The sequence below is a fragment of the Eubalaena glacialis genome, chromosome 15 (assembly GCF_028564815.1).
Source record: "Eubalaena glacialis isolate mEubGla1 chromosome 15, mEubGla1.1.hap2.+ XY, whole genome shotgun sequence".
Lineage (NCBI taxonomy): Eukaryota > Metazoa > Chordata > Mammalia > Artiodactyla > Balaenidae > Eubalaena > Eubalaena glacialis.
Window position 1 is genome coordinate 91,756,429 of NC_083730.1, and position 143,392 is coordinate 91,899,820.

At 47.9% G+C, this 143,392-nt stretch overlaps 2 protein-coding genes across 8 annotated transcripts; one reads left to right on the forward strand and one right to left on the reverse strand.

Moving 5' to 3' along the window:
- Positions 1–4,731: 4,731 nt before the first annotated feature.
- On the forward strand, positions 4,732–38,661 carry PIWIL1 (piwi like RNA-mediated gene silencing 1). The gene is made up of 21 exons (XM_061170405.1): positions 4,732–4,833; positions 5,151–5,262; positions 11,690–11,815; positions 12,310–12,524; positions 12,921–13,042; positions 14,107–14,187; positions 14,829–15,026; positions 15,466–15,577; positions 19,292–19,418; positions 19,640–19,757; positions 20,272–20,386; positions 21,524–21,711; positions 22,077–22,149; positions 23,637–23,837; positions 23,951–24,054; positions 24,889–24,959; positions 25,119–25,272; positions 29,512–29,637; positions 31,593–31,740; positions 31,896–32,038; positions 38,580–38,661. Exons 1-20 carry the CDS (start codon positions 4,732–4,734, stop codon positions 32,010–32,012), a joined length of 2,610 nt encoding a protein of 869 aa, XP_061026388.1. The 3' UTR covers positions 32,013–32,038; positions 38,580–38,661.
- A 4,162-nt stretch (positions 38,662–42,823) lies between these two features.
- RIMBP2 (RIMS binding protein 2) lies at positions 42,824–119,347 on the reverse strand. 7 transcript variants are annotated; one of them, XM_061170398.1, is made up of 19 exons: positions 119,246–119,347; positions 110,867–110,917; positions 97,894–98,089; positions 93,210–93,355; positions 91,551–91,627; positions 85,967–86,076; positions 82,785–83,594; positions 79,224–79,375; positions 77,790–78,251; positions 75,761–75,904; positions 73,023–73,181; positions 69,631–70,338; positions 67,982–68,099; positions 61,530–61,714; positions 60,651–60,819; positions 54,839–54,942; positions 53,649–53,720; positions 45,253–45,387; positions 42,908–43,096 (listed from the first exon to the last, which is right to left on the reverse strand). In XM_061170398.1, the coding sequence occupies exons 1-19, from the start codon at positions 119,345–119,347 to the stop codon at positions 42,908–42,910; spliced, it is 4,089 nt and encodes a 1,362-aa protein (XP_061026381.1). The 7 variants fall into 7 exon arrangements, with proteins under 7 accessions (XP_061026385.1, XP_061026381.1, XP_061026383.1 ...); XM_061170399.1 differs by lacking the exon at positions 42,908–43,096 and adding an exon at positions 44,729–44,755; XM_061170402.1 differs by lacking the exons at positions 42,908–43,096; positions 69,631–70,338 and adding an exon at positions 42,824–42,850.
- Positions 119,348–143,392: the final 24,045 nt, after the last annotated feature.

Sequence of the window (143,392 nt, forward strand, 5' to 3'; positions counted from 1 at the left end):
AACATCGGAAGAATGATGGGCTTTGCCTCCATCTGCTGTCTCACAACTTCTTTAGAAACCAGTTTCATACATTGCACACACCAAGACGCTCAGTGGTATTTCAGACAAGCGCTGTATCTTCAGCAGTTCCAAGAAGTCTCAGGCATATAGAGAAAATAAACAGAGGGAAAAGTGTCACTTCTACCCTCTAACGTCCATTTGCGATATTTTTCTCCCCGACTGTGAGTTGAGGCTGTAAAGATATATTTCTTGTTCTACAGCTCCATCTGCTGGCAAAACTTCACAGAACATCTTTCTACTAAGGTTTTATGTCCTTTCTGGGAAAGTTGACGTTCATATTGTATTCCAAATTGAGCCCTTCAAAAAAAAAAGGTGAAAACCTTTGTGAGGCCATTTCTCCCTCCAAACTACTCCTCGCTTCAAGTGTCTTGCCTTTTCTCATGAATTCTTTAAGTGACGGAGGTGTCAGGATCACAGAGCTTGCCTCACATTTCTCAAACTTCTCTGAGCATGAGAATCACTTGGTGTTATTGTTGAAAGAAAATTCCCTGCTGCCAGCCCAAACCTATGGAATCAGCATTACCTGGGAATGTGTGTGTTTTCAGAAGTTCCCCCAGTGGATTTTTTTATAATCAAGCTACTGTGGGAAACACTGAAATCTAGCCTGTTCCTTTCAGCTCACGGATGAGACTGCAGCCCTCTCCAACCCCCGCCTCCACCGAAGTATACCCTCTTAATGAATAAGAAACAATATTTTTGCTGTATAAACGCCCCATTAAAGCCAGTCCCTAGACGCACTACCCCTACCCCCCATTATAAAGAAGTTATTGAATTATTACTGGACTTAACTGGTCACCTGGTCACCAACCATCCCACTTCCCAGCCTGACAAATAATTCCGTTCTATTTTACAATATTTACAGTAGCTTTAACTGTGCTGGTTTTTGCCCAGTGAGGAAATGAACTCCTGTTGAGGGCATCTAGCTAGCTCAGTGCCTCTGCTATCGGCAGACGCTGGACCACCTGCATTAGCATCTTCTGCAGTTTGTCAGAGATGAAAATTAGTGGGTCCCACCTATGGAACCTGCTGACTCAGAGTCTCTAGCGGAGGCAGCGGCGCGATCTGTGGTTGAACCAGCCCTCCAGGTGACCCTGATGCAGGGCACGTTTGAGAACCACTGTCATCCACAGGAACACACTGCATTCACTCTGCACCCAATTTGTTGATGTGGAAAGTTAAATGCGTAGGTACACACCCGCTGGCATTCTGGCTCTAGAATGCAGTTTTCTTTCTTTGGGGGCAAAATTCAAATGTCATTTTCTTATTTGATAAATGAAATACCTTATCATTTTAAGGGGCCAGCCCAAAATTGAGTCCTTTTCATTTCTTTTTTTTTTTTAAACAGCAGGCACTCAAAACACACACTTGGTCACAATTTCACAGTTTACCGAGGGCGTGCTGAGCGCACAGACCTGCTCCACGAGCAGGAACGAACCGAGCACACCGCAATCCTCGTCCACACCTAGTCACGGATGCTCCAGGTACAACGGGAGGCTCGGGCAAGGCGTGGGCGGGGCCTGGCGAGGCAGGGGCGGAGCCTGGGCGGGGCTCATCTGGCCCTGCCTCTGCCGGTGCCCCACTGAAACCGCCATCCGCGCAGCAGCCAATCAGCGCGCAGCGCGGGCCGCCGCCCGCCTCGCCGTTAGCTGGGTTTCACGTGCAGGGCAGTTTACCCCTTGAAGTCAGTGTCCATCCGCCCAGAAAAAGAGGACCCCGCCCCCTCCCGCCGGCTCCCGCGCCCCGCAATCGCCCACAGCGGACGGCGAGGTGAGAGCGGGCGGCGCGGCTCCGTGGTGCCGAGAGGCGCCGGTGTCCGTTTGGTCCGGCGTCGGGGCGCCAAGTCTCAAGTCCCGGCGCGGAGGGATCCGGCGTGAGATAACCGTTGGCAGCGCGGCGGCAACTGTTAGTGCGGCGAGGGCGTCGGCGAGGCTGAGCGTCCTGTGAGGGCGGCGCTGCGGACCGGCACCGGCACTGCGGTTCCTCTCGCGCTCCAGCCTGCGGGCCTGGTGAGGCCGCGGCCCTGCGGAGGGGCGTCCTCCACCGTGCGGTCGCTCAGCCCATCGGCGGCCCGGACTGCGGTGGCCTCTGCCCCCCTCGGGCGTGGGTGGGGGCGGGGTGGCCGGGCGGGCTGGGGGGCAGCGGCGAGCGGCTGCGCTTTTGGGGTGGACGCTAGTGTCCTCGCCCCCGGGGTGGACGTCCACTTGACCCGGACGTCCTTTGTAGCTGGTGCGGTACCTCTGAGCACCGGCTGGGTTTCTCACTTCCGGGTGAGGGGGTAGCTTGTGGTCCAGCCTGGGGGATGCTGAGGTGGGGAGGGCGCAGCTGAGCCCCGCACCTGTGCAGCGGGCTGCGGCATGGGGTGGCCCTGCCCGTCCCGGCTTTGATGCCGCGGGGAGCGTCCTCCGGGGTCCTCGGGCTCAGTGATCATCAGAAGCCCCTGCAGCCTGCTGACCACGAGCTTCTGGCTCAGGGCGGGGCTGGGACCTCCGTCGCGTTCGCGTTTGCATCACGTTCCAGGTGTTGCCCGTCAGGGATCACGCTTTGAGAACTGCTGCACTGGTTTAAAAATCCTCGCTCCTGGGGCGGCAGTTGAGCTCATTCCTCGGTTCTTCACACACACCCACAGTCACTGCTGGGTTGCCAGGCTCTGGGCTTAGGTGCGAGGGACTGCACTGATGAGCCGCCAGGTGTGGAGGAGCTCTTGAAGTGTGTGTATGCGGGGGGGTGACACTGATCACCCGTGCCGCGTGGCTGGTGTAATCCGCGTGCGCACAGCTTGGCGGGAGAGGGCGGAAGAGCTGGTCCTTGAAGGACAAGCTGGATTCTTCCATGTTAGAGAGGAGGGTAAGGCGCTTCAGCAAAGGATGTGCCGGGGGGGCAAAGGGAACCGTGCAATTTATCATGGCTGCTGAGTGGAGGAAAGCCACGTTTGCTAGAGTCGAAGGCAGAGGCCTCCGACTTTGATTCTGTCCCCCAGTAAGAGACCGGCATGTATGCCAGTGGGCCCAGCGTGTAAGTTATGTATGTATAGCCGTGGTCATGGTCTACATGGTACAAATACGGAATACTTGATGATGGTATGAAAAATTCGTTCGGATATGCTGGCGCCTCCGCAGGTCGTATCGTGTAACCTTCTTGGGGAGTTGCTGACTTGGGTTGGTTTTTACAGTGCGGTGAGCTACTGTATTTTCAGTCCTTTCGAACATGCTGCGAAGTCAAAGAGGTCTTTGGAGAGACAAAGTGGAGAGTGTCGTTAGAGTTGTCTTTCTAGGAAGCTTGCCGTGGGACAAAAACTTTTAGAAGCTGAGAAAACTGAGACGAAAAAGACATCCTGACTTAAAGCAGAGTGATCTCCACTGTAAATAATGTCATCATCTGCCCCTGTTTAGAACCTGCAGTAGTCTCGCCTCGAATTGAGCGTCAAATCCAAGCTCACTGCACTTCAGTCACACCGGGCATCTTTCCGTTCTGCAGACAAGCCGAGCTCTCAACACTTAGTCCCGGGTTGTTCCCTCTTGTCCCAAGAGTGGAACCACCTACCTTCCAGTTCCTAGTCCTCCTACCTCTCAGTTTAAATGTGAGCTTCATCGCAGACAGACCTCTTCAGTATGTAAATTAGCTTCTGTTTTCCTCTTTGTAAGAACATGCTTCTTAGTTCCTTTGTTAGACTTAAGAATTTGTAGTTCGTCTGCCTTTTCCACCAGGGCTCACGTGGGTTGAATTCTCATGGTGTGCCAGGTATTTTGTAAGCCTTTATGTGTGTTCTCATTGAGCCGCACAATTGACCTGTGTGGTATAGGTTATTACAGCTGTTTTGCAAATAAAGACATGAGTCTTGGGTTATGTGATTTGCTCAAGGTCACTTACATGAAGGAGTAGAGTTCAGACAGTCTGGCTCTGAGGTCTCTCCCGATGATGACCTGATGGTACTGCTTTCTACCCTGTGGTTGGGGGTGACTGGGTGGGGAACCTCTATGCATAGTACTGTGAATATACTTGATGCCTGACCCAGATCCTGGCTCACATGAGGTTCTCACTCATTGCACATGGTGTTGCTGAAGAAATGGAGAGACTCGTTCATCAGACGTGGTAGGAGCAGCAAAGCAGTAGCTTAGAGACGAGTGACTCGGTCAGTTTTCTTTAGAGACGAAGTGGATGCCCCTCACCAAGAATGAAATTATGGGACATAAATGATGTGGTAGAAAAGATTAAGCTACACGTGGAATTGTGGGAAGATCCTGGAAGATATAGTGACGTATGTATAAGAATTGCGTAAAGAGCCTGGCATAAAACTTGCCATTGGTGCCCTCTTTCATAGTAGGTTCCACGTCCAGATGTGAAAGAAAGAACTAGTCACCAGCACCTTCAGTCTCTTAACAGTTTTATCCTCCTAAGTCTCTTTATAATAAATAATCCAGTTGAAAAATGAAATAGTGTATTAAGTCTTCCACTTCAGGGCCACCACCTAGCACAGGAGCACTTAAGTTTATCGAAGGTGGGGATATTGCCTTAGACTGTATGTCAAGAGGTTAGAAAAGCATGTGATTACCCAGGAGGTTATTTTAGAATCTCAACCAAATCAGTTTAAAGGTAACGTTGTAGAAACACTCAAATATAACTGTGAACACTGAGTATTGTCTTCATGATTATTTCCTCTCAAGAAAAAGAAGAATGACTGGGAGAGCCAGAGCGAGAGCAAGAGGAAGGGCTCGTGGTCAGGAGGCGGCGCAGCACGTGAGTGCTTTCCCCTTTCCTGACAGCGGAGAGCCCGCTGTGTCTTAAAGCACAGCGTTGTTAAGCCTTCGTCAGCTTGCACTGTCAAAAAGAAGTTTAAGGACCGTGTCCTGTGAAGGGATAGGGGCTGAACAAGGAAGCTGACGTTCTGTGTCCTGTGGATTTTGGAAGCTGGTGCTTGCCTTCAGTTGGCGACCCTTCTTGAAGAAATTTCTTTCTGAGGATACAATATTTGATGAGTAATTTAGATCCGTTTTGCTTAAATGCCCTAGACTTGTTTGAGTAGTTATTGCCTCTGATATCTGTGACCTCTTGACATAAAAAGAATGCTGTTCTTTATTTGCATGTAACTGCAGAGTCAGCAGCCTGGTTATATTCAGCCTAGACCTCAGCAGCGACCGGCCGAGGGGGAATTAGTTGGCCGTGGACCACAGAGAGGAACAGTAGGAACGACGGCCCAGTCACAAGGTGAAGGGAGCGTGAAGAGGCTTGTGTGTGTGTGTGTGTGTGTGTGTGTGCGCGCGCTTGCAGCGTTAGGTGTGGATGGTGACCAAAGCTCTGCATGAAGAAAAGGGACTCCCAGCGGCCCCTGAGAGTGTAGCAGCATCTCCCTCAAACTGCAGCCTGCCCGGGAGGGCAGGGCCACAGGATTTCTTTTCTCCTTGGAAATGAACCCCGGCCTACCAGAGCCCCACACTTGCTATTACAAAGCAACTTCTAAACTGATTATAAATTTGCTTATTATGCATGAATCATTTTAGAACATTCTCTCGGCATCTTTAGTGACTTCATCAAAGCTGTACCAACTTTTGCATTTGTAACTTTGACTTAGAAAACATATTTTCACATGTGTTGTTTTGGTTCATCCTGTTTCTCAGATGCAAAAACTGAGGTCAAAGTTGTGACAGCCAGTAGAGTCAGAACACCGGTTCTGATTCCAAAACTCGTGCTTTTTCACTGCATTGTTGCGAAAACTAATTAATTGGATGCTTGGTGTAAGATTCTTCTCCAGTTATTAAGTTTGGTTTTGGTATAGGAAAAGCAGACCCATGTATACATAGGGAGAATTCATATAGTCACGTTGGCTTTTAAACCCTGGGATGGGCATGGGAAATGGGCAATAAAATAGTGTTGACGCAAAGGGAAAACTAGAAAACAAACCCGGTTCCTTGCTTTGTGCCTTGCACTACATTTCCATGTACTCCGAATATTTAGTCATAACCAATGAAATCCATACGATTAGAAGAAAACATGAATGAATCTAAAATGAACTTGAAGTGGTGTGAATCAAGCTATGACAAATAACGTCAGTGTCAGAAGACAACCTGGAAACTTAACTGAAATGATGGAAGAGCTCATTTCTCTGATACACAGAGCAGTCTTATGAATCTGTGATATTAACAAGCTGCTGGCAAAGTGGACAAAGGAAAGGGCAAAGCATCGAAAAATACAAAGGCCAATAAAATGTTAAGCCTTATCATTAAGTTTAAATTAAACTGATTTTTTTTAAACAGAATAAACATCTGTTTATTCTCCATTTTACTTTTTGCCAATGTTGGCAATTGTAAAACTGGAATTTGTGCTCCCTGTGGGATTGTACTAACTTTTGGATGGCATTTTGTAATGTGTAGCAGCAGTACACTTTTATCAGCAGTTACACTCATGGTAGTGTACCCAGACACCGGAAAGCCCTACCCAATAAGAGGTAAAACCCACTGTACTTTAACAACAGAGTACCATTTAGCCATTTTCAAGAATGTGAAAACTTGACTGAAATGAAAGCAACTTGTAAAACAGCTTTGTATTTTTAGTAAATACGTGTTATGTGTATGTATATATTTTCTGTATAGAAAATTTTGAGGAAAAATACATCAGTGGTTAATAGTGCTTCATTTGAAGAATCTATTAGAAGACAAGGGGCCTTTTATTTGTTGCTTTATGTATCTAATTACATCTGTTGCTTTTGTGGTACTACAGGATGTTTCAAACTTCAAAGTGCCTGATGACAATTCTTTTATGGGAATTAATCTCCTTAAATTTATAGGATTTTATCCAGTCACTTTGTCTAGCTGCCTCAGTTCTTTCTTTTTTAAATGACCCATTTAATCCAAAAGGTGAGCAGGGGGGGTACAATCTGTTCTATTAGAATAAATATATCACAGTAAATTACAAATGTTTCTAACAATAGAAACTTGCATGAGGTTTAAATATACAAGCCAAGTGAGAATTCTGTATCCAGCATTATAGCAGGCTAGATATCCTCCAACTAAATACCTTTAATGTGCTAAATTTTAAAATATCTTTTTAAAATTCATCTGATCTGGCTAGAGAGTTGGAAAATCTTCAGAGGCCAGAAATGACAAGAATAAATCCCGAGTGGGAATCAAGTGCTGAAACCAGTGACTCCAAAAATCACCTCCAGGTCACTTGCTTTTATTGTTTTTCCCCAGTTTTATTGAGGAAATAATTGACATATATCACTGTCTAAGTTTAAGGCATACAGCATGATGGTTTGATTTACATGTATTGTGAAATGATTACCACATTAGGTTCACCTAACACCCATCTTCTGATAAAGATACCATCAAAAGAAAAGAGGAAAAAAATTTTCTCCTTGTGTGAGAACTCTTTGGATTCACTACCATAATAAGTTTCCTGTATATCATTACAGCAGTGTTAGCTATAGTCATCGTGTTGTGTATTATATCTCTAGTACTTATTTATCTTATGACTGCAAGTTTGTACTTTCAGACACTTTCCTCCAATTCTCCCTTCCCTACCCTCTGCCTCTGGTAACAAGTCTGATCTCTGTTTCTATGAGTTTGGTTTTGGGGTTGGTTTTCTCTGTATGTTTTTAGATTCCACATGTAAGCGAGATCATACAGTAATTTGTCTTTCTCTGTCTGACTGATTTCACTTAGGATAATGCCCTCAGGGCCCATCCATGTTGTCACAAGTGGTCGGGTTTCCTGTTTTTATTATTTCCTGAATAATAATCCATTATATACATGCACCACAAACTCTTTTATCCATTCATCCATCAATGGACAACTGAAGTTGTTTCCATGTCCTGGCTGTTGTCAGTAATGCTGCTACCAACATGGGGGTGCAGATATCTTTTTGAGTGAGTATTTTCATTTCCTTTGGATATATTTCCAGAAGTGGAATTGCTGGATCATGTGGTGGTCCTATTTTTAATTTTTTAAGGAGCCTCCATACTGTTTTCCGTAGTGGCTGCACCAATTTAAAATTCCGCCAGCAGTGCACGGGGATTCCCTTTTCTCCTCATCCATGCCAGCATATGGTATCGTTGTCCTTTGGATGATGGCCGTTCTAAACAGGTGTGAGGGGATAGCTCATTGGGGATTTAATTTGTATTTCCCTCATGACTAGTGATGTTGAGCATCTGTTCATGTACCTATTAGTCTTTCATATATCTTCTTTGGAGAAATGTCTGTTCAGGTCTTTTGCCTGTTTTTTAAATTGGCTTATTTGGTTTTTTGCTATTGAGTTGTATGAGTTCTTCATATATTTTGGATATTAACCCCTTATCACATGTAAAGTTTGCAAATATTTTTCCCATTCTGTAGGTTGTATTTTCACCTTGTTGGTGGTTTCTTTTGCTGTCCAGAAGTTTTTTATAGTCCCACCTGTTTATTTTCTATTTTGTTGCTTGTGCTTTAGGTGTCATATCTTAAAAAAAAAAAAAAAAATCATTACCAAGATCCCGTCTCAAGGAGCTTTTTGTTTTGTTTGTTTCGTTCTAGGAGTTTAATGGTTTCAGGTCTTACATTTAAGTCTTTAATCTATTTCAAGTTAATTTTTGTAAGTGGTGTAAGATAGGAGTCCAGTTTCATTCTTTTACATATGAATATCCAATTATCCCAGCACCATTTATTGAGCTGTCTTTTTTTTTTTTTTAACATCTTTATTGGAGTATAATTGCTTTACAGTGTTGTGTTAGTTTCTGCTGTGCAACAAAGTGAATCAGCTATACATATACATATATCCCCATATCTCCTCCCTCTTGCGTCTCCCTCCCTCACACCAGTCAGAATGATCATCATCAAAAAATCTACAAACAGTAAATGCTGGAGAGGGTGTGGAGAAAAGGGAGCCCTCTTGCACTGTTGGTGGGAATGTAAATTGATACAGCCACTATGGAGAACAGTAGGGAGGTTCCTGAAAAAACTAAAAATAGAACTACCATACGACCCAGCAATCCCACTACTGGGCATATACCCTGAGAAAGCGATAATTCAAAGAGACTGTCTTTTTTTCCATTGAATAGTATTGGTTCCTTTGTCAGATATGAGTTGACCATGTATTCCTGGGTTTATTTCTGGGCTCTTGATTCTGTTCCATTGGTCTATGTGTCTGTTTTTGTGCCGGTATCATACTGTTTTGATTACTGCAGCTTTATAGTATAGCTTGAAATCAGGAAGTGTGATGCCTCTTGCTTGGTTCTTCACAGTTCTTTTGAAACTCAGAATATTTGACATGTTCAGCTGTGTTCAACAGAGCAAAATTTCATTGAATTAAAACTCTGGTCAAAAAGATGCGCTGAAGCTGCTTCTTAAAAAACATGTCCTTATTATTGCAGCATTGAAGTGCAAATAAAATTTCTGGAAATACTTAAATCTAAACATTCTTTGTATTGATCTTCACTAATACTTTTTTAACAGTTCTTATGAATTTAATTCTGTGAAACTCAGTTCCCTACCTATGAAAAGGTATATGTTGTACCTTTATAGATGAGGGCCACTGTGAGCATCAAATGATACTCAGGATCACAGATGCAAGGCCTGGTTTTACCACCTTTCACGGGTCTTGTACGTGTTATATCCGAGAAGTGCTTCTCACAGTAAAGGTTCAAGGATCTACTGTGTTTTAGAAATTAAAATGACGACCTTAACAGATGTATCGTTAATGAGCCCTTGTTTAAGACCTCGATTTTTCACTCTGTGAAGGGGGATAGGGTTCCATTGCAGGACTCTTAAATAGAACAGCAGCATGATCGATCGGATTCGTGTTTTTAATAAAGCACTCTGGCAGCTGCGTGGAAGGGGAATTAGCAAGGTTTCCAGCTGTATCCGTTTTGAAATGTGTCATCTTTCTAGACTGACAGTTAATCAAGTTTTGGCTAAAATATTAATAATAGCGGTGCTATATGTAGAGAGGGGAGCAAACTTCATCATCGTTTATATTCAGAAACTTGCAATCAGGTTTTCACATCCAGAACTGATATTTTTTTAAGAGAAACTCAAAAATTTTTCAGGGAAAAATTCCGATCAAACCTTTATGACCTGTTGTTGCTATGAGGTTAGATTCAGTATACCTGACCTTTGTTAATGTAATTAATCCATGGATACCTTAGGCTGAAAGACTTTGGGATAAAAAGTTCACCAAGGGAGACAAATATAAACAGTTACATATTAAAAGACTTTTAAAATAGAGCCCCTGGAAATCATGAGGCACAAGAACCAACATATTTAGCAGTACCTTTAAAGCGCCTTATAAATGAAGTTCTCATTTAAAACTTACTCCATCCTGTAAAATTTATTATAATCAATTTTTCAGGTGAAGAAATTGAAGCTCACATTAAAATAACTGATATGTTTTGTTTAAGCTGTGTTACTTCTCCTCCAGAAGCTGGCCGTTCTGGGCTAGTTCTGGCATTTGTGGTCAGAGGAGAACTGGGCTCTCATCCTTTTGTTCTCTCCTCCCAAGTCCATGACCTCTGTCATTAAGACTTACGTTTTGTTCAGAATGTCTGCTTGAGCTCCCTCCTGCCATCACATCCAGATTCCAGGCAGGATTGGCAGCTAGGGGCATGGACAACAGAAAAGCCAGCTATTGACTCCCCTGTGGCGCTTTCCCAGACATTTCATCCAGTAATTTCTGCATAAGTCTCTTAGGCCCTCCTTACCTGCAAGGAAGGTGGAAATTCTAGTCTTCTAGGATTTCTAAAAGAAGAATGAAAGATTGGTTATTGGGAGCATCTGTTCATGTACCTATTAGTCTTTCATATATCTTCTTTGGAGAAATGTCTGTTCAGGTCTTTTGCCTGTTTTTTAAATTGGCTTATTTGGTTTTTTGCTATTGAGTTGTATGAGTTCTCTGCTACACAAGATAACATGCCTATTAACTGAAAGCTAGAACTTAACACTTGACTACAAAGCCCATGTTCATTCTTTGGCCCACGTCATACTATTGATATGAGATACTTCATAATATATTTCATGCAAATTAAAGGACTTAACAATTTAGCATATTTTAGCCACAGCTTTTGCAAGTAAGCATGAACTGATAGCTAACCTATCCCAGTAGATGTGTATCATGGCCACGGGATACACACAGGCCCATCCCATCCGTTCTGCTGGCTCGTAAGGGAAATTAGTGAGGAAATTACATTTTAGACTTAACGTTTTCTAATTCAGGTTGCACATTTAAATCATATGAACTACCAATTCCTACAGCTATAATTACATCATAAAAATTGTGCAGAATACTGATATTAAGGCCCACAGGTGGTTATCAGACCTAGAGACAGAAAAATAATTACCCAGTCAATAAACATGTGCTCCTAAGTTCTTGAATCGCTCCAGTTGTCTTGATCTTGTAAAGGTATATATGTCTTGTGAGGGAGCTGAGTTTGCCTAGGGCAGTGACAAGAAGGGCTTCACAGAAGAGGTTATGGCTGAGAAGTTGTTCTCTCCTTTGGCTGGCAGGTACCTGAAGCATTCTGATGGGATTGTTATAGACTGTCTTTAGCGCCTCAGGAGCCTTTGGGTTTCATGTAGTAGAGTACTTTGGGAGTCGTCATTCTTTATTTCATGCTGCGTATTACTCAGATGTGTAATTTTTTTCTTTTTTTCCTTTTTTTTTTTTTAAGAACTCCAGATATCTGCTGGATTTCAGGAGTTATCATTAGCAGACAGAGGAGGTCGTCGCAGAGACTTTCATGATCTTGGTGTGAATACAAGACAGAACCTAGATCATGTGAAAGAATCAAAAACAGGTGGGTTAATTCTTAAAGAGTACAGTTTTCAAGTACACAGGACAGTGAATTGAAGTACTTTAATTTCGGTATTTAGTTGTACGGTGCATTACTAGGGTGAAGGAGCACATTTGGTCAAGGATTTTGCATGGATAGCTTTTCCATTTTCCTCTCTCCCTTTTGGGTTTGAACTAGGTCATAGATGTCGTTAGCTGCACTGAAATGTTGTTTTATTACATAGATCGCTGTTTTCTTTTAAAGCTTTTTGCTGTGAAGAGATTCCATTGGTTCGGTTATAAATTACTCAGTCTAGGGAGGATTTATTTCTAAATGGCTGCTTGCGGTAGTTTCCCTAAGTAGAAGAGTCTCCAGAGTCAGATGTCTGAGAACTTTTGTGTTGCCTGCTGCTTTCAGCCCCGTGTTTGTGGAGCTGCGTCTGCCTTGTCGCGGCAGTGACGATTTCACGGAAGAGTAGACTTGACGGCTCACTGACTGAACGTGACTTACTTGCACAGGTTCCTCAGGCACTGCGGTGGAGCTGAGCACTAACCACTTCCGGCTGGCGTCCCGCCCCCAGTGGGCCTTATGCCAGTACCACGTGGGCTATAGCCCGCCGATGGAAGCCAGGAGACTGCGCTCAGCCCTGCTGTTGCAGCACGAAGGCCTAATCGGGAGGTGTCATGCTTTTGATGGAGCAATATTATTTTTACCCAGAAGACTACAGCACAAGGTTATTCCAGGTGTCGGGCTGGGGAGAGGGAGACGGGGAGTTCTACCTCAAAGCTAAACGGCCGCAGTCTGGGGGTAGCTTTAGAGAAACCCCAGTGGTCTCATGTCTGCTAGGACTGGTGATACACCCATGGGTGCGTTTGGCATTATCATACCGTTCTCAGATCCACCTGAGTGACTTAATGATTACAGTCAAATAATAATAAGGCACTTAATCCCTCTTTTCTCATGCCCATTCTGCTACTCTTTTCTCATAGTCAGTCAGTCTTTTTTTTTTTTTTTTTTTTTAATTTAAAACTTTTCCATACTTTTCATTGTTGCCTTATTCAACAGGCTTATGTGATTGGCCCTGTTTTAACAAAATTAAAAGTTTGGTTTTCCACCACTCTGGCTTCAGGTTACTGAAGTTTTTAGTCAGACCCGAAATGGAGAGCATGTGAAGATAACAATCACCTTGACAAATGAACTCCCACCTACATCACCAACTTGTTTGCAGTTCTACAATATTATTTTCAGGAGGTATGTTGGTATTTTTTAACATTTTGTTAAGAAATTTTAAACATAATCAGAAGTTGAAAGACATGTACAATAAGTACCTGTATACTTAGTACCTAGATTTTACAATGGTTGGTTAGGATCATTGGGTTACCCTGAGTTTTCGTCGTTTCTAGGTGTGGTGTACTGGTATAAATCTCATTTATTTGCTTTAAGCAAGCGTCACATCTTTCACTTCCCTATTTGTGTTGAGATTAGATCTTTCAAATCCCATTTGAGCTTATGTTAAGAGCACACATCCTCTCAGCACTTTAACTTTATATTCCTTCTCTCCCACAGGGGGTGCCAATTCAGAAAGCAGGACAGGGTTTAGGTCTGTTCCGATTTACTTCTTCCACCATAGGACACATACAGTGCGTGCTCCATGATTGGCTTTCAGTGTGGGTGCTGTGTTTTCCAAACCCAAAGTTGTTGGACACAAGTTCTGTGAAGGCCCCCCGCCCCTGCCATCCCCCTGCTGAGTGGGAAGCAGTCTGGATGAGCCTGAGCTTGGCATGAGCATAGTGAGACGTAATTCTTGGATTTGTAATTTACCTAAGTTGCTCGTGAGATAACCTGTCACTGACTCATTTTGGTGGATACTTGTCTGAATTAATGTAATGGAAGATTTATTTTTCTGTAAATGATGGGTTGGCAAACTTTTTTTTGCAAAGGACCAGATAGTAAACATGTTAGGTTTTGCAGGCCATGTGGTCTGTGTCTCAACTATTCAACTCTGTTGTTGAAGCACAGAAACAGTCATAGGACATATATGGTCATGGCTGTGTTCCAATAAAGCTTTACTGATGGACACTGAAATTTGAATTTCACATAATTCATGTATCATTAATCTTTTGATTTTTTTCCAGACCTTTAAAAAAATGTAAAAAGAAAAAATAGCTCCTAGGCCATACAGCAGGTAGGCTGGATGTGGCCCCCCTATGAGCCATAGTTTGCCAACTCCTGCTGTAAACAACATGCCATTGTGATTGTAGTATTAGAGATACTTAGCAATATTCATTTCTCTATTCTGACCTTTCAAATTCTAGGCTTTTAAAGATCATGAATTTGCAGCAGATTGGACGGAATTATTACAACCCAAGTGACCCAATTGATATTCCAAATCATAGGTTTGTATGAAGTGGAAAGTCTCTGTTCCATAGGTTTAATCACAAACTTTGATAGTGATGCTCTGTTTTGAAATGATCAGATTTACTATGGCTGCTAGTGGTACCCATCGCATTAAGTGAGCATTTAACCTGGCTTAAATAATAAAGGAGACATCCCAGAATATTTGGATTTTAAAAAATCATGTGATATTTATTTGTCATGGGGGAAAAGCATGAGGAGTTGTCCAACACAAGGTTTGTATTTGCTCTTAGGTAACAAAATTCATCAGCTAGTGACGATTGCTTCAAAAGTTACTGCAGTGTATCAGGATTGCAGCTCAAGTGGTTTAGGTTTATTATAAGAAACGTAGATGCTTTCAATTAGATTTTTCAAGTCGTAGATCAATATAAATAATAAAGTTAGTGTACTAAATTTAAAATGGAACTTATAAAGTTATTATATTATTGTAAACATTCATTGTTGAAGATCTTAAAAAGATCAGTCTTTATCTGGAGCCCTGTAAAACCTGAAGCTAAGTAAATGTACTCAAAGACTTGTACTGTTGACCCAGTTAATAAATGTAAAAACTGTAACTTGATACATACAAAACGTGTTTGGATATTCATAGAGGTTACTTCATGGCATTCATTGTCTTTGACAGGTTGGTGATTTGGCCTGGCTTCACTACTTCTATTCTTCAGTATGAAAATAACATCATGCTTTGCACTGATGTCAGTCATAAAGTCCTTCGAAGTGAAACTGTTTTAGATTTCATGTTCAGCTTGTTTCATCAAACTGAAGAACATAAATTTCAAGAACAAGTTTCTAAAGAGCTGATAGGTTTAATTGTTCTCACCAAGTAAGGCTTTTAATAACGCAAAATAATTTTACGAGTCTGAAGATACTGTGGCTTTCTAGTCCTGTAATGTTAGATGGAGAGAAAGTAGGGTGTAAAGTTGAGAGGTGGGAATAGCGCAAAAACAGGGGAGGGATAGTTACAACCTTTCTCAGGAACAAAAGTTTTGGGGGAATATACTCATCTTGAAAGGAGGAATAGCCAATGATTTCTGTTCTTTTTAGTTTTAATTTTATTTTCTAATAGTTTAGTTAACTTCCCCATCCGTCTAGTGTATAGCATGGTCTTTAAGAAATTGTTTTCCCTTTATCTTTCCATAGTATTGTCTGTTACCAAATGATTTGAAATTTTATGTTTTAGAGAGTACATAGTGTCTAGCCTCTCTTTTTGATAACATTTCTACATATTTTAATCAAATACCAATAAAATCTCCACTCCATAGGTATAACAATAAAACATACAGAGTAGATGATATTGACTGGGACCAGAATCCAAAGAGTACCTTTAAGAAAGCGGATGGCTCTGAAGTCAGCTTCTTAGAGTACTACAGGAAGGTAAGGTGCTAATGTGGATTTTTATCTTTGTAATGTGAAGTACTTGGACCTTAGGAGAAATCTGAAATATCTTCAGTAGAATTTTCTGACAGGTGTACATACGGAACAAGTTGCTTTTGAAGCTGTCTATAAATGTGTTTATTAAGGCGGTCACAGCATAGTTAGCTCATTAGCAAAGGAGCTGTGCCCTGTCCTGGTTCCTTTTCTGCAGTAGAATACAAGGTTACAGTTGAACTTCAGCATGTGGAGGACAAGTAGGAAAACAGTGCAAGTTAACAGTTTAGCATACTGTCTCTTATTCTGTAGCCAGCACTTTTTTTAAACTTCATCTGGCAGCGTGGGCTAAAGATCTTTGAACCCTTAGCATCCGTTGTGATAAATCTGCAAATGGGTTAACTCTTACTTTTGTCTTACATGCTGGCGGAGTGAGACAGACTTGTCTCATGTGGGCTAGATCAGGTTATTGGGTGGCCCCCAGCCCCAGTTTTATAAAGATGATTCTAGCTGTCGGCACAGTGGTCACTAAACTTGACAAAGACACGAGAGACAAATAGCAAGAAAGAGCAGCCACTGACTAGAAGAGAATAAAATGTTTCTCCAGGAAGGTATCGGAACGTTGCTGTAGTGTTCAGAGATAAGCAGATCTGCCCCTATATCCTTAGAAGGTCACATCCCATTTGATGTGCTCTGTTAAAAGTGCAGGGAAAGTACTTAAAGAAAACACATTAATTAAAATCTTAAAACCTGTCTTTGAAGTGCTAAAATTTATTTCATTTTTTTCCTACTTTCTCTAGATTATTTCCTTTTTCTAAAAAGTGGAGTAAATGAACTATTATGTGTTTATATTTTGTGTCAAAAGTATACATCCGACTAGTGACCTTTGAAATGTCTTTTTCCTGAATATCTACTGTTGCCTGATCTTCAGCTGCTCTGCTCTGAGTGAGAAGATCAGATACCACTCTGGAGGGAAACGATTCTCTGAGAAGTCCCATTAAGAACTGGTCTTATTCTGGGCAAAATGAAAACAGGCCAAGGGTCATTTCAGCTTGATTTCCCTACTGCTGTTTTCCACCTCTGAAAACTCCTTGAGGACCCCAGCCATGTTTAACCTAGATTCTTCTGGGTGTCAGAGGTTACCATGAGAAATGAGTTTTGGCGTTTTTCTGTAGTTCATGTTAATAATCACGACCAGAGGTGGGCATAATTGGTATATACCAACAGCAGATATAAAGAGGACACAGTTGAAAGTTTGATTTAAACCTGAAGCGAAGTCAGGGAAGATTCTCCCCTCCTCTGACCAGTATTGAATCTTATTACATGCCTGCTTATTCTTCCTTAAGGGACCTTCTAAATGCTGGTGTACTTAAAGGTTCTGCCTCCGGTCCCCAGTTACTGTATATTTATACTCTCCAGGTGATCTCCCGTCTATGCTAAGACTTCACATATGATGTGTTAACGATTCTCAGGTTTCTAGCTCTAGCCCTAGGCATGTCTAAACCTACTTGTTCTGAATATTTGGATGTCTCAGAGATGCCTTAGCTGTGACCAACACTGAACATGTGATATCCCCCTAACCTGGCCCCTGTGTGGTGCTCTTCATCAGAGCAGGGAACACCGCGTCCACCAAGTCAGGGATCTTATAGTTTATATACGCCCCAGTGCCTAAGTAGGCAACAGGTATTTGCGCGAACAGGTGAATGATGGATAGTTCAAACCTCAGATCACCATGCTTTGTATAACTTACCTTGTGTAACTGATTGTCAGATCCTATCACCCTACCTTGCTTATCTGAAACACCTTCATCTTTCTCCTTTTCTAAGTGACCGCCACCCCTGTCTAGGCCCCGTTTCTCTCTCTCACTCAGCTGGTCTCTGCGTTTCCATTTCTTAGGCTTCTGATGCCTTTCCAAACTCATACACATCTGATGTGACTCTTTCTACCCAAAGTAATTCAGTGGCTTCCCGTTGCTCCTGTGGCTTGTTAATAAGCATGTTTTTCCTTAGCCAGTGAAACCCTGCGTGATGTAGCCGCTATGTGTCCTCATCTTGTCACTTGCCCGGCCGTCTTATCCAACCGCGGGGCTCCCTCTGCCTGACAGCACGCGCTCTGCATGCTTGACTCGTGCTCTTAGGCTGACATCTCAGCTTAGGTTGCTTCTTCAGGGAAGATTTCTGTCACAACCGGGATAAAGGTTTCTAGTAGATCGAATTAATCAAAAGGGGTGGGCTTGAAATATTTGAAAGAATCAAGGCATTCTTAGAACTTCCTAGCAGAAATGGAGTTTTAGTAATAAGTGATGGCTTAGTTCTTGTATACTGAAGATAATATCTGGGAAGCACTCAGTGGGAGAGAAGGGCCTGTGGAAGGGAAGATCATGGTCAATCACTTTTAAAAAGAAAAGGTTTAACAGTAGTATGGAACAGAAATGAGAGTGCTAGTTTTTCATATGCAGGGGAAAATGTTAAAAGAACTAGTGGGAAATCAATCCCACAGCTCTGTAATTAAGAACTGTGCATTGAAGGCCCTTTGGTGAAACAGAGAATAGGAACACTTCTGAAGTTACTACCACGTTTCTACCTGTGTGTGTACCCAAGTAAATGATGTGTAAGCAGGGTGACTGTTAATAGACCCGTAATAAAGTAGTGTGATAAATAAGTAGTATAGATAAATAGAGCAGAGGTCAGATATGCACGTTCTACTTGGAATTTTCTTGTCTGAAATGAAAGCTTTTCCGTGGGTGGTTGGTAAAGAGTTGAATGTAGGACAAAGTCAGTGACAAGCTAGAATTCATGGTCTCTTAATTCATGATGATAGATGGCCAGGACCTTGACTGTACGATAGGAATAAGGAACGGGCAGGTACCGTAGTCTCTTGAGAGGCCAAGACTCAGGAAATGGCCACGACGGTATTACTATCTTGTCTGCTTAGTGGAGATGTGATTGTTTTAAAGATAAAAAGTTAGAACTGAATTAACCAGGTTAGTAAAAGATGGTGGGAGAGGATACAAGAGGTGATGGAAAGAGGGTCTCTAGGACACAGGGCCAGAAGCTCTAAGGAAGATAACTTGAGAGAAGTCTGCGCGGTCTCGAATTGCGGAGCTGAGCTGGAGGCCAGAGAGCCGTCTCGCACGTTCGTCAGATACTAAGCATCAACATTTTTGGTCTCTTTACGGGTTGTAAAAACTTACCCTAGATAGTGATTACATGTGGGGAATCTTAATACCACTAAATGGAAGTTCAGCTTCAAAGCAGAAACGTTCCCTGATTAAAAATGTCCCCTAGTGTGCAAGCCTCCTCCCTGGCACCGTTTATTCTTACAGTGAGACGACTTTCACAAGCTAGTCCTCACTATAATAAGAGTAGTTTTAGAGGAATTGCACTGTGGTGAAGACTTGGAGCTACACAGACTACTGTTTCTAAACCAAGAGGTCAAAAAATGAAGTAAATAGAACTGTGACTGAAAGTCACAACTTAGAGCCTTACTGTCCTTGACCGTCTGAGTTTTTAGGAGAAAAGATGAGGTGCTCAGCAGAGCATATAAATCACAACCTGGTTAGTAGGATTAAAAGGACAGTTTTTGTACTTGGAAACTGATACTAGCCTTGCTGTTGGCATCAATTCTTAATTTTAAAGAAAAACTTTTATTGTCCATTACAAAATGACATGTGACTAAAGGCATTTACTGTGAACAGTGATACTTTCTTCCCTTGAATAGCAATATAACCAAGAAATCACCGACTTGAAACAACCAGTTTTGGTCAGTCAGCCGAAGAGAAGGAGAGGCCCTGGAGGCACATTACCAGGCCCTGCGATGCTTATCCCTGAGCTCTGCTACCTCACAGGTACTGCTGACTTTTCTTTACTGGAATGAAAGCACGAAGCTTATTTTCCCCGTCTGTTCTAGAAGTCACTAAACATTCCTTCACACCCTCCGTCCCCTCAAAAGCCCTTAAAGCTGCTTTGTCTCCTCGGAATTCTTTCACTCACCACCACCCGACACTCCAGATACTTAGACACGATTCTTGTTTCTTTAACTGTATCCCTTTAAACGTTTTGTTTAAAGGTCTAACTGATAAAATGCGTAATGATTTTACGGTGATGAAAGACTTGGCTGTTCATACAAGACTAACTCCAGAACAAAGGCAGCGTGAAGTAGGAAGACTGATTGATTACATTCATAAGTAAGTCATCTATGCTTCACTGGGGTATGGTTTCAATTCTTTATTTTACGTGGGTTTGGAGGAGTGACAGAAGGGAATGTTGTTTCGCTTTGTATTTGCAGTATTCAGGGTGGGTTCTTCATGTTTCTAAGTGACGCTGCTGTTTGTCAGGGAATAATTAAGTTAAACCTTGTAGCCTGTGGTATGTCTAATTCTTCTGTTAGAAAAAGAACAGAATAGAAAGCAAAAGTGTTTGGGACAAGTCTATTTTTTTCTCTTTGTTATACCATTGTTTACTTTGAGGAGGAGATAGTTTGGGCATCAGGAATTTTAAATGAAAGGATATCATGAAGGGAAACATAGCTGTGATGAGAGAAAAAGAGATTGTACGTCTGGGTTCCCTAGCATTCTCGGTAGGCTTTTAGTCCTGAGAGAAATCTGTTGTAGGTTGCAGTGGGTCTCTATTTGCATGTGTGTACTAGTTTTTGTTCTGTTTCTTTACATTTAGCGGTATGTAAATATGTTAAATTTACAGAGATGATAACGTGCAGAGGGAGCTTCGAGACTGGGGTTTGAGCTTTGACTCCAACTTACTGTCCTTCTCAGGAAGAATTTTGCAAGCAGAAAAGATTCATCAAGGTGGAAGAACAGTAAGGCAGTTCTTAAAGTTGTCCGTCCAGTCAGATTTGGGTTTGACTCACAGTAGAGCGAGCAGGGATACGTGCCCTAGTTCCACGCCAGGGCGGTCCTCTCCTCCCGGAGCACCTCCACTGTCGGCTGATGCGAGCACAGAGGAGGCGAAGCCTGTAGCTTGGTCCTCAGACCGTCCGTGAGACTTAGCTAAAAGGTGGCTTAATTTTTTAAAATAAGCTAAATTGCTTAAATTAAGGTATAGTAGAAGTCTAAGTATCTGAATGGGTTGATATTTCGTCTGCCACTAAAGTGATCTTTTACAGGGAAAGCTCCCAATTTATTTGGCTTGATTTTTGCGTGGACCACTTGTTTGTTAGGGATCTATATTAAATATTGTGATGTCTTTTATATTTTATCTTCAGAAAAGGAAAGCAAGTATTCAAAAAATATGCTTTTGTGTAACTGAAGCACTACAAGTACCAAAATTTTAAAAATCCTTTTGTAAAAAGCTGTGCTCTTCTGTCTTCTAAATGTTCTACGAATAACAACCTAATCATGTAGCTTAATAGTTTAATTGCAATTGTTTTTATTACCCTTTGTAGTTAATATATATTCCTGTATAAGGGTTGTTGCGGAGGTGGGTAGGACATGTAAAAAGCACTGGGTTTTTTTCCTCTATGGTAAATATTTCTAGGGTCACTGTGCTTTGAGTCTGTTAGCTTTCTGCCTTGCTGTCAGATGTTTTCACAGCTTGCTTTCAGTATCTGACACCTCAGTCATAAAGTTGCTTAACTTATAAGGCCTTATTTTTTTATATCTTTATCATGAGGGAAATAACACTTATCCTTGTTAAGAGTTTAGAAAGATTAAGAAGACTGCAGCTTGAGATACTTAGAGTAGCTGGTGCAGGCAGGTAGGCACTTGAATGGCAGCTGTTCATATGAATGTACTTTAAATAAAATTGACATAACCCTTTGGATACATTTTTGTATCTTTTTTTCCCTCACTAAGGGCATTTCGTCTGTCACTGCAGTTCAAATTTAAGAGTGGTACTCTGAGGTTTAGAATATGCCATGGTAGAATCGTTGAAGACTTTCTGGCTTTATCACCGAGAACTTACATGGAATTTACAGTGTCTCTGAACTTTCTTCTAGTTTGATTACAGTCCACAGTTTGCAGATTGGTCAAAGGAAACAAGAGGTGCACCATTAATTAGTGTTAAGCCACTAGATAACTGGCTATTGATCTATACTCGAAGAAATTATGAAGCAGCCAATTCGTTGGTACAAAATCTATTTAAAGTTACACCAGCCATGGGCATACAAATGAAAAAAGCAATAATGTAAGTTTATCAAGTCATTTCTGCTCTGAAAATTGATTAGCGGTCATTTGGAGGGTGTGGGAACTCAAGGTGTTAATAAAACCATCAAAAACATGAGATGATCTGAAAGATGTGATACAGTTCCCTGTAAGGCGGATGCGGAAGTGGAACTGAGTCACTAAGGATGGGTGGGAGGACAGGCAGGCCTGCTGCTCGGACCAGTGCTGCTGTGGTTAGAAACAGCCTTGTGACCACGCGGCTGCTCCTGGTGTTGTATTTCATGTGTTATACGGAAGTGTTTTGTGTGTTATAATCTGTAGGAACCTTTCACCACACAGTACAGTTGTTCCTTTTTCTGAATGTTGGATTACGTGTTTCCGTTCTAGGATTGAAGTGGATGATAGAACTGAAGCCTATTTAAGAGTCTTACAGCAGAAGGTCACATCAGATACCCAGATAGTAAGTAGCTACTTGATGTGGAGGCAGTTGACCTGGAATCAGTTGTTGTAAGTCTTAGAACTTGAGTCCATTGTTGTAAATGTGGTAATTAGGTTCCCAAACCGGTCACGAAATACGTACTTGACCTACCTAAGATAGCTGAGTCAGTGCGGCTTTACTTGTGCGCCTAGGAGCTTGTTGTTGTGCCCTGTGAACAAGGGGTGGAGAACAGCAAAGCCATCTTAAATTTACCCGGACTCAGGCGCTTTAATTATTCTAGAAAATTGGGGGGGAGAAAAGGCACAAGAGTAAAAAACAGTAACCAGCTGTTCAGCACACACAGTATAGTTAGGGTATCTGTAGTTACACTTAAGTATAATGAATGAGGTGGCAAAGACAAATTTAATGATAAACAGCATATCTGTGTTGCTTTAAACCCAAGAAATGAATTGGCTTCTTCTAATGGATTCCTTTTAGTCCTTTATCTCATACTTAAACGCCACAGGCAAACTACTGTTAGGTTGTCGGGAATAATAGAGACACCTAGGGTAGGAAAATGATTTTATTGGGGGCCATGGAAAGAAAGATAAGAATCTGAGAATATAAACTGGAGAATACAGCAATGAGTTAAAGAGCTGAATTCAACTCCAAAACTTAAACTTGAATCCTCAAAATTTGGGCAGGTGTGGGTGGCTTGGTTGGTTGGTTGATTTTCCAGCTGTTTTGCGATGTACTTGACACGTAACATTGTGTGAGTTTTAAGTGTACAGTGTGATGACTTGATACGTGTATGTGTTGTGAAGTGACGACCACACAGGGTTAGTTAACACCTCCATCACCTCCCCTAATTACAGTTCTTTCTGTGTATGTGGTGATAACACTCAAGATCCACTTCCTTAGCACCTTTCAGGTATATAATACAGTGCTGTCAGCTGCGATCACCATGCTGTACAGTAGGTCGTCAGAACTTAGCTTTTAGCTGCAAGTCTGTGCCCTTTGGCTAACATCTTCCCATTGGGGGCAGGGGTCTGCTTAGATCAGGTACTTCAGCTTCCCCAGCATTGCCCATGGACTTCCTAGGAAATTTCATAGTTTGATCATATTCTCAAGCCAGAGCTTTAAAAGTTTAAAAGCCATGATTCTAGGTGGGTCATGAGTAAGAAAATTGTGAGCATTTTAGAAAATCTTTTATTTGTCCACCTGTAGGTTATCACTAACTTGTTTTGCCCTATTCCCTACCTCTAAAGTATTCCAAGCTGGCAATAGAGCATATTTAACTAAGTTCTCAAGTTTTGAATTATTTGCTGAACATGCCTTCTTTATTAGTATCTATTACCTAGTTGAATGTAATGAGCATTAGCTAAAAGTTAATGTCATACTTACTAGCTACATGGCAGACATGAATAGTAAAGTAAATGATTTTGTGGGTTTGGTTTCCTGTCTTCTTCCTTGAACTTAATTATCAGTTTCCTAATTCTTTGTAATGAGGGCGTTTTGTTCGTTTTTAGGTTGTTTGTCTATTGTCAAGCAGTCGGAAGGACAAATATGATGCTATTAAAAAATACTTATGTACAGATTGCCCTACTCCAAGTCAGTGTGTGGTGGCCCGAACCTTAGGCAAACAACAGACTGTCATGGCCATTGCTACAAAGATCGCCCTGCAGATGAACTGCAAGATGGGAGGAGAGCTTTGGAGGGTTGATATGCCTGTAAGTTTGATTTAATTGGTGGATAAAAGTTTTCATTGTTATTTAAGAACAATGGAATTTTTAAATACTGCTGGTATTCTGTTGTATCTAACATAACGATGTTTTTGTTAAAGCTAAAGCTAGCCATGATAGTTGGCATTGATTGCTACCATGACACCACAGCTGGACGGAGGTCAATTGCAGGCTTTGTCGCAAGCATCAATGAAGGGATGACCCGGTGAGTGGGCTTTGGTAGCTGCAGATTAACTGCTAGACATAGGCAACACAGGCCACGAGTCCAGGGGCCAGTGTCTGGGGAGGACAGGGGTCGTGTTAATTCTTTACCTTGATTTCTCTTACGTTAGATCCAGTAAAAGAGAGAAGTTAGAAAAGGAAACCAGTTATTAGCTACCCTCCCATTTTTAATGTCCTTCACTGGCCCTTAACCTGATGTAGTGGTCAGACTGCGTTTCAGGTTATTTTATTATTTGTATTTGCGGGGAGGATGCATCTCTTTAAATGTGACTGTCTCTAAAAACTTCTTTAATAATTTTATTGACCACTGAATGTAATTTCAAGTTGTCATGTTAACTTTATTTTGGAAAACCCACTTGAGTTTACCCAGTCACTTGTATTTCGACATAGTGAAATTATTTTTCAGTGCTTTTCTTAGAACTAATAGAATTGCCAAGAATAGGAAGAATGAAAATTGAAGCATTGATGTGTTAGCGTTCCTAATGGGCATATTTCAAGGTGTTTTGTCTTTTAGAAAAGTATCTTTTATCAAGAGTATAGTAGTAAGAGTGTGCTTCTGTGTGTTTTGAGGTGTAAACCTAGGAGGCATCTCTGGCTTAAATTTTATTTTCTTCTCAGTGATGGAATTATGGGACTGATTTATAATGAAAGAAAACTTTATGAAGATTTCCTGTATCTTGTCCCTTCTGCTTAAGATTTCAAAAAGGAAGTTAAAGAACATGATTTGCTAAGGGTAACATAGATATAGAATGATTCAAAAGTGAAAAACTTCTAGACAGTTGCATTCTCACCGCTGCCATGTTTTTTCTCTGAATAGCTGGTTCTCTCGCTGTGTATTTCAAGATAGAGGGCAAGAGCTAGTAGATGGGCTCAAAGTCTGCTTGCAAGGTGAGTCTCCTCTTGTGGTTTCCGTCTGGCCTCTGAACTAGAGTCTTCAAGAAATTGTCTTAAAGCTATGTTTCTGAAAAAAACCTGTGCCCAGAATTTGGTAGAAGCATATTTTTGTTCTGTGTTAATGTAGTTAAAACTTGTCTGGCTTTCTTTCAGCTGCTCTGAGGGCTTGGAATAGCTGCAATGAATACATGCCTAGTCGAATTATCGTGTATCGGGATGGCGTAGGAGACGGTCAGCTTAAAACATTGGTGAACTATGAAGTACCACAGTTTCTGGATTGCCTAAAATCTGTTGGTAGAGGTTACAAGTAAGCATGCGAAACGTAATCATTGTCTCTTTATAAAATTACACTTTTTGGGGCTTCCCTGGTGGCGCAGTGGTTGAGAGTCTGCCTGCCAATGCAGGGGACACGGGTTCGAGCCCTGGTCTGGGAAGATCCCACATGCCGCGGAGCAGCTGGGCCCGTGGGCCACAATTGCTGAGCCTGCGCGTCTGGAGCCTGTGCTCCGCAACAAGAGAGGCCGCGACAGTGAGAGGCCCGCGCACCGCGATGAGGAGTGGCCCCCGCTTGCCACAATTAGAAGAAAGCCCTCGCACGGAAACGAAGACCCAACACAGCCATAAATAAATAAATAAAAAATAAAAAAAAATTACACTTTTGTATCTTTGAAAATAATGTCACAGGGTGAACCGGTGAGAATCTAACCTTACAGGTGCGGTCGGGCTTGAGGTAATGGAAGAGGTTTGGGTTGGGGGGGGGTGTCTCGTGGAGAATTTTTCGTGGAGGCGGGGCAGGCTGGAAATGTAGAGCGGGAGCTCCTTCAAGGAACGACGCATGGAGATGCCTTTACCAATCGTCTGCTGCCGCCTTTCTCTCCTAGAGCCTTGAAGTACGAGGGTCTGATTACCCAGTACATCCGTAGGCATCCACAGAATTGGTTATTGGAATATGTATTCCAAATAGCCTTAACTTTTTTTTTCTACCTCATTGTACCGTAAGTACTTGTTTGATTTCTGTGTGAACTCAGCTGGCCTGGCGCTTGGTGGGTAAGATGATTGGCGTGTGTCTGGTCTCACAGGGGAGATGGTCCTACTTCGCCCTTTTAGGCGGTCTGCACGGCCCAGGGTAGTTAGTGCTCCTCGTAACTGAATGCTGCCCGCGTTCTCCTTTGAAAGCTGTACTGGGTTTCGCCTTCCTCTGCTCTCCTACAGAGGTCATTGTGCGTGCTATTTGGCGGTAAATTGCATGCCATCGCAAGATAGCTGTTTTAATAAGTTACATTGTTTAACTTTTGCTCTTTTCTTGATCGGACTGTAAGGAAGTCCAGATCAGGGACTGTTTAGTAAGAGCTTAGCGCATAATGTATTAAAGATTTGTGGACTTGATTTTTAAGGGTACTTAGGAAATCCAGGAGACCTGTTTCTGTGTGCTTGCACTGATTATTTTTGCCAGGCTTTTTCAGCCGGTATTTGTTATCATTATAAAAAATGAGGGATTTTGAAAGTCATCTGACTGCACCTGGGCTCGCTGTGATCTGTAGGCCCACGGGATGAGCATTGAGAGCGTATTCCTAGCTCACTTGGAGGCGCTTCCAGGTCTTCTTTGGCCAGATTCTGAAAGGCCTCTTCTAAGCGTTGATTCTGCACATTTCTTAAAATGAGACCATTATGCCAGTAAGTTCTCAGAGCTTGTCGGGGGTGTTTCTATCTCTTTTGAAGTAATCGCGTTTCAGATTAAAGTGCTAATAGGCATTTTTTAATATTTTGTAAATGAAGGTTAATGTTCTTTCCTGTCCTCTTAAAATTCCTAGTGCTTGTATTTTCTCATTAAAATAATGGTATTTATTTTATTTTGGTTTCTGAAGTTTTGTAAGCCTTAACTTGTGTTTTTTCCCTTAGATTCTCTGTCCTTATGGGGAGGGGTGATGTGGTGGAAGGGAGTAGAGGAAGGACTCAGATGGACCGCTACTTTCTTAGGTTTTGTTTTTTTAGTTGTTTACTACTTTAGCACTCAGAATTTTCTAGTCTTAGCTGCTTTTTTTCTCTTATCTAGAGAAAAAGAAAATTTCAAGAAGTGAAGAGTAGAGGTGATAGTGCAAGTTCATCTTATTTCCTTAGGCTGAATATTGGGATACTGGAAACGTAACACTGTTGTCCCTGCTGGGGCCTGCATCTCTGGTTCTTTGAGTCTTTTGAGCCCTTTGGGTTGGGTCCCAGAAGGACTGGCAGAAATAGTTCTCAAAGAGGAGACTCTAGCCCTGTAAGTGCGTATCTGTGGACACGGCCTCCTCTCCAAGGGGGTGGAACTGGGCCTGAGGAGGCTGGTGGGACTTCCTGCTTAGCTTCCCTTTAGCGAATAGGAACACATGTTGCAGGGAGGGAGGATTTAAACTGATTGCTTGGACTAGTGTATAACAGACCATTGCCTGAAGTAGATTTCACGTCGTGAACCGTGCTGTTGTTTGGTGGCTGCAGAGATTAGTGATCAGGAGCCATATGTCTTAAAATCAGAGTCGGGTTAATCCCAGCTTTGCCTTCATCTGTGAAACAGGGGAGGCAACTTAACCGAGGCTGACGAAAGGAATAAGTCAGAGTGTTTAATGTACTTCACACAGTACCCAGTAAGCACTCAATAAATAGTAGGTAATTCATCTAGAAACAAGTTTGGAGTTGTATATAAAGTAAAACAATATCCAAGAATTATTCCTCACTTTGAAGAAATGCAGAGTTTGGACTGTAATATTTGTAGTTATCCTTAGAACCACAATGTTTATTTTTTAATTGAAATGTTGATGTTAACTTTTTATGAAGATGTGTCATGGATTAGTTGATTTAGAATGTTTGGTATAAGGACAAATCAAAAAGTCACTTTAGCATACTTGTGACTTGTCTTTATGTCACCACATTTGCTAAATCATTTCTTGTGACGTCACAGGACTAAAATCCACTTTGTCTTTTTTTTTTTTAATTAATTAATTAATTAATTAATTTTTGGCTGTGTTGGGTCTTCGTTGCTGCGCGCGGTCTTTCTCTAGTTGCAGCGACCGGGGGCTACTCTTCGTCGCGGTGCATGGTCCTCTCACTGCGGTGGCCTCTCCCGCTGCAGAGCACGGGCTCCAGGCTCACGGGCTTCAGTAGTTGTGGCTCGTAGGCTCCAGAGCGCAGGCCCGGCAGTCGTGGTGCACGGGCTTAGTTGCTCCGCGGCATGTGGGATCCTCCCGGACCAGGGCTCGAACCCGTGTCCCCTGCATTGGCAGGCGGATTCTTAAGCACTGCGCCACCAGGGAAGCCCCACTTTGTCTTTTGATTCCTGAGACTGTGGCTCTGTTATATCCAGATCTGCTGTAGCTGGGCAGTGAGAGGTCTATTGTACATGGGTAGATAGTGATATTCCTAAAAAGTTCCTCCATTTACTTAAGTAGAATCACTTTCCTGCCCCTTGTATATTGGGTTACTTCTACCATGAAGGAGCACATTAAGTTTATGATTGAACAGAAGTTCCCATCTGGGGATCTTTCAGACCATCAGTCTAGACAGTGTGCTGTGAACTACCTACCCAAGTCAAACATTAGCAGCCAGGTCCATACTGCATGTGAAGCCCTCTGCTTCCCAGTGTTTAGAATAAAGTATATTTATGTTCTTAAGGAACTAATGTTCTAGCTGGAAAAAGAGCACAGGAAACTTGAGGTATTGAAAATCATAATATTTATCAAAGTTTATTACATGCCAGCACCGATCTAAGTGCTTAACGTGTTCTAATTCATTTATTCCCAAACGGATATGTGTATACAGTGTGACTGTGTCAGACAGTGAATCTGAAATGAACCTTTAAGAGATGGATAGAAAGGGTATTCAAGCTGAATGCATTCTGGCAGTTACAGGGCTGCCCTCAGGAGAGCCAAAAGGCATGTAGAGGCAGTGGATCCAACGTGACACAGAGCTGAAAGCTCCCTAGGCGAGAGGAGTTTAGTCTTGACATGGGAAACCACCTGCAGAGTGGGGCAGGGGAGGGAGAGGGGAAACGGCAGTATTCCGGTGCTGCTGTGTGGTGGGCTGAGGAGTGACTGAGTCGGGAGAGACAGAGATCCCTGATACGTTGTCAGCCAGTCATTTTGAAAGGCAGGAAGTTAGACTTTGAGACTGCTCAAATTAGCTTACCTGTCAAAGATTTTAGAGTTAATATCTTACTTTCCACATAGAAGAAAATGCCCACTGAAAAGGCTTTCAAACTGTGAACTTTAAAAACATGCTGGGTTTAGCATTTTCGTGAGACAGGTATGTCATATGCTTGGTTTAATGATTAAACATCTACATGACCTTGAGTCACAGGGCCCAAATATGCCATTTTATTTTCTACTCACAGTATTTTCCTGGCCCTAACTCCACGCCCTTACAAGTTGTGGAATCTTCCTTCACAACTGGGATAGCTAGTATGCCCCAAGAGGGATGTGCGTTTCCTTTTAAATGGAGTGTATGAATGTATGAATGCTTCAGTGCCCTGAAAATATGACTGACTAAATGCAGTTACATTCATCACCGTCTTAAGCCCAAGACTAACGGTCATTGTGGTGAAGAAACGAGTGAACGCCAGATTTTTTGCCCATTCTGGAGGAAGACTTCAAAATCCACTTCCTGGAACAGTTATTGATGTAGAGGTTACCAGACCAGAATGGTAAGTTCTGTATTAGATGAAGATTGGTTTCTGTTTTGTTTTTTAGCATAGCCTCTGTACTTTATCACCTTTAACACATTTACTTGATAGTTCTTATACTTTATTTCTTATAAATACTGAAGTCTTTCATTAGTTTGATCTAATAATGCCCATGATTTATTAACTTAGTCTCTGAGATGGTGAACAGAGGTTTCGGTGCCATTTCTCTCTGGGGGAAGCGGGTCATTGTTTGTGCTATTAGTTATACATACTGAGTTTAAGAACAGCTGCTCTAGATTGCTTTTGCATTTTTTTTTTTTTAACATATGTAACCTCATCCATAGATTGTTATTTTCCAATCAAAATTTTTAGATCTGTGATGCACTTAGTTACCCACAGGTCAGAATGTGTCATCTGAAACACAGTTGCAGGTAGAAAAGTGGCTTCTGAGCAAACACTTTTTACGTAACCGGCAGCTGCACTCTGCCATAAGAAAGCCAACTAGAACATTCAGGGGCACACGGTAATGATCTTATTAGCACACGAGGGTTCAACTGTAAAGTCATGAAATTTGGTTCCTCAAAAACCCCTCTGTGGGGGATGGAGTACGAGGCAGCAAGTCATGTTCACGACGGCAAGTCATTGGTCAGTCCACATTGATGCCCTCTTCATGAGAGTGAACAGCTGTGATGGTTCTGTCTTCATACATAAATTTTTGGAGCCCTTTTTAAAAAGGGCAACTTTAATCAGGGTAAAGTGTCAGCCTAGGTGCAAAGTTTAAATGTGGAACACTTCTCCTGTGTGAACCTTAGGTAAATGAGGCATTACTGTACTAAATTTATGTAGACAAATGATAATACAGATTTTAGTTCTATTTAGTCCTGTTATCTGACAATGTATAGAAATTTTTATGTCAAGATGCATTAGCTTGGATTGTGTCTTTCTCTCAGGCAGATGTTAGTTATCAGAAGGATTCTAACCTGTTGATGAAAATCATTGAAGGAGGAAGACAAAATGGCCAAGATAGTAACTAAGATATTACAGTTTCATTTCCTGTAGGATTCTCTTTAATGATTCAGAGTGACCTCATGATACTTCTAACATTACTACTACTCTGATAACCAAAGCTCAGGTGTAACATTGACCTAAAGACATAATTTTTTTTTAACAATTTGGGTAAAATCCAAGTTGAACTATAAAGTATGAAAAAATTTGATTACCTTTTAGTAGATGTTCTTTAAAACTTAACAGCTGCTGTTACTACTCAAATACTTGGAGAAGTCCACGTTGAACGATAATAACGTGCTTAAACTGGGAACAGAGGTTTTGATTCTAGCTCTTTTGTGATTTCTCTGTTCTTTTGGGCACGTCATTTAACATTTCTGAAACCCTCATTTTGCTAAATAACTGTAATCTGTTGTAGATCAATTCTGATTTTAAAATTTGTCTAGTTTCAATGGACATAATAAATTAGAGTTAATTTTTTAATATCTGTATCAGGTCAGATTACAATATCTCTGGATTGATGTTTAATTGGTGCCAAAAAAATGAAAAAACAAAGCAAACAAACAAAAACCCGATGTTCCTTTACGTTTGCACTACTTGGTTCTTGGTTCTAGAGCCTGTTGCTGCCCAGTCATCTCCCTCAGATGTGGAGTGGAAACGGCGACCCGGTACAGCGGCACCGTCATGATTAGCAGCCGTGTCAAATGTTTGTTAATGCCCCGAGGCATCAATGATAGATGTTTAAAAATATAAATAATAGTAGTATCTTAAACCTCTTTCACACATAAGCATTCCAAAATGGTTCATGAATAACAAGTTCTGAATTCAAGGAAGCACATTATGTTTTGAGAAGATTACGTTACATTTTAGTATACCGGATCTTTTCACTGTAAGAAACTTGAACCATCTTAATTTTAGCTTTCGAAAAGATGAGCCTTACACCCATGTGTTTCTTTCTTTTGTAATTCCAGGTATGATTTTTTTATCGTGAGCCAGGCAGTGAGAAGTGGTAGTGTTTCTCCCACACATTATAACGTCATCTATGACAGCAGTGGCCTGAAGCCAGACCACATACAGAGGTTAACTTACAAGCTATGTCATGTCTATTATAACTGGCCAGTAAGTATTTTTTTAATTGATGTTTATTCGCATCAATGAGACTCACTTTTCAAAATGGAATTGCTGTGTTGTCTAAGGCTTTTACAGTTAATACAGAGATTTCAATTTAGAGAGCTAGATTCAGAGTAACAGAACCTTTTCTTTTCCCACTGAAGGGTGTCATTCGTGTTCCTGCTCCTTGCCAGTATGCCCACAAACTGGCTTTCCTCGTTGGCCAGAGCATTCACAGAGAGCCCAACCTGTCACTGTCAAATCGTCTTTACTACCTCTAACCTACAGAAGAAGACAAGATGTAGCGGTTTGTTTTCTCTGTGAAATTATAACTTTGGGATTTTTTTAAGCTTTTATTTTTTAACTGTTATCCTTCCAGGTGAAACTTGGGAAGGAAATTAGGAGATCTAGAGTCTTATTTCTAACAGTGCTATTAATTGACTTATTTTATAGGTAAAAATTAGGATTTTATATTTTATCTTGTTTGATTCTCGTAAATAGGTTGTGAGGATTTTTTGTTTTGAAAAAAATGCGTGGATAAGGTGCTTTGTATTATAAACAGACTCTTAAAGTATTGGAAAAGTTGGGATTTACTTGAAAGTGCTTTCAGGAGTGAGCAAGTCCTACTTGTAAGGCTATATTAACCTTATTTTTGAAATATTTATTTTGAATTTAAAGGAGAGAAAAGGCATAAAGTGGAGGCTCAGTACAGTCATAAGGTAGGATTTTATTTGAGCATCTGATGATCTCATTTTAAAGAAGAAGCTGCCATTAAATAACCTATACAAGGTATAGGGAAGGTGTGAGACTGTGGAGAAATAGGCTTATTTTTATTTCATTTTGGGGGCTAGGTGTTATGGGGGTTAAAAAAGAAGATAGTTGAAAGTTTTAAATTTCTGTCCAAAGATACATTTTAAGACTCCTTAATAAAAGAGGCCAGTAGTCTATATTAACATTACTGTTTTTTTGCAACTGGGACATCATTCCATTTGTTATAAAATAAAATTGCAGTGATTGTCATCTTATTTGAATAACAGTGTAGTTTTTGTCTTTACTGAAAGCATGTGCATTTTCTTTCCATTTATTATATTTTTTAAAACTGCTGGAGAGTGCACTCAAAGGACACAATTCCATTTATAAAAGCTAAATTTGTGTTACTTATGAACTTCAGAGTAAAACTGTCAGGAAACGCTGCCACCTCAAAATTAACAGTATAAGACTGGAAATCCTTAACTTGTAAGAAAATGCGGACTAAGAAGTCTGTGTTTTTGTGAAGTTGACAATTGTAATTATTCACACCTACACACTTGTAGGAATTTTCAGGGAACCTTGCAAAGAGCAGGCCCGAAGTCCATGAGTGACTGTGTGCGTGAGGCGCCTTTACACACGGCCTGCGAGTGTGACGGGTGTGGACCGTCACGATCACACACAAGCTACAGGGACTCTGATTTCAACGAGTGCCCTTCAGTAACGTTCCCTGCCTTACCATTCCTGTGCGTGTTCTTATCGAATAACTGCCTTCTGGATTTAGCCTTATTAACATATTGTGAATGAAAACCATTTTATTTTCCCTTTAGTTCTTTGAGCTAATAGCTGTTGTTAACATTGTTTTTGGCTATTAGCCGAGGTTCCTTAACCTGTTTGATTTCTAGACGTTAGAAGGAATGAAACACAGGAGATTGTGACGTTTCAGAAGAATGCCAAATAAAGACAATAAAATCGATGAAAGTTGCTAAATGTTGTCACAGTATTAAGGAGCATAAGGAAGTCTAATTATACAACTGTAAAAGATTGATTTGGGGCAGCTTTTATTTATGGATTTTTAGGGCTAGTCAGTAACTTAAGTCATTAAAGTCTCATACTTGGCAGGTTTTAAACTGTCCTTTAAAGTTGAAAGGCTTTAATATCTTTAAAACTATGAAAAATTGATAAATGTGGTAATTCCGAGAAAGTTGCAGTATTCAAAAGACCCTCACTATATCATAAAGCCTTTTTTTTGCAAGGGACCAAAAAAGCCTCAAATTAATGTAAGCCAAAAAGGGTTATTGACTGGCTTTCTCAAGTCATCCTAGGCAGTGGTTCCCAAATGGAATGTTAAACGTGACCTTGTTTGCTTTGAAATAACATAGACTACTGGGCTCCAGATCAGATCCAGGAATCAGAACTTGTAGGGGAGAGGCCAGGTGAACTATTAAACGCACCCCGGGTGGTTTGTCCGGGAATCTGGGCAAATGCCGGTTGAGAAGGTGTATAGAACCTAGCTGATGGAATGCTATCGGAGATCTGTCTCTTGCTCTGCTTCCTTCTGGGTTGGTTCTAATCAGATAGGATTACAAAGATGGTCACAAAACCTAGATGTATGTCTCAGCCTCACTGCAATGAAAGGAACACCTCGTCCACAATGGTTGCAGCAAAACTCAGGCTGTCTGCACATCCTTGAACCTGAGGGACATGCGGCCCTGATAGGGACTCAGTAGCTGCCGGTCAGATGAGGCCCGTCTGGGAGCGGGTAGGGGAATGGCTCCCCAAAGGAAAACTTAGGTGCTGCAACCAGACGATGGGACAGACAAGTGAGCACAGTGGACGCCTACTGGGCGTCTCCTCTGCTTGTTTAACAGCAGGTCAGCTCGTGATGGAAGCAGGAGTTGCCCTGGTCCCTAGAGGGACAAGTACAGCCGAGCACCTGTAAGGGAATTGATTGCAGTGCTTCCAAAGAACAAAGCCAAAACTCTGAAATCCAGGCTTCTTCCTTAAAAGAGAAATATGCACACCCGAGTTCTACTTCCGAAGGCCTTAGCATTAAAGACACTTCAGGTTCTCCCTTCTCGGTGCCTGGTCTGACCCATCAAACCTGGCGGTTCCTAAGGTGATGAAGCAGTTTGTTGGGGGTGGTTCCTCAAGTGCATCACAACGGGTAATCTGCCTAGTGTTTTCTGGGTACACGGGGTTTGTTTCCCCTCAAAACTCCAAAAATGTGCCCCTCATTGAAGCTTTCTGTTAGTTTTACATGCTGTTCCCTAGAGCTCATAGAAATCTTGTTTGAGGATTCTGGAATTTCTGTCAGGAAATAGCGTCTTTGTTCTCTCTGGGTTGAATAGAAAGTCTGTCTCAACATCAGTTTCAGCCTGATGCTATGATATGAATCTTCAGAAGTTTGTGGATTTTTAAGGTTTAATTCTTCCATGTAGCTATAATATTGTCATTCAGATACAATATTTCAAGGGCTGGGTCTAGGTCTGTTTGCATTCATCATTCCAACCCAATTAAATCGTTTAAAAAGCCAGGGTGAAAAACAGAGAAATGCTAACATTGTGAAGTGATCAAGTCCGTGGAGAGTCCACGTGCGGCTGCTTTGTAGCAAGCTGGTGGCCCCCTGGGCTGCAGTGCCCCCACTGCAGGCCACACCGCCCCTCCCAGCACTGTGCTGCCTGCAGCCGAAGTCCAGTGGGAGCTCCAGGCCGCAGCCTCTGTCTGAGACCCCCCATCCTGCCTCCCGGCATTCTCCGTCTCTTGCTGGTTCTTCCTGGTCTCCCTAACTTCAGAATGTGGGAGTGCCTCCAGGCTCAGAAGTAGGATCTCTGAGAAGCAGTAAGAAAGGAGTTTCTTTCTACTCTTCCTCCCCCGGTAATTCCATTCAGTCTCCTGACTCATTTCTGTGAAAATGCTGCCAATTTACGTCTCCAGGCCTGGCCTCCTACAGTCAGATGTCTCCGAGTGTCTGATTCAGTGGTTCTCAAACTCTTCGGTTGAGGAACTTCCTGACCCTCTTAAATTGCTGAGGACCCAGAGAGATTTTGTTTATGTGGGTTATATTTATTAATTGTATATTAGAAATTATATTTTAAAAACGATACGGAAACCCACATTCCATTAACTGTCAGACTGATGCTGTCGTCATGTCATGAATCCTCTAGAAAATACTGTATACGTGTGCGAGAATAAGAATGAAAAAGGCAGATGACCTCAGTGTTAACAAATTAAGTCCTGTGGTCCCCTACTCTGGTCCTAGCCCAGCCCAGACCCTCTGCCTTGGCAGGGAAGGTTCTTTTCCATTAGCGTTCACACAGCCAAAAACAAAACTGAAGCTGAGATCAGTGCAATGCAAGCTTTATTCAATGGCCAAAGAATGGAGAAGTGGGAATTTAGTTCACAGGTCAACCTCTCGCTCACGCTCATGTGGCGAGAGGGATTTGATTTTAAAGAATGAGGACAATGCGGGGAGGAGCGAGGCTGATGATGGGGAGGCATTTGCATTGTTCTTCTGGGGGAAGGGGCGGGGTTTCCCTGAAATGGGATGCCACCCTTTTTCTGTCCTTTTTTGGTCGGCAACTTCCGGTCATGGCCGCTGGTAGGTGTGTCACTTAGTAGCTGATGTAGTAAAAACAGCATAGATGAGACTCCGGGTCTGTTGAAGGTCAGATTCGTTGCCATCTTGGTTCTAGCTGGTTCGATCTGGTTTTTGTTTTTCTCTTCATGTCGCTTCGTTCCTTTGTCTTGGGACCCTGTGACTTAAAGAGATACGTTAGCTCCTGTTCAAGGGAGGGGTTGGCCGGTTTTGAGCCAGAATCTGGTGTCAGCTCTGGCAACAGTAGGAAAATAGTTTTGACCATAGAACCCTGGAAGAGTCTCAGGGTACCCCAGGGGTCCCCAGGCCACACTACGAGAACCTCTGGTGGAATAATTTAATATGCCTGGAACTGAAATGTGATTTCTCTCAGACCTGCTCCAGTTCAGTTAATTGGAACTCCATTTTTCCAGATGTTCAGACCAAAACCCTTGGCATCTTTCCTTGAGTCCTGTCTTTCTCGTGTCACACTTTGGGTTCCTCAGTAAATCTTATAAGCTCTGCCTTCAAAATATCATGAATATCCAGCCACTGTTCCTGTCCCCTCTTCCAAGCCACCACTGTCTCTGAATTACTACCACAGCCTCCTAAAGTGGTCGTTTTGCAACAAAGTGATCAAGTCACACACCTGCTCGTCTTGCAGTGGGTTCCCATCTCAGGAAGACGGTCGTTGCGAGGGTGTGGCATTGTGCCGTCCTGCTCTTCACAGACCGCCCAGGTGCCCTCATCCTGCCGAAGGACCTTTGCTGGTGCTCCAGGCCCAGATTTCCACATGCTCCTTCAGGTCAGCTAAGATGTCACCAGCAGAGGGACCACTTTCTAAATTTTTAGCATCCCACAGGCATAGAGACATAGCCTTTCTGCTCTCTCCAGCTTTGCTGGTATCAGTAGTATATTACTTGTTGTGCTTTTTATATTCTCCTCCCCCACTAGAATGCAAATGATTCTAGGAATCCAGGAGGGCAGTAATCTTTGTGTCTTGTTCACTGTTGTCTCCGAGTGTCTTCATCAATGTCTGGCACGTAACAGGTTCTCAAATATTTATTGAAAGGACAAATAACTAATGTAACCCTTAACTCAGTCAACCAGCCCCTGTACTTCTTATGCATGTTAATGTCAAGGGACCCCTGTATACTCCGCAGTGGTTCTCATCCTGCGCTGTATGTTCTGGTCACCAGAGGGCTTTAAAAACTCCTAATGGCAAGCCCCCACCCAGTTCTCGTAAGTGAGACTCTTGGCTTGGGACTTGGACACAGGAACACTCAGAAATCTTAGCAACAGCTGGAATAATATTATACAAGGCAAAGAAGTGAAATCATCCATGTGGGCAACAAGGAACACTCAGAAATCTTAGCAACAGCTGGAATAATATTATACAAGGCAAAGAAGTGAAATATCCATGTGGGTAACAACCAATCAGGCTTCCGAGAAACCTGGATCCTAAGTCCCAGCTTCTGGCCACACCTCAGCACCAGACGTTCTGCCATTGGATTCTTTTCTTCGTGGGTACCTGGAGAAGGAGGTCCTGCCCAGTCCATCGTTGCCCATGCTCCCCACCCACCTGACCCAAGTCCAGTGCAAGGGTCGATCAGGTGTGGCAGGAAGGAGCCCTTTGGAGGGGGTATGGCCTCAGCTGTGGTGTGGCAGGGCTGCCCTAGCACAGGCAGGCACTTGGCTCCTGGCCCTGCGGTGAGCGGAGATTGCACCTGCCCAGGAAGCAGCCAGCCCATAGAGGGTCGTTCCTGGGCTACGAGGCACCTGATTTAGGAGTTTGCGTGCTTTCACCCTTTTATGTGAGGGGTCAGCCTCTTCCCATCTGGCCTCAGGGGCCTGTGAGGTTGGGGGATAGGAGTAGTATGTATACCTCCTTTCTGGACAACACAAGAATCTTTGAGCACTCTAATCCTGTTCCCTCTTATCCAACTTACATGCCATTGTTCTAAATCAACTTTATTGTAATTTACATGTACGTGAATGCAACTTGATGAGCTTCTGACAAATGTATACACTCCAGTATCTTTGCCACCATTAAGATTTAGAAAAATGTCTATTCCCTCCCACAGAAGGTTCCTTCTTGCTTCTTTGCAAACAGTCCTTCCCACCTTGACCCCAAGCAACAATGATCTGCCTTTGACCTACTCTAGTTTCATGTAAACGGAATCATACGGTATGTACTCCTTTGCATCTGGCTTCTTTTGCTCAGAGTGCTTCAAAAATTAACCTGTTTTATTGTCTAATTGGTTTGTTTGCTTAAGCAGTATTCCATTGTAAGGTTGTATTTCACATTGTTTACTCACCATAGACAGATGGATATTTTGGATGTTTCCTATTTGGGGCTATTATAAACTCTAGAAAAATTCTGTTCAAGCCTTTGTGTGGACATAGTTTTTTTTCTCTTTTGGGTAAATACATAGAAGTAGAATTGCTGGATCTATATGCTAAGTGTCTCTGATTTTATAATAAGCTGACAAGTGATTGGACCCTTTTCTATTCTCCCCTCCAGTGCACGAGAGTTCCAGTTGCTCCACATCCTCGCCAATCTTTGATGATGTCAGTCTTTTCATTTTAGTGGGTGTGTAATGTTATCTCATTTGGATTATTAATTGCATTTCCCTGCTGACTAATGATACTGAGCATTTTTTATGTGCATATTAGCCATTCTTATAGTGTCTATGAAGTAGCTGTTCAGATCTTTTGCATGTTATCTTTTAAATTGGTTGGTCTTATTGAATTGTAAAATTTCTTTGTGTATTCTGGGTAAAAGTCTTTTGTCAGGTATATGCACTATGAATGTTTCCTCTCTGTTTCCGGCTTCCTGTTTTGCTTTCTTAAGTATCAAAGAGAAGATATTTTTAAATTTGATGGAGTCCAGTTATCAGGGGTTTTTTCTCTTATAATTTGTGCTTTTTGTGTCCTGAATAAGACATCTTTCTAGCCAAATTTCTCCTGTGTTTTCTTCTAGAAGTTTTATAGTTTTAACATTTTCATTTAGGACTATGTTCTGAGTTAAATTTTGTGTATCATATGGGGTAAGAGTCAGTTTTCCCTCCTATGAATCCCCCTTCTTTCTGCAGAATTTCTAGAAAATACCATATTTCCCCCATTGAATTGCTTTGGCACCTTTGTTGAAAATGAACTTACTATATATGTAAGCATCTATTTGTTCCATTGATTTATATATATCTTAATTTATATATAGCTATATTTTACATACAAACAACACTGCCTTGATTACTGTAGCTTTATAATAAGTCTCAAAATTAGGCAGTGTTAGTCTTTCCACCTTGTTCATCTTTTTCAAAATGGTTTTGACTATTCTAGGTCGTTTGCATTTCTTTATAATTTTTTAATCAGTTTATCAATTTCTGGAATAAGCCTGCTGGAATCTTGACTGGCATTTCACTGAATCAGTAGATTTACCTGAAGGGAAATTGGCATTTAACAATACTGAATCTTCCAAGCCATTAACATTTTTTATATCTCTATTTAGGAGCTTTTTCATAGTCTTTAGGCAATGTTTTACATTTTTCAGTATATAAGTCTTGTATGTATTTTGTTAAATTTGTCCCTAAGAGTTTCATGTTTTTGATGCTACTATAACTGATTACATTTATTTCTTTCTTTATTTTGTATCAGTTATATATCTATATTTTAATTTCTGTCTAATTGTTCCCTGCTGGGAAGATTGATACAAAATATGCAATTTATACAAAAATACAATTGATTTTTGTATGTCGACCTTGTACCCTCTCACCTTGCCAAATTCACTTATTAGTACTAACCGCGTTTTGTGGCTATCCCTTCACATTTTCTGCATAAACAATGTCATCTGCAAATAAAGACTGTTTTACTTCTTCCTTTCAAAAGTGTATGGCTTTTCTTTCCTTTTCTTTCCTTATTGCAAGGCTAGAAACTCCAGTATAGTGTTGAATACAAGTAGTCAAATGGTCATCCTTGTGTTGTTTTTCTGTTTGACAGAAAGGGCAAGTGGTCAGTCTTTCATCATTATGTATGTTGACTGTTAACTTTACCAAGTTGAGGTAAATTCCTTTATTTTCCTGGTTTCTTGAACAGCTGTTGATTTTGTCCAGTGCTTTCCTTGCATTTATTGAAATGACTGGGTAGCTTTTCTCTTTTGTTCTGTTAATACAGTAAAACACCTTGATTTTCTTCAGCATGTTCAACCAACCTTCATTCCTGGGTTGAACCACAGTTAAATATAGTGTATCGTCCTTATATATTGTTGGATTCAATCTGCTAATGTTTGGTTAAGGATTTTTTTTCTAATCTACATTCATGATGCTATTGGTCTGTAGTTTTCTTACAATGTCTTTGCCTAGTTTTGGTATCAGGATAATGCTGGCCTCATGAGTTTGGGCATTTTTCTTTCTCCTCTCTTCTCTGGAAGAATTTGTGTACAGTGGGCCGTATGTATTCCTTAAATGTTTCGTAGTATTCACCAAAGCTAAGTCCAGCTCATTATCACTTTGGGCTTGCCTACATTTTCATATTTTAGGAAATTTGTAAATGTGTTCAAAAGATTTAATCCTGGTTACTTTTACTGATTTTATTATTTTTTTTGGAGAGATTGTCATTAATTTCTTTTTACTGTGGTAAAGTATATGTAACATAAAGTTTACCATTTCAGCCATTTTTAAGTGTGTAGTTGCATTAAGTACATTCACATTGTTGTGTCGACTTTAATTTCTTATACTGGTATTTCTTAAACTGGAATATTTTTTAATTAAAGACATTCTATTTAAGCTAGCATTTCAGCTTTTTTTTTTTTTTTTTTAACTTAAGATCTCCAGAATTGATTGATCTTGTGTAACTGAAACTTTGTCCCATTTGATCCACATCTCTCCATTTCCCCCACCCTCAGCCCCTGGCAACCACCATCCTACCCTCTGCTTCTAAGTGTTTGACTGTTTTAGGTTCCACATATGAGTGAGATCATGCAGTATTTCTCTGTCATCAATTATTCAAACATAACCTTTTTTGTAAATGCGTTAGGTGAAAACATAGTTCGATGTGAATGACATTATGATAGCAGTTATTTTATATACTTGTATATAGTTTCATAAAGTTATGCATTTGAATTATATTTTCACCTTGCACGTTGGTTTTACCTCTTAATGATAATAAACCCTATTATTTGGAGAATTTTAAAATAATTAAGGATTTCAGGAAAATGCTTTGTATTTGAAAAATTAAGTTGTGTTTTATTATATTTAGCTGGTGTAGCTCTTTATTCAGATCATTTGAATTCTGGAGTTGCCAAAGGGAGAGGTTATGAATATGGTTTGAACTCACTCTCGACGTCTTTGTTGCACGTGATTATTTCACAAGAAACACTCGGTGCGAATTACCTTTCTTTTGCCGCTGAGTGGATTGTCACCGACAATGCGAGGGTGACAGCACTTTGTAATGACTCCCAAAACACAGGTCAGAATTATTTTAGAAAAAAAGTAGTGCCAGAAAAGGTAACGTTACAGAGTTTTTCTTGTACATATAGGAGAAAGGAACTCAGTTATGCTGCTGTGATTTTTTTAAAAAGTGTTCAAAACAAACATACAGAATAAATGGCATTGTATAAAATAACAAATTTTATTTCTATAAAATATTTTACACTAGCTGTACACATGCACACACCCACACAGAACTTAACCACACATTGAGTAATTTCCTTTTAATAAATCTACCACATTATTATTATATTACAATTTACAATATAGTTTTTGAAGACACAATGGGGAAAGCTTCATCATTCATTTATAAACCTTCCATAAATTACAAAAGAAAGGCAGTCTGAAAAGTATGTATAAAGAGTAAAAACAATTTACAAGTGGACACGAATTACAAAATAGTAACCATCAAATACATCTGCCGGCAACTTTGTAAATCTTTTTTGTTGTTGTTCAGGTGCCAATGGTGAAGATTGGTATGGAATCATTTTGAACAGACTTAAATTTAGTATGTTTTTGGTGTGGCTTATGCATTATGTGGATTGCTTTACGTGTATGCTGTTCATTGTTGATTATTTGTGTATGGCATTTTGACAAATAATGAAAGTAACGTAAATCCATATGCCACAAAATGTAACACTGAAAGCAATGAATATTACCAGCTTTTTGGCAGGTTGGAGTAGTGGTACTTTACCAAAGTTACTTCCTCTCCTCTTTTTTAAATGATTTGAATAAGTAAACATTTCCTGTGTGTTGCCTGGCTTGCTTCGAAAGACGAAAAACCAGGATCTTATAATTGCACAGCCTGTGCAACTTGGTTTCAAACCACTGTGTCTGTGAGGGTGAAGGGCACTGAATGCACAACACATACAAAGTGTACACTGTAGTTTTTATTGGACAGTACAAATCATTGTGCATTTATAAGGCAGAACATCAAGGCGATTAAACTAGGAATTTCAAGACCAGAGTTAAAGTGAGAGTTATGCATCATGAGGCAAGCTTTTTTGAAAAGGGAGAGAGGTTGAAATCATTCCTTTAAGGGCAGATGACAAATGCACAAAGACTGGGACCCCAGGGTAGGGAGTGAGCTACAAAGAGCTACTGGCTGCCCTGCGTGCTCACGAGACAGCCCAGCTCCCGCCAGGGCCCGGGCAATAACAAGAGCGATGGGCGCGGAGGCCCGGCGGGAGCGCCAGCAGCCCTGTGTCCTGGCGCTGGGTTTAAAGGGGACGGTGGTGCAAAGAGCATTTCTCTACTGGTGTCAGGGGAGAAGATTGGTTTTTTAGGAAGTACTTGAGTCATGAAAGCCCTAGTTTGGAATTAAAGAAAATTACATAGATTTGGAAGTTGTCCGGAAGCACGTGAATCATTTCACTGCACCCAGCTTTTTCAGCAGTTTCTTGCCTTTGGAAAGCAGCCCCTTTTTCTTTCTCGAGGACATTTCCCTGCCTCTCCCAGGACTACCAGTACCCATAGATGACGTAGGTGACCCAGAATGGAGATGGGCTGTGGGAGATGGCACTCTCCTTGCTGTACCTGAACCCTCAGGAGGAACCTAGTAGGCACATTGGGACAGGTCATTGAGTGCGTGAGCGCCGGCGGCATCCCTCCGCTTGCCGCGCGACATCAGTAGCGTCGCGCTGCCCCGTTTCCCACCAGGCAAGGTAAGGGTGGTTCGTTTCTTCTCTGAAGGGTTGAAGTATCCCGTGAGAGGCACGCGGCCCTCCCACGGCATAGCTCAGAGAGGGGGTCTGAGGGCCCTCAGAGAGAGGGCCAGCAGTGTGGGGTTTTCGGTTTCTTTGTCTTCGGGGGAGGGGGTGGCCATTGCTTTGGCAAAACAAAGCCTGGGTAATCATTTACTTTGTAACTTAAGACCAGAAGCAGGAAGGAGGAGTCATTTTGAATTAGGGTGAGAGTAAGACTGGCCGAGTACCCATCAGTAATCTTAAAAGCAAAAGTTCTTAAAGGGAATTTTGTATTTGAAAACTACTTGGGTATATGAAATCCTGACATTGTTGAGTACATTCCTGGGTTAGTATACCATAGAAATACTGGAGATGGCACACCGGTTGAAAGAAAAAAAATAAAAAATAAAAAATAAAATGAACCTTAATTTCAATCAAAGAAAGCTTAAAGGCCCTTATCGTACGCTTTCATTATTTCCAAGGTATTAAAGATGCGTTTTTGTCGATACAGAGCACATGGTAGGGTTTCCGTACACTTGAGTGCTTCCTGGTGCTTCACAGGAGCAGAACTGTATTGTAACGCGGGCATGACGACGTGGGCTCACCCACGTTTACGGTCGCGTGCATGCCTGCGATTATAGAATGTCACCTTTCCTCTCGCTCCCTTACCTCACCAGAGCCAACCTCTTTCTAATACGAGTATTCATTATTCATCAGGCAAATATGAGCCCAGGGGCTTCAAGCTTCCTTGGATTTAAAATCAGGGTCTAATTCTAATGGAGAACACCTACTAAATCATCCCAAAGTACACCTGAAGATACCATCTATTCCATCTAATGCAATCATTTGAGCTGCATGTTTCGTTAAACTTGGTATTGCATTGGTATACCAACAAAGCAGTCTTCCAACCAAACGCCTGTGTGTTCAGGACACTTGCTTGTGCTTTGAGGAGAAGCACCAGCTCTCCCGTAAGGTAGAGGGATGGTCACTTAAGAAAAAGCTGTCTGCTATTCCAGCCAGCATGGGGAGTGTTCAGAGCCAACTCTAGATCACCTCGTGTTCACTACTCATCCGCTCGATCTTGAGTTGTGGTTTTTTTAGGTAAAATTTCCAGAGTAAACATTTATTAGGTTGTGCTTTTTCCAAGAGTGGCTAACAATGCAATATGCAGCTTTAATTATGAATAGACATTGGAACACTCTGTGTAAACAAACAATTAGCCGGTTAAGAAATATGTTCCCAATGTTGGCCTTCCAAATATTGTTAATGTAAATCGTAGGAAATGATTATCAAACATGACTTATTTCACTACAAATTCAGTTGCTTTACAACTGAGACCAATAACACTTTAGGTCCAGTGAGTTTTTGAGACATATTTCTTCTTTTTTTTAGCCCCCCAGTGGAGCCTTAAGTCTACCGCATTGGTCCACTGCAGGTAGCTTAGGTTGCTATGTTTACAGGTATCTTCAGTTGCTCACTTACGTGAAGGCTACATTGCCTGATTAAGGGGTGAAATGCACACTCTTCTTCTGTTTCCAAGCAGATGAGCAAAGAAATAAAATATATATAAAAATATAATATATAAAAACTCGCAGTGATGAAATAAAATAAAAATGAGACACCAAACAAATGTAATCTGATAGTTATATATGGCTGAGAAGTTCTTTGACCTTTGTTCAGAAGATCTGTTAAAACCCTGACAGGGCAAATAACCGCTATTGCCCACCGACTCTAAGGACTAGCCATCCCCTTTTCACTCTTAAACTGGGCTGTGCGTCTGTGATGTAGGACGGGACGTTCCTTTGTGAGCAGAGCAGATTGATTAGATTGAAAGGGGCATTTTGGTGAAACAAGTAAACTTGATTGAGAATTAGGAATTTTTAGGCACAACCCCCATGGAAGGGCAGAGAAAAAATTCAGGGTATATGCTTTTCGGCCTAAGACATAAAAAGAGCAATGCAAAGACGGCAATAGACCATCTGTGGCAGAGTGGGACGGGTTAAAAATGCTGAACACATGTGCTTACCCTTTTCGTCTTCGAGCGTGTCGGCGTGTCCTGCGGGTAGTGGGACGGCGCGTCAGAAAGATAGACTTCTACGTCATCAGGCACTTCTTCTAGGAAGTTGGAGGGTACGAGGCCTTTCTGCCCATTAAGCTCCCCCTAAAAACACAGGGATGAGAAAGAAGAACAATTGACTCTATTTTTCCAGAAACCCACTTCTTGCTTTAGGTAAAGGAATACGGCTCAGAGTAGCGAGTGTATTCTGGCTCAAAAGTGGCAGACAGAACCGGGACTCCAGTGCTTCCGGACTCCCCTGATCACGAGAGCGACCTCGGCCACGTGCTCGAAGTGCAGGGTCCCGGCGCCCACCCTGAGGTCTCGATCTGGCCTGTCTGGAGTGGAGCCGAGGATCTGTTTGGGCCAAGGGGCCTGGGTGGTTCTCAGGGTCAGGCACACTTAGGAACAGTCCTTGGGAGCATCTCAGAGGTTCTCAGCCCTGACCAACCTCTGAGTCCCATGGGAACTTGTACAAATACCGTTGCTTGGATGCACTGAGAGAGGGGAGCTGGGGCGGGTGTCGCATGCAGGGGCAGGATTGAGGGGGCCGACCGGTTCCACCTGGTATCTTTTGTCCTGTGCGTCGCTACAGCCTCATTGTAAGAATCCACCCAAGAGGGGAAGGTGAAAGTGTTGGCACCTCCTCGAGGTGACTGCTTCAGGTTGGTATATATCCTTCCGGACCTTTCTGCGCAGTCACATGTCCATGCACGTAACACAGTTCCAACTGCCCACTGGACGTCAGTCCCGAGCAGTTCACAGCCCACCACGTCAACCCCCCCAGTGCCAACTTGCCCCACAGAACCCAAAACCAAGTTCAGAACCGGCCCCAGACAACCTGGGAGTGTGTTTCTGTGTCCAGTAGGTCTAGGAGATGACAACTTGAAAGAGCCAGCCTACAACATCAAAATTAAGAACTGTGCATCCAAGAACGTGACCAACAGAGTGAAAGAGGAACCTACACAATGGGAGAAAATACTTGCAAGTCAGATATCTAGTAAGGGGTTATAAAGGATATATAAAGAACTTCTTACAACTTAACAAAATAAACAACCCAATTAAAAAGTGGGCGAAGGACTTGAAAAGATAATTTCTCAAAAAAAAAAAAAAAAGACAAATGGCTAACTAGCACATACAAGATACCACCTCACATCCATTAGGATGGCTACTATAAAAATATTTTAACGTTGGTGTAGACATGGAGAAATTGGAACCCTTGTACACTGTTGGTGGGACTGTAAAACGGTACAGCCACTATGGAGGAAACAGTATGGTGGTTTCTCAAAAAATTAAAAATAGAATTACCATGTGATATGATCCAACAATTCCACTTCTGGGTATTTACCCAGAAGAATTGAAAGCAGAATTTTGAAGAGAGAACTGTGTACCTATATTCATAGCAGCATTCTTCACAATAGCCAAAGGATGGAAGCAACCTAGCTGTGCATCAGCGGGTGAATGGATAAACAAAATGTGGTCCAGTGGAGTGTTATTCAGCCTTAAGAAAGGAAGGATATTCTGACCTATGCTACAACAGGTGAAGGGTCATAAGCAGACATATACTGCGTGATTCCACTTACATAGGTCCGGAGAGTAGTCAAGAGTCTAGAGACAGAAAGGAGAAGGGTGGGCGCCAGGGGGAGGGGACAGTGGGGGACTTGGTGTTTGATGGGGACAGAGTTAATTTTGCAGGATGAAAAGAGTTCTGGGGATGGATGGTGGTGATGGTTGCACAGCAATGTGAGTGTCCTTAACGCTGTTGAACTGTACACTTACAAGTGATTAAGATGGTAAATTTTGTTATGTGTATTTTCTCACAATTAAAAATTAAAATTATTTTTTTTTTAAAGAGGCAGGTCCGGGTACCTCCCAGGTCTTCCTGTGCGGTAGTCCCTCCTGAGCCCGACAACCACGTGCCCAGTCGGCCACCAGCTCCTTCTGCCTTGACCTTGAAGATCCCACCCTCCTGATTACCTGTGGCCACGTCAACCCTTCTTCCTCAGGCTCCACTCTTAGCTTGTCTTTCTCCGTTGGTGTTACTTAGGCACTCTTTCTAGGACATCTTTGCTTTTTGCTGTACATGTGTCCCTGGTGATTTCTTCCACGCCAGCGCTTGCAGACAACATGTATATGCAAAGGCGCTGGAACTTCAGTCCAGACCTCTCAGTAGGTCCAACAGCCAGATTTTCCGTCCAGCACCAGAGGTAAGCACCAGACAGAGTAGTTGGCTCGTGCTGGGGGCTACATTCTATGAAAACGCACAGCTTTACACACACATCCCCATCAGCACCATGTTCACATCACAAGAGGCACCTGTGTGAACCAAGACCGACGGGGGCCTGCGTGTTCAGGCTCCCGGGCTGAGCCCTGCCCTGGGCTCCCTGATACAGCGGTGGAGGGAACTGCCTGCACTCTTCATTGTTTTCGCTCTTCTCTTGAGCCTCCCAGCACAGTTCTGCTAAATCACACGTCAGAAGTGCACACGACACGACTTCACTGTTGGCGTCCACCGCCACGTACCCCTGCACAAGGCGTGGTCGCTAGAATCGTGCGCCTGCGTGAGTCCCCCTCCGCATTGGAGAGGCTCTGTAGCCTCAAGCTCAATAGTTTCTAAGCCGTGTTTTCCTCGCTACCGTGTCCTTATTTCTGTGTCCCCAAGGGCACCCGTCGGCTGAGGCAGAATCTGCAGATCCTCCTGGAAGAGGTCACAACCACAGATCTGAGCCCTGGGTGGCCGCGAGCCCAGCTTTGTCAGCCTCGCCTGTCACCGTCTCAGTGCAGGCCCTTGCCCCTCACCTGGGCCGTTCCATCGCTCGTCACCTGGCCTCTTGGGACTCCCACCTCCCTTAGATGGCCCACTTGCGAAACCCTTGAGCACAAGTCTCTCTAAGAGAAAACTTGACATCTCCCCCACTTGCAGACCCTTCACAGTCTGATCTCTGCTCCTCTTCGAGCCTCATTTCTACTGCTTTTGTGTTTGAGGCCAGATACAAACCGTGTGAAGACCTTACGTTCGAACAGAATTGGAATCCGCTGGGCTGAACGGTAGAAAACCTTACAGTCTATCCCGGCCCCTTTTTCTTCATGCCCAGTCAGCACGAGGCCCCATCACGCTTGCATAGGTCTCCTCCTTTGCTTCCTTTAACACTTTAGAATGCTACTGTACGGCCTATTTCCTTCTGACCTATCAAAGTACATGATTTAAGAGTTTGGGTGTAGAAACACTGGGTAGTGCAAGCATCTGGCTAACACAGCATAAGGGTTAAAGTATTATGGGGCCCTGGGAGTCTCAGATGATTGGAGACAAAGCAGGGACTTAACTGGGGATGCTGTGAATTGTGGAGGGGAAGGCCCAGGTAGACAGCAGAGGCCCCTCTGTCTACACTCTGTTCGTTATGGGATGTGGTGGAACTGAGGAGAGACTAGGAAGAGATCACAGGACTAGGTCCCATAAAATAGCTGAAAGTTAGCTCTCTTGAGAGCTTTTAAGATTGCACATGATGTCAGACAATGCAAGTGGGGTGAAATTTAAGATTTTTGGTATTAAGTTAGGTATCCGCGGTTCTTGTTTATCAAATAAGAAATAATAACTGCACTGGGCAGTCTGCTCAGCAAATTTGACCAACAAAATAATACTAAAGCCACTTGGTGGGGAGAGAACTAAAACGTGCACATATCAGTTTAGATCTGATTCCTACTATCATATAAAATTTAGGTAGGCTATTCAAGAAAATAAAGTAGATAAAACAATGTAGGAATGGGAACATGCAGATCATATTAGAAAAATATTTTTAAATTACCAGAAAATACTATGTCCAGTTTTGTCTATACGTTTGAAAATCTAAATGAAAGGCATGGCTTTCTAAATATATATAAAGTATTAAAAGTTGACTCAATAAGAAGATAATTATTTAACCAAGTGAAAACTTTTGTACAACTGCATCCTAAAAGGACACTGAACCTAAACGATTTTTAGGCAGGTTGTAATAACCTTCATGTAATTGTAGGACCTTAACTATGTCATTTAATCTGTTGGGAGCATGAAAAATATTGGAAGCTTACCAGTTCATTCATAATTCTAGCATAATCCTGATACCAAAAGCCACAAAAAAAGACACTCCAATAAATATAAATCAATATAATTTCTGGAATATAAATATAACTTCTGAATAAAATGTTAGCAAATCAAATCCAGTGCTTTAAAAATAATTGTAAACAAAAATAGTTGTACACCATGGTCAATAATTGACTGACCAAAAAAAAAAATAAGTTCAGCAAATGAAAAACAGGATGCTTAACATTATAAAGATGATCTATCTTTACTGATAATCTAGCTTAACACATAACAGTGTAAAGATTAGTGATATTCCTACTAAAATACAGACTGTCAGGGATCCCCCGTCCCTGTCATTCAGAATTGTTTTCAATGATGCAGTAAGACAATAAAAAGAGATGACTGATAAATATAGAAGAAAAGACAAAATGTCATGATTTGGGGAACCCGAGAGAACCAACTGATGACAATGGATATAAATGCATTCAGAAACAAGATTTGTAGGGGAACATAAACACACATGCACATAAACAGGCACACAGTGCATACATATGCATGCACATAAACATGCACACATACACACATGCATACGCACACACATACACGTGCACATAAATAGGCACACGATATATACACATACATGCACATGCACATAGGCACACAGTACACACACATACACTCATACATGCACACATGCATACTCATGCACATAAACATACATGCACATAAACAGGCACACAGTGCATACATATGCATGCACATAAACAGGCACACACATACATGCACACACATGCATACGCACACACACATACACGTGCACATAAATAGGCACACGATATATACACATACATGCACATGCACATAAATAGGCACACAGTACACACACATGCACACATATACACATGCACACATGCATACTCGTGCACATAAACACACATGCACATGAACAGGCACACAGTGCATACATATGCATGCACATAAACAGGCACACACATACATGCGCACACATGCATACGCACACACACATACACGTGCACATAAATAGGCACATGATATATACACATACATGCACATGCACATAGGCACACAGTACACACACACGCACACATACATGCACACATGCATACTCATGCACATAAACACACATGCACATAAACAGGCACACAGTGCATACATATGCATGCACATAAACATGCACACACATACACACATACACACACATGCATACGCACACACACATACACGTGCACATAAATAGGCACACGATATATACACATACATGCACATGCACATAGGCACACAGTACACACACATACACGCACACATGCATACTCATGCACATAAACACACATGCACATAAACAGGCACACAGTGCATACATATGCATGCACATAAACAGGCACACACATACATGCGCACACATGCATACGCACACACACATACACGTGCACATAAATAGGCACATGATATATACACATACATGCACATGCACATAGGCACACAGTACACACACACGCACACATACACGCACACATGCATACTCATGCACATAAACACACATGCACATAAACAGGCACACAGTGCATACATATGCATGCACATAAACATGCACACACATGCACACATACACACATGCATACGCACACACACATACACGTGCACATAAATAGGCACATGATACATACACATACATGCACATGCACATAGGCACACAATACACACACATACACGCACACATACATGCACACATGCATACTCATGCACATAAACACACATGCACATAAACAGGCACACAGTGCATACATATGCATGCACATACACATGCACACACATACACACATACACACATGCATATGCACACACATACACGTGCACATAAATAGGCACACGATATATACACATACATGCACATGCACATAAATAGGCACACAGTACACACATGCACACATGCACACATGCATACTCGTGCACATAAACACACATGCACATAAATGGGCACACAGTACATACACATGCATGCACATAAACATGCACACATATACACACATGCATACGCACACACACGCAATATACACGTGCACATACAATTCATGTACACATGTACATATGCGTGTACACGTATATGCACACACACGTGTACGTTGCATACATACACATATACTCACACAAACACGGTCATACATACACATACACGCACACACATTTCCAACATATTTTCTAAATAACCAGTAAAATATATACCAGAAAAAAATCATAATAGCAAGAACATAAGAAAGAACTTTAAAAGATATATAAAAGGATGTGTAAGAAGAAATTCATGAACCTTCTGACAGATGAAAGGGAAAACTTAAAAAATGTCAGACACACCATGTGTCCAAATCAAAAGACAATATTATGTCAAGTTCCCCCCAGTTTAACCTAAAAACTAAACGCACCTCTAAACGAAATACTATGGGTTTGTTGTAGGGCAGGCTCTTTACAATAACGGTTCCTCCCAAATGTGAAAATGAATTATAAAAATACAATAATTGAGATAGCGTCAAGTAGCACTGAAGTCCAGAAACACTCTAGGTAGGAATGCAGTTCATAGGAGAAAGATGAGATCTTTAACCAGTGGAGAAAGGACGGATTATTTAATAAGTGGTGTGGGGACATTAGTTTCTCTAATTAGAAATCAAAAATAAAGTTAAACACTTGAGATTTACATGTGAAAATGAAGCTATAAAAGTGAAGAACCAAAATAAGATAATTTCTATCAATCACCTTGAAGGACTTTTTAAGCATGACTCCCAAGGGCAGAAAAAACTGACTACAGACAAATTTAAAACTTCTGCTTCATAAAAGAAAAACAAAGCAACAAAACCACACACACAAAAAAGGAAAAGTTAAAAAGCAGAAAATGACCTAGAAAAAGAACTATTTGCAACATACGGGACAAAATATTGAGACAGGCTGGGACCTGGGACCTGGGACCTGGGACCCTTTGCTGCAGTGCTTGCACCTGGACAGATGTCATCTCCTCAAGCAACAAAATACAAAGAAACTATAAGGGACTAAAAATAACCGCATGCATGCACAGTTGGGGCAAATTATGGACCAGATACAAAAAGACCCAAAAAAATCCCAACTGCCACTTCTGAAGAGCTGGGAGCAAAAGCAGGGGGTCGGGGGCAAAAGCAGGGCCCTGCGCATGCCCCCTGCACTCAACACCACCAAAGGGGCGAGCAGACCACCTAAGCCACGCCTCCAGCCCCACCCCTGGACACACCCCTACCGTCACCCCATATAAGGAACCAGCTGGCACCCCCCTCAGGGAGCAAGCAAGCAAGGGAACCTGATGCTTGTTTTCGCTCCCCCCCTGCTGCAGCAGGGGCCCCAGTAAAGCCTTGCCTGAATTTCTTGTCTGGCCTCTGATCAATATCTATTGATTAAGGAGGCCAAGAACCCTGGTCGGTAACAGTATGAATAGTACTCACTGAAAACTATACTCTTAAAACTCAGAAACTGCGCAGAGGAGAGAGCTTTGAAAGGCCACGTGTGCCTGAGTTTGTAAAATCCCTTTGACCCCAAGAGAAACCTGCCATATCAGTACTTGAGAGTTTCTCAGCTACTTTGATTTTTTAGAAAAAGAAAAGAAAAAGGAGGAAGTTTGGACTCTGATGCAAGATGGTGACCCCACTCCCAAGGCAGGGGACAGCGGTGGGTGTCTGGCCGGGCAGGGGCCGCTAAGATGACCAGCTTCTCTTCCTCGGGGATTATCGGGAGACCGGCTCCTCCACGGGAACGGGAATGAGAAGGAAGGAGGCTGGCACCGGGGTAGAGCCAGGACTGCCCCCCAGAGGCTGGGTCCACGGGGCTGCGAGAAGGAGGTCAGGGAGGAGGCCGAAACGCTGTTGCTTTTAATTAATTAATTATGCTTCTTTGTATTTCTTCCTTTTCCTGTTTGAAAATGTATTTATTACCTACGCAGTAAGTAATCCAGAACATTAAACTGTTTGGTAAAGGTTTGGATGAAGGAAATTTTAAATGTAAACATGTGAATACCCTTCCTTTGCTGACAGCTTGTATACATCGAAAACACCTCTGTTAGAAAAGAAGGAACTGTGAAGAGCACACGACTGCTGTCCTATAGTATACATCCTCAGGGAGGAAGACAAGCAAATTAGCCAACCTGTCAGCAAGCCATACAAAGTTCATACATAATTTCAGGGGAAAGAACAGGCAAGCAAAAAAAAAAAAAAAATATATATATATATATATATATGTATATATATATATATATATATATATTTGATGCTTCAAAACTTACATAATAAAATCCATCTTCATCAATTTCACCAAAAACAGTAATAATATCTCCAGTGCAAAATGTAAGTTCAGCCTGTAGAGATAGAACATAAAGTTAATAGTATTCTCCTGGAGACAGAGGTTGCTTTTTTTAAAAAAAAAGTTCTTCATGATTTCTGGTATGATTTCTCTTTTTTTCTTATTATTTTGGTATGAACCTATTCTTTCAGTCAAATAAGGAGGAAAGGTATAAATCTGATGAATGCCTCTGTCCCTAGCCTCTTAGAAAGGAAGGATATGTCACGATGACTCCAGGCGACAAGAAAAGGGCTGCCGGGCTCTGATTCTCGGCCAGAATTCAAGGTCGTCCCCACGTTCTGCTGGTGGCACGTCTTTAGAACCAGTCAAATAGTTAAAAAACCCGGAGCGTCAAGGAGATGTTCTCTGCAGTGTAGGGACCATTGCACAAACAGCCTTTCACTGAGTGTAAAAAAAAAATCTGTAATTAAATGTCTATTTATTAAGTGTCTACTCTATGCCAGGCTCCAGGCTAGAGGTGGGTGCATAGAATGCAGCAGAGGATACCAGAAAAAATTGCATTTTTATCTCTAGACGTGAAAAGAGGGACTAAAGTTCATACCTAAGAGCCATCAGGCATCATATACACATCAAGTCTGTACAGAAATTTGAATATACCTGAGCTCTGAATCTGAACCACAAGCTGGTCGCCCGTCAGGTGTAACAGAAACACCGACGACCAGGGATTGGTACACATCTTGTCATCTAAGAAAGCAGCTCCACAGGGTGAAAACCTAATCTTTCATTCCTGAAGGCAAATCCTTTTCGTTTTCACAATGTTCCTAGGACACCAAACCTATATGCACAGAGAACATCAATCCTTTCTTCTCTACTTTCCTTGAATGTGTGTGTGGTGGTCATGAGGGTCAGGGACCACATGCAGGGGGCTTTGCTTTCTCTCTCCAGGACGACCCATCACCATCAGGTGTGGGTCACAGGGCTTGCCCGGCGCTGGTCCAGGGAAACCCTATGTCAGTGGCTGCCATGTCCTGAGCGTGTCACCAGGCTCACGACCTCTCTCCTGCCTGCCTGGGTCCCTAGTTACTGGTTGGGTAGCCCTTCCCTCGGACGGTTCCAGAGAAGGGAGGGAGGGAGCGGTGTTGTCGGCAGAGGTACGGGGTGCTTGGCCGGTACCTCGACATCGATGTTGGGCGAGCTCTCCCTTGGGTCGTAGTCGTACAGGGCCACCATCCTCCGCGTCGCCACCGAGCGCTGCCGGCTGCTTCTTCTGTTTCTCTCTGTTCACATCACACGGAGAAGAAGAAAGCCACCATGAAGTGATTTCAGAGCCGGTGGCGTCCCCTCTCCCTTGACACTGGATGAGTGGAGCCGGGTCACAGATGGCCAGTGTGGCCGAGACGACCACTGGGCACTAGTGTCAGCAAAGTCAGGGCAGCTCCCACCCCTTTCTCCAGCACATCCGTGAACAAGGGAGACTTAGACTGATTCTCTGCCACAGTCGATCTAAACCGTTTGGGGCGGCACCGGGTGGGTGTGGCATGGGCAGGACCACTGGGCCATCTGGAGGTTGGCACCTAGCTCGAAGGAAGCCCCGCAAACGCCAGGTCAAAACTGCTGCCCGTGGAGCTGCCGTGAAGCCACAGAATCAAGTTATTCTCGCTCAGACCAGAGGCACAGCCACCGGTCTGGCATCAAGAGAAGCAAGAGTCCATAGAAAGCGGCGCCCTCTCTACCCATCTCAAGGGTCCCTCCCGCCGTTTTCTCCTCTAGTGCCCTGCCACTGTGCTTTTAACAGCTGTCCCTGAAACGATGCCACCTGTGGAGAAGGCTCTGGGGAGGTCCCCTCCCATTGCCTGGCTGTGATCTGCCATAAACGGAGTCCCAGGGCACTATCCCAGCACACATGGCAGCACAAGCCAGGAGGGAAGAGGAAAACCCATGCAGAGCAGAGGCGAAAACTCTGAAAACAGCCGTTTATAAGAAGGGTCAGTGGAGAACCGTGGGATCTGGCCCAAATCGTCGAACTCCCTGGCAAACCGCTGTTGTTGGATTTCTAAATGATATTTCTCCTGGAGAAAGCTGGCATTGAAGCATTTCTTCCAAACACAGCTGCTTTTCACCTACAATTAATTTTTGGAATTCAAAACATAGAAATGAAAACTCTCAAAGGCAAGTGTTTTGAAAGCAACTAACGTTAGTTACGCGGCTTTGCAGTGGTTTGAGGCAGGTATAGGGTCTGCAGTGGATGTGCAAAATTCAACCCTCAGCTCCTGGTCAAGAATCACTGCTTTCATTTAAAATAAGCAAGCACACCTTTGCAGGACCTGCAGGACCTATGTTTCCTTGAAGCAAAGTATAGTGGTAATCAGAGGTTAATTACAGTGCTGCTAAACATTGCTAATTTCACAGGGGATGTTTTCTGCAGGGATGAATTTCTGAAGCGGGCAATAACAATACACATGTTCTGTACTGAGGTGTAGTTTACATACAATACGATTCACTCTTTCTAGTGCTCACTTCAGCAAGTTTTGATAAGCTCATGCGGTCTTATAACCACCACAGACGTCAAGATATTGAAGCTCCGTCACCCCCCAAAATTCCTTTATGCCCCCTTGTTGTCACTGCCAGCCTGGGTAACCACTGGCCTGTTATCTGTCCCAATAGTTTTGCCTTTTTCAGAATATCGTTTAAATGGCATCACACAGATGTAGCTTTCGGGGACTGGCTTCTTTCCTTTGGACAATGCATCTGAGATCCATTCATGTTATTGCACGGACCAATAGTTTGTTCTACTTTTATCGGTGAGTAGTATCCCATTGTATGGATGCACCATAGTTATTTTATCCATTTACCAGCTGGAAGACATTTGAGTTGTTTCCCCTTATCAGTGATTATTAGTCAAACCACCATAACTATTCATGTACAGCCTTTTGTGTGAACATGTTTTCATGCCTCTTGGGTAAGTATACAGGAGTGGATAGGCTTGGATTGTAAGTGTAGGTTTAACTTTAGAGGAACCCATACCTGTTTTGCAAAGTGGTTGTACCATCTCACACTCCAGTGAAACCAAGCAGAACCCTACAGGGCCTTCCTGGGGACAGACCCCACCCCCTGCCGCACGGTGTCCCCTGCCTCTTGTTTGTAGAAAAGCTTTAGCCTCCTAGGCCTTCCCCGAGTTCTAAAGAGCAGATTTAATCAGAGATGTGAGAAAATGCGGAAACAAAGGAAAAAGGCCAAGCAGCACAAAATAACAATAGGTTAGCCAGAAAACAATGTCAAGGATCCTTAGTTCCTCCTCAAGGGCTACAGATACTATTCTGAGAGCTGTTTTACAGATACTAAAGCCTCCACCAGGTGGAAGTAGTTAACTGCCGACCACCAGCACGTAGACCCCAGACCGGTTGGAACCAGAAGATTGATGATGTTGACTCCCAATTACCTCACCACCAACCAATCAGAAGAAGGTCCATGAGCTGACCAGGCACCCTGCGGCCCCCTCCCTCACCTTGCTTTAAAGACCCTTCCCTGAAAGCCATCGGGAGTTTGGTTCATTTGAGCATGAGCTGTCTGTTCCCCTCGCTTGGCACCTGCAATAAATGCTGTACTTTCCTTCACCACAACCTGATGTCAATAAATTGTCTTTGCTGCACATCAGGTGAGTGGACCCAAGTCTGGTTCAGTAACACCGCAAGCAAACGAGAGTTCCAGTTGCTCCACACTTGCCCACACTTGGTATGAGCGGTCTTTTACATTTTAGCCATTCTAGTGGGTGTGTGTTGGTTTCTCATCATGGCTTTATTCACTAATGATGTTAAGCATTTTTCCATAGGTTTATTTACCATCCAAGTATCTTCTTTGGTAAGGGATCTCTTCAAATCTTTTGTCAACATTTTTACTGGGCTATATTTTTATTTGTTAATTGATGGTTTTATTTATTTTTTATGATAAAAATTTTTAAAAAATTTTTATTGGAGTATAGTTGATTTACAATGTTGCATTATTTTCATGTGTACAGCAAAGTGAATCAGTTAGACATATACATATATCCACTCTGTTGGTTTTTTTTTTAAGATTCTTTTCCCATATAGGCCATTACAGAGTACTGAGTAGAGTTCCCTGTGCTATACAGCAGGTTCTTATTAGTTATCTATTTTATATATAGTAGTGTGTATATGTCAGTCCCAATCTCCCAATTTATCCCTCTCTCCCCATCCCCTGGTGACCATAAGTTTGTTTTCTACATCCGTGACTCAACTTCTGTTTATTGGGGTTTTTTTTTATTGTCAAGTTTTGGAAGTTTTTTCTGTATTCTAAATATAAATCCCTTTCTGCTGAGTTACTCGCAAATATTTTCTGCCAGCCTGTGGCTTCTCTTTTCATCCTCTTAATGGTGTCTTTCTAAGCTGAGAAGTATTTGATTTTGATGACGTCTAACACAATTTTTAAAATATATCATATCAAAGAAATTGTTGCCCGATCATCAGCTTTTCTCCTATGTTTTCTTCTAGAAGTTTTATAGTCTTTGTTTTTATATTTAAGACAGTGTTCCATCTTGAGTTAAGTTTTTTAATATGGTGAGACTATGGCTTGAGATTGATTTTTGGCCTGTGGATGTCCAATAATTCCAGCACCTATTATTGAATAGACTATCCTTTCTCCATTGAACTGCATTATTACCTTTGTTGAAAATCAACTGACCGTGTATGTGTTGATCTGTTTCTGGGCTCCATTCTGTTCTGTTGATCTGTGTGTCTGCCTTTCTCCAATACCACATGGTCTTGATCAGTTTGCCTTTATAGTGAGTCTTAAAATCAAGTTACGTGAGTCTTCCACTTCTGTTCTTCTAAAAAATTGTTTTAGCGATTTTAGTTCCTTTGACTTTTCATATGCATGAAAGATTTAGCTTATGGATTCTACATAAACCTTTGCGCAGACCTTCATTGCAGTTGCGATGAAATCTATAGGTCAGTTTGGGGATATTTGACATCTTAATATCTTAGCAATATTAAGTCTATGAGCATTCTAACTCTATTTACTCAGGGATTCTTTGATTTCTTTCATCAGTGTTTTATAGTTTTCAGCATACAGATCCTGCACATATTTTGTTAGATTTAACCGTAAGTATTTCACATCTGCATTGTGTTATTGTTAAGTGGTATTACTTTTTAAATTTAAATCTCAAATTTTTCATTGCTAACCTATGGAAATACCATTGCTTTTGTATCCATTGGCCTTGCTAATCTCACTTGTGAGTTCTAGGAGCTTTATTTATAGATATGTGAGATTTTTAAAGTAAATTTTCATGTCACCTTTTCATTCTGTGTACCGCTGCTTCCTGGATCTCCCCGTACCACACGCTCTGCGTGATGCTGGAAAGAAGAGGTGAGGGCAGACATCGCAGCCTTACTCCCAGTCTTGGGAGGAAGGCATTTGGTCTTTCACCATGAAGAAGGCTATTTCCCAATAATAGAAGGGCAAGTAGATATCTCAGCTTGGTTCCCTCAACTAGTCACATTTAGAAAACTAGAATGGAATAAAAAGACATTTAACCTAATTGATCACGTAAATCAAGTTTCTGGTTTTTAGCAGATCACTCCGAGGCTCCCTGGGTTCGTGGTGCACAGAGCCCGTTCCCTCTATGAACACTCACTGTTCACTTCAGGAAAGAAGACAGCAATGCAAGGGAGTGGATGGTGTGAGGGGCTCAGAGAGCCGCAGTCTCGTGGATTTAATCTGGGCAGTTTAATCATATGAAACCTCGACTATTCGACGTGGATCGTAACTTGAGACCATGAGCTCATTAATACCAAAAAGTCTGAGGCATTTTATTTGATTTTGTGTTTATCCTTGAAACCATGCATATTCTTTAGCCACTGAATTTTGTCTTCAGAGTGTCATTTAGAAGTGAATCTAATGTTTTGAAGTATTAAAACTTTAAATATGAATGACATAAAACAGGTATTTCTGTCTACAGCTATTTAGAAAAAGTAGAGGCCTTTTGAATGAGTAGATTTTCCTTCCACATGGGGAAAATTAAAGATCATAAATGTAATGTTGCTGAAAACAGTTTTGCTGTTGGTTGGCTCACTGGTGCTGCAGAGTGGTTCAAGATAAATGAAGGCATTTAGTATCCAAATTAAAGGGTAAAAATCTTTTATGCCTTTTGGATAAGCAAAATTCACCTGAAGAATGGAAGGCATAACACTACCCCATCATCCTTTGAAATGTATCACAGATAGGCAATGTTCAAAGTATATTACCAGTGTCTTAGTCCATTCAGGCTGATATAACAAAGTGCCACAGCCACAGACTGGGTGGCTCAGACAACAAATATCTATTTCTCACAGTCCTGGAGGCTGGGGGTCCAAGACCAAGGTGCTGGCTGACTTGGTGTCTGGTGAGGACCTTCTTCCCTCCTTCCTGGCGTACAGACGGCTTACTTCTCACAGTGTCCTCACATGATGGAAGGGGTGAGGGTCCTCTCTGCGGTCTCTTCTATAAGGGCACTAATCCCATCCATGGGGGGCTCCACCCTCATGACCTCATCACCTCCCAAAGGCCCCACCTCCTAATACCATCACATTGGGGATCAGGATTTCAACGAATGAATTTTGGGGGGACACAAACATTCAGTCCAGAACAACCCAAAAGCAGTTGTTTATTTTCTAGATGTGATAGACCTTTAGTAAGCAAGGCTGTACTTCATCTTCCCTGAGAAGGTCATCTGTGTTTTCATAAATATTTAGATGCCTATATGTCCGTATCGCAGCAAGACTATTACAAGCCTGGTTTACCGAGCGGGTTTTGCCCAAGAGAAGCCGATGGTTAACACTCAGATTTCCTTTGACACATCCAGGTGGTGCAGGGGGGATCTTGCTCAGTGCTCTCTCCTGCTCTGAGCTGGTGTTTTGTGCTGTGAAACCCTCAGGAGGGCAGGAGCCTCGCAGCCTACAGGTCCACGGGTGAGCAAGGGGTTGCCTCTTACCTATTTTCTCCACAGGTGTGTTCAGGGGGAGGAAGCCTTGTCTGAGAAGCTGGTCCATCACCTCCTCATCATCTGCCTGGATTTCAGAGACCATGTTACAAGGAATAAGGCCAAGCCGAGCACAGGTTTCCCCACGGTAGAATCCATCAGCATCTTTATCACCGTAAACCTGGAGCCGTGGGAAGAAGTTAAGGCATTGGGCTGGGCTGGTTCAGAAATACAACAGCTCTACTCACGGTAGAGTCATACCTAGTCAGAAACAGACTTGAAGAACACCAAAACGACCGGCACGTGGGTGTAAATGTGTACACGTAGCCCTCGCCCTATACGTCTCTACCTCTAAGAACCTGTTTCTCCTCCAGGGTTTGGACAGCCCTTGGGCCTCCCATCAAGTAGGGGGGCTGCTAGCTGAGGTCAGGTGATGAGATCCCACCCCACTTAGAAGTGCAAATGGTTCTTCCATAAGAAGACAGTGCCATTGTCGGATATTCTAGAAGTGAAAAAAATCTCAACTAACAAAGAGATTCTGCGGGTACTATTCTCTGGGGTAAGCATCACCATCCTTTAAAGGCCCCGTTTTATCAGACAAACATTAGGACCACTTTCAAAGGCGAGTTGTCAGTGCCCTTTTGGAAATTTGCAAACTTAGGACTCAAGGCTCTTTCCCCTCTCCTAGGGAGCATCCTGCTTCTTCGTTCCGACTCCAGACTCAGGCCCCCCTCCTCTGCTGAGAGGAAGGCTGAATGTCGAATGCAAGAGAAAGCAGCTTGTCGTTGTGATGTGTTAAGGAACTTGGGTCTGGCGAGTGCCCCCTCCCCATCCTCCCCCCTTACTCCCCCCCCACCGTGCCCTCCCCATCACCCCCAGCCATGCCCCCACCTTGATGATCTGCCCTTCTTTAAAGGGAAGCTCCTCTTCCGCAGCATCTGGGTTCGGGGACATGGTGAGGGGGTCGTAGTCAAAAAGAGCCACAAAGATCCGGGGCGGGAGCTCTTCTGCCCCAGGGTCCGTCTCTGACTCTTCGTAGAAGTCTGGAGAAAGCCGGTTCCGCCCACCGTACTCATCTGGGAGCGTGTGGGATAAAGGACAGGGTGTTAAGTAATTCCCGTGGCCATCCCCCAGCTTTACCCAGAAACGTGAGCTGTTATAGGAAGTGTGGTTTTGGAAACTCCCACACTTTGGGAGGCTGTGGCACTTTAACTTTTGTCTTTCAAAAAAATGGGTAGCTTAATATGCAGGCAGAAATGGATCATCTCGACAGAGATGGGTTTGACAAGCAAATAACTAGTATACAACACAGGCACCAGCATGACCCTAGGTGTGCTGCGTGTGAAGACAGTGAGAGATAAAGGACTTTGTCTCAACGACCTCCCTGCAGGGCAGGCCTGAGCGCCAGGTGGGCGAGTCCTCGGGATTAGGACGCGGTCGCACAGGCCTGTTCAGGGGCCAGAGACCCGGAGACCCTCTGTGTGTTTCCGTAACAGCCGAGCCAGAGCACAGGGACATTGAAATGCATCTGTATATTAGTCAAAGTTTGATATAGGTGACCAAGCTGCTCACTTAGCCCCAAATAGGTAAGTGGCAACAAATGCATTACAGCGAATTGATGACTTCCTAGCAGGATTGAGTTTCAAGTCTACCTACCATTGAGCTTCTAAAGAGAATTCTTTTTGAAATCCTAATATATATGCATATGTATTATTAGATATCATCATACATACGCATATATCTCACTATATATGTATACATTTAAATATATATAGAGAGAATGAACATCTGCTAGTAAATTATGCTGTTCTGACCACACAATAAGGGCTCAGAACATCAGTGGGGAAGCAAATGACAAAAACCACAATCATTAGAAGAGAGGGTAGGGGTGGGACAAGCAGCCAGTCAAAACTGGTGTCACCAGCACAAGTAGCACAGGAAGTGGGAGAAGAGGACGTCACAGGTGTGTGGAAAACACAGGAGAGGTGGGGCAGGGGGGAGGCGGGAGAGTCAAGAGCCTCGGCTTCTTTCGCCAGCAGAAACATGCAGTTGAAAAATAAAAAAGGCACTTTAGCTGCAGGAAAGGTTGGTTTTTAAAATGCAGTGAACTGTTTACATTATTTGAATTCGGGATCTTTTTAGGATGCCGAGATAACCTAAACATTCAGTAACTTTGCTTCTGCTAGGGAACAAAACTTCTGAGCAGCGGGGCCTTACTGATTTCTTCACACTGGTTTTGCTTTCATTTATAGTCAGTGAGAAGATCTCATACTTTTCCCCCTAGTTTTCAATGTTATCTAAATTGAATAGTGTGAAGCTAATGGCGTACCATCCCGTGAACTATGAACATCTCGGTGTATGCAGTGATGCAGTGGTTTCTCGTGCTCGTGGCTGATGGTAGAGAAAACCGTGAGAGCACGACAAGGATGCCTGTTTTCGATTCAGTCAGATACTGTGGGAGATTTGCAGAAGGAACTTAACACAACAGTGATGTGACCCAGTGGATGCCATTTCAGCGGAGGGAAATGTCAATGAAGGAGCACTGTGGCTACAGCTTTGGCTGCACCCAGAGGGTTCCCAGGGCTTCTCCAGCTGAGCTGACATAGTGACGTGGAGTCAAAACGTACAGGCAAGTTCACAGGGGCCAGTTCATAGGGGAGGGTTGGGTAGGTCAGCGTCACCCTGCAAGACTTTTGAGTCACACCTATAATCCACATCGAGTGCACGCTCTCAGGAGCTGGCTCGAGTTCAGGCACCGTGATATGTGGAAAACCGTGCCTTTACATCTTTAAGTCCCTCATCACACCAAGCACAAGTGGGAGGCATCAGGCACTGGAGGCCGGAGGGCGGATCTGAGGCTAGTGCCGACGCTCAGTGAGAACAGCGGGCAGGGTCACCCTCACCATTACAGGGTCTCTCTCTGGTTTGGGGGCAGGAGTGGGGATGGGGTGGAGGCGGTTGGAGCACCTGGAGTTGGTGTGTATGAGCGGAAGTGTGGGTGTGACGTCACTGCACTGTTTCCTCCAGAGAAGGTGCATTAGAGGCTGTCCGAGAATCAGACCTCATGGGGAGAGAACAGTGGCCACCATGGAACGTGTCCCTGGAGATCTGGCTTCGCAGGGACCAAAGTGGGCGACCGAGAGGTCCTTCTCTTTCTTGGTGGCAGGCTAGACTCAAGGAAGAACTTATCTCTAGCTGCTGGTCTGACCTGGGAGTGGGCGCTCCTCCCTCTGCCCTGATGTGGAATGTCCTGGCCCGGGGTGGGAGGGGGTCTTTGTCAGGAAGGAGGACGGGTCCGCATACCATGTGCAAAGTCAGGGCTCATGACTGGCCCCTGTCGGCTCCCGAGGCCACCTGTGCTGCCAGAATAAGCATCGTCTTCTACAGGTGAACTACTTCCCTCACTACCTGACCAAGAGCACCACTTCCACTGTTCCTGTCCAATGTAATTTCTACGGAGAAAAAGGGGGTCACCTATGAAACATACTTTACAGCTGCTCATCTTCTCCTTGCAGGGAAACCCAGGGAGAAGAGTCTCCTTTCTAGAGGGCCAAGTTTTGTTTCTTTAGTTATTCATTTTTAGTTTTTTCCATCTGGACACAGAGAAAATGTGCTGCATTTCCTTTTGCTCTACAAGGTCAGTAGCCAAAATAACCGGGGAAAATGGGGGGAGAGGGGTGGAGACCTGCACAGTCGGTTAGTAAGAACAGAATGCCCCTGAATGTGGTACTTCATGTTTAGAATGGTGCACCCTCGGGCCTTTTCATCTGACAGGTAAATAACTAGATAAATGCAAAGACCAAAAATTATAGGGGAAGAAACCAAACCCAATGAAATCCTCCTTTGGGGTCACTGATCAATGTTCTGAGGCCTTCCTTATGCTAATTATATGATTTAGAATTTATTAGATGTGGAGCTACATAATTTTTATCTTTTTAAATCAGAAGGGGCATTGTCTTCTTAATTTAGGAAACCCAGGGTATATTAAAAGTATAGTATATTTTAACTGTGAATGCATTGCTTATTAAAAATATATTTAGGAAGCATATGGTCTATAGACTTAAGTTCCTCTGAAAAAGAAAATGGATGCTTTTGGAGTACGGCAGATTTCTAAAGTATTAATTGCTGATATTTGCACAAGAAAAATATAACTAAACAGGTGAAACAGAGCAGGTCCTTGCCCACCACCCCATGTCCTCAGCCTGCCTTTTGTCTGCAGAAAAGCTTTAGCCAAAGAATAAGTTTAATCAGAGAAGTGAGAAAATGCAGAAGCAAAGGAAAACAAAGGAGACCAAATAATAATAGTTTAGTCATTAAGCATAATCAGGGACCTTTAGTTCCTCCTCAAGGGCTATAGATACTATCCTGAGCCGTGTCCTGGGAGCTGTCCTGTAGACACTGAAACCCCTACTAGGTGGAGAAGTTAACTACACAATGACCAGACTGTAGCCATGACATAAGCTGCCACAATTCCAGAACTGGCCTCAAGGAAATGGGAACAATCCAACCCTAGAAATGAAGACTCACTGTACCTAAAACCATCAAGATGACACTGGTCAGACCACCAATGACCAAGTTCAAGATGCCTGTCAGAGCTGCCTGTGCTGGTTCTGCAGATAGGCCCCTCCCTCCGTCTATAAAAGCGCTTGCCCCCGACTGTCGGGGGAGGGGGGAGTCAGCCTTTGGACAGGCGTCCCCCACCACCACCTGGTTGCCGGCATCCAAAATAAAGCCAACTTTCCTTTCCACCAACCTGGCCTCTTTATTGGCTTTTGAGCAGCGAGTAACCAGACCCCACTTCCAGTTACATAGGGACTAGGTCTAGGAAAATAGTGTGTTCACACGTCACTGACTATTCACTTCCTAGGGTTTGGGGCATGATTCTCTTCTTTTATGGTAGCTGCTGAACACGATTCACTTTTTTTAAAATAAATAAATAAATTTATTTATTTTTGGCTGTGTTGGGTCTTTGTTGCTGCACGCAGGCTTTCTCTAGTTGCAGGGAGCGGGGGCTACTCTTCGTTGCGGTGCGCGGGCTTCTCATTGCGGTGGCTTCTCTTGTTACGGAGCACGGGCTCTAGGCACGCGGGCTTCAGTAGTTGTGGCTCGAGGGCTCAGTAGATGTGGCTTGCGGGCTCTAGAGCGCAGGCTCAGTAGTTGTGGCGCACGGGCTTAGTTGCTCCGCGGCATGTGGGATCTTCCCGGACCAGGGCTCGAACCCGTGTCCCCTGCATTGGCAGGCGGATTCCTAACCACTGTGCCACCAGGGAAGTCCCACGATTCACTTTTGTCTTCTGAAATTATAATAGGTTCTTCAGTCTGTGTATGTATATATGTGTATGAATACATAAAGTATTTGATATTAATTATGCTTTTTACGTGATTTCTCGCATTTCTCCATGATGAGAAATCAGGTACAATGGAAGCAACTGTATCACGGATTTATTTAACATGTTTTGAATTCTATTATTAACAGACTTTTTGGTTAAGCTGTTACCACAGCACTACTCTGTTTTTACCAACGTAGCTAGTGTCTTACCGAAATTAAGACACGTGTGCAGCCTTCTGCATTCTTTACCTTAAGACAAAACTGACTGAATGATTGTTAGAGACTCTGATGGGGAGACTGTGGGTCCACTGACGTTTTCCTTTACTCCCTTGCCCAGCTGGCAATGTGTAGCACCGTTATTTTCAGTCCTGTAGACCTTCTTTCTCCATCCCAGGAGACTGGAGTTGGAGACCCACGAGACCTCCTCCAGAGCACACCCCTTCTTGGTGCCGCGGCATTAATCTTCAGCCACGGGAAGAGTGGCAGTTCACGTGATGAGCCTTCACTCATTAAAGTCACAGTCGAATGAGGACTCAGGAACCAAGCTCAACAGGAAGAACAGTCTTGAACTGGTCCCCACCTCGTTCCTCAAGACAGTCAGTCTCGACAAGTCATTTATCTTACAAGCCAGGAGCACCTACTTAACCTCCGTAATTGCTACAGGGGGAATTATACACAAATTAAATGAAGCTCTGAGAGATGTGGCAGCAGTTTACAACACTCAAAAACAGAGTAAGCTTAGTACATACAGAACTCCGCTAGTGCATCTGTAATAAGTGAAACCGGTGTTTTCCAGCTGATTTTGTTTACATTTCGGCTTATTTTGTTATTTTTCAGCTAAAGGAATACACTGTGTTTTCAAAGGTCGGTTAGCAGTCTATGAAATTTTTTACTGATAAAAATAAAAACATTCTAAAAACTGTAAAGATGGAAAAGGAAACTTTTGTTTCCCTATTGTTTGAGCTCTATGAGGAAGAAACGCCTGAAAGAAGGACGATACTTCAGGGGATCTGTACTGCTGTATAAAGTCTTTAATTATTTTTGGCTGATGTGAACGAAGCCCGATTGTCTTTTAAACCTTAGCTATTTAAATGTGATTGGGGCTGTGTTTTCAGGTGTCTGGACCTCCACGGGTTGTCTTCCTTGAGCCCTGTCTCGCCAGATCAAGATGTTTTGCTCTCATCTACTTCTGTTCCATGAGTGGGTCTCTTGCTTTGTTTCCTGTGTGTGTGTGTGTGTGTGTGTGTGTTTTCACACAAAGCTAGTTTATTTGTGCTGATTACCAGATTCCATTATCTTGTGCATAATACTTTTTGGAATTGTTTTGCCGGGGTTCATTCCAGTAGTAGAAAGATTCCCATCTGACCTTCAGCCACGTTCCCCTCTTAGCGGACTGATTAGAATGACTACAATGACAGCTTTCAGCACGGCTGGCTGAATTCCAAAAAGTAATTAAGAGAATGGAATTGGATGCCAGAGAATGACTCATGCACAAGGAGGTGACCAGATGGGCGGGGTCAACACACAGTTCAGGGCACACATTCAGGCCTCCTGGTGTTTTTCATAACTTTCAACCCCAGTTGTCCAAGTGTTTCACGCATACAGATAACTCTCCATGGACTCAGGGCTTGTTTAGATATCTGGAGTTCGGCCACCATCCCCGCCTCTGCTGCTGTGACCATGAGCATCTCACGAGAGCATGAACTAGGAGGTGGGGAGATGGCCCATCACCATCTCTTCAATGCCTATCATGGCAGCCTCTGCAGTGAAAAAAGAAAAACTGGTAGGGAGAAGACTGCTGTCAAAAGTCAGTATATTTTGAGAATACTTAAATTTCGGTTTTATTTATCTTGTGCTGTTTCTGCCTTCTTCTGCCATAAATAACCGAGGGTGTACTGTATTTAGTTGAAAATGCTATGCCTAATGACCTTTAAAAAATATTTAGATGGAGGACCAAGCAGCCACGTGCTCTGTGGTTAAAAGAAAGAGGGAGGCCTCCATCAGGCCCACTAACCGGCAGACGGGACCATCGTTGGCCGGGACCTGTGGCGGCCAGCACTGCCGTGGGGAAACCTCCGGCCCACAAGATCCACCCGATCAGCCCGTCCAGCAGTCACCGGGTTTCCTAAAATCTAAAGACAAAACAACAACACGGTCAGAAGGCTTGCCAGCCGTGGGAAGGAAAGAATTGTCAGCCAAATCAATTCAACTTAGAAGCAGAAGCTCTAAAGGCAACTAAACTTAGCTTTTAACTGAAAGGTTAGCTGAATAACCTGAAAGAGGAAAAAGTGCTCACCCCAGGCACCCCGTCTTCTACAGCACACGTGCTTCGCCGCACACGGGTGGGGGCGAGAGAGCATCCCTCGGGAGGCACCTTTCTGTTGCCGCTACTGCCGCCGAAGCCAAATCTTTCGAACCACAGTGAGAGTGGCTTAAAGGCGACTCGTCACACCTTCGCCCCCTCTTTCCTAGTCTCAGCACAGCCCCTCCAGAGACCACAAAAGCGGGGGAAACACTGCGTTTCCAAATGTCCCGCTTGGGCAAAGTTGCATGTGAGGTTACCGAAAACTCAAAGACAGAAGTTTCTGTGTGTTATCAGCTTGGAAACTCATGGCAACATCTTGGCCCTAATCCAAAGACACCAATCACATTCCAGGGCTAACCTGAACGGTCCTCCTTTACGGATAAGTCCGCCTCTGATTCACACTACAGGTTTGCATCGCATCATATATGAGAATCAAAGCAAAACCTCCAGCTCACTGGTAATTTGAGTCAGGAAGTTTTCAGGGACACAGGGAAGGAACCCGGGTTGGGAGTTACGGAAATTAGTCTGTTACAGGCGGGGAACAGGGAGTGAGCTGCAGTTTGCTGGTGTCAGTGGGCTGTGGATCGGCGCCCTCTAGTGGACACATCACAAACTGCACCGGCTCAGACCCAGGGCCTGGAGCCCTGGGATGTCTCACCTGTGTTTTCATGGAAAAGTTCAGCATGACAGGAGCAAATGTTCTGAAAAGAGGACACAACATAGAGATGAATGAAGCCTTGAAGGAATCCCTACTCTTGAAAACCACTCACAAGCCTGGAAGACAAGGCAGGGGGATGGGTCTAGAGCTGATGATGGAACAGTCATTCTGAAAACTGGTCGCAGGAAAGAAACAGGAAAAAAAAAGAAAAAGAAAACCTTTGGAAACAGATGCAAAAATGGATCTCTTCAATCATTGTTCTCTACTTTTTTTCAGTGATAGATGAAGGCCAAAACCAACCACAACCAAACACCAAAACCACAACGAGAGAAAAACCTTCAGTAATACCAGTAAGTCATAAGCAAGTCCCCACGGTTCATTTTGCAAAGTATGTGTTGCCAAACTTGTGGAGAATCATAGTTCAGCTAACCCTTAATTAAAATTTAGATTCAGTTGTCCTTTAATTAAAGCAGCCACACTCATCACTGATTTGGGGGTAGGCGGTCATCATTCTAAAGCAAAGTAAAGAAATCATCAGCATGGTCCAAAGACTGGGAAGCCGCATAGATCAAAGATGCATGAAAATGAAAGAGAGCCAGCAGAGAGAGTCCCGGGATGGACACCAAAATAAAAGAAGGTGAAGAAATGAAAACGGATTGGTTTGGCAAGCGGATGTGAGCGGGAGGTTTACTTCACACACCAAAGGACCGTCTGCAACCCGGGGAGGAGGCTGGGCGTGTCGGGCACTGGCCCTACTGTCGGACATTTTTATGCTTTTCTTCCAGACATCCCGGAAATCCTCATGGCCCCCGGGCTCGTCCCAGCTGTACTTGTTGGGGGTGGACCTCTCCGGGCTCGGCTGGGCCTCATTGCTCCTGACGACATGGCCGGCCTCCACTGGCTCCCCAGAATCTTCCTCGATGCTGCTCTGCCGGGTCAGCGTCCGGCGCCGGGCCAGCAGGGGCCTCAGGCTCGTCCTGCAGGGACAGTGCCCGGGGCCGGGGCTGCACTGGGCAGCGGGGCTTCTGAAACTAAACCGCGTCTCCTCCTCTTCGCTCCCACAGTCTAGGCCGCTGTCCGGGCTCCTGGTGGCCGAGCGGCTGAACCGACAGCCTCTGTCTTCGAACACGAAGTCCTCGGCCCGGGGGGCCCTGGGTTTCGCAGGGACCCGGGAGCCAAGCGGGGCCTCGTGCCCCCTGCAGGGCCTGGTGGGCCTGGGCTCTCTGGCCAGCCGGGTCCGGGCCCTGGAGGAGACCCCTAAGCCCTGCTTGTACGAGAACTCACAGGGCTCTCCATCCTCCTCGGCTACTTCGGGGATACTGAAAAGCTTCTTACTGTGGTGAGTCTGCTGGGGATACTCGGGCAGCTCCAAGAAAGCACGTTCAGTGGTCCTATTCTTAGAGCATTCCTTAAGGGGGTGGTGTGTTAGAACAGGTGCCGGGAGTCAGTGTGTGATCAGATATGAAGTGGGGCCGAGGGAAGGAAAGAAAATACAGACAGAATTAGTCTCCGAGGCCATGAGGGGCAGAAAGCATGCTTGTACTTGTGGGGGAGGGGAGCGGGGGGAGGGGCAGATGGCATGCTCTGGCCGGGGCTCTGGAATGAGAACAGAATGGGTTAGACGGATGGGGCCGGAGCAGGGGGGCCGGGCAGAGCGCACGCAGAGCGGCCTGACGCCCTCAGGACCAGCCATGCAGCCCAAACAAGGGAAGAGTGGCAGCTGGGCCGTGGGTGCAGGGAGGATGGTGGCAGGAGGCCTCACGCTGACCGAGGCGCTAGGATCTGTGGCGCGGCTACACCCAGGGGCAGGGACGTCTGAGCCCGCTGCCCGCCGGCTGCACCTTCAGAAACTCAGACGGCAGCTGCCGTGGGCCGCCGGCAACTGGAGACGATTCACGAAACGGGGACCCCAACCTGGCCACGCCACTGGACTCTGCACGTCCACCTAAGCTCTCAGCACCCTCTGAAATCCATCCTCGTGCGCAGTAACCCATGGCCTCTCTCCCTGGCTCAGATCTCAGGCTGTGAACGCGGGGACCTCGGCACCGAGCGCCCCGAAGTCATGGCTCTGGGCACGGTCTTGCTCTGTCCGTGTCTGCAAAGGCCTGCCTGTCTCTCCTCCAGACCCTGGACCTCGAGGCCCCCAGCGAGGAGCCGTGTCCCTGCCCGTATGGTGGCCGGCCCACCCAGAGGGGCCTAATGGACGTCGAGGGGCGGACACCCCACGCCCCCCGTCCCGGATGTGGTTCTCTCTCCGGATTTGCCCTCAGCCCCTCCTCTGCTCCTGCTGAACCTGCCCGCTGGGCGTCCCTCCTGGGACACTCCAGCGACTCCACGAAGCCGTAAGCCCACCGTCTGCCCCGCCACGGGCCTCCGGGGATGCGCGTTAGAGACGCCTCCGCGTGGGAGCATCGGATTTGCTTCCCTGTCCCCTAGCCCAGCGGCCTGTGGGCCCCTCGCGCACGGGGACCTGGCGGGGTGACCCAGGGCCGCGTCTGCCGCGGGTCTGGAGCCCACGAGGGCCAGGCGAGGAGGGCGTGGCACACGCTTCGCTCATTTGCTCACGAGAGCCCCACGGAGGGCGTCTACTCCGGGGAGCACGGAGGTGAGGAGGGAGAGCGAGGAAGCAGGGACCCAGCCCCGGGCGCCAGGCGGGGCGCACGTGAGCCACCGGGGCTGCCACATGGGAAGGTGAGCCCGCGGGCCGGATCCCCAAGCTAAGTCTTGGAATGTCTGAAAAGAAACCAGAAGTCCAGATCGCTGAACTTGCCCTCTGGGCCTTCTCCCCGGGAGACACAGTGACCTTTGGTTTCTCTGCTAACACCGTGCGGGAAGTACCATCCCAGAAGCGTCATGGCGGAGGGGAGGGGAGGGGAAGCAGACATGCTTCGCCGGCCCAGCTCGTGGGGAAGCTTGGGGAGCGGGTCAGGGTGGACCGTGGGCAGCTTGGGACCTTCCTCCGCCGAGAAAGGTCACCGTGACTCCTGCTGGACGGCGGCACGGGGCGGGAGAGGAGGGGGGCCGGTGGGGTTTGCACGGGGATCTGGCATGTTCTCTAGTGACAGCGTCGCCAAGGCCCTGCGGGGGGCCTTTGCTGGGAGAGCGTCAGTCAGTCTGGTCTACGCAAGCGGGCACTGAGCTGGCAGTCAGATCTGGATGTCGCCTTCTGTCCACCGTTCAAAATGCACGGCTCTGTGTTCCCAGAGCAAGGCCGGGGTCGGGCGGGACTTGCCTCTCCAAGGCCTTTGTCATGTGAAAACCCCACAGCGGCCCGACCAGCTCCCGGCCCCTTGTCTGCCTCCCCCGCTGGGCTGGGAGCGGCTGGAGCTCGGAGGTCACATCCAGCCTCATACCCCAGCCTGGCGGAGGGCCTGGCACACAGGGGCGACCAGCTCGTGCCGAGTGAACAGATGCTCGCTGGAATGGGCAGCGGCGGCAGCGGGACGGCTCCTGGTGCGTCCTGGGGCCTCGAGCTCCATCTCGGTCAAGGTGACCCCCCCATCAAACCCTTCGCTGACGGCTGCACCAGAGGCGGAAGCAGAGGATGCCAGGGTCCCTGGGGGGAGGTGTCTGAGAAGGGGCTCGTGCGTGGACCCCGCTGTCCTCCAGGAGGGCGGACCCTCCTCTGACCTCCTCTGACATCGCCTCTCCCTGGCCTCCCGCAGTCCAGCGGCGTCCACCTCGGCTGAAAATCTTTGCACGACTCTGCCAGCTCGCAATCTCCAGTGTGACTCCGAGGCGGACTCCCGCCCTCCCAGCCCCTGCTCCTCTGCGGATGGACACGAAAGCCAGGGGTCTGGCAGGGGGGAATCTTCTTTGTTCTATTCTTTCCGATTCAGTTCTTGGTACAGAGCTGGGTGCCCCTGGGGGTGCCCAGCGGATTCTCCCAGACTCCTTCACCCAGAATTTTGGGAAAGAGGAGGGACAGGAGACCCCGAGCGCAGACTCAATAGTGAGCGAAGCCCATGCAAATCTGTGGGCTCTGCTTGCAGGGCCAGGTGCCTCTGGCGCCGGCCTCATGGCCCGGCAAAGGGACAGGGTTGGGCGACTGTGGGGATGGCGGGGAGGGGCCCGGCGCCCCTGGGCACTGACCTTGAGGGCATTGTGGGATGTGCCGCTGGGCCGCCTCCGGCCCCCGTCCTCCAGCTGCATCTCAGAGTAGAGCTCCTCCTCGTCCTCCTCCATGATGTCCGAGAGGTCGGACCCCCGGCTGCTCTCCGTGTGGTACTCGTCTCCGTGGCAACAGTGCGGCTGGGCAGGAGAAGGGGATGCAGATGGAGGGGCAGCTCCAGCATGCGGGAGTACCCGGGGCCCCTCCTGGCTGGCCCTCCCCTGCTTTGCCCACTTCTGAGCTCAGAGTCGTGTCTGGGTGTCTGGGTGAGAGCCGCTCACCTCAGAGGTGAGGCAATCGTAGTCCCCAAGCCCACGGCGAGCTGCGATGGCAGAGAGAGGACCAGACCGGGCCTCCCAACTCTAAATCCGGATGGGGGCAGGCAGAGACCCCTTGGGCTCTTGGCAGGACAGAATGCCAGGGGGCTCACAAGACACACAGGAAGACATCACTTTTCTGGGTACCGTCAGCCTCTCCAACTTAGTGGCTGGACGAGGGCTCAAGCGACAGGTTGTAAGCTCAGGTGGCAGCAGGACTCAAGGCCCCGTGAGCGTGTACGTTGCATCTAGGGTCAGGGAGCAGAGAGTGCTGGGTGGCAGGCAAGTGCGTGCAAATGCACCATTAAGGGCGCCTAAGAGTTTTAAGAAAACCAGGTAGTCTAAAATTCACACACATGCACACACTGGGTTGTCAAAGAACAGCCTGGTCCGGGCGGGGTGGGACCTCCCTGTGTGGTGTGCCCACTCTGTGCCCAGTTTGGTCACTGACACCGGGGAAGGCCCGCTGCTGGGGGTGCTTGGGGAGGAGTCTGGGGACGGTGGGAAAGGGTCAACAGAAAAGCAAGTAAAAGTAGCTTGCTAACGTGTAAACTGAACCACCAGCAGCCCTGATGGGGTCTGGGGATTTTGGGGCTGGTCCAGTTCAGCGGTCCCATTCCCACCCTCAAAGCAAGCGCCCATTATTCAGCATCTCGAGTATTTGCAGCAACTCAAACTGCACACCCTATGAGCTCAGATTTATGAGCCCCAAACATGCATAAAGCTATTTTGTTTCTGCTGGATGGCGTCGATTAAGAGCAATTTCTTTCTTCTCCTGGTGGGCGACCAGACAAGTGTATTTAATAGCATCTTGAGACATGTTTATTAAAAATACCCCAGTTTCAATCGCTCCTCTAGATAAAGACGTGTCAGCACCTGAGTGGCACTAAGTTCCCGGCCCGCTGAAGGGGAGGCAGCGTGAGTGCCCAGGCTGGGGGTCCCGACCCAGCCGAGCCCTCAGAGAAGTGGCCCAGATGCTCTCAGCCTGAGAAGTCTGTGTGTCAGCGTTTGCGCTGCTCCAGCCCTAATTCTGTCAGTCAGGCACTACAGAGAAGACGTAAAAGTGAATTGATTTTAAATGAATAAACAAAGATCAGGTTGGTTTGAAAGAGGTCTTCCCAAGGCAAATGGGAAGGAACTCCCTTTGAGAACACAATCTCACTGGATTCAAACCCAATGATGAGCTAGTAATAAACCCATGGGATGGAAGGAGGTGTCTGCTGTTTGCCAAATACATCATGGATAAGCCATTCATAGGACTCCTATTCCTCTCTTCTGCCCAGTGAGATGTCATGGGAAGTCTTGATGGAGCTTCTGGAAAAGATTTTTCTACCAGTTAAAAGAGATGTGCCTGAGAAGAAAGCCCCCCTCCTTTTTCCCTTCCCTCCTTCCCTCCCTTCCTCCCTTCCTTCCTTCTTGGGGTGCTGTCATATGAAAGTGTGACGATTGGAGCAATGGCAGCCACTTTGTAACCATGAGGGAAAGTCCAAAAGAATGGAAGATTCAGAACCTAGAGCCGGGACACAATTGAGCAGCTGAATCAACCTTGCAACCTCCTACCTGAGACTTCCTGCGATGTGGGAGAATGAAATGTCTTTGTTATCTTAGTCATTATTAGTTGGGCATTCCATTTCTTGTGTTTAAATGAATGCAAATAGAATTATTTTAATCTTTTAGATAAAGAACCTGATGGTTGGAGAAGGTGAGTAACTTGCCTACTACTAGCAGTGACAGAGCCAGGCAATGAGTCCAAGTCTGTGAGATTCCAAGGCCCTCTTCTTGGCGAGGTTGTGACACTGCCTTGCTGCACAGCTGTGTGTTGAGGGGGCTGGAGGATCTGACATCTGAGGGGTCTCCAAGCTCTGACATCTCAAGATCTCAGGACTCTCCAGGCCCCACTCTTCCTGTTGCCCAGACTAAGGTCTTGACACCATTAAAGGACATTCCCACTGGAATATGCATAATCAGAAATTGGAAACCAAACCCACATTGGATGGATTTGTCACTTGTGAGCCTGGTCTGGGACGAGAAGCCCTGACATTTTTGTCCCTCCAAGGGTGGGATGCCGACCGTTTAATTTCTGAATCTCCCATGATGCTTAGCACTTAGCAGATGCTCATCACACATCTGCCTGATGAACGAAAGTAAAGAAACAAATGGTAGGTTTTGCCTAAATTGAGACCAGGCAGTTACCTGGAGACTCACCTGAAGCACGAAATCAGCCCCTGAACGGATACTCACACAGGGCAGTCAGGGAGGGCAAAACCCTCACGTTCCGACTTTTGAAACTGTCCCCCAGTGAGGTCACAAATGCGCAGGCACTGTGGAATCTAAACTTTCCAAACGGACTAAGATTGCTGTCACCCGGGACTTGGGGCCGTGCACCCCGCAGCTGCACTCACCGGCTTGCCCAGCTCCGAGCCTTTCAGAAACTCGTCCACCGACGCGCCCCTCCTCTTGACGTCGGGGGACTCGTAGCCATCTTCCTCGTCCGAGTTTGCGTACTGCCCACTGCTCCTCTCCAGGAAGATGCTCCTTTTCTCTAGCTTGGAAGAGAAGAGGGGAGGTGTCAGGGCAGAGGCCGCCTGACCCTGGGGGTGGGTGCAGGGGCAGGCGGCTTCCAGGCCCCATGTCTTCTGGGCTCCATCCTTTCCTCTGCCTCCTCGGAGCCACTGTGTGAAGGGACTTGGGGTGAGTGACCCACACAGGCTGGCGGGCGTTTTCTGATGCTGCCCCGGGTGCCCGCCGCCCCTCCCATGCCCACCAGAACTAGCTCCTGCCTTTGCAGGAGGTGACGCGTGGGTGCTGAAGAAAGGCTCCTCTTCCTCTGTTTGCCACCCTGGCCTGGCTGCTAATGTGATCAATTAACCTTTTCCTGAATATGGAAGCTCAGAGGTTTGCTTTCTCTCCACACCTTCTGAAAGGGGAAGGCAGGCTGGGGGGCGGTGGGGAGGTGCCGGCTGTCCCAGGCGCTCCTGGGCCCAGCCTCTGGCTGCAGCCCGCTCTCGGGGGTCCTGTCTGGGAGCTCAGGGTGGTGGGAGGCACGGCTGCTAGCCGAGAGGGCGGGGCGGGGGGCAGAGCTCACCCGCCAGCCCCTTCCTACCGCAAAGCACCTGGGCTTCTGCTCTGCGGGAAATCAGGGTGGAGCGCCAGGCTGCCCGTAATAAATGTGCACGTTCCCAGGCATTTCCTTTAGTCAAGGGTACACACTGCTGTGTAACTATTAACAAATCGAGAGATTTCACAAAAAGCCTGGATTTCCAGTTTTTCAACAGGCAGTGAAGTGCTGTCACGGTACCTCTTCCCCCTCCTGGTTGTCTGGCCGTGGCCCGCCTACCTCAGCTCTGACCTCTAGGGGTCTGGCCTCTCCTGAAGTTCCTGACCCAGCCTCCAGCCTGGAGGGGGCCTGGCCCGGGCCCTGGGATGCCCAGGAAGTGAGGATCTCCCGGCACCGGCGTGGATGTCTCCACCTGCATCTCAGAGAAGGCACTGCCAGGGGCTGCCGTCCTGGAGAGACCCCCGTGGGCTGGCTGGGCAGAGCTGAGAAGACCACTGACCACCACTGTCCCCTCTGCCAGGGCCCTCACCTTGGGCTTGCAGCAGACAAGCTGGGCGCCCTGGTAGACAAATGCGCCCAAGGGAGAGAGATGGGGGTTTGTCCCAGGCAGGGAGGGGCACGTGGCCTAGCTCAGGCCCACGTCCTGCTCTCCTGCATCACTTCTGCTTCTTACAATTTCTCGTCTCATTGCACATTTCCTCTGGGACGTGGCCACACTGTCATCCAAATACTCCTCCCCACGGTCCAGGCGATTTCTAATGATAGGCATGCGAATGTATTTATGTGCATGCATTTCTATATGTAGGTATATATGTATACATACGGGTATATAAATGCATGTGCATGTATGTACACACACGTACATACATATGTCTATCCGTGTGTATACACACACACACAGGCACATACCCAGACGCGCAAACACACACACAGCTAGAAGTCTGAAGTGAGCCAGCCAGGAGGTGATCCTCGTTTAGGAAGATGTGCCCCCAAGCCCACTCCCAGGAGGCACCTCTCAGATCCCTGGACACAGACCAGTGCCTGGTTAGCGGGTTGTTAGCTCGTCTGCTAAGCCAGGCTGGTGGATAACCACTTCCTCTGGTTATCTAGGTCCGTATCTACGCAATGAAAACACACGTTGATTCCGACAGGCTCAGGCCTGGAATGCCCCGGAATGCAGCCCTAGGGGAAAACTGGAGGATGAACATGGCATCCTTGTCCCCAAGTCAAGCCCGCCACTCTGGGTGCTGAGTGTTCGGGGCGCGTCTCCCCGCAGACTCGGGGTACCGATGGAAGGTCCCATCCCCGCTGGGCTGCAGGGATGGACCGCACGGCACGGGCAGCGGTACCGGCGAGGAAACGCCCAGCCTTACCCTGCTGCTCTCGGCCACCCTCTGCGCGGCTTCCCGGGCCATGGCCTTGGCGACGGAGGTGGAGACCGGGGCGCCCTGCGGCTGCGGAAGGATGCGGCTGGGCGAGGGCGACCGCCGCCCCGGGCCTGAGTCTTGCAGGCCGGGCGGCTCCAGCAGGTGCCCGTGGGCCGGAGCAGGCGCCCGGCCGAGCTCCCAGGCCTCATCCGCCGCGGCGTGCGGACCCAGGTGTTCATCTTTGGTATCGGGGGCTCCGGCACTTGCTAATGGCTTCGGTGTGGGAGCAGTTCTCAGGTGGGGGGCAGGAGGCACCAGGAGGTCGGGGGGGATGGCAGCGGCGGCAGAGTCTACGGACTCGCCCTGGGCGGAGAGGGTCCGCACGGTCACGCTCTTGGCTTCGAGGCTCCGCAGCCGCACCAGCTCCACGGCCGTGCCGTCCGCCGTGGGAGAGATGATCTCAGCTACCTGCGCGCAGAGAGAGCGGGGTCAGGGGCCCCCCGGGCGCCCCTTCAGCAGCCGGGGGTCTGGGCCCCGCCTACACCCAGCTCAAACCACACCTCCTGGCCCGGAAACCGCATCAGGCTGCAGCCCCGGTGGAGGCCTGGGGGTACCGCTGAGCACACCCTCTTCTTCCGCGTCCAGAGCCAATCCAGGAGCAGACGCGGGGGCCGCAGAGGAATCAGAACGCCGGGCGTGTTACTGCCAAAGCGTGGCCCCAGGGAGGTGCCAGGGAGAGGCCAAAACGGGCTTCCGGCTGGACACGTGACTGCGGCCCCTTCCGGTGGGGCGGGTTGGGGGGCGTGGGCGGTCCTGCCTGCTGGGCTTGTGCGAGGAGCTGGGAGGAGAGGGGGCCCTGCAGCGGCCGCTCTCACGGGGCGAGCTGGGACACTGCCCCGCGTCTGATGCAGCAGCCCTGGCCCTGGGGCTGCGGGGAACAGGGTGGGGAGCGGAGGGCAGACAGAAGCTTGCTCAAGCTCCGCCCCCCAAGGGCAGCCGTGTCTGTTTCGTGTGCCGGGACCGGCTGGGGCTGGAGATTACGGGCTCCCCTGCAGCGGGCATTAACACTTCCCTGCAGCGTTTCCGGGGCATTTGGACTACCGTCTCGCCAAGAATCGGTTTGGTGGAATCTACTGAGTGGGCCCTGATATCGTGGGCCTCGAAAGATGTGAATTTTTGGTACCCAGGGGAAAACAAGAAAGGTCCGGAGCAGAACAGGTCGTCACTGCGGGGGGCGAGCAGAGAGCACTCTGCGAAGGAGGACGGGGCAAAAAGGACGGAATTCTCGGTGTTCTGCAGCCGAGCCCGGGATGGCGGCGCAGGGGGTGCTTAAGTAGCGGCTGGTGGGTCGTGGGGGCTGAGGAGAGAGGGAGAGTCGCCCGTCACTGAGCGGAGAGTGCCGGGGCCTCTGGGGCGAGCACTGCCCCCGCAAGGACTCACCCTCTGCCCTTTGGCATACACGCCGTAGCCGGTGACGTTGGCTCCATTGGACAGCCCCGTGGCCGTCAGGGCGGGCGGCTTCCAGGAGACCTGGACGGTGCCTGGGGTGGCCGCGGCCTGGACGGCAATGTCCTGGGGCGGGGCGGGAGGACCTGGGGGACAGAGGCAGAGGAGCTTTCAGGACATGGCCCTCTGGCAGAAGCGCTGCTACCACGCCCGGCTGGTGGCACCCAGAAACGAGATCTTCTATTAAAGCCTCCAGGGGTCGCGGGCAGAATATGAAGCGTGAAAGCAGGGCAGGAGGATGAGGAAGTGGCAGCTCCCAGACACACGCGATGCCCTCCTGGAACCCCGCTCACGGGTGATCCGTCCCCAGGGGAGCCCGTGACCCAAGCCAGGCCAGCCCATGACCCAGGCCAGGCCAGCCGGCCACGAGGACCCAGCGATCGGCAGAGGAAAGAAATCCCTGCCGCCTCTCCAATCCTCTAATGCGCCCCTCCTCCTTCCGCCTTCCCTCTGTCCCTCCGTCTCTCTCTTCATCAGACTTGGGGCCAGTGAGCTGGACCGCACATCCCCCATCTCACCACCTTGCGGGACAGGACAGAACCAGAAGCTGGAGAGAGACGGTTCTGATGAAGCCACCCGGCCCTGGACACCGGCTCTGCACACACACTGCCCGGCTGACCAGCTGAGCCGCTTCCTTTGCACCCGAACCCGTTTGAATCGCGCTCACCATGGAAGTCTTGAGCAGCTACTTCAACCAACAAGGAGGCAAGGGTCATGTCGCTGGCCCTCCCAGGTGGCTCTTGGGGACAGCAGGACCACCTGTCTGCCGTGTAACCCACAGGCAGCTCCTGTTCCCCCGGGTCTGTCTGGTGCACAACTCCCATAACTAGCATTCTATTTGGAAAGGAACGTGTGACTTTCAGGAGGAAGGTGTGAGCTTCATCCTCCAAGGCCTTGCTCCGGCCCCGTGGACGTCTGCGTAGGGGAGCGGTGGCTGTTTGCTGAGGGTTTTCTGTGTGCTACTCATTCTTGCTACTCAGTTTGGACTCTTTACATCACTTGATCCGCACAGCAGTCCTGTGAATTAAGCGCATCCTTGTTTTGCAAATGAGGAAATTAAGGTTCGAGGGAAGCTGCTCGGCTATTGTGTGTTGGAAGCAACGGCCTGCGGCTCAGTGCAGCTCATGAGTAAGGCTGATGCAACCCCCCCTCAACACACTGCAATATGGGGCTTCTGAACTTCCCTACAACCGGCTTCAGAAGTTAAATTCTACCTGGACGGTCCATTCAGACATGACAGATAGGTCATTATTCTTAAGGGCGAAGGTCAAGAACTGAAACTGGCTTGGGAGTTTGCTGGGTGCCCACTTCTACCACAAGAGCAATGACAGCGGAGGGCCAGGGTCTTGTGGGTGGGGAAGACTTGTGTAGCGGTCATCTGCCAGCTCCAGCCCATCCCTCCAGTGGCCCAGAGGTGAGGGGGTCGCACTGACGTCCATCACGTGGGGGCACCTGGTCCAACCATATGCCTGACGTCGAGCTCACGCTGAATGAGGTTCAGGGGCTGCCCTCCCCATGCCTCTCACGCGTGACATTTCCACAGTCAAAATCCTCCTCCTCCTGGACAGGCAAAGGCATTAGTCTGCTATGGACTGCATGTTTGCGTCCCCCCCAAATTCGTATATTGCAAACCTAACCCCCAAGGTGATGGCACTTGGAGGAGGGGCCTGTGGGAGGTGATCAGGTCATGAGGGGGGAGCCCCCATGAGCGGGATTCGTGCCCTTATCAACAAGGCCCCAGAGAGCTCCCTCGCCCCATCCTCTGGGTGAGGACACAGTGTCTTCACTGTTTATAAGCCAGGAAGTGGGCCTCACCAGACACTGAGTCTGCCCACGCCTTATCTCGGACTTCCAGCCTCCAGGGCTGTGAGAAATAAATGTCTGTCGTTCATAAGCCACTCAGTTTATGGCATTTTGTTACACCAGCCCAAGCTGACTAAGACAGCCAGGAACTGGGCGTGAACCTATGGGAACAGGCCCTGGGCTCGGCATCTCCTCCGGGTCCCTCTCCATCTCAACGTGAGCTTCTCCACGAAGACTCTCCCGGCCGTCCCAATGTACGTGCTCTTGCCTCTCCTCGGAGCCCCTGGGGTCTCTGGGTTTGGGGACTCTGGTTTCTTCAACCCCCAGCACTGACCACAAGACCTCACGGCAGGAACCAATGAAAAGCTCAAGTCCTCCCTCTCCCAATATCCGCGACTAACATCCCGATAGTCAGGCAGGAAATCCAGCATCACCTTACAAGATGAATGAACTGACCCTTCATAAATTAGTTCCTACTCAGACCTGCTTCCTCCTTGAAGTATTGTCTGTCCCGCCTGCCCCTGAGCTTGCTGCTTTGTAGGTCAGACTCTAGTTGATGATGGATTTCAGAAAGACTGGAGAGCACCATGCAATAAAAAGCAAATCCATCATAAATTGGAGAGCCAATCTCAGGTTAGATGGAAGGCTTTCTGCAATTAGTAGAAATGATCCTGGAGAACCACTGAATTGTTTGTCAACCTGCTGACAAATGAGGTTGGGCAGAGCTGGATTAATGAATCACAGAAGACAAATCCCAGGAGAGTGTCGAGACAGGCACTTTGAGGGAGTTCTGTGAACATCACAGGACTAAAAAAAGCCCTCGAGGTATCAAAATATGCCCTCACATATCTTTGCAGACACAACCTTCTTTGCTCCAGGAAGGCTGCTCTTCCCCAGGTGTTCAGGCTCCCATCCTGGGCACAGCTGCCTTGCTTGGAAGGGCTGCCTTGTATGTGAGCCCCAGCCAAGATCAGCATGACGGAACCTCATGGAGACGGCGGAGGCAGCTGCCCCTTAGATAAATCGGAGGATGAGCCGACCCGGGAGGATGGTCCGTCTCAACCCATCTCTTTACAGTTTCCTGGGAGAGAGTGCGGGGGGATGGGAGAGGGGTGCATTCCTCCTCCTGTTACAGCTGGGCGTGCAGGGAAGGAAGCAGACGGGTGCCCGGAACCCAAGATAGCATCCACAATGGAACTTCATGTCTTCGCAAATTCACCCGTATGTGTGAGATATATATACGTATATGTATATATATCAAAAGGAAACATGAGAAGAGAGAACGATTTTGAGAGCGCTGTGGGCACCCCCTCCATGGTTCGTCTCTGTGAGCGCACGTCCAGGAGTGGGTGACACCGGGAAGACAGAACCCTCCAATTGCCTAGGGTGCTCTCGTTGCCTCCTGTCTTCTGTAGGACGAGCCTCTTACAGATGCAAGCGTTAAATATTTCCAACAACACGGCCCCTGAACGGAATCCAAGTTTTCTCCTTCCCTCTCACACACACACACACACACAGAGGCATGTGTGGGTGTATTCCGTGGTTCCCGGCTGATCGAAGGATGCTCCAGGACGGCGCCGGCTGTCGGCAGCAGCTCCCCCCGCCCCTCCCCTTGCACGGGGTGACATCCCGGTGTCCCCTCCCTTGGGGACTGACTCCCCCCCGACCCCCCACCCCGGGAGGACAGCTCACCTGCCGGCAGCGTGGAGAACTCCACGAAGGCCTCCTTCCTCTCCCTCTGCTCTAGGGGCAGCTGCCAGGGCATCTGGTGGGGCTTGGCCAGGACCTTCACCTTGTAAGCCGCGTTGGGCCTGAGGTTGCAGAACTGATACTTGTAGCTGGCGGCCCGGACCACGTCCAGCTCCTGCTCGTTGAGGAAGATGACGTGGCTGTAGTTGCTGTTGGCGGGCGCCCAGGAGAGCCGGGCGGAGACCTGCGTGATGCTGTCCACGCGCAGGTGGGACGGCGCCACCACCACGTCCTTGCCCACCAGCAGCGTGCAGCGCAGCTTGTCCGAGCTGCCCCGGCTGGTGACGCACTGCACGGAGATGCGGTAGGTGCAGGCTGCCATGTTCAGCTTCTCCACCAGGGCCTTGGTCCTGCCACCCGGCGCCAGGCTCAGGCGCGTCTCTGCATCCACCAGCACGTTGTAGCTGCTCACAGCCCCCCAGCCCGGGGGCACCGCCGGGGGCTCCCAGCCCACGATGACACTTTTGGCAAGTTGTTTGATGAGGGTGATTTTCCGAGGGTAAGGCACGGTGTCTTCTCCGACGTCATCGATGTTCACATCCCGCGTCCCCGCCCCGTGGTCGGAGAGGCCGGAGTCTGCGTGCGTCGGGGAGTGGAGGTCCAGGATGTGCTCCCCTTCCGAGCCGACGCCGGCATGGCTGATGACGCTCTGATCCTGGTCTTTCCCCAGAGTGCTTGCCAGCCGAGACCCGTCCTGGACAAAATCCACGAAGTTGGAGGGCACCAGGCCCCTCTGCCCGTCCAGGAGCTCGCCTGTGGGGTATGAGGACAGGGTTACCGTCCCATGGGGGCCCGAGGTCCTGCAGTGGTGTCTGCGCCTCCCCGCCAGGGGACGGTACGGAAAGCAGCAGGGCCACAGTGGATTCCTCAGCCCTCTACAGGAATCACTGCGGCATCACCTCTTGGGGACCCCCGCCCCTGCGTCGGGACCCCCGCCCCTGCGTCAGCACCCCGCAACCTGCCGTCTGCCACCCTGCCAGTGAGGCTGGCTTCCCCTATGGCGCCCACCCCACCGCGGCCAGCCACGCGCGTTATGTGTGTCAACGCCCCTCTTCCAACGGGGATGAAGCTCTGGGAGGACAGGGAACTTTGTCCCCTGCTAGTCCTACAGGGACACCTGGCACAGAGTAGGTGCTCAGTAAGTGTTTGTCAGAAGGACAAACAACGTGCAAACTGCGTGGGTTTGGAGGCTAAAAAAATTACACACCTTACTCTGATTTTTGATTAGGTGATCACACAAACAGGAATTAAAAGGTTAATTTTCCCCCCTTGCAGAGCAATGTGTCTGTCTTGGCGAAATTCCCGACGTGTCCGTTTGGTGAGAGACGATCAATTTAGTCCCAGAGCCACCTGGAGGCTGAGTGGCCCAAAAAATGCCACCAAACTAGCTCTTGTGGCCACGGGCAGTCACAGCGGGGACCATTTTTTTATTTCATGAAATGGTCTAATTTCTTTGCGTTCTCTTTATTCATGGGGCTCGAAAGCCTGCTGAGAGCAGAGCCGTGGAGAACTGAGAAGCGTTCGGAGGGGCTTCAGAGATGACACAGTTTGGGTAATCTCGCGACACCAGCGGGAAAGGGCTGTTTCCCCGGATGCGTCGCAGAAAGGGCTTGACTGGGGGTCCGGGGACCCAGGAGGCTGGGAAGTGTGGAACGAAGGGTGGGGTCTGCTCCCAGTAGACACACCCACACCTCAAGGGACGTGCGCCGGGCCTGGGCGAGAGGGATGCTGACCACTGAGTCAGTCCTGATTCTCCCAGCATCAATGAGGCTCTCTGATTCTGCTCCTGTCCCCAGCTAGGGGGCAGGTCTTGAGACGTCAGTCTTTGCCTTGAGGATGCTCGGAAAACACAGCCTCATTTGACACAAGGAACGATGAGGAGGAGGAGGAGGATGGGAGTGGCAGCAAGTCCTACGTACCAGGCCCCATCCTCAGACCCCATGTCTGCTTCCTCATTTATCGTCACAGCCACCCCTTAAGGTGGGAACCGTGACCATCTGCATAGTGAGGGGAGGTAAGCTTGCCACTGTCACGTGGACAACGGAACGCTGAGTTCTGCCGCCTGCCTTTCATCCGGCCTCTGGAAGGTCTCTGTGGGCACAGTGCCTGGCGCGAATACTCTAGAGAATTCCAACGAGGGTTATCTGGCAGCCGCCTTGGGCACATAGTTCTCCCCCGGTGTGCACATCGGTGACGGCAATGTGAATTTATGTTAAGAGCTCAAGCAGTTTTGCCACCAGTTGTGGTGAAATTTCTCGGGAGGCCTACCCACAGCTGTGCCACTGTTTTTCTGGTCACTAATGGAAACCAAGAATTTCAATGACCCCAGGTTCTGGCACCTTCAGAAAACCAGCCCAGGCTGGGCTGCCGCTCACCGACCTCAGTGGACGCCACCTGATCTCGGGGCCCGTCAACCCCAGGACAAGAGCCAAGAGTGTGACCATCAGCTCCAAGGAAACTCCAGGAGGTCATGCGAGAGAAACCTGCTAGTTTAGCAAGAAACAATTTTTTCTGCTCAGAGGGAACAGGAGGAAACCGAGACCCTTCTATTAGGGCAATGGAAGAGTTTAGGGAACTGAGGAATCTGGATTTATGAAGCTCCTGGGGATGTCCCATGTTCATCCTCTAGCTACAAAAGTGACCAAGGTTATGAGTTTGGGGCAGAGGAATTCCCATTTCCTGATCTTACTCTGCGCAAGGTGCAGGAAGTGGTCAGGCAGGACACAGGGCTGGACCACCCTAGGTTAACGACAGAGGCTGAAGGTCAGTGGGATCGCTGTGAACCAGATGAGTTCCCCTGAAAGGGTCCCTGGCCCTGCCTCGGAGAAGGTGCTGGGCTGTAAGAGGGGCGGGGAGGAGAGACCCTCATCTGTCAGCCCCACGTGTCTGCGGGAGCTCCTGGGAAGCTCCGTGGACGTGAACATGAGAAGGTATCCACCCCGTGTCAGAGGGCTGCTTGGGGTTAAAAATAGGAAACCCCACTCAATCAGACAAAAGGGGAACAAACACCTCGTAACTCTGGAGGGCGGGAGGGTCAGAGCAGAGGCTGGGACGGCCGGGAGTGATGGGGGGCCCGGCCCTGGCCTGGCCTGTGTGCGCCGCCTGCCTACCACGCTCTCACTGACCTTCATAGAAGCCGTCCTCGTCCATGTCTCCATAGACGTAGAGGTACTTCCCCGCCGTGAGGGGCAGCTCGGCCTCCGGGTTCTCATTTGGCCCGTCGAAGGGGTTGTAACTAGAGAGAGAAACAAAACCCATTCAGTGATGCTCTGGATGGAGACCGACCCCAGCCCGTCCCTTGCAGAGCTCGGGGCCTCCTCCCTGCTGTTGCCAGGACATTTTAGACCCACGCGATGGTTCGGTGCTCGTGGATGGTCCATGCACTGAAAACTCAGGCCATCGATAGCTCAAGTCACACAGATTTCATGCTAAATGGTAGTTCTGGAAGCAAGCTGTACACTGAGTCCTTTGTATCAGATGACATTTAAATGACTCCAAATTATATTTTTAAATAAATTTCCAAATCAGCAAGCAAATAAAAAAGTAATTAATCCTATAATCATTTAATATGTATTATTGATCACAGGTAGACTCATATGACATATACTCTTTAGTCACCTGCTTACTTTTTACACTTTGCAACATGACATGATTATCTTTCCCCTCATGAAATATTCTATCATATCCTTTTTAACGGCTGTATAATACTCCACTGAAGAGATTAACATACTTTAACCAATTTCCTATGTTGGGCATTGATACTTCTTCTAACTTTTGGCTGATATAATCAGTGCTGCATCCAATATCCTTATCAACATACGTTGCACACCTGCCCACTTTCTTCCTAAAGATAAGTCCCTAGGTAGTATATTTGTTTGGTCAAAGTCCTGCACATTGTAGAGGTCTTGGGTATGTACAGCCAAAATGTTCTAAAAACGGATGCACATTTTATCTTCCCCTCCCCACTAGGACTGTAAAATGCCCACTTCTCAAATCCTCAAAATATTGGAATTAACATTTTTTAAAGTCATGTCCAACTTGCAAATAAAACATGTGAGATGAATTTTTGATTTTCTAATTAAAGCGTCAATTAATTTAAAATAACAGGAAAGGACTCAACAAGAAAATAAAAGTGACATTAGTGGGGCTTCCCTGGTGGCGCAGTGGTTGAGAATCCGCCTGCCGATGCAGGGGACGCGGGTTCGAGCCCTGGTCCGGGAGGATCCCACATGCCGCGGAACAGCTGGGCCTGTGCGCCACAGCTGCCGGGGCTGCGCTCTACAGCCCGCGACCCACAACTACTGAAGCCCACGTGCAGCAACAAAGACCCAACACAGCCAAAAATAAATAAAATAAAATAAATTAAAAAAAAAAAAGTGACATTAGTGATCGTGGGAGATGATCACGTAAACAAAAAAACAAAGGGTGTCACTCAGCGTTCTGTCACACAAAGGGTGAAGCCGCAGCAGCCCCCCTGGGGGCCAGCAGCCCCGTGAGGTACCAGCACTTTCATCTGTGTGTTTTATTTGATCCCCACTGACGCTCAGTGAGGAGAGCAGACGATATTATTCTCATTCCCAATTCTCATGGCCGACTGAAGTGCAATGACTTGTCCAAAGCCACAAGCTCATTAGGAGGCGTGGGTGGGAGCGGAACGAAGGCCACCTGATCCTCACCCTGCGTGGGTTAGCCACACCACGTCGCCCTGTCCCTCAGAGTCCAGAGGTCCAGGGACGTCATCCAACGCCCTGAGGGTTTTACTGAGTGACTGCCGGGGCATCTGCATCAGGATGGAAAGCAGACGGATGTACGATGTGGAAGCCCAGCGGGTGGAGTGAAGCCAAACGTGGTTTCTGGCAGAGGGAATGGCACGTGCAAAGGCCAGGAGGAAGGAAGCAGGGTCCCCTCAGGGAACTGAGCGGCCAGCTGCTGGAGAAGGACGGGTGAGGGTAGGAGAGCTGGGGGATGTGGGTCAGAGGGACCAGATCAGTGTGGATTTAACCTCCAGTGCTAATAGCTATTGGGAAGGAGTTGTCACCGACGGAGTGATGTGATCGCATTTGCGTTTTACAGAGGGGTCCCTTTGATGCTGTGTGGATGGGGTCTAGCTGGGCAGGGAGTGATCTTAGAGGAGATGGAAGGGGGGCTGCCTGGGTGTGAGGGCAGGGGAGCAGGGTCCCGGAGGACTCGAAGCTTTCTGGCCTCAGGAGGTGCAGATGTGGGTGCAATTACTGAGCAGGGGTTGGCGGAAGCGGGGCTGGATGCGGGGAGACGGGAGGCCCAGGGTCCAGTTCCAGGCGCCTTACGCTGCCTAGGCTCAGAGAGGCTGTGGCTGCAGGTGGAGCCTGCAGTGGTCCACGTGCAGAAGAGGTCGCCCAAGGGGGGAGGATGGAGCAGGAAGACAGGGGACAGGGGGCCAGACTTCAGGAGGCCCGCACTTCACTCTCAGGAAGAGAAGTCTCAGCTGGTGAGAAAGAGGGTGGAAGAGGCCAGCATGGGGAGGGAACCGTGGGCGCCGAGGGGAACCGTGCACCGAGGGGGTGCATCCATCGGGGGTGGACGGATAAAATGTGGTCTCCCCGAAGTCCGCTGTGATCCGGGTATAGAAGGGGACAGAGCTGCAGTGGGTGAGCCTTGATGACACAATGCTAAGACAGGAAGGAAATGTCCAGAACGGGGAACCCACAGCGACTGAAAGATTAGTGGTTATTTGGGGTGCGGATGGAGGGGATGGGCTGACACCTGAAAGGGACGGGGGTCTTGGTGAGCAGACAGGAATGTTCTCAACTTGACGGTGGCGAGGGTGGCACGTACTGTGCGTTGCGTCTAGAGACTGTCATACAGAGTGAAGTAAGTCAGAAAGAGGAAAACCAATACGGTGTAAAATCGCTTATATGCGGAATCTAGAAAAACGGTCCAGATGAACTTATTGGCAAAGCAGAAAGAGAGTCACAGACGTAGAGAACAAACTTACATTGACCAAGGTGGGTCGGGGGGTGGGACAAACCGGGAGATTGGGCTGGACGTAGACACACTACATAAAATAGAGGACTAATAAGGAGCTACTGTAGAGCGCAGGGAACTCCGCTCAATACTTTGTAACGGTCTACATGGGACAAGATTCTAAAAAAGAGTGGGTACATGTATATGTGTAACAGATGCACTTCGCTGGGCAGCAGAAACTAACACAGCATTGCAAATCAACTGTACTCCAATTTGTAAAAATGGGGGGATTGTAAGGTATGTGACTGACCCCTCAGTAAAGCTGTTTAAAAGGAAGGGTGCGGGAGGCCTGGGTCGGGTGCCTACCGGACTTCTGGAAAGGGGCCCCCTGGAGCCTCAGCGAGGCTCGTCCTGCTGTTGGGGGAGGGGACACCGGGCTGAAGAGGAGGCAAGAGATGGGAAAGCAAAGGCCGCTCCACAGGCAGCTCCTAGAGCAGAGGTGGGAGGAGGGAACGGGGCCACGTGGAGCAGGGCTTCTCCTGTTTCGAGTTTGGGGAAACTTCGAAGCAGGGTGCTGAGTGAGGACGGTGTTTAGCTCCGGGGGGAGAAACACCCCCAAACTCCCCTTACCTTCGGGCCACTCCTCCAGGGATCCGCAGGGTGTTTAGGGAACTCAGATCCGCACGGTTCTCTCTGGGACTGTTCTCTGCGCTGCTCACAGTGTGGTTTGATTTGGCGGGGGGCGAGGTGGTAAACACACCGCCAGGAAAACACCAAGAGCAGCAGCAGAGAATGAAGATGATGCCCGCGGTGCCCGCGGTGCCGGGTACACCCCGGCTGACCGCTCAGGCTTTCTCTCTGCCTGCTTTCACGCTGGCTGAGGATGCAGCCTCTGGATGCCTCAGCTCTTGGGCACCTTCCCCAGAATAAGGTCTCGTCTCCCCAGGAGAGCGGAGGGAGGGCGTGCCCAGGGAGCAGGTGGCCACCGCAGCCTCGAGGGACCAGGCTCATCGCTGGGAAGGGCCCAGCTGGCGAGGGAAACAAACCCGGAAGCCAGATCAGCATCCCGGCCGCGGCCCCAACCGGCCGGCCCGGAGGGCTCTGCCTGAACAGCTGTGCCAGCCCGGCTCCACACACACAAAGGAAGAACCGTCCTCCTACCAGACATGGGGCGGGGCTGAGCCCTCCTTCTTGGGCCCCAGGACTGGCGTCCTCAAAGCTCTCTCCAGCGATATGGCGATGTCCCCATGGACCCTATGAAGGATGCAGGCGGGGGCAGCCAGCATTCAGATCGGGGGGGCCCTCCTCAGGGGCCGGCTGGCGTCCTCATCCAGGACGCCCCAGCCCAGGGCAGCTACTCCACGGGCTTCCATTATCTGGACGTCAGAAGTGGGTTCGCATTGGTGAAATTAGTGGGTCAGCGGAAAATAATCCACGGATAGGCAGCATAGTTATTAGAAATGGTTCTCATTGGAGAAGGCAGAAGGCATTGGATGTATGCAGATGGGCTAAAAGGAAGCTCACCCCACCTCCTCCACGTGAACAGATTTTAAGGATCTAGTGAGGGAGGCATCCACCCTTGGTGACGGCTCCTGAGGTCTGATTCCTAAACAGCTCTGTGCACAGTTCAGTCCGCTTACGGGGGACTCTGGTTGCCCGTCGCCCACTAAGAGGGCAGTGGCGTCTGCCCCCAGAACACTGCCCTGCCTGCCCGGCCAACCCAGGAGGCAAAGGGTCACTGGAGCATCTGGAAACACAAGAGCCCAGGTCTTCACTAAGCATAAAGTACAGGAGGTCTGACTGTTCAACGTCTGCTTTTGGTGACTATTTGATTCATCCGTGTCTGCACACCCGGCAAACTCTGGGCATTATAATGCCTGTTGCATTATAACCAGGCAGGGAAGCTGCAGGGAGGCGACTAACCCTCATCCATCTCAAAGTTTTCAGTGGTAACAACAAGGAATCTGAGGGCCGTGCATGGCCAGACTGGCTCACGTTGGTGGGCACAGGCACCCAGGTCCTCCAACGAGAGCTCAGCTCCGCAGCTGCAACAGCTACGTGATGTGGCCCAGGCACCGGGCGGACAGGGAAGATGCCGGAAAGGCACCAAGCAGGGGGCTCTGGGCAAGGGGGGCCCTCTTTGAGTTTCAGCTTGCTGCCTGTCATTGAGTGAACTGTGTCCTCCAAAAGAGATGTTCAGGTCCTAAGTCCTGGCCCCTGTGGAGGTGAGCTTGTTTGGAAATAGGGTCTTTGCAGGTGTGATCGAGTTAAGACGGGGTCATACTGGAGGAGGGTGGGCCCTAATCCAAGGACAGGGGTCCTTATAAAAAGAGGAGGGAACACCCAGAGACCCACAGGGAAGGAGAGCACGTGAAGACGGAAGCAGAGGTTGGAGCGGGGAGTCTACAGCTGAGGGATGTCAAGGATGCTGACAGCCAGCAGAAGCTGGTCCTCCCCACACCTTGATTTCCCACTTCTGCCTTCCAGAACTGGGAGAGAACGGATTTTTGCTGTTTTTAAGCCACCCAGTTGGTGACAGTTTTGAATGGCAGCCCTGGGAAACTAACACACCATCCAAACTCTTTCTATCAGAACAGACAAACGCTTGCCATCCTCCAAAGCTTAGCTGAACTGCCCGCTTTCTCTCAGCACCTGAGAAGGGTCCCCTCAGCTCACGGAGTGTTCCCACTCCCATCACCCCACCTGCCCAGAGGCTGCCCGCGCTTACGGATGCTCAGAGGATGTGGAGAGGACCATCGCTCTTACCTATAGCGGGCGACACACAAGTGGACCTTCCCCGAGTATCTCTGCTTGGCGGTATTGGAATTCCGTTCATTATCCATCTATTAAAGACACAGTGGATGTGCAGGTCATTGAAGCTGTAGGCTTCACATTTCATGCCGGAAACACGCAGGAGATCCCTTCCATGGTCCCCCTGGGCTTTTCAGCCTCAGATGGTGGGACCCCCAAGAGATGCTGCCACACCCAGGTTCTTGGTCTTGGGTGTGACCCAGAGATGGGGGCGGGGTCCCTCACTTCGGGCTTCTTGGTCACACAGAGGACATTTATAAAGAACTTGTCTCCCCCAATACTGTATGATATCACTTCTATGTGGAATCTAAAAAATAACACAAATGAAGGTATATGCACTACAGAAATAGACTCACAGACATAGACAACAATTTTGTGGTTACCAAAATGGGGGAAGAGTTAGGAGTATGGGATTAGCAGATACAAACTACTCTATATAAAATAGATAAGCAACAGGATGTACTGTATAGCACAGGGAACTATAGCCATTGCCTTGTAATAACTTATAATGGAGTATATAATCTGCAAAAATACTGAATCACTATGCTGTACGCCTGACACTAACACAACATTGTAAATCAACTATACTTCAATAAAAATTGATTAATTAATTAAAAGCTACTTTTAAAAAGACCTCATCTTCCCACACCCAGATTGGACTCAAGGTAAGGACCATCCCCTGACATAATTTAAGGCCTGAGACGTCACTGCCCCAGACCCTGCCAGGCTCCTTGGAGGACACATTTAGGTAATGCTTTGTGCCCTCAGCCCTCAAGGGCTCAGTGCAGGGAAGGGAGCACTCACGCGTGGATGGTGCCTGGTGCCCCCGGGAATCCTGATCAGAAAAAGTGACACGGGGGCTCCTTCCTCCCGATGCCCCTCCCCCTGCCCCGCTCCTCTCCGCTGCCCGAGTCTGCCGGGCACCAGGACGCTGCCTATAGGGGTTTCCTTACACCGGGTACAACTGTCTTGAGGTCGGGGGAGGGAGGAGAGGGCACCAGGCTGGAGGATGAGGAGAGGGCACCAGGGGAGGGTGGGAGTGACCATGAACCCCGCCCACCCCGGGAGAAGAAGGCCCGGGACTCCTGTCCGGTCCCTCCTGACACTCCCGCACCCGGGGAGAGGGCTCTCCTGGGGGTCACACCACGTCACTCCCCGTCTCAGGGCCTTCAGTGGTTTCCCCCTGGACTTGGACCAAAAGTCGAGAGCTTCCCTGAGGCCTCAACTCGCCTCCCCAGCTCCCAGCTCCTCTCCAGCCCCAGCGGGCTTCCCCTGGGCTCCTTCTCACGGATAAACAGACCACGAAGGCCGAGAAGGGCCGCCCTGCCCTCCACCTCGTCCCTCCGGGTCACCGGCTTGTTGGGTTCACGACACTCGCTGTTACCCGACTTTTAGGTATTGACTTACTTATGGTCATTCAGTCCATGAGAGCAAGGACCCCCCCACCACCTGTCTGTAAACTGGGGCCTCACGTCCTGGCACATAGTAGGTGCTCAATGAACGGGGGTGAAGGCAAGAGAAAGGGGGGCTGGGGAGAGAGGGGGAGGGCTGCCAACACCCACAGCCCGCATCACGGCGCAGTGGGGCAGCTGCCTCAGCCGGGACAGGACTCACGTCTGATTCAAATCTGCATCTTGGGCCACCAGATCTTGACAGAAAGGCGGGCTTGACGGACAGAGGTTCTGGCTTGTCACCCGGGAGTGGGAGGGGCCGGATATATTCCCCGATCACAGCGCGGCTTCCAATGGTGCTTTCCTGACCTGGACACCAACATTGGAGCAATTTGAAAGAAGACACCAAGGAAATAATCAAAGTGCACTGGTCATTTGCCTTCCCTGTGGGTCTTTCCCTGTCTTTGGCATCAGTCTTGGTCTTTTATTTTGGGACCCACCCATCTCCCACTCTTAATCTACACCCCCCGCTCTGGGCTGTCCATCTGGCAGAGTCCACGCCTGGCTACACCAATTGTTTGGTGGAGATGGTGGTGTTGCACATGAGATGGGAAGGTCCAATCAGAGAGAACTTCGTGGGAGTCATGGGCAAGGAGGCTCTCCTTTTCTCTGGCTTAAAATGGAGAGGAGATGAGACTCAGTGATACTGCAGCCACATTGCCACCAGGAGGAGGAAAGTCCATCTGAGAATGGAGACTGCTCGTAGAAGGAGGAGGTGGAAGACGGAGAGGGAGGAACTGGATCCGGGTGGCATGGCTGGAGCCCCTGAATCCAGCTGTACCTGAGGCTAAACCTAGGCTCTTCACCTACTCTATGTGATAAATAAATTCCTTTTTGCTCACACCAGTTTAAGCCGGCTTTGCTGTCGCTTATGACTGAAAGAGACCTGACTTATACACAAAGTGGCCAGATGGCCAGGTTTATGGCTAAAAAATATTCTTGAGACTCACTAGGACCAAAGCAGATCTGCCCATCCTGTCCTCATGGGGCTGCTGAGCCCCATCCCAGTGACATGTGGCGGGGCGGGGAGAACTGAGCACCTTGACCAATGCTGGCCCGGACTGTCGGATTAAGTCAGGCGTGTTTTTTTAGGATCAGATGTGAATTACAGAAGCAACCATTTCCCTTCCCCACGTTCTCACGGCCTGGTGGCCTGCAGATGTTCCTCTCTGGCTTTGTCCAGTCTCTGGCTGGCTGTGGCTCTCCCACCACAGGGACTGCTCCACTGAGGGGACGACTCGCTGAGCCCAAATCAGGAAGAACACACAGGGTGAGAAGTGCTCCCACAAAGGCTGCGTAGAAGTCACCCCCAGAGAACCCCCACTCCCCTAGCTGATTAAGAGAACTGAGAACCTCGGGGAAGCATCGCTGCAACAAAGAACTGATGCTGAATTGGACCCGGGGTCCCTGCTAGGAGGCCATATCCCAGAGCGCAGCGGCCTGGCTCTGGTCACTGCCCAGGACCCCTAATGACCACGGCAGCCAGCGCTTGGCATACAGCAGGTGCAAAGTCAGTATTTACTGAATTAATCGACTCCCTCAGAAAGCCGGCTGAGGGTGTGGCCTGGCTGCAGGGTGCTTCAGTGCTGCAGGGGAGGTGTTTCACCCCGACACAGGACTCGCCCAGGCCAACGAACTGTGAGTGGAAGAGACGTGTCCTGCTTTGGGGCAGAAGCCTTTTTGAGCCAGTGTCTAATTTGTTATGCTTCCTTTCCCTTGCAATGGAACATTCCAGATGGGAGAGGCTCAGCATTCCCGAGTGAAGACAGTGTGGAACCCATTCCCTGAGCCAACCTGAGATGGATGTGCAGTGCGATCGAGAACGAGACTTGTGCTGTTTCAAGCCCCTGAGATTTGGGGATGTTTGTTACTGCAGCTGAACCTAGCCCATCCTGACCGATACACTGCTGCCGGGAATAGCAGGGGGTGACACCACCAGCAAAGGTGAAATGAGTATAGTAGAGTCACCTCGTATTCACATTTTACTTAAACACATCCAGTTGTCTAGAGAAAAATATTTTGTTGCATGTGGCATTTTACCTGCCCTTCTGCTCTCTGAGTGAATGTGAGATTAGAGACAAAATCATGCAGCGCCCTCATCTGCACACCCCTTCATGCTCCGCGTGTTTCAAGATATGCATTTTCTGGAAAATATGGCCACTAAGGTCAAATCAATGACTTTATCCAGTGTTTCACCAAAACCCAGCTCCAATACTGGAAGGAAACTGGCTGTGTAGGGGCATCCCTGGGAGATGACATGCCCCCTTCCTAGGAGATTTCTAGGGATGATTCTGTCCCTGTGTGATTTCTGCCTTGCTGGTTGCAGATGTGACTCCACTGCACAGAAGGCGAGTCCCTTAGGGGCTCACGATCAAGTGGTCCTTGTCTTCCTCAACCTTGGGCGGATGCAGCCTCAGGCAGGAGGCCCCCAGGGGATGCACAGCACACCTGCCAGGTCCTGCTCTGATCCTGCACTGGCCCTGCCTGCTCCTTCTCCCCCCCACCACCGCCACCCTCCCCTCCTGCGTAAGGAGGAGAGGCCAGCCCAGCAGCGAGTTCCCTGTCACTCTCACCCTTAAAGGGGCCCCTGCCATCTGCCGTCAAAGAATGACTTTGAGGGGGACTTCAGGGTTGCACAAGGAAGCCCCCTAGCAGGCATTCCTCCCGCGACCAAGTGATGCCGGCACACCAAGGATGCGGCAAGGATGATGCCAAGCGTGTCCGGCTTTGCCAGCAGGGGCCCCTCGTGGGCGAGGTAGCAGTTTATTAAATGAGCTGGTCTGTTATCACGATGGCTCTTCCAAATGGCTACACAGAAGCCTTGGTGCAAACCTATCCTTCTACCGGCATCTGAGACAGAGTCCTGTTTTGGTTTTGTTTGTTTTGTTCTTAGTCAGCATGCATTTTCCTCCGTCGTGAATTAGATCCTTTTTTCCAGTTAATCTCAACACCGATTGAATCAGGTCAATCACTGCTCCCCTCCCCACCCCCATTGACCCGCGAGCTTGCCCTGGACTAACACATTCTCATGCTGTGCAGCAAGGAATTCACGCAGGGGGCCCCGGGCTGCTACTTTTAGAAGGGCCTGCTTGCAAGTTGGGCTGGGCTGTATCTGGGAACACAGCTTCTAAACTGTTCCTACACCAATAGGAAAGGCTCCCTAAGTGACAGGGGTGTTTCCCTGTAACTAGACTGTATGCACGGCCTGGTTTGTGCCAAGCGCCTGCCTTGCTCTGGGGGGTCTGGGGTTCTGGTGTGTGCCAGGCAGAGGTGCCCATGTGACCAGCCCCCAGTGGACCCTGGATGCCGCACCTCTACTGGGCGTCCCCGGGCCTCACCACCGCACGCGGGTGGCTGCTCATTTGGCTGCACAGTGGGCGCTCTGGGTGGTCCTTCCAGAGGAAAAAGGCACAGGCTGTCTGCACGTGGATCCCTCTGGACGCCCATCTCTGTGGGCCCACCGTGTGGCTGTCCTGTGTCACCGTAACAGTTCTGAGCCAGGAGGACAACGTTATGCTGAGTCCTGGGACTTACCGACCGTGCTCGGGACCTGGGGACCCTGAAAAACGTGCATGGCCAAGATCACGTGAGCCTCCAGCCCCAAACCTTCTCACCCAGTGAGAGCTGGAGAAACGGTCTTCATTTCTGGGAGGCAGCCTTCCCTGACCACCCCGTCTAAGTGGCCCTGGGTCACTTGCTCTCTCGTCACCTGACCTCCCGCGTCTGAGTGGGAAGCTGCCTAGTCGCTCGTCTGTCCCCTTGTGTCTTGTCTGTGTTCCCCCCACCCAGAGGGGCTCCACCCAGGGCCTGGCCACCTGCTCAGCATCGCAGCCTGGGGGGGGGGTACCCTGTGCTCAGAACTTGTCTGTTGGGCGGGGGGTGTCCAGACCTCCCTCTCCCTCTGTCTTGTGTTTCATGGCCACTTAGCATTCTCCTAACGCATGAGCAGGACGGGAAGGGAGCAGGAAGGCGGAATAAGCCAGGAAACGTTATTTATCAAGATATAGGCAGCATCACCTTGTTTTCAAAATAAAAAGCATCCAAAGAACTTATCCTATGTTCTGATAAGAACTAGGAGAAATCTGGAAATTCTCTCTCTTTTATGGAATTCCAAAGTGAATATCTGACACTCATCTCCAGTAAACTTTAAAAAATCGACTGTTTTACAGGAGGATAAAACTGGGCCTGCGACCCGTTTAACCTTCAGTGGAGAGAAAGTTCCCTGACTGAGTAGGGTACTTTGTTGCCTACACTGGGAACCTTCCATGACGTTAAATTAAATGCCTCTGGGATCAAGACAAAATTCCCCTCCGCCACACAAATTCAAACGTCCCTGCTCCCCACCTCTGCATCCTAAACACAAAAGTGATGGGAAGGCATTGAAATTCACCGCTGTTAGTACACTGCCTTTGTCAGAAGGGAAGTTCCAAGTACATCACAATGTCAACAAGAGGTCATTGGATGAAAAGAGGGGAAACAAGGGAAGCTGAGAAGCCCACCTGGCAGATCCCAGCGTAGACCCCAGAGCCAGACCCCTGGGGCCGAGTCCCGGCTCACCGCCTGGCTGGGTGACCCACTAAGCCCCTCCACCCGTGTTGTCTGTAGAACGGGGCTCAGAACGTGTGCGAAGCCACGCTGGTCGGCACCCGTCAAGGGCTTAGGACGAGGTCTGGTGCGTGGGGTGTACGTGGGAGACGCCGGCTGGCCTGTACCGCCCCAAGGCCTGCTAGGCTGGTCACCGCCCCGGGTGCGGTGAGATGCTCTGTCACACACCTCCGCCCGCACCCTCGCCAGCGCCCCTTCTCCATCCCGGCTGCCGTGCGAGGGAGGGAGGTCCAGGCACTTACCTTTGCCAATGGAGGGAGCCAGTCCGTTCATGAACCTCCGGAAGGGCTTGCCGGGGGATGCGGGGACGTCCAGGGAGCTGCCTCCCAGCAGGTCGCTCTCGCCCGCGTGCTGCCGGAGCCGCTCCAGGTCCCGGGACAGCAGGCTGAACTGCTCACCCTGTGCGCGGCATTTCTCCTCCAGCTCCCGCACCCTGCACTGCGCGGCGGAGACCCGGACCCGCGGTCAGCAGGCGGCCTGGGCTGCTGGGGCCCCGCGAGTCTGCGCACGAGTGTGCGTGTGTGCGTGTGTGTGCACGCGTGTGCACAGGACTGCATGCCACGTGGGCATGGGTGGATGACAGTGCGTGTGCGTGTGTATTGTGTGCGTGTGTGTTGCATGGGTGTGCGCAGGACTGCATGGCACGTGTGCATGTGTGGGTGACAGTGTGTGTGCGTGTGTATTGTGTGCGTGTGTGTTGCATGGGTGTGCGCAGGACTGCATGCCATGTGTGCATGTGTGGATGACAGTGCGTGTGCGTGTGTACTGTGTGCATGTGTGTTGCCTGGGTGTGCAAAGGACTGGGTGCCATGTGTGCATGTGTGGGTGACAGTGTGTGTGCGTGTGTATTGTGTGCGTGTGTGTTGCATGGGTGTGCGCAGGACTGCATGCCATGTGTGCATGTGTGGATGACAGTGCGTGTGCGTGTGTACTGTGTGCATGTGTGTTGCATGGGTGTGCAAAGGACTGGGTGCCATGTGTGCATGTGTGGATGACAGTGCGTCTGCGTGTGTACTGTGTGCGTGTGTGTTGCATGGGTGTGCCAGGACTGCATGCCATGTGTGCATGTGTGGATGACAGTGCGTGTGCGTGTGTACTGTGTGCGTGTGTGTTGCATGGGTGTGCAAAGGACTGGGTGCCATGTGTGCATGTGTGGATGACAGTGCGTGTGCGTGTGTACTGTGTGCGTGTGTGTTGCATGGGTGTGCGCAGGACTGCATGGCACGTGTGCATGTGTGGGTGACAGTGTGTGTGCGTGTGTATTGTGTGCGTGTGTGTTGCATGGGTGTGCGCAGGACTGCATGCCATGTGTGCATGTGTGGATGACAGTGCGTGTGCGTGTGTACTGTGTGCATGTGTGTTGCCTGGGTGTGCAAAGGACTGGGTGCCATGTGTGGATGACAGTGCGTGTGCGTGTGTACTGTGTGCGTGTGTGTTGCATGGGTGTGCGCAGGACTGCATGGCACGTGTGCATGTGTGGGTGACAGTGCGTGTGCGTGTGTATTGTGTGCGTGTGTGTTGCATGGGTGTGCGCAGGACTGCATGGCACGTGTGCATGTGTGGGTGACAGTGCGTGTGCGTGTGTATTGTGTGCGTGTGTGTTGCATGGGTGTGCGCAGGACTGCATGCCATGTGTGCATGTGTGGATGACAGTGCGTGTGCGTGTGTACTGTGTGCATGTGTGTTGCATGGGTGTGCAAAGGACTGGGTGCCACGTGTGCATGTGTGGATGACAGTGCGTGTGCGTGTGTATTGTGTGCGTGTGTGTTGCATGGGTGTGCAAAGGACTGGGTGCCACGTGTGCATGTGTGGATGACAGTGCATGTGCGTGTGTACTGTGTGCATGTGTGTTGCATGGGTGTGCAAAGGACTGGGTGCCATGTGTGCATGTGTGGATGACAGTGCGTGTGCGTGTGTATTGTGTGCGTGTGTGTTGCATGGGTGTGCAAAGGACTGGGTGCCGTGTGTGCATGTGTGGATGACAGTGCGTGTGCGTGTGTATTGTGTGCGTGTGTGTTGCCTGGGTGTGCGCAGGACTGGGTGCCACGTGTGCATGTGTGGGTGACAGTGCGTGTGCGTGTGTGTTGCATGGGTGAGCGCAGGACTGGGTGCCGTGTGTGCATGTGTGGGTGACAGTGCATGTGCGTGTGTACTGTGTGCGTGTGTGTTGCATGGGTGTGCACAGGACTGCATGGCACGTGTGCATGTGTGGGTGACAGTGCGTGTGCGTGTGTGTAGCGGGAGGGCTGCCTCTTTCCTCCACGCGAGAGCGGTGTCTGAACAAACTAAGCTTCCCGTGCACCCTGGCCGTCGGCCAGGTTTCCTCTCAGGGCGAACGTGGGAAAGCACAGGAGCCAAGAAACCTTGCAAACACTCAGATCCCAGCCAACTGCGGATTGTTCTGGGCTCTGTGTACAGCCCGGGCACTTTGCGGTTGGCACGCCTCACTGTAGCTGCTGGAAATTTGGAGCGTGAGGCGGTGACACAGCCCAGCTTTGCGGACAGCTCAGTTGCTAACCCCTGGATGCAGTTTTCTTGTAAGCTGCAGAACCCCAAAGCACCCCGCTTTGGCATTAAAGGGAATTGCTGTTTGCTGGATTGGCTTAGCAACATCGCTGCCGTTTGCAGACATCGGAGACATCTCGGGAGCACTAGGGAGCTGGGAGTGTCCCCTGGGCACACACGGCAGGGAAGGGTACCGCGGGCAGCTCTCCCCATTAACCCCCATCTTTGCCTGCTTTTGGTTCTCAGCGGTGCGGGTGTGATCCAGCCACTCTCCTCTCCCTGGGGAACCGTGGTGCACACTCCCTACACCTCCTCCCCTGGTGCCCTTTCTCCTGCTGTCAGAGCTCCCTGCCCTGAGTCACTGGAAGAGGGGCACAGGGAGGGTCCGCTCTGCCCCCTCCCCTGCACGCTCCCTTCCTGGCACATTCTAGTAGCTCCCTGACTATTTCTCATCTGCCTCCGTGACTAGATCATTTATGCGCCAAGCTTGTGCTTTCTGGTTCCCTGAGACACCGCAACGCGTTGCATAGCACTGGCACATTGCAGGTGCTCAGTAAATGTTTGCTGAAGCAGAGAAGAGGGGACCCCCTGACTTGCAGGCATCACGTTCCTAGAGGCAGCAGCTTGTGTCATCTGCATGGAGGTCCTGCCTTGTCTCCCTTCCTCAGTCTGTGATAAGTGGAAAATCCCATCTGCTGTATTATTAACCGTGGGCACCGTCTGGCTTCCTCCACTAAAATGTCAACTCCACGAGGGCAGGAATTTTTGTCTGCTTCTTTACCGCTGTGTCCCCAGCACTCGGACTAGAGCTTGGTACCAAGTCGGGGCTTGAGAGATGTTTGGTTTCATGGAGGTGTGCACGCAGGGATGCAGGACAGTGGTAGACTGATGCTCTCTTCCTCTTCCTCCTCTTCCCTTCCCCAGCCACTTCCCTGTCCCTCCTCCACTGGTGTTAAGCTTTTCAGCTCCTTAGGCCAGAATGAAGTGCTGTTTATGTCTGAGATCATGGAATTCTAAAAATAGACCTAACAAATCCCAAACCAATAATTAATTTCTTCGATGCATTTAACAAAATCAGCAGGATTCTTCTCTTAAAAGGCTGAACGAGCTTGGCTACGATTGCCGTCACCACCGAGGAAGGCACAGAAGTGACGCCAGGCTTCCCTGGGCACAGGTGGGGACGTGGAGAGATCCGCCTCCCGCCCGGGCACCCCCCATCAGGGAGACGCAGCACCCACCCAGGAGCAGCGGTGACCCCAGGATGGCGACATCAGGTGCCTCAAGGCCAAGGGTTCTGGCTCTCCCTGCTCAGCCCTGAAGACTAAATGTTTGCTCCAGGGCTGAGCGACAGGTCCTCAGGCAGGGAACAGTCACCAACAACCCAGCCTCAGGCAAGAAGGGCATTAAAAGAGCCCTGAGCTCACCTGTTCATCCAGGTGGGCCGCCAGGTACCATGGTGGTGTGTGTGGGAGGGTGTCAGGTGAATGTGGAAGAACACAAACGCCATTTAGATGGCCACGTCCTCATTGTAATGTGCACAAGAAAAATACAACTGGTAATCAGATCCTTCATGTCGCGTGTGTGTGAAAAGTGAACTAACTCAAAAAGCAGATAGATTTTTCACTGATGTAACATTCGTGAAATGACAAGACGAAAGCAATGGAGAGCTGATCAATGGTTGTCAGGGTCTGGGGTTGGGGGAAGGTCCGAGTACTAAGAATTAAGATGAGGGCGTGTCTTTGGGGGGTGGAGCCATCTGTATTCCCGGTAGCGGTTCATGAATCTGTATGTACCATCGAATTCCATAGAATTGAACACCAAAGGAAGGGCAAAGAGTGACCCTCTGTAGTTTGGTTACTGATACTGTGCCTGCGTCCGCTTCCTGGTTTCAACAGTGTACTCTGGTCACCTACGACGCTGTCCCTGGGGAGCTGGGTGAAGGTACACAGGGACCACCTGTGCTATTTTTGTAACTTCTCGGGAATCTCAAAATTATTTCAAAATAGAGAGTTTTAGAAAGTGAACGGATTTAAAGAAAATACAAAATAATCATGGAGAAAATCTTAAAGGCGGTACATGAAAAGCTGGTGCTGTGGGAACATCAGATCAGGAGCTTGAGCGTTAGGGCAGCCGAGGTCTCAGGAGCCCACACGGGGGTCGAGCATCGAGGCACCTGGAAACAGAGGCCCCGGGCAGGAGGTCTTGATTTGCTGGGGCCGGGGGTGGGTGGCAGCACAGAGAGGAAGGAGGGCAGGCTGTGTACTCCCAGCAGGCCCTGCGGGACTCAGACAAAACCAGAGCGGAAGGTCGGGGCTCACGCAGGGGTGCTGAACTGCTGCACGTTTTGGGTGCTACAGTGAACTCCATCTCCTGGGTACCACTGCTGGCCGGCCAGGACCCCAGCTCTTGGAGGGCCTCCTTCCAGGGAGCGTTTCATTGTTCAGGGTCCCCTTCACTGATGGGGACCGTGAGAGGCGGTTTTCCCCGGCAGCTGGCACAGGACGTGCCTGTAGAAAGGGGGGCTGGCTCTGATGTGAGTGGTGAGGGGAGGGTCCTGGAAGCAGGTGGATTGGAGCCGACGTCAAACCATCTTTGTAAACGGAACATCCCCGGAGGTGGCGGGAGGTGCCCACGAGAGGAGGAGCGAGGCAAACCCGCAGGATCCTGGGGACACAGTGAACCAGGGTGTGTACATTGTCTAGAGAGGCGCCTACTTCTCAGCATCGGTCCAGACCCACCCTGGGCAAAACTTCCGGTTTTCAGGGAATCTTCGTTTTGATGTAAAATCTCTCAATCCTTAAACGTTGGAGGGTATTTCGAAGGCTTACAAACAGTCTGTCCTGACAAGGCTCATGTAGAGATATGGACGTGGCCTGGGGGCAGCCACTCTGTGATTCCACTTTACATGACAACGTGGATGGCAATCCCAGCATCTGGTCAGGTTGAGTTGGATGGCCCTGGTGGCCCCGTGCATGGGCTCCAGCTGCACCCACCTAAGTCCCAGACACACAGGATGATCCCCACAGGGTCTGGAGCCAGGGGGCTCTGGGATCTGTAGTTTATTAATACAATCCTTCTGGATGGAGAGAATATGTCCCAGGGACTTGAACTTCATTCTGGGGCAATCGGTGTCGTAACTGAGAATCCCACCCCAGGGGAGGTCAATGCAGGTGCTGGGAAGGCTACACTCCAGAGGCCGCTGCCCCGAATAAATCAGCCACCTGCATCTCCATCCATGCCCAGGCATGCCCACCTAGTATGGTCGATATCAGAAAAAAATTGGTAACCCTAACCCTAACCCTAGCCCTAGACATGATGAATGGGAGACATGGGCATTTGTTGGTGAAATTAAAGGTATTCAAAATATGGGATATCTTAGCGCTACCCCACCCTTGAACGAATAGTGCGTAAGACTAATGTGTTATGGGGGATGGCGCCCAAGGCTGGTCCTCAAAGTGGTCTTGTGTCCAGATCCTGATTCGGAGGATTTCTGCTTTTGCCCGAGGCCGCCAGAAGCAGGGCCGGGGGCCTCGGCTTCCATGGGGGCTGGTGGAGGAAGCTCCTAAGAGGGCAGAGAAGAGGGATGTGCCGCTTCGTGCCTTCTTGTCAACAAGCGTTTTGTAATACACGTGTGCACACGTGCGACAATTTGGTTTGAGACTTGCTTCCACTGTGACCCGGGAGCGAAGCTGTAGGGCTAAGCCTCTCCCACCTCGCATTTCTACCCCAAAGATTCTAAGAGTCCTGCGTGATCACAGCTAATTCTTTGCCCCTCTCTCATCAATTCCTTGCTTTGTTTCTCCTCTGGGTATCCGAGGACACGGCTTCAAGACAGCAGGATGACGATTCCCAAAAGTCAGGCAGCTTCCAGATGCCTTTTCTCACTAATTTCAGGGGGGAAACGATCTGAACAACTAGGAGATGAGGCGTAGGGACCCATTAAACCGGAAGAATGTCCCACAGGGGAGTGCTCCCTCTGGAAAGTTCACCCAGCTTCCCTGCTGTTTCCCTCTTCCAGGAAGGAAGCAGGTTTCCCTTCCAGAGCCTCCATGGACACCCTCTCCGGGCTGGGTGGAGACAGCGGTGCGGCGGAACCACGCCCGCTTGAATTAACCAGGCTGCTTGAGTGTCCCCATCCCGGTGTGTCCCGGCCCCGCTTCTCCTCACCCTAACCCGCCACCTGCGCATCAGGAGCGGAGGGCGGCTGCATTCTGGCCACAGCGGGGACAGACGGCACCGTCATCGGGCGAGTAAACTCGAACTGGAATAAACAGCAGAGACTTGCAAATTTGGCTGTGGGTATTTATAAAGACGAAGGAAAACGCATCCAAAGATGCACCTGCCAGCGTTCCCAAGGTCCTCCACTCTGCATTTTTCATCTGACTTCCAGGCTTCATAAAGCGGAGTGGATGAGTAGGGCACTGTGCCCTGTAATTAGCGTCCAAACCAGGACCATTTTGAGGGTCCAGGGATGCTGTGAACACTCACGCTAGCACAGCCAAGCCAGGGGCGTCCCAGGCAGTGCAGGAGTGATTTGGGAGTAAGTTGTTCTGTGCGGTGTCTTTAGGGGTAAACAAGGTTTGTGGTGCTATTTATTGCTTAGTGAGTACCTACTGTGTGCCAGGGCCCGCCGGGGGCTCTCTATGCATGAGTGCTGATGGCCAGAGAGATTCCCAGGGGTAAGCTGGTGTGAGCCCGTTGCATGGGTGAGGAAGACAAGGCCAGATGGACTAAAGACCAAGGTCACACACCCAGTAAGTGGCAGGACACACCCAGTCCTCTCTGACTCCAGGCTCTGGGCTGTGTCTAGATCCCAGACCCCCCCACTCCCTCATTCACTCAGAGGGCCTGGAGGAAAGTCACATAAGCTCATTGGGTCTCAGTTTCTTCATCTATAAAATGGGAGAGAAGCTTGCCTTCCAGAACTATGGCAAATTGTAAGTCCAGACTCTGGCGGGCATGGAAGGGGCTCCATAAGCAGAAACTAAGATCTTTTGTCCTCTGCGGGCAATGGACAGCGCCAGAGGGACGGCTAACTAGTGACTCAATCACCCTTGCCTCTCAGACGGCCGAACTTCTGCTTTCAGCAAAGGTGATGGTGCATTTCAGCCCATGCAAGTATATTAGAATTTCCCCACTTTTTATCATCAGCGGGAGACATTGAGGGTCTCTCCATACTCTTTCACGGTGACTCCTAGTTAAGAAATACCCTCCACTGCCAGGTTAATACCCACACCCACACCCAGCTCTTGCCTGCAACTATAATATACACAGAAAAACCCCATCAATTCATCTGAACCAGCTCTGAATTCCAGGATCTTGACAAGTAATTGCTCTGAATTCTAGAATCTTTACAGGACAATGCCATCTTGATACTAAAATGTAACAAAGTAATAACCAAGGGGAGACTTGGGTGAAGATGACTTTTTACTTAGTGTTTCGCATCCTTTAATGTGTATGGAGTCAGCACTATTAAAACACAAGTGTCTTAAACATTTGCTTTGGTTCACACGATTAATGCCTTTATCAAATTGCCCAACTAAAGCACAGTGAATTCTGCTGCTGGTGGGTCTGGATCATTTGAGTCTTTTGCTTCTGTATAGACAAGCATTAGTCACAGAGGCACCCTTTGCGCAGATAAACACCTTTCACTGATGAGACTTCAAAACCTGGGGCTTCCCGTTGACTGTAGCTTTTGTCCTCCCAACTGCGGTTGGGAAGGGGAGCATTAGGGAGATAAAGCTGGAGCCAGAGGTAGTCCTGGGTGGCTGAACCCCCAAATACCTGAGCATCCCCAGTTTCTTTGTCCCTAACAACCTCGTCCGCCAGCTAAGACTCATGGGTACAGAGTAGCCAAGTCTACCCTAGGGAGGGAGAGACCCCATCCCCACAATTCCTGGGGGACAGAGAATTCCTAAGAGATTTAAAGGCAAAGCATTAAGTATAAACTTCTTTATCTGCGCACTTCTCAGATTCTCAACTTAGCTAATATTCTGTCCACTTTAGTATCAAAATTGCATTGCCCTGTAAAGATTCCAGAATTCATATGTGGCAGAGCCATGCCACCAGGCCCCCACCCAGGGAAACTGCACTTCCCAGCCTCCTCTGCAGTGAAGCGGGGCTGGGTCACTAGGTCTGGCCAGTGGCCTGTAAGCAGAAGTGACACTTGTGCCTTCTGTACCTGAGACACGGAAGAGGTCTCCCTGCCATGGTGACCAGGAAGCCGTACGCTCTGGATGGCACAGCCTCAAGATGCAGGGAGCCTGGATCCCTGAGTCACCACGTGGAGTGGAGCTTCGTGGCGTGTTCCTATATCTGCAGTGGCAAGAAATGAACCTTTGTGTGTTGAGTGTGAGACTTTGGTATTTGTTACTGCAGCACACCCTGGCCTAACCTAACACACACGTCAGAGACCAAGTTCATCTGTTTGATGGGACCAAACGTATTCATTTACTCACAAGCACGCTCCCTTGCCAGACGGTCACTGAGCATCTTAACACAAGCCAGGCAAGCAGCATGGTACCTGGGGCCTTGTTTAGGGACCCACAGAAATGGTTTCATTTTAATTTCCTTTAAAATCAGAGGAAAACTGAAGATAATAATAATGAATCCAACCCGGATTATATTCGCCTTTGTACCTAAGCAGATGTAAAATATAATTTTAATGTTTTTATGGAAGAAGGGACCCATGAAAGCAAAAGGAGCCCAGGGACCAGGAGAGTCATTGTGCAACTCAGATGCTGGACCCTTGCCTCCAGATGAGCCCTGTCTCCTTTCGAATGAGACCCGGGGATGAATGGAGCCCGTTCAGGCTCGTCCTGGCATCGCGCGCAGGTGGATGCCTTGGTCCAGGAGGAGGGCAGCAAGTGCTGGGAGTGAGGCCATAAATACCTAGGAAGGAGCCCTGGAGAATTAGCCACAAAGCATGCGAGACGCACATGCGAAGCCCTCAGCACTGACACACTGGCGGGAACCAGCTTATCGTGGGCGAGAGTCCCCTGGCAACGGACCCCAGAACTCGCTGCCTCCTAACCCAGCAGGATTTAGGGTTTATGGGCCCCCTAGTCACGGGCCATCTCTTCTCTGCACACTCTTTTCTCAGTGACTTGAGATGGTGTTACCCGTGGACCCTCAGGGCCTAGGCTCTGCCCTTAGAAGCTGTGTGTCCCTGGCAGGTGGCTCAGCGTCTCTGTGCCTTGGTTTTTGATCAGCGAAATGAGGAGGCTGATATCAACCTCCCTGGGTGGTATTAAAAGGATTAAGTTCCATCACTCTTGTCACTTGTGACCACGTGGTGTGCGTTCCTGTCTCTGCTGCTGCTGGGGAACGGCAGGTGGGCTGCTCGGCCGGCATTTCCAAGTCTGGCTGCTGCCGGAGCTGATCCGCCTTTTGGTACAGCTTTGCTGGCAGGAGACCTGACCCCACCTCGCAGGGAGGTCAGGATTCCGAGGTCAGAAGATGCTGCCGTGCAGCGGTGGAGGGTTTGGATCCTGGCGCCAAACTCCTGGGGCTTTTGCATCCAGATTCTGCCCCTGACTAGCTCCGAGGCTTTGGGGAAGTCACTTCGCCTGACCGTGCCTCGATTCCCCTGGTTGTCATGGAGACTGAGAGGGACAATACGTCCGTTATCTCCTAGGTAACCCGCAGATGCACCCTTAGAACAGTGCCCGGCTCAGAGGAGGGTTCAATAAACACTGCTGTTGGCACGGTTGCTGTTGTTATAACTATTTTCTTTTGCTTCTTTGTCTTAAACTCACTCCCTCATAAAGTGCCAAGGAAGCTACGTAGCCAGTACCTGCTCTTAGGCTGTTAGGTTTGCAAACAGAGCTCTCCATCTGGATTCTGAAAAGCTCTGTTCTGTTTTCAGTTGACTCCTGACCCCTGTCTTTGCTCAGCCCCCAAGCCAGCCCGGATCGGTCCTTGGGTGTCCTGACCAGGAATAAAGACACCGCTCCCCTCAGTCTCCAAACATCCTGGCCAATCATTCATCAGCAAACAGCACTGAGAAACGTCCACAGAACCGGATGTGTGCGTGCAGGTGTTTTGAGGGGTTCACCTAACACGTCTTCCGGGGCAGCCCTTCTCCGTCACTGCGTTCTCTCTAGCTGCGCAAGGAGGTGGGTTGTTCTGCTTGGTAGATTATGTGACTAAAGGAAGTCACCAGCCTGCCAAGTAGGAGGCACAGAGAACATGAACTTCCAAACAAAGACTACACTGCCCGCTAGGGATGCTTGGAGGATCGGCGGGCGGGGTCTCACTCGGGTTATTCTTGGTCATCAATTCTGGTTACTAAGGTGCTGAACCAGGATTGGCCAAGATTCCCAGGGGGCTTACTCCTTCAGATAGCTCCCCTTCCTGTAACCAGCCTGGCACTCTCTAAACCACGCTTCTCGAAGCACCCGGAGGGCTGGTTAACACGCAGATTTCGGTCCCCCACCCCGGGTTTCTGACACAGTGGGTCTGACAAGCTCCCCAGTGATGCCAATACTGCGGGTCCCAGAACCCCGCTTGGAGAACCACCCAAGAGTGAGAAAAGTCGTTGGTTCTACAAACTCACGGCCAAACTCAGAGTTTTGGAAAAGGCTCAAAACCCTGTTTGGAGGGGCAGCTCATTTCTCTTCTTCCCCAGGCGGATGCTGGTGAGAAGAACAAGCAAGGGCCCCCAGCTGCTGGAAGGGTCGCTGCCCTCACTCGACACAGAATGGGAGTGGGACCGCTCAGGTGCAAGGTTTGAATTCCGATGACGGACCCACCAAATTCTGGGCTCTTGGCCGGGCTCGAAAGCACGTGGCTGGCCCAAGGGTAGAATCATCCCGACAATTCTCCTCCCCGAGGTCATCTGAATTCACAGAACGTTCTTCCAGCCTGAGAATGGAAGCCGGCTTTGCTGGCCCCGCTCATCACTTCAGAGGACAGAGCCCTGGGCCTCAATGCCCAAAATAAAGCATCTCCCTGGGGTGGAGCCCCCAGGGGCAGCTCCTTGGCTCCCCTGGCTCCAGGGAGCCCCAGGCACCCACGACTGCATCAGAAAGCTGCCCATTTTCGGAAGAAGAGGTGGATGGAGCGGGCCCAGGGGTGCGCGGCTGGTCCATGACTGGGGAAAGCATCACCAAGCACACGGGGAGGGGCAGACATCATTCCCTAAAATACCTGCATGCTGTCCAGCGTGTTCTGGGTGAAAAGCAAAGCAAGACACAATGACAGGAAGATGTTGTGAACAAAAGAAGACACAGATTCTCAGTGCATCTGCATTGCCCTTTCCGTTTTTCCAACCGAAGCACGTTACGCCCATCCCCACGTGCGGGGCACGCACGGCCACCAGCGCCGGGTGACATGACCTCGGCGGGGCTGTCACAGAGCGGCAGCTCAGAAGGCGGATAAAAACAACACAGACGATCAGATCGATGGGCTTGGGGTGATGGGAAAAAAGAAACTGCACTTCCAGCCAGGAGACTATGTAAATCAAAGTGCGGTGAGTGATTCCGGCGGGGGGAATGAAATGATTTTTCAGGGAGATGTATGGCCATTTGGAGGTCTGTTTCCAGTCTCCTGGGTTATATATTTTCCCACTTGCTATTTATTACTCTCAGCCCTCCAGATATTCATTAGCTAATGGACGCTTTCAAAAAATCAATTTTAATATATATGACCATAATGATGAAACCTTTTCCTGGGGGAGGAATAGATTTTAAAAGGCAATGTAAGAGATGAATATATTCTGTTTTAAGTGGCTGCTGGTCCCCTGGGGACAAGAGACAAGGTCATCTTAAAGAGGACAGGTGCTTCCCATGTGCGGAGGTGGCAGGCCCAGCGGAAAGGCCCTCTTGGCCTTTCTTCACGGAACGGAACTAGGGGAGGAGGCCTCGTGGGGCCACCCCAAGCTGTGCAGCCACACCCCGCTGCTGTGTCTGTGTCTGTAGTGAGGGGTCAGTAACTGGGTGACCTCTGTCTTCGGCAGGGACACTCCTTACGTCCATTTATCATGCATGAGGAACGCAGACGGCAAAGGCCCCCGGGTGATCCCAGGAGTTCCCCGCTGCTCCCGAGGATGCTGGCATTAGGCCATCAGCCAGGGACAGAAGAGTGGTCCAGACATGCCACCCACTTCCTGCCAAGCCCCCACCATCAGGGTCAGTGAGAAAGGTCTCTGGGCAGCGGGGGAGGGTCACTCCCGCTGTGCTCATGGGGACGGTACCCGTGGCAGCACCTTGATCGTGTTCACTGCTGTGATTCCTGCCAACGCCCCCCTCAGATGCCAAGTGCTTCCTTGGGCTTAGTGCTGTCACTTAAAACTCCCCCATTCATCTGACACCCATTGGAATGGCCCATCCCCCGACCTTTCTCCTCGAGGAAATCATGCCCCCCCAAGTGAGCGGGGGCTCACCCTCCTTGCTTTCCATCCAGGAGGAGCCAGCAGAGGAGAGCAGACCACCCCTGAGACCCACAGCTCTGATGCTGGCTGTGTGGCCACAGGAAAATTGCTTAACTTCTCTGTGCCTCACGTCCTCACATGTAAAATGGGAACCCTAATGGCGCCTATCATATAGGCTGCTTGAGCTGACGACACAGGAGGATGTGTGAACAGCACTAGTAACCGGTACCCAGTGGGCACTCAGTAAAGGTTAGCTATTGCTTCTATGAGGCATTAACGCAATATCCCCTGACCTCACCCACCCCCAGGAAGAAAGCCATCATGGCTGGTTCGCTTACCTCTAGCAGCTGCACCGCGCCTTCATGTTCTTTCTTAGCTTCAACCTGAGCCTTTTTTGATGATAAAAAGACAGAAGAGTGAACGTTTAAAGGGAGAAAAAGAGAATTACAGATTAATGTCTAAATTATCAGGGAGTGTGGGTCATTGATTTTTATTCCTCTAATAAACCCCTAAATTCTAAGGGTCTAAATCAGTTCTCATTTTTCTCTCCCTTTGGGCAAGATGGAATGGATTTGGGTTTGATGCTCTTTGTAAAAACTGGAAAGCGCCCCCTGATCTGGCAGAGAGCAGGGAGGCTGGTGGGATTCAGCTGGTGCACGAGGGTAGGAACCCGATTCTATTATTGAGAAGGGGCCACACACGGTAGGTGGCTGAACCCAGACAGCAGGATAATTCTGCCCAAAGCCTCAGAGAGCACCATCATTTTCTCAAATGTCCTTAACTGCTTGAGAAATAAAACACAATCATGCGAACTTGACCCCCGGATAACCGAAGGTCTGCTGAGATCCCACCAGGCCCTGAGGAGGGGCTGCCCGGGTGGTCCTGAGTGCCCAGGCTCTCAGCTGTAGCAGGGGGGCTGCCTTCTTCAAATTATCTGACACAAAGCCATCAGCTCCACAGAATAAGAAATTGTACAAGTTTCACCAAAGATATTTCTCAGGATGGCTGCTGCCCAGGCCACATGGTAAGTTCACACAAAACTGAGATGCAACATTATTACTTCCTGTCCTCACGGACCCTAAAGTTCTAATATTGTGATGACAGTAAATATCTGTTGTGTTTGCCTGCCTGGAACTATGTCCTGGGAAGAGGTCCTGACTTTGCTGGGGATCCACTGAATACATGAGAAAGGTTCTAGACTCACAGTGATTGGTTAGTGGGTGAGTGCATGATCCAGTTAGAACAAAGAGACTTTGCCTGGGAATGCTGGGAGGAAGGGAGGCCCTTTGCCTTTGGAACTTGAGGCTGAGTGGAGGAGAGTTTGGAGCAGCTGCAGCCATCTTGCCACCATGAGGGGCAAACCTGGAGCAGCCAAGGGCCTTGACGTGGAAATCAGAAATGAAGCCAAGGCAAGGGAGAGCAGAGGCAGGAGAGCCATGGAGGTCTGATGGGATTTGGGAGGTGCTGGGTTCAACCACGCCTGAAGCCAGCTGATCTGGGCCCTGGATCCAGCTGCATCTGAAGCTAGATTTTCAGTTGCATGTACAACTGAAATTCTCTTTTTGTGTTTTTTGTCATTTGAAACCAAGAGTCCTAATGAGCACAATTGTTGAAGGCATGACACCTCCCATTTTAACGCTGGGGACACCGAAATTTAGTGAGAGGGTGCGGGTGTCATAAGACGGAGGAGGAAGGCCTGTCCCCACATCACCACCTTGATGCCTCCCATCAAATTGGTCTCCCAGGTCTTACAAACATTTAGAGAAGATGTTCTCCTGATGCTACAGGGTAGCTGCCTCTGAAAATTGAGCACTAAGGAAGAATCCATGTATTAAATTGAGATTTACATTTAGAATTCTCATTTCTGGAGGAATATTTTCTCCAGGTGCCTGGAGAATAATGAGGAGACGAGTTAATATCATAAATAAGCCAGTGAGAGCTATCTTAACAGCTTCTGTTTCTCACTTGAAAACTTCTGTGAGTCGGAAAGAGGGAAGGGCTTGGCTTCCCCAGCACAGACTAAAAGCGAAAAGTAGCCTGAGATTTCCATAGAGTTCATTCATATGCATTTCATTCTCACATATTTCCAATGAGGCTTTTAAGAGCTGGGGAAGTGAATAGAACCCAGCAAATTAACTAGACCATTCTTGAATTCAGCTCAATCTTCAAAGGCTCAAAATTATTCCTTTCAAAGCAAAAACAACAAGAGGGACAATAAATCACGAAATAGGAAAAAAAAGACAAACAACCAGAGAACATACAGGGATTATATAAATAACACCATCATTGAGCCACTTGAGTCAAAGATAGTTTTCAAATGGCAGAATGAAAAACAACTAAAAACTCCATCGCAGGCTGTTAAAACACAGCCAAGCTGGCAGTAACAACTTCATTTCTGGCTTCAAGTGAAAATCAGGAGTTCGTTTTTGTAGGCTACTTGCAAGCTGGGCCATTTGGGCAATCAGAATAGATGGTTAAAATTAACAGTTAAAATTGGCAGCGCTGAATTCTTGCAGAATCTAAGCAACAGCTTAAGCAAGGCTCATTTCGGGGGCCACCGCCAGCGCATGGGGGAAGCTGAGATCTTCACGCAGACGCGATTTCCTACAGAACACAGTGAACTTGAGAGGGACCACGACTCCTAGGGAGGCCCACAGTCCTGCTGTCAGAAGAAGGGGCCTGTCATCTAGGGGATCAAATGTCCAGGGGGTGGGTTGACCGCAGCAAACACATCTGTTTCAGGGGAGGCATAGCTGTGTAGAGGGGATGTAGATTTCCTGCTGCCAAAGCTCTGGACTTTTGGCTCAGACAGACTGGACACGTAACACTCAGAATAATAAGTACCCAAGCACCTTGGTGATGGGGTTGGGAGTATGGATGCTGGTTGGTATGAGCAGGCTCATTTATGGGTGCTGTTAATCTCAGCTCCACAGAAAAGTGAACAAGATTCATGGACTCAAGACTGAGGGCTACACAGATCCTCAAGTCAGGTCCCTGAGTTCCACAGAGCTGAGGAAGCCATGAACCAATATTCCAGGCATGTGTCATAGGAGAAAACAAGACACTGAATGAACTCGGAGGGTCAGCCTGCGATTCCCCCCTCCCACCATCCACGTACAACAACTAAATCCAAAACATCCAAGGGAAGCACTTGGCATGGAGGCAAAGCACTTTGATGAGATGTGGGGTGAGTTTGGCTTCTTTTAGCAACCCACGTGTCAGTAATGGCCTTAAACCTGGAACCTTCATTTCCCACACGGGAGGAATTTGAAAGGACAGTCACATTGATCAGATCTGCAGATGAATTTTAAATGTGGAAAAACTCTTTTGCTCATACATCTGGATTATTCTAGCTGCTAATTGTAATAAGACAAGGATGTAACCCGCATGAGAAACTGGAAATCTGAAGCAGCTAAAGCAGCTGGACTCCGGTCACCATTTCCCTAGAGACATCGGGGTCGGAGTCGGGCCTCCAGGTCCTGCATCTGTAAGGGGACCCGCATCCCACAGGTTACGGGTGACGGCTGCCGCCACTCATGCATTCAACAGACATTTATAGAGGATTGCCTAGAACTTACCATCAGTTATCCCGGTAATTTCATATGACCATGAACTACATCAATGGATGGAATCTTACTAGGTCTCCCATTCGTTCATCCATTCATTCATTCAAAGTTCCCAAGCATCTCTGTTTACTCATTCATTCATTCCCCCACTAATTCATCCATTCATTCCCCCACTAATTCATCCATTCATTCAAAGTTGCCAAGCATCACTTGTTGAGTACCTGCTCTGTGGCAGGCAATGTTCTGGGAGTGCAGACACTAGGCAAATAGGTACATCGAAGGGCAAGTGGCATCATTAAATGGGGTGAGGTGGCAGAGAGCGCCAGGGCTGGCAGGTTGAGGCCATTCAGGCAGGGAGGCCAGGTGGAGACTTCAGTGCCAGCAGTAAGCCGGCTCTGCCGTTATCTGGGGACCAGGCATTCTGGGCGGAGAGTGACACAGGACAGGGGGAGACAGAGGCAGGCGGGGACTTCAAGAAGGCGACACGTGCAGTCCAGGTACTGGGCCCAGAACACGCTGCACTCAGAGCGAATGTTCACGGTGTAGCTTTTACTAGTACTGTCACCGTCCACAGACTACGTCACAGCCTCGCTCACGCTCACCGCTGTGCCATTGCCCCTACACGTGGCTGACACACGATGCCCAAGAGCTGCTTTTTTTTAAAAATTTTTATTTATTTATTTTTGGCTGTGTTGGGTCTTCGTTTCCGTGCGAGGGCTTTCTCTAGTTGCGGCAAGCGGGGGCCACTCTTCATCGCGGTGCACGGGCCTCTCACTATCGCGGCCTCTCTTGTTGCGGAGCACAGGCTCCAGACGCGCAGGCTCAGCAATTATGGCTCACGGGCCCAGTTGCTCCGCGGCATGTGGGATCTTCCCAGACCAGGGCTCAAACCCGTGTCCCCTGCATTGGCAGGCAGAGTCTCAACCGCTGCGCCACCAGGGAAGCCCAAGAGCTGCTTTTCGAATGAATGGAAGTGAGGATTCTTGGCTCCCCGATCTCCACGAGCAGGCGTCCCGTGGAAAAGTCCTCGTAGATGGGACTCGCTCTGCTTGGACTTTTAGTTTTTTAAGCTATGCCTCCACCAGCTACCAGAGATAAGGGTTGGCTGACGGTCCTATCTTACCTTGATTCCCATTGGAATAGCCTTTGGCAGTTTGATCATTTGTTCATTCTTTAATTCAAGTGTTTTCACTTGCACATTATTTCACCTGCTTCTCCCAACCGCCGTATTGAGCGGAGGGAAAAGCTGAGCCTCCAGGGAGGGAGAGGCACCTGGAGAAGGTTCCGGGTTCCTGACCTTCGAGCTGGCTGAATGCCCAGACCTTCCTTAGGGTGGCCAGGTCCAGAGGTGAGGCTGAAACCACAAAGGGATCTCCAAGGAGTGTAAAATGTCAAAAAATCCACCTACATTTCATGGGAAAATATACCCCTAGCTTCCTTAGACACATCCTGTACATCAAGAAAAAAAAATATTATGGGAGCCAGGAAGCAGCGGATCCAACAAAGTACAGAAAGGTGGAAAGGGAATTCCCCAGATGATGGGGAAGGGCGTTTCCAGGCCCAGCTCTGATTTGGCCTCCAGAGCAACCAGCCTAGACTGGAAGAAGAGCCCGGGCTCCAGGCAGGACGTCTCGGGGGAAAATGGCATTAAAACATCCCCTGAGAAGCAGGGCCATCTTGAGAGGGATTCTACAGCTCTGGCAGAAAGTCTGGGAGTAGGGGAGTGACGGGTACAGAGAGGACTGAGCAAACACACAGAAAGAGGCAATTCACTCCAGGGAAAAGGAAAAGCTGTACAAAAAAGGGAAATGCTGCCCTTTGCAGAGCCTGGCAGGTCGTGTGCAGAGCATGCGTCGTGGAGGATGGAACAGAATTCAACTGGGGACATGACGTTTGAGATCGTCCAAGCTGGATGTCTAGTTGGACAAAAGAAGTGGGGTTCAGAGGCAGAATGTGACTTGGAGAACCAAATCTGGCAGTTGGCACACAGGTGGCATTCAAACCCACGGGGACCTAGTGAGTGTAGGTCAAGAAGAGACGTGGCTTGCGGACTGATTCTTGGGGATGTTTAGAGGGCATCTGTGGGGAAAGAGGAAAACTGGAAGAGGGTGGGGTCCTGGAAGTCTGGGGGGTGGGGACGTGGACCCCCTCAAACTGTGCCTCTGGGTCAAAGAGGATGAGGGCAGGGCACTAACCACTGAGCAGGACGTCCCGGGTGACTTAACAAGAGCCGCGGCACTGGGGAGATGAAGGTGGGCCCCATGGGAGTGGGTTCAAGAAATATTGGGATTTGCAGCAGCATGGATGCAACTAGAGATGATCATACTAAGTGAAGCAAGTCAGACAGAGAAAGACAAATACCATAGGATATCACGTACACGTGGAATCTAAAATACGACACAAATGAACGTATCTGCAAAACAGAAACGGACTCACAGACCTAGAGAACAGACTGGTGGTTGCCAAGGGGGAGGGCGCTGGGGGAGGGACGAAGAGGGAGGTTGGGATTAGCAGAGGCAGGTTCATATATGGCGTGGGTGAACAACAAGGTCCTACTGTATAGCACAGAGAGCTACATCAAGTATCCTATGATAAACCATAATGAAAAAGAATATTAAAAAAAAGAATGTATATATATGTATAACTGAATCTCTTTGCTGTGCAACAGAAATTAACACAACATTGTATATCAACTATACTTCAATTTAAAAAAAAAAGAAATAATGGGAGTTGTAGTCAGAGAGAACAGGCGGGCCCTTGGAGATATCTCACACTGTGGTCTCATGAGAATCAAATTGGAACTCAGAGAGCTCTGGTGACTTTTATTGAGGTAGGGGGACAAGGGCTAGACTTTGTCCTTCCATAGGACATAAGCACTTGCATAATGGGTGTCTGCCACTCATTTCAACTTCATCCCATCTAAAGCCGTTGCCCTCATCAATCTCTCACTTCATTCTGTGTATTTTCCTTCATGGCATTTTCTTGATCTGAACTTATTGAATTCTTCATGTACTTGTTCACTTACTCTCACTCTGTAAGGCAGAGGTCTTGTCCTACCCTGAACTGCATTCCCAGTTTTCAGAACAATGGCAGAGCAGCCAACACATAGGTGGCAGCCAGCAAACATTTGCTGAGGGAAGGAAGGAAGGAAGGAAGGAAGGAGTGATCAGGGCAGCAAGTGTAGCACGAGGGCCGTCCGTGCTGGAAATCAAATGGACACACAAACTCTGGAAAGAACTCATCAGTCGTGTTCCATTCAAGTCTCAACCTTTCTCTTCTAACACTTTTTAAAAAAAAAAAAATCAGAGCTCTAAGAAATTACGAAGTTGACACATTCATCCTTCATTAGTTTTTCTTCCTGTGCTCCCCCACTGATGAAGCAACAGTGTGTCCAAAATAGAGACAAGGATGAATACAGGGGGAAAAAGAAGTTGGATGGTGCTCAGGAGAGACTTTGGGAGCTGAATAACGGACTTGGCTCTAGTACACTTTCCCCGGCATCAAGTGCTTCGTAAATAAAACTCCAGGCTCATGGAAAATGATGCTCTGCTGAGAAAAACCGACCTGTCACCCTTGCTGGACAATACTTGTATTTCTGTCGGCTTATTATCTGTCCTGGAAATTCCCAGCCTGGGGACACGGCTTCTGGGGAGGCAGTGAAGGAGCGTGCGTACCAGGCAGGTATCTCCAGGCACCGAAAGGTCCCTCCCACACGGCAGGAGAAGAGAAGAGTAATGTCGCTGTCTGTATCCCAGCAGTATCCTTTCTGGAGAGCATCTAATGAAACAGTGCTGCTCAGCGGGCCAGCCGACTTACTATGACAGGTAACAAGGCCTGCGACTGTGTCCATCGCACCAGCCCGATGAAATCTATCCTTAGCACGAGGTCTCCATAAATGATAAGAGAAACAGCATGGGAAGTTATCTGCCCGATGCCACACGCTCCGCTAATAAACTCGGGAGGAGAAAAACCACTCTGACAGATAGGGGTCACCACCCAGGCAGGGTAAGCTATCGTGTCCTTTATTTGAGATCAAAGACCTGGAGGGGCTGTCGGGGGATGGAAGCACCCACCGACTGGAGGAAGAGATTCTGCTGCTCATCCCAGCTGGCGCCAGGGGGCGTCTGGGACCAGCACCTGTGCCAACGGTCACACTGCCCTGGCTGGAAAGGCTGGCTGCCCTCCCATGGGTGGGGGGCACTAGGCTTTGGGAAAGAAACGCAATGAGAGATAGACACAGGGGCCCAAGACCCATGGCTCTGAAAGAGGAATCCTCAGATGCATTTGGAGAGAGACAAGGGGACCAAGGCTTATGACTAAGGATGGGGCAGGAATTAACTTTCTTGGTCCCCAAACCATCAAATTGGGATATGTGGGGATACACATTCTGAGCTGCTCAGTACCCCCTCCCCTCCCCTCCTCCCTCCCTCTGCTTTCTGTTCTTTCGTCTTCCTCCCTCTTTTCTCTCCTTATTTCTCTCCTTTTCTTTCTCCCTTTTGTGTTCCCTGTCTCTCTCTCTCTCTCTTGTCCTTCGTTCATGAGATCACTTAGCAAACCATCATGTAAACCTCCCCAAGAGAGCAGCTGTAAACCACAATGATTCCTCCCAATGCTGTCATGCTGCTCTGTGGTACGGATGCCCCACGATTCACACAACCACGTCCTGCGATGAGCATTCGATTTAACCCCGTTACCTGTGCCCACACTACAGGACTGCAAACCAAACCAAACCATCATTTTGAACGGGTTCCTGTGTTTCTTACAGGGCATCTTCGGCATATTCCCAGAATGGAAGGTTGCAGGGTCAAAATAGACCTGTGTTTTTAGCTTTCATTGATGCTGTCAGGTTGCTTGCCCCCAGAGCTGAAGCAATTCATACCCTTTTCAATAATCCACAGGCGTGTCATTTTCCCTACAATCTCGCCAGCATCGACTGTTAGAGCCTTGCCTTTGATTTTTTGCAGCTTAGAACATAATCACAAGTCAACTTAGGAGAAACTAGAGAGCCCAGGGGCTGTTTCCGCGCCAGGAAGGAGAGGGAGGCGCGCCCTAGCCTGTGAGGAAGGGCTCGGGAGAGCAGCCGGCCGCCCGCACCCAGGTCCCCAGTCCACCGCCCACCTCCTCCCAGCCCCCAGCCTCAGCCCGGCTCACCTTCTGCAGGAGGTCGATTTCCTGCTGCTTGGCGTTGAGGACGGCCAGGGCTTGTTCATGCTCCAATTCCAGCTGCTGCCGCCGTTCCGCCGTCTCTCGCATGTGCTGCGTTGCGGGGAGGGCAGGTCAGGTCAGCCCAGCGCCCCGCAGGGAGCTGCGTCCTGGGTCCCCACGGCCGGCTCCCCGCCCTGACTCACCGCCTGCATCCCCGGCTTCTCCCGAGGGCAGCAGGACCAGCCGGGGAAACCCTCACACCCACAAGCCTTCCTCCCCCGTTTTCACATTTTCTAGTTTACATGCCAGGAGCACGTGAGCAGAGCTGCAGGTTCCCGTGCTGTGGAGGTGAAGCCCTCTTCTTCCTGTCTGGAAAAACTCCTCCCTTCTCTCCGTGTTTTTCCCCCAGGTCTTCTGCAAATACCAGCCAAGACCTATGGACCTTTCCCTCCAGAAGGGTACTGTTCCAAGCTGTTTACTACCATTTAACTCATGTCATCCACAACAATCGTAGGAGGGAGGTACTGTAACTAGCCCCATTCTACAGATGGGAAAACTGACACACCAAGCTTTCCTTGTTTGTCACACATGGCGAGTGGCCGTCTGGGATTCAAATCAGACGCCTCCGTGGAGCCTCTGAATCTCAGGGTTTGGTCCTGTTCGCTCGCCCTGGTGAAGCGGGGTGCTCAGCCCCAACAAGTCCAAATGCCCCCTCATTTGTCCCTCTGCAAAGGTCCCACCGAGGCAGGGAGTCCCAGGGCTGGACCCTTCCTCTGACCGGAGCATCTTCTCCCCACCTCTGATGATTTCTCGTCACCCAAAGTCATCCCCCAGGAGAACCCACCAGCAAGCATCCCAGGACACCGGGACCTCCCCGGCCCTAACAGTGACCACCTGTGAACCCTGGTGGGGAGGAAACATGAGAAATGACACCATGTAGAAAAAAGGCGTGGGTGGGATAGACTTTCACACAGGCAGAATCACAGGGAATGTTTCATGGCAAACCAGATGCACAACATTTGAATTCAGCTTCCTCCCCTCCCCTCCCCTCCCCTCCTCTCCCTCCCTCCCTTCCTTCCTTCCCTCCCTCCTTCCTTCTTTTTTCTTTCCTATTTCTTTTTTATAACGAGATCTATGCCAAAGGTGGCTTAGCAATCAAGATTTTAAAACTCTGGATCTTTTCACAAAAGTTTTAGCTATGTGTCCCACCTGGAGGGGCTGGCAGCGGCTGAGTCAGAGCTGCTCCCTTCCCAAGCACACGCCTCCTTTTTGCTGCTGTCCCTGCAGGCCCAGCCTCACCTTCCTGTGACCTGGCATCCGAGGGCATGACCCATGGTATACAGACAGGAGACACCTTGATATAATGGGGAAGGGACCCTAACATACCTTCCTCCTTAGCTTGAATTTGTTGATGACTTATTATTATTACTTTTAAATTTTGTTTTAATTCTTTTACTTATTTTTATCCCCCAGGCTGGGGATGGGGTCTCGGAGAGATAAGGGCAGAGAGGCAAATTTATTCTCTTCACCATTTTTCCCAAGTCCATCCTACCCACTGCCACCAAAAGCTCTTTCCTTCTGGGAAAGATCTTGGCACTCAACAATTTTAACTGCAGATGGAGAAGCTTTGCGGGTTCACATCCCAAAGTTCTACGTTTTTTTTTTTTTTTGCATTAAAAAGTGAAGTCTTCCTGCTGCCCGTGTTGCACGTGTTACATGCGTGGCGACATCATGCTCTGGCTTTGTCTCCAGTTTGGGGCTAAACAACCTTGCAGCCCCTCTGCTGTCTTACTTCCCTGGGAAGTTGCAATTTCTTGGACCCTTGGTGCACGGGTGCTGGTTTCACTGTTGCTATGGAAACTCTCACCAGAACCCAGGATCCTGGGAAGTTAGAACCCCTCAAACATGAACCAAATCCCCTGAAAAGGTGGAAACGGGTGTGTTTGTCGATGACTATAACCTGCCCCGAGTTGGGACTGGAATGGGTCGTTTGTGTCTATATGTGGGCGGGAGGAGAAACAGCACACACGCATCTTCTTGCATCCCCTCCAGCCTCCAGCCTTCCTGGTCTGACTGCGCCTCGCCTTCCTGGACAGGAGAGGGGTTATTGCCATGTAGCTTCCCAAGAGCCAGTCTTGAACACGGCTCTCCTGGCCCTGCAGAGCCCTGATTACCAATTTGGGCCTAGCAATTTCTAATGATTTCTTGTGACAGATTCGACTCCCCCACTGCCCACCACCAACCCACCCTGATTCCCCCCCAACCAGTGGCCCACGGCACTGGGCATTTTCAGGAACACTAAGACGAACCCCCAGAGCCTCTAAAGATGTCAGGAATTCTCTGAGCTTCCAAGAAGCTTTAGAGATTCTTCCACAAACATTTCTCACTGACTCAGAGGGATATTACTTTTGTCTGGTATTGGGTTTCTTCTTAAGGGCACTAGAGTTCATTAATACTTATCCTCCACCAACTTTCATGGGGTTGTCAGAGGGTCGATGGGACCGTGTGTGTGAGGCTTTTCGTTCTAGAGAGGAGTATTTCTGTTCCATTCCTTCATTCATTTACTTCTGTATATTTATTCATTCAACCAACATTTATTGGGTACCTGTCATGTGCCATGACACTGGGCATCCAGAACAACAGGGTCCTGCCTCCACGGATGGACATTCTAATTGGGCGAGCGGTTAAGAAAGGACATAGGCAAGCAAATAAACAAGGAAATGTCAATTGCAACAAGAAGCGTTAGGTTGAACCACTAAAATTGATATTCAATCATTTTGACTTCTAAGACTGGCTATTTCACATAGCCTAATCTTGTGATGAAATGTCAATCCAATACTATAATGAAGATTCACTCATTCACTCGGTCCCTCATTCATTCATTCAACAAACAATTACCAAGTACTTGTCATGTGCCAGTCACCACCCTGGGTTCTGAAGGTGATAGCAGTGAAAACAAGCACACAAAAAACCAAGTCTCTTGGAGTTTACACTCGAGAGGGAGAGACAGACCCTACCCACGTATATTAAACGATATGGAGTGTTTCAGGTAGTCCTAAGTGTTAAGGAGAAAAATACGGCGTGGGATGGGGGGCTATGGAGCTGCAGGTGTGGCAGAGGCTGGAGGTATTCACTGAAGTGGCCGGAGCCTCACCAGGAAGAAGCGGAGACCAGAGGCAGGTGATGGAGCTCCCCCGCCGCCCCCCCCCCGAAAGGGCTGTGGGTGGAGTCCAGGTGTGGGAACAGCATGGCGCCTGGATGCTGCCCATTCCCACCGAGCCGAGGCACTGAGCCAAGCTGCTAGCAGGACTGTGGGGCATGGGGGCTGCACTGAGCTCCTAGGAAGCTTCCAGAAGGTTCCCTGCTCCGGACACCGCTCTCTGGTACGGACAATGTCCCACAAGAAGGAAAGGGAGCCTTTATTCTCCATCACTTCAAGGAGGAATGTCTTTCCAGAGTGTGCCTGACGATCTCCCCTTTGGTCTTGTTGGCCCGAACTGGCCAGATGCCCACCCTGAGGCCAACCCCTGGCCGCCCGCAGGCTGAGGGGTGTTTGCACCCAGAAGGTGGGTCGTGCCCCTCCTCTGCTCAGAACCCCTCAGTGGTCCTCGTCACCCAGAGTAAAACCGCGGTGCTGCCGTGGCGGTGAGGCTGCACTCTGTCCGCCTCTCCCGCTCTGCTACACACACCCGGGCTTTCTTACTCTTTCCAAAGACCAGGCAAACTTCCACCTCAGGGCCTTTGCACATGCTGTTCCCTCTGCCAGCCACACTCTTCCCCCATCCCCAATATTGGAAGAGCTTGTTCTCTCAAAGTCCAGGCTTTGCCCAAATACCACCTTCTCAGTGAAGCCATATTTAAAACTATAACCAACCCCCCTGCAGCATCCTTTTCTCCACCCTGCTTTATTTCACTCCAGAGCACTTAGCACCATCTAATATATTTCACACTTTACTAGCCCACTGTCTGCTTCCCCTCCCTAGGATGTAAACAGGCTCCTTGTCTCAGGCTGTGGTCCCTGCCCCTGGACAGGTCACTCAGTAAATAAGCCATCCTTTGTGATCTTCCCTCATGACTCCTAGGACTCAGCTCTGACCACCCAGTGTGTTCCAGCCACGTTGGCCTCGGCGCAGCTCCGGGAATTTTCTGAACATTCCCCAGCAGATGCTTGCAGGGACAGTGATGGCGGAGGCGTGCTTCCGGCATTTCAGGTCAATAAAAGGGCAGGGTGAGGTGATCAAGAACCAGACGGCCTGGGTTCAAATCCCAGCTCTGCTGCCTCTAGCTAGTGACTTACCCTCTCTGGGCTTCATTTCCTTCTTCGGGATGAACTGTTTATTAGCATATGGATCACCTTTTAGATGGGTAATTAATTAACAATGTTGATTAGTTAATTATGAATGAACACCTGCTTCGAAAAGGGGTTTTGAATATTACATGAGTTAGGGTAGTACCTGGCATCTATGAAGCCTATTACCTTTTACTCTGAATATAAGAAAACCCCTTCCCATGGACCTTGTGCAGTATCACGTAAGGCAGGACCCTGTAATGCAGCTTCATGTAATAAAGTGTCATGTGATACAGTATCATGTGGTAGAGTATCACGTCATTTGGCATCGTGTAATAGAGCATCATGTTATAAAGTATCACGCAATTCAGTATCATGTAATGCAGCATCATGTAAGTTATGAAGTATCACGTGATGCCACTTTAGTATAAAACTCAAGGTGCACAGGGCAGGGGGGTCGGGGTAGAATGTATTCGGTGACCAGGGACTCTACCAGCAAGGCAATGAGTGACTAGGGTCATGGCATTGGTAAGATGATGGAGTTAAACAAAATGTGCTACCATTTAGTAAGCACTTACTAAGTACCAGGCCCTATCTCACCCAATGCTGACAGCTGGGTGCTGTGGCCACTTTTACAATAGGCCACAGACCCAGGGAAGCTGAGTGACTTGCTTAAGGCCACACAGGGTGCTGCAGCAGAGCCTGGAAGCCATCCCAAGAGTGGCAAACCACAGAGCCAGGGTCCGCCCGACCGCTGACCCTTTGCTGGCCTGAGGCCACTTCTCCACGGCCATCTTCAGCGTGAAACTCTACCAGGGGCAGATTCACATTTTCAGGCTCCCAAAGGATGAACAATTATGCAGCTGATTAATGATACTATTGTTCCAGCTAATCTTTGTGCTTCTGTTTATTTTGGAAGTGGTCACTGCCAAATGCAGCCTGTGTAATCTTTATTTAGCTTTGTGAGGGAAGTTATTAGTGGAGGAAGGAAACCATCTTCCTTACAAGGATTCATTAGAAAGACTAACTGAATACAAAATTGCTCCAGGTGTGCTGTCGCAGGCATCGGGGTCACTGAAGGACAGAGGGGCCACAGACACGTAGTGGGCTCCTCGCTTAGAGGCAAAAGGGGGACGGGGGTGTGTAGGTCAGATGGATGGGACCAACTGCGAAGGAAATAGCTGTCCTCAGGCGGATGGACCGAGTCAATATAAAGTAGTTTTCAGAAAAGCAAAATGTGTAAAGATATATGCCCCTCGGGGGTGTTACTGATCAGGGTTCTTGGCCCTCCTTTATCAACAGAAATTGATAGATGGTCAGACAAGAAATTCCGGCAAGGCTCTAGCGGGGCCTCTGCCGCAGCAGCGGGGAGCGAAAAACAAACAACAGGTTCCGTTGCCGGCTCCTCATCTGGGGTGAGGGTAGGCGTGGGCCCAGGTGATTGGGCAGAGGCGTGGCTTAGGCGGTCTGTCCACCGCTTGGGTGGTGCTGAGTGCAGGGGGCATGCGCAGTGCCCCGCCTTTGCTCCTGACACCCTGTTTTTCCTCCAGGCTCTTCAGAAGTAGCAGTTGGATTTTTTTTTTTTTTTGGTCTTTTTGTATCTTTTTATCCATAATTTGCCCCAACTGCAGATGCACGCAGTTATTTTTAGTCCCTTATAGTTTCTTTGTATTTTAGTGCTTGAGGAGACATTTGTCCAGGTGCCGGCACTGCAGCAACGGGTCCAGGTCTCAGCCTGTCTCAGAGGGACATGGTGTTTGAGGTTAATTATGATAAGCATCGCAGCTTGGGGGACAAGATTAGCTGGGAACTTTTTTAGCTTCTTTTACATCTTCCCACATCCTACATGTCCCTTCCAAGCCAGGTTCCCCTCCAGCAGCTGCCATGTATCTGCTTCTTTTCTCAACACGCTGCTCACAGGGTGTCTCTGTTCACTGTCTCCACGACCTCACACCCCACTCACCCTTCAAAGCTTCTTCACCTAGGCTCCCCTGCTACCACTCAGCTGGCAGCCTCCTGCCAAGATGACCAAGGGGCTCCCTGCTGTCCAAGCCAGCGGTCACTCCTCTGCCCAGGGACCCCATGTCTCAGCAGCATGTAACGTGTAACATGGCGGAGGGTCATGAAACTCCCTCCGCTCCCGGCCCAGGGATCTCCACACTGGCCCCGTGTCCCCTCTTCCTCTCCACTCCTGTCTCATCTCCGAACACTGGAGTGGCCGCTGCTCTGTTGACATTCTTTCTTTACGGGATCTTATCCCACATCCCAGTTCAACTGCCATTTACAAACTCACGCTGCCAAATGAAATCTTCATCTCTACACTCATATCCAAGTGTCTACTCCTCACCTCCATGTGGACGTACAGGAGGAAGCGCAGATTCAGCCTGTCCAAAACAGACTTTGACTTTCTTTCTCCAACCACTTCTGTCCCCAGGCTGCCCCATCCCAGCAAGGACCCCACCAGCCACTCAGTTCCTACAGCCAAAAAGCCAGGAGTCATTCTTGCTCCCCTTCCCTCCTTGCTCAGCATCCAAGTCTTTAGAAAATCTTGCATTTGCACCAACACCTTTCCTGGATGGGCTCCTTTCTCCGTGTCCACTGCCGTCACTGCCCGAGTGGCTGCTATCACCCCTCGGCCGGACCATAACCAGACTTGAAGTTGGTCTTCCTGCCATCGGTCCTGCTACCCGACAGGTCCCCAGGAGAGGCCAGGGTGCTCTCTCCCAAACACGGCCATCTGCGATGGCTAATTTTGTGTCAACTCACCTGGGCTAAGGGATGCCTGGAGAGCTGGGAAAGCATGACTTCTGGGTGTGTCTGGGAGGTGTTTCTGGGAAGAGATTAGCATTTGAATTGGGGAACTGAGTACAGCAGATGGTCCTCCCCAGTGTGAGAGGACACCATCCCATCTGCCTAGGACCCGAACGGAATGAGAGTCGGAGGAAAGAGGAATTCACGCTCTCTGCTTGAGTTAGGACATCTATTTTTCCTGCCCTTGGACGTCAGCCTCCTGAATCTCGTGCTTTGGGGGTCAGATTGGGACTTACACCATCAGCCCCTGAATTCTCAGGCCTTTGAACTTGGACTGAATTACACCACCAGCTTTCCCGGTTCTCCAGCTTGCAGACGGCAGGCAGATCGTGGGATTTCTCGGCCTCCATAACTGCATGAGCCGATTCCTAGAATAAACCTCCTCTTGTATCTACACATCTCTCTCTGTCTATCCGACTGGTTCTGTTTCTTTGGAGAACCCTGACTGATACACTGTCTTCTGCTTACAGCACTCAATGGCCGCCACTGCACTTAGAACAAAATTCAAAATCTTTGCTGCAGCTGACGGGTTCCTCCGTGATGGGGCCCACTTCTCTGCCTGATCTCTTACTTCCCCCCTTCACTACGCCTTAGCCATGCCGGCCTCTGATCAGCTCCACTGTTACGTCAAGATCATCCCCACCCCCATGTCTTAGCATATGCCATTCCACTGCCTAAAATGCCGGTCCCTGCATCTTCACATGGCTGGCCCGTCACAGCATCTATCCCCTTCAGAGATTATCTTGTTTATTTATATGTTTATTTATTCTATGTCTTCCCTCCCCCTGCTCATCTGTGAGATCCACGAGATTAGAGAACTCATCTCCATCTGCTGATACACCCCAGGGTCTAACACAGTCTCTGGCACACAGTGGGATGGCATAAATGATAGGTCAGTGAAGCCCCTTATCCAGAACATCTTCCCCATGGCTCCAGCTCACCCTCACCTCTAGTCTCTCCATCACTGATGGTATCTATCATGATTCTGCATATAACAGATGTATTATCATTATTATATGCATTATTATTATTCTGCACATAATATATGCATTATTATTATACATGTATTATTATTACCATTATTCTGCATATAGACTATAATAGGCTTTGTACTGTTCTGACTTATTTTGTGTAACTCTCACTTTCTCAATTGGACTCTAAATGTCTCTTCCACGCCCATACTCCACAGGCAGTAGAAGCCTAATTCACATTTGCCAAATGGAATTCAACCAATGCTTATGGATGGAAGATCCACCCTGTGGCTGTCAGAAAACTAGATTTCTGCCTTTGGAGAGACTAGAGGAGATACAATTCTCACCACATTTTAACCAAACTGTGAACCAGACGCATCAACTAACTCTCCCGGAGGGAAAGCATGCTGGTAGGGGGAGTGTCATCCATTTGTCCAATGTCCTCTAGGAGATGGGCTTTGAAGACTGAGGAAGAGTAGAGTTAAATGGATGGTGAGAAAAAGTGTAAACTAAAAATAAGAGAGAGATTGGTTTTTAAGGCTGAAATCTGTGGAGCTAAGTGGATGGTGGGGAGAAAAAATAAACTCAGGCGACGGATGGGGTTGGACCTGCGAGTTGAACGTTAGTAAGATCTGTGAACCAGCCAAAGCAGAGAAACAGACAAGACTCAGAAACACACGCACGTACTCAACATGCTCATATGTCCTGGCATAAGGATAGGCTATTGATTCATCCAGTACAGCATTGATTTTCCAAATACAGCCAGCAGATATGTCTATGTTGAAACACACATAGAAAACCACAGTGTTACAAGGTTAATATTTTTGAGATATTCATCAATATTTCTTTCTGTCTCTCCTTCGATTTCTCCTCCACTCCTCCCCCCACGTCCCATCCAGATGGCAGGTCCATTCTGCACTCATCGCCTCAGGGACGGTGCACAGGGTGAAGGGCAGAAAAAAGGACTCTCCCGGGCTTTGGTGCACAAACCCTACACCGATGAACTACTTGTGAGAACTACCTGAGACTAGAACTTCCCTCCTCACCCGCAGAAAAATATTGCTTCATCAGAGGCTGACAGATAGGCTCACACGTGCATAGACACTGGTGAATTCTGGAGAGAAGGGCTTTGGCTCTGCTTTCTGGAAAGTTCCAGAGAGGTGAGACCCTAGAGAACTTATGGCTAACAGGTGAGTCCAGAAAACAAAGCTTTGAACCAGCCGGCAGAGGTTTCTGCACTACACTGGCATAACCAAGAGTTAATATGAACTCATACAACTAAACGATTAAATTCTTTAGTCCTTTTGTTAATTATACTTTGCAAGTTGCTAAGAGAGTAGATCTTAAAAGTTCTCATCACAAGAAAAAAAATTCTGTAACTAGGTACAGTGATGGACGTTAACTAGACTTATGGTGGTGATCGTTTTGCAACATAGACAGATATCAAATCATAATGTTGCACCTGAAACTGATATAATCCTTTGGTCTTGTATTTTACAATGATGTCATGTAACTTTAAGCCTTGTCTCCAAAATGATGGGAAAAAACTGTTAGACTGTGGCTTGTGGATTTTTAAAGCCTAGATGTAAATAATAAGAATTGGACAGAATGGTGGAAATCTCAGCATATGCATGCATGGGTGGGTGCGAGATGAAATCCTCCACCTTTTGGTACCATGTGGCCCCAACCCCAACTTAGGTATAACCCTGGTGTGTGCCAGTAAACTGTCCTAATGCTCTCAGATCCATTTCTCCCCCTTCCCTGCTTTGCTCACAGAGAACTACATTTCCCAGACGGCCTTGCCCCTGCTTCTTGGGGACTGGCCAATTGGAGGCACCAGAAGGTGGGAAGAAGAGAGAAGCCAGGTATTTCTCCCTCTCTCTGCTTCCTGTGTTGTCTCCAGAGGTGGCTCTTCCTCCCCTGGGGCTCTAGCTCCTGCTGGGCAGCCCTCACCCATGGCTTCAGCCTCTGGCCCTTGGGAAGACCATCATCCCGCCCCCATCTCTGCAGCCTTAGAGGTGATATCTCCAAGTGCATATTTGCCTTCTCAGCTCTTCTACTGCCTGTGTAACTAATCCCCTGCATTAAAGTCCCTCCACCTGAAGACACCTAGATTGCTGTCTGCCTTTCAACTGAAATCTGGCTGAGAGACTGAAGGAAAAGGATGACGCCAACTCCAAATTGACATTACATTTCTAGCAGTCTTTCAAAATGAGCGTCTTAAGGGAATTGAGTAACTTTGGGGGAAACTGTTATATTTCTTTCACTTGAGTTTTTACAATTAGATTCAAATCTGCTTTAGAGATTTACTGTGACAACTGGAAGAAAAAAATGAAAACCCATTGAAATCTGAACTCTGCTGACACCCTGCAAAGTAAAGATTAATCAGTCCAGGAACATTTACAGCCTGAGAATGGCTTCATTTACCTTACCCACAATTTCACTGGTTTGCTTTAATATCCCTTCTTTACTTTGCTTGAAACTTTTCCTACCAAAAAAAAAAAGATGGTTTTGATGCTTCTTCCCAACTAGGAAAAGTTGTTCCTTTCATTCTCAGTGTAGTTGATCTTGGACTGAGAGCTGCTTTAATGAGTCTGTATTATCTCCTCCCCTGGAAGGTAGGGCACAGACATGCAATCTCAGTGAGCCCTGAAGCCTGTGGCTTATGCACAGTGGGTGGAAAAAGTTCAAGGATGACACTCCCTGGGTCCAGGCCCCAGCCTTCTGTCTAGGAAGTCTTCTTGCCAAAACACCAAAGGCTGAAAGTCCAGTGGTCTGAGAACTTACTAAAAATGGGACAAGACACAAACACCTTTCTATTTTATTTCTGACATACACCCATCAGCTGAATACTGGAAACTTTAGAAATGATGAAAAATGGAAACAAACACATCTTTCTATCTCGGTTTTCACCTTCCCTTCACAGTTACTGTGAAGATGTCCAGTGGATGGATGGATGGATGCATGGATGGATGGATGGATGGATCGATGGAAGGATGGATGGTTGGCTGGATGACTTTGACAGCTGTAGCTGTCCCCAGTTCCCTCATTGTCCGGGCTTGCCGATCAGCCCCTCGGCAGGCCACCAAGTACCCCAGTGTTGGGCTAGCTTTCATGTCCCAGCAACGTTTCAAGGTCATTTCTGCCTCCCTGACTTCAATTAGGAGGTTCCCTCTTCCCTTAATGGTCTGATTTCCTCCTGAATATTCACGAATCCCCCTGTGCCCCAAGCGTAACTCAAACTTCACCTTCTCTAATTTGTCCCAGTTACTCTCATCCTACTGATTTCCTGTTCTGCAATGGACGGTTGCTAATCTTCTCTGCCCAGCATGTATTTCCTGTTCAAATGATAGCAGTATCCTGAATTATCCCAAGGACATCAGCCTTTCCCTACTCTCAGCCTCACGTTTTGTAGGAGTAACCCCAACCCTTGGCTCCAGGGTTTGCATGTGATCTACACTCTTCTAGGTACACGAGCCCAAAGCTAGACCAAAGGGACAAATTTTGGTATCACGAGACATTTACTGGAAATATTAGGAAAGAAAGAGACATTCTCTTCCATGGTGACTAAATTGGTAGGATGCAGGCCAGGAGATGTTGGGTACCATCTTTGACATGACTTGGTGAGAGCCTGCCTGTGAACTGGACTGACAGAAAAAAGCAGAGATAAAAGATGAAGAGAGGGCTTCCCTGGTGGCGCAGAGGTTGAGAATCTGCCTGCCAATGCAGGGGACACGGGTTCGAGCCCTGGTCTGGGAAGATCCCACATGCCGCGGAGCAGCTGGGCCCGTGAGCCACAACTACTGAGCCTGCGCGTCTGGAGCCTGTGCTCCGCAACAAGAGAGGCCGCGATAGTGAGAGGCCCGCGCACCGCGATGAAGAGTGGCCCCCGCTCGCCGCAACTAGAGAAAGCCCTCGCACAGAAATGAGACCCAACACAGACAAAAACAAATATAAATAAATAAAAATTAAAAAAAAAGATGAAGAGAGACTATTCATGATGACATAACCTGAGCACCTTGATTCAACCTTGCCTGAAGCCTAACCTCGCTCATATTTCCCACTTTATAAACCAATTATTTCTGTCTCTTAAAACCATTTGACATAGGTTTGCATGAACTTTATCCCAAATGGTCCTCACTAAAATATTTTTCAACAGCATTTATGACTGCCACAAAACTTACTTAATTCTATAACGTCTCATATTATGCACTGAACCTTCATAACTTTTTAGTCTTGTTTCTCAAAATAAAGAGACAGCTGGTGGATCATGACAGTTTTGGAGTCCTTTCAATTCCCTGTTTTGGGGAAGAAACAGCTAGAGACCCAAAGGAGCTTTCCAGAAGTAAAATGACAACTTCTCAGCAGCAGAAGGGCACGGGGTGGAGCGGGGTGCAATGAGGTGGGGCGGGGGCAGGTGCTTGGTGCCATCTCTCTCCTGGGGCCAGGAAACAAAGTCCTAAGATCAAAGTCACTGGCAGCAAGTTTCGTTATTCAAGGAAATTACTCTTATCCACAGGGTACCTGTGGTGTGTATAGGTTGAAACCCATGAGTCCAGCATCAGAACCAACCAAGGGGGTTTCAGTGAAACTCTGGGCTGGATGGCCAGTCCAGAGGATTGAAACAGAGACCACATTTAAACCCACACCGGAACTTTGCCACCCTGGGAAAGGGTTCCGGTGGAAGGAGGGAGAGAAGTGGGCAGTCATGAGCCTTCACGGGAGCTCCTGATCCCGTGTGTGTGTGGCCCCTGCAGTTAAACCCTCCTTGGTGTTTATTGCAGATGGTACAACTGGTGGACATCTACGTCCTTCTTGTTTCTATAAGCAGATTGCTGGCATGGTTTTCCCAGAGTGCCCTGCCCGAGGTACCTAGCCCCAGGCATTACCATCCTCCTCCTCATCTAAGCGTATAACGTTTACTAAGTTCTCGAGTATTGTTGTGCTAAGTATTTAACACGTATAACACATTGAATCTTCACAACAACACTTGAAGCAGGAAATATTTTATTCCCATTTACAGAGAAGGAAACCGAGGCCCAGAGAGGATAAGTAACTTGCCCAAGGTTGCCCAGCTAGTAAATGATGAGGCCATATTTGAACACAGATCTGTGCTCACATTCTCTCCACTCATCTGTCTGCTCTACGGGAGATTTCCTGCAGGACCCCATCCTTATTTGTGGGATGTGCTGACATCCAGCAGACTTTGCAGGAAAGTCAATGCAAGAACCTTTCTTGCAGTGCCCTGGAGTTACTCCCGGTCCCTCTGGAGTTCTCAGGCCACTGAAGACACGCTGCCCTTGGCCACGTGACCAGTGCACAGAGCCCTCCGCATTTCTCCAGGGAGGAAATTTACATCATCATCACTTGTGTAAATTCCACAAGTCCTCATGATCCAGGCTGTCCCTGGGAGCACAAGGGGCCCCTGAGTCCTTGCAGAGAGTCTGGAGATCCCTGGCTTTCATCCCAAGACAAACCCCCATCAAATTCCTAAGGTTTGGCTTCTGTTTCCTTTTACAAATCTCTTCCCAATTCCAAGGGCACAGGCCACATTCCATGGGAACATTTCACATCTGAAAAGTCCTGAAGATCGTGCGCCCCAGCGAGAAGCGCCTGTTTGATATGCTTTGCCTGTGGCAGGATGTATTTTTAAAGCGGTGATATTTATAGCCGGATGTCGGCATTAACACAAGCGCTTAAGTAGCCTACAAATGTCAAGATGCTGCTTCCCCGGGAAAGCTCAGATGTGACGTGGTGGCAACGAGTGTGGCGCAAATGGAGTCATCTCATCCACGTTAGAGCAAAGGGGGATTCGTCTTCTGCTTTGGCTCCTGCCCTGCCTGGGCAACGAAATTCAGGAAAAAGTCATTTCCCTTAACAGGAGTAACAGCGATGCTCTTAATGTCACATTCATGGGATCTGGTACGCCTGGTGGAAACAATGAAGCATTTCTGTGCCCACAATTTCCTTTTACGAGACACCCGGTGAAAAGAACGCAGCACTTACTGAGTTCATGCCTTCAAAAACAAGAAGGCATTTAAAGCTGTTTGTTTTCTATGCCTTATGACTTCCTTTCCCGTCTGTGGAAGTCAGATTCATTCATTATGAGGAACAGCATGAAAAAGAGCCATGGAGGCCGAAATATATTTTAGCCAAAGTATCTCAGTTTCTCAAACTGGACAAAATTAGGAAGTCTGGAGCCCCTTTATAAAACATTGGAGCTCTCCTGATTCCTGATTTGTCCTTAAGCCTCCAGACAAGCCTCTCTCTTGCTCATCTGACCCTGATGGATTCTGAAAACACGGGGACAGTGGCACTCAGGGTTATTAAGATCATCTTTCCGAAGCACAGTTTTCACCATGTCCCAGTGGTCCCCGCCTGCCAGGCCTGGGGATTAAGGCCAGCCAGGTGCAGGGCATATGGTCAGCCAGACCTGCATTCAAATGTCATTTCTACCACGTATAAGCTGTGTGCTCTGAGGTGAGGTGTGTACCTCTTTGAGCCTCAGTTTCTTCACTTATCGAGTGAAGGAGAAGAATCCAACCTTCCCAAGGTCATTGCAAGGACCAAATGAAATATGAGCTTCAAAGTGACCTGCACAGTAATTACCTTTAATGCAATTATGGGTAAGTGTTGATTTTGTTTTTGCAGTTTTATTTGTTTTCTGTTTGTTCCCTCTCCTTTCATCGTTCTGTTTCGCCTTTCCTGCCTTCTTTGCAATGATTTGAATGTTTTTTAGTATCCCATTTCATGTATTTATTGGGTGTTTGACTATATATTTTTATATACCTTTTAGTGGTTGTTCCAGGGGTCTCAATATATTAAAATATATTATTTTAATATTATTTTAAATTAAAATAATCTACTCAGAATTAAATTTTGCCACTCCAAGTGGAATGTAGAAACACTACCACTGTCTCAGCATCTTTACTTTCTCTCTATGTCACGGTCTCCCCATGGATTATTACATCCACATACACTGAAAACCCTCAGTGTTATAATTTTTCTTTGAACTGTCATACATATTTTAAAGGACCTAAGAGGAGAAAAATAGCCTATTATATCTCCCCAGCTACTTACCATTTCTGTTTCTCTCATCCACCCAGGACTTATTGAGCACCCAGTATGTGACAAGTGCTAGCAACACCATAAAGACAAAAACAGAAGTGGTCCTGGCTTGTGTGGAATTCACCTTCTAGTGGTAAGGATAAGTGTTAATCAAATAAGGATATAAAAATGCAAACTTGTGACAAGTGTCATGAAAGAGAAGTGCTGAATGCTGAGAGTCTTCCATCACTAAAAGATAAGCCCTGGGGATGTCAGCTTCCCTGGGGAGGTGACAGATGAGTGGATTTTGGAGGATGCATAGGAGTTGGTTAGAAGAGGGAAGAGCACAGCATTCTGTGCAGAGGGAGCAGTATGTGCAAAGGCCCTGTGGCCGAAGGGATCAAAGTGAGGTCAAGGGTGAAGGAAGGCTGGTGTGACTGGCATGGGGGGAGAGATGCAGAATGTTGGAGGGGAAGCCAAGGGGGCCGACAGGGGCCAGACCACCAGGGCCTTGAAGGAATGTCGTCCTCGTTCTCAGAGTGATGGGCAGCCATGCAAGGATGCAAGGACGTGGATCAGGGTATAACATGAGGGGATTTGTGTCTGCAAAGACTGTGGTGTGGAGAAAAGATCAGAGGGGAGCCAGAGCAGAGGAAAGGAAGAGGCAGGAAGTTAGGAAACTTTTAATATAACCTGAGCAAGAGAACAGCTGTGTGGTCTCAGGCAGCAGGAGTAGAAATTGAGGACAGTTAGGTTGGCTCAGGAGGTTTTTAGATGGCTTGCTTTAAACCTATAGGACTTTTCATGAATTGCACGGCCAGGACGAGGGGCGGGGAACTGCACACCTCTGGATGGAGCAGCTGGGTAGATGGTGAAACAGGAAACAGAATCCGATTGGGCTTCTTATTTCAGGGCCTGTGGGTTTGTGCTGAAATGGAGTTTACCTCCTGGACACGTGCTTTCGTTTATGCAAAAATAATTAATAATTATTAAATTATTAATTATTTAATAATTGTGAAATTATTCTTTTAATAATTATTACATTAGTAAAAATAACAATCTAACTCTAACCCTAACTGAACACTTACTCTGTGCCAGATACTTGATGTTTGGAGTAGAATAACGAGTAAGTCAAAGGTCATCTCTGTTCTTATGAAGTTTACATTCTGCTGGGGAAGGGTATGCAGAAAATAAACAAGGAATCTGGCAAATAATAAGAATTTCAGAGATTGATAGAGGAGGATGAGAAAGCAAGGTGATGTGCAGGGGAGAGAGGCACTTGTACCGATTCTACTGAAGCCGGTCAGGGAGGTGACATTTTAGCCGAGACCTACATGATGACAAGCAACGTTTTGAGGAAAGCTCTGGAGGCAAGAGCCAGCTTGGCATGTGTCCACTGGCTGCAGGGTTGCGAGGGGCTGGGGGTGGTGAGAGGTGAGGGAGGGGGGCAGATCTGGGAACAAATGAGGTGATCGCCCTGCTGTGGGTTCAGTTCCGGACAGTTCTGGACAGCAGGGGTCCAACTGCTGTGGGTCCAAATGGACGTGTTGAAGCCCTCACTTGACTACATGTCTTGGTCACTAGATACGGACGTGACTCATTTTTAAATTATTGCATGAATGATCTGCTTCTGGTGAACATCACGGTTGTATGGCTAATGCTACAATGAAGATCTGGGGCACATAGTGGGAGCTTTATGTCTTCTGTACACTCCCAGAAGGGAGACTGTGGGAGAAGAGTATGCAGAAGCTAAATATGGACAGTTCCAGAACCCAGAAAGACTGTAGCAATTCACCTTCGGCCAGCATCATGTAAGCATGCCTGCTCCCCACTCCTCGCTGGCCCTGGGCACTGTCACTCCTAAGAGTTTCTTCATCTGATGAAGAGATCAGCATCTCGCTGTCGTTTTAATTTGCATTTTCCTGATGATCAGTGAAGCTGAACACTTTATATGCTACGTAGCTCAGAATTTTGAAGGGCTGGGTGGGGATCCCAGCAGAGGACAAAGAACTGGGCTGCCTGCTGCACGGAGAAAATCGTCAACTCCATGGTGGGGTCAGAGTAGGGGTCCGAGCCTCAGAATGAGATCTGGTCCCATCCTTTCGCTGGAAGACACGTGTGTGTCCCATAGCACCAGCCGACGAACTGGCAGTGCCTCTTACCGAAATCTCTCCCCATGGAGACAGGAGCGGAGAATGAAGATCCAAAAGCAATACATTTCCTGTTTCTTGCCAGTCTCTGAACATCTAGATAAAGCTATCATCTATTCGGATCAAGGGTTTTGCTGGAGATGGAGCCCTAAACATTATTCTCATGTTCAGAGAACCCTGGAGGGTTTTATTGGCATTTGAGTATCAGCACATAGAAAATGAACTGCAAAACCTTAATTAAACCTGACAATGACCGCAGGCAGGTTTGTATTCGTAGGTGTAAGGATGAATCTCCGTGCACAGCTGCAAAGTAATGGGAGGGGAAGAAGGAAGGAGCTGGAGATAAGGGAAGATTGTCACCTCGAGAGTTACTTATTCATCCCAGATAATCAGTTGTTCATTAACACAAAATAAGCATCAGATTATCTTCACTGAAATTGACTAATCTGTTGATTATGAGAACAAAATCTGGTCCAGAATACTTTTTCCCTTGTCTTTGAATTGTAAACTATAATGGGTTAAGTTTAATTAATCAAAAATATTTTTATAGACCTGGGTCAGATTTCTAGAATTTGCACTGCGTGCTGGTCAGATAACCGGAAAGGGGGCTGCAAAGGTTCCCTTGTAAACCTGCTGCCAGCATGGCCAGTCGACAAAGTGCTCAGGGATCCTTGAAGTCAAGGAAAAGGATGGTCCTGATTAACTCATGGTTTTTTTAAAAATTAAATGAAAGTCAGTGTTGAAATACCTCACTCCACGGTCTTACTGGAGACGTCCAAATACTTAAATGATTTGGGGCTTCCCAGTGGTCAGTAGGGATGGGAGGGAATAACACACTCTCTCTCTCTCCAGGAACTTTTTTCCAAAAAAGGTGACACTCACAGCTTCTGCGTGGATGTGAATTTGGGGGATGCTCTTCATCCCCACACAGAGCCGTCCAGCAGCTTCTCCATGACTGCGGTTCCCACTGAGCTCCAGGAACTGCCCTCAGGCCCAGGGAAGCGGGGGACAGCTGTCCGCTCTGCTGGTCTCTCTCTGCCTTCCCACCCCCATCGGTTCCCCCGGCCCACGCCTCTCGAAATGGTCTCCGTGTTGAGCTCTCTTAAGTTAAACGCTTGGAGTGTGGCATCGTTCCCTGCCAGGATGCTAATGCTGTCCTAAAATAGAGACACACGTCTCTGTTGCATCTGACAAATACAGCCATCTTTCGGGTCCTGAGCAAGAAGACACAGGGAAGAGAGGCAGGATGTGCTCCGATCATACACAAAAACCGGAGCTTCACAAGTTCCTTTTCCGTTTCACTGGAGCTGGTAAGATGCTAAGGATCTAGAATATCCTAAATATCTGGCAACAGGAAATTTACATGAAAAACATTAGGGTTTTTTTTTTTTTTTTTTTGCAGAATCCTTGAGTCCGAGAAGCTGGAGGGAAAAATCGCTTGGTTTACTCCATTTATCACAAGGTTAGACACTTGTGCCAAGACCTAACCCAGGGGTTGCTGGGCTTGAAGGTGGGGAGCTCCGTGGGGGGACACCCTTGCCAGACAGTCACCCAGCCTGGGCCAAGCAGAGGCTGGAAATCACCAACTCTCCTGCGGTTTGTCCTCTTGGAGAATCTCAGTCTCTGCCAGAAAGAGGCTGCACTTGACTTGTGGCTGCATTTTTACAGAAGCACTTGTAAGCCCCAAAGAAGTGATCCTTCTAGACAAGCTTCCTCGACCACAAGCCTTCACTTGCTCCATTATTCTCCACGATGGCAGAAGGTGTCTGCAGTAACAGGCCATGTCAGTATCATGCGGTCTCTCGTTCACATGTTCACTCATTCACTCATTCATTCATTTACTAATTTAATCAATCAATCAATATTTACCAAGTGCCTTCTAGATGTCAGATTTTGTCCTACGCACTGAAACAAAGTCTCTCTCAAAGAGGTTACATTTTGGTAGGAGAAAACAAACAATATACAAATAATTAAAACAAGCAAGATAAGTTTTCTTGGAAGAAAATGAATTGGAGGATGTGATAGCAACTTCCTGTCACAGATAAGATGGCCAAGAAAGTCATTGCCAAGTAAGTGACATGAAAGCAAGACCTAATTTATCGACCCAGAGTCAGAAACACAAAGTGCTGAGGGAAACAGCCTTCCAGGTGGAAGAAGCAGTAAATGCAAAGGTCCTGGGGTGGACACGAGTGCAGTAAGTTCCAGAAAGACAGGGATGGCCACTGTAGCCGGCTCCAGACTGTAAGGGGTCATGGTAGGATGAGGGTTGAAGGATTACATGGGGGCCAGAGAGCAAAGGGTCCTGCGGGAAAGAGTCTAGATGTTCATCTCTGTGCAGTAAGAAGCAATTGGTAGGGCAGTAAGCAGCGGGGACATGACGCAATTTCTGTTTTATCAAGGTGGCTGTGGCTCCACACCAGGGGACAGACCATCTGAGGAAGGGCATATATGCCTGAAGCCTTTGCAAAGCGGAGGGCTCACCTCTTGGCTATTGTAAGCAAGGCAGACTTGAGACTATCCTACCTCCCTCTCTCATTCGTTCAGCCCACAAACATGCATTGTACGGTTTCTCTACGCCAGGCTGGGCACTGAGGATACAATGATAAGCAAAAAAGATATGGAACTTGCCCATATTGTGCTTCTCCTGGAGGGTGACCAGGACAAAAGCAATCCCGACAGCAGACACAGCACGTGCAAAGGCCCTGCGGTGGCTGGAGCATCCCAGGAAAAGACCAGAAAGGAGGCAGTGTGTCTGAGAGTGAGGAGGAGGCTTGGCCTTCCACACCTTAAGTTATTTGTCTCCCTGGCCTCCTCTTTTAACTCTCTATCCCCCTTTTCATTCTATTTCTGCAACTCTGGCCTCTGCTCTGTTCCTCAGACATGGCAGGCACCAGCCCTCTGTCTCAACCCTTTGTATCTGCTGTTCCCTCTGCTGGAACATTCTTTCCCCAGACTTCTCACAACTGTCTTCTTGCCTTCACCCAGGTCTCCGCCCACATGTCACATAATCAGTGAGACCTTCCCAACCACTGAATATAAAGTAGCACTTTCATCTTCATCACACTCTATCCCCTTGTGTTTGTCACCCCCTGATACATACATCAATCTGTTTATCAACTCTCTGCCAGAAGCAAGGACAGCACCTAGGAAGTGTCTGACACATATTAGGTGCTCAATAAATATTTGTTGCGTGAATGTGTCTTTTTTTAAAAAAAATATTTATGTGGTTGCGCTGGGTTTTAGTTGTGGCATGGGGGCTCCTTAGTTGTTGCATGTAAACTCTTAGTTTCAGCATGCATGTGGGATCCAGTTCCCTGACCAGGGATCAAACCTGGGCCCCCTGCATTGGGAGCACAGAGTCTTAACCACTGGACCATCAGGGAAGTCCTGAGTACGTCTTTATGTGTGGGTTTTCATCAGGGCTATTACACTGGAAGGTCTGCAGGAAACCAGTGTCTGAGGCATCTGGGACCCATTTCCTCTGAATATCACCATATCTGGTCCTACTTTTCTGGCTGTTCAAGTGCAAAGTTACTTGGCGGCCCCCCTGATAGAGCAAAAAAGGACACTGAAAAAAAAAAATTAACATATCAATGTGCTGGTGCACTCCTGCTTTACATAACCCATTACAGACCTTAAGGCACACGTTGTCTTTTGCTAAATTGAATTATCAGTATGAAGACACGTGGCCCATCAGTGATATTTGGAAACAAGAAAGCCAACACGTGGACGTGATCAATGGAGTAATTATCAGCTCAGACAGATGCGTAACGCATGTTGGCCCAACTCCAGAGCTGTGTGACACCACATCAACATAAAATGCATGCTCTTCATTTACCGAATGGCATGTCCTCTCTGCCCCCATCACTCTGAGAACTTGGAAGAAGATGGTGTCAGGTACAAGGTAACACAATTTAGTTGACGACTGTGACCACCAGATGTTCAAAGGACAGGACGCCGTGGTCGCCTTCAGAGCTTCACACTTTAACCCCAATGAATTGTTCCTGCCTTTCACGTCATCTGATAATTGAATGAAGCCGCTTCCTGAGGACTAGCAGGGTGGTCCCCAGCGTGAGGGACGGAGGTTCTCCTGCACCAAGGATCCCATGCTCACGGTGCCAACGGCCCCATGCTCCGTCTCCAACACGAGGTGGTTCCCTGACCCCCAATCCAAACCCCTAATGATCCGCGTCACAGCCAATGGCTCCATCCCTCACCCAAATACACTTCCGAACCCTTGGCATCATCCTTGGCCCTTCCCTATCATACCTCACGGCCAATCCATCAGCAAATCCTGTTGATTTCACCTTGAAAATATAGGCAAACTTGACTGCTTCTCTCTCCCCTCTACTCCTACCTTGGGGGAAGCACCCACATCCCGTGTCTAGAGAATCCCTCCTAATCCACCTCCTTGCTTCCACCCCTCCTCCTCACCTTCCTCTCTCGGTGCGGCCACTGCAGTGACCCTCGACAAATGAAAAGCAGATGCAATCCCTCAGCTCTCCAGCACCCCACCCCAGGAGCGTCGATCCCCTCCCCGCGTGTATCCACTGGCTTGGTAAGGGGACGTCACATCTGTTCCTGCATCTCTTGAAACCAGGTCGGCCTGAAAGTTGCTTTGGCTGATCGGGGGGAGGGAGGGAGGGACTTGCACTCTTCCGGCCTGGTCCTCACGAGTCCTCCCGCGCATCACTCTCTTTCATGGCCCGTTATGCCGCTATTAGAAGCCTTAGTTAGGCTGATGGGGGCTGGAACAGCAGGGAACAAAGCCAGTCACCCTGACCCAAACCATCCGGCGTCAACCAATAGCCGGCCAACTGCGTGTTCAGCCAAGTCCAGCCAAGACGACAGCACCGTGCAGCCAAGCTACAGACTCGGGAACAGTACGAATCGTTCTTGTTTTGAGCCATGGGCTTTGGGGTGGTTTCTTATGCAGCAGTATTGTGACAAAGGTGTCTGATGACACTTAGAGCAAATTCCAAAACCCTTGGAATTCTACTTGGGCTCATAAGATACTGCCAGACCTCACCCCAATCTCAGCGTCATTTCCACACCCCGCCCCTCGTTTCCTGTTCATCAGCCACCTGGCTGACCCTCGGACACGTCAAACATCTGCCCATCTCAGCTCCTTGCACTTTCCACCTGCCTGGTGCTCCCCCCCTGAATGTGGACAAGCCCCCTTCACCCCCTGCATTGAGAAGCACCCACTCTGCTCAGTTGATGTGTCTGAGAGAAGCCCCCTCCCAACCATTCTTTATTTTATTAAAGTGTACTTGATTTACAAGGTTGTGTTAATTTCTGCTGTACAGCACAGTGATTCAGTTATACATATATAGACCTTCTTTTTCATATTCTTTCCCTTTATGGTTTATCATAAGATATTAAATATAGTTTCCTGTGCTGTAGAGTAGGACCTTGTTGTTTCCAGCTACTTTTTAAAAGGGTCACTACATCACTTCCTACTGCCTCGCCCTAATTTATTGTCCTTCAAAGCACTTATCACTGCCTGACATCATGTTACAAATGCACGTCTTTTTCTGCATGGACTCTTCTCATTGACTCTGTTTTGCTAATTACAACATTCCTGCTGCCGGGAACCGGGCCTGGTACACAGGCAGTGCTCAATCAACATGTATGAATGAATGAATGAGTGAATGAATGAATGAATTGGTCGTGTAATAAACACTTGTGGGCCAGGGACACCACTGTGTGTCCTGACTATGCAGACCCCTGTTGAGATGCACGGGTACATCCCTTTCTCTTGGTAAGGACGCTGGGTGTGGGGTGATTCCCAACCAGATAAGGTGGACAGGCGAAGGGGAGCCTTCTTATCCCATCTTTGTTCAAACTCTGATGTTTTCCACCTCTTGGTATTTTTAATTCCGTAGAACAGGAATGGGTCCAGGAACATCACTTTTCCTATTCTTCAATTCCCACCACGAAGAACTCTTCTTGGGTTCTTCCTAGGTGTGGGAAATCTGGCTTTAATGATTCCTCCCAATTTTCCTTGCTAGTAGCTCAGGAGAACGGCCTTTAGGTCTTCTTCCCCAAAGAAACCCCCGAAGAAACACACACGGGAAAACTGCTCCTCAGTTGCTATGAAGACACCTTCTACTATATTGTTCTGCATCCTCCTCTAAGGTATCATTCCAGGTAAGAAAATCACATTTAGTCCTCCATGCTCATTTTCCTGGGGAACCAGTAGGTTCCCTTCTCTTAGGGAGTGAGAATTATGTAATTGCCTATATTTCCTTTTACATCCAGGCTGCATGGAAACACAGGCCAAATTAGAATCTTAGAGTAACTGTGTCTAACCTCCAGGCTGGCATATTTGAATTCTCCTTTCTCTTTATCTGAATTTTTCACTTCCATTCATATCCTTTGAGCATGTTGTATTACATGTGACGGTTTCGGTGATTTGATGACATTCTTGGAAAGAAGCATGATAAAAACATATATATAGATAATGAATTCATCAATTATTATTTTAAAAGTATAAAAATCAGGACGAATTCACATCAGGTTAACTATTATTGGTTTGGTTCGTGCAGCGGGTATTATTCTCATTGGATTGTCTTAGAAAACAGCCCCAAATCCTGTCTTATCTGTTTTACGAATAGTTTTTGTATTTTGAAGGAAAACAGACATTCCATTCACAATCTGGTAAAAACCAGTGACAGCGTGATTCTGCGGGCCACTCACCTGTCCCCATCCCAAACTAGCAGCTCAGCATTTTTGCTTCTCCCAGATGAGGGTCAGGGGTCAGCCAGCCGGTCCAGGCTCGGCGGCAGACACGTTGAGATTGGAATCCTGCACCCAAACCCCTCCCCTCACATGGGCCCCCGAGCCTGGGCAAGTTCTCTTTGGTTCTCAGCAAATCAGGTTG

What these genes read in the sequence shown, in the direction of transcription:
- PIWIL1 (XM_061170405.1), top strand. Translation starts at nt 4,732, where the DNA reads ATGACTGGGAGAGCCAGAGCGAGAGCAAGAGGAAGGGCTCGTGGTCAG. An exon ending in CTGACAGCGGAGAGCCCGCT is followed by an intron (nt 4,834 to 5,150) that starts GTGTCTTAAAGC and finishes ATGTAACTGCAG; the next exon opens with AGTCAGCAGCCTGGTTATAT. An exon ending in GGTTTAATTGTTCTCACCAA is followed by an intron (nt 15,027 to 15,465) that starts GTAAGGCTTTTA and finishes TCCACTCCATAG; the next exon opens with GTATAACAATAAAACATACA.
- RIMBP2 (XM_061170398.1), bottom strand. Translation starts at nt 119,347, where the DNA reads ATGCGAGAGACGGCGGAACGGCGGCAGCAGCTGGAATTGGAGCATGAA. An exon ending in CATCCCACAATGCCCTCAAG is followed by an intron (nt 70,339 to 73,022) that starts GTCAGTGCCCAG and finishes CACCCCCTTAAG; the next exon opens with GAATGCTCTAAGAATAGGAC. An exon ending in CGCCCAACATCGATGTCGAG is followed by an intron (nt 53,721 to 54,838) that starts GTACCGGCCAAG and finishes CTATCTCTACAG; the next exon opens with GCTGAACTTACATTTTGCAC.